This window comes from Salvelinus fontinalis, chromosome 25, assembly GCF_029448725.1.
Source record: "Salvelinus fontinalis isolate EN_2023a chromosome 25, ASM2944872v1, whole genome shotgun sequence".
In the NCBI taxonomy this organism is placed as follows: Eukaryota; Metazoa; Chordata; class Actinopteri; order Salmoniformes; family Salmonidae; genus Salvelinus; species Salvelinus fontinalis.
Window position 1 is genome coordinate 28,319,767 of NC_074689.1, and position 144,179 is coordinate 28,463,945.

General features: G+C 43.5%; 1 protein-coding gene across 1 annotated transcript; it reads left to right on the top strand.

Annotated features, from left to right (window-relative positions):
- Positions 1 to 29,151: 29,151 nt before the first annotated feature.
- LOC129823068 (activin receptor type-2B-like) lies at positions 29,152 to 117,981 on the top strand. The gene is made up of 11 exons (XM_055881785.1): positions 29,152 to 29,626; positions 95,069 to 95,276; positions 97,357 to 97,463; positions 98,504 to 98,652; positions 99,815 to 99,961; positions 100,048 to 100,191; positions 106,186 to 106,334; positions 107,505 to 107,619; positions 109,413 to 109,551; positions 109,761 to 109,891; positions 110,051 to 117,981. The coding sequence occupies exons 1-11, from the start codon at positions 29,575 to 29,577 to the stop codon at positions 110,243 to 110,245; spliced, it is 1,536 nt and encodes a 511-aa protein (XP_055737760.1). The 5' UTR covers positions 29,152 to 29,574; the 3' UTR covers positions 110,246 to 117,981.
- Positions 117,982 to 144,179: the final 26,198 nt, after the last annotated feature.

Consider the following 144,179-nt stretch of genomic DNA (forward strand, 5'->3'; position numbering starts at 1 on the left):
GGAAGACTAGAAAACTAAACTTGGGACCAGGAGAAACAGGAAACACGCTGGTAAGACCTGACAAAACAAACTGGCAACAGACTAACAGAAAACACAGATATAAATACACAGGGGATAATGGGGAAGAATAGGACACACCTTGTGGGGGGTGGAGACAAGCATAAGACATGTGAAACAGATCAGGGTTTGACACAGGATCATTATAAGATGACTGATTATAAGACATAAGGAGGCGATACATGCTCATGACAAGTCAATGCGTTACAACTGCATCACAATGCATTATACCTGAAGGCTTGAAGTAATAACCAAGTTACCCAAGTAATTTCCCCATACTAAGTCACACGGCAGTCTTTAATGGCTAAATCATGTAGCCTCCTCTAACAGTGCACACGGCAACGGCCAGGCGTAAGCAGCATTAGCAGTTAATTAGAACATTAATGAAGGGAAGCTCATCAACACCTCTCCACCCATATCAATATGGGATTCATTGCCTGAACTTTCCTGGTCCTGACACATTGGGTTCTGCTGCTGTCTACCATGACAGCAGGTTACATCCCTGTAGCCTGGGGGCTTTCAGAAGTGTGTGTGCTGGAGGGGGTAGTGTGTGTGTGTGTGTGTGTGTGTGTGTGTGTGTGTGTGTGTGTGTGTGTGTGTGTGTGTGTGTGTGTGTGTGTGTGTGTGTGTGTGTGTGTGTGTGTGTGTGTGTGTGTGTGTGTGTGTGTGTGTGTGTGTGTGTGTGTGTGTGTGTGTACGTGTGGAGTGTGCGATGTTAATAGAAATACCTTAGATATATACAGTATAAAATGTGTACCACCTCCAGTACTACCCTTCACTCCTACATTCCTACCCACCACCCTACGGAAATTAGTCTCCTTGATGACTGGTGTCACATACAGTAAGTCATGAATGGTGACTCTGTACTCATGTACCTTGTGTTGTTCCTCGTTGACATTGTCAAAGGAGCAATGTTGAAGGGTTAACATAGGAGGGATGATGGTGTGTCTGTCTCTGTTCTGATGGGGTTGGTGATGGTGTTACCTAGGAGGTGAACTGTTGTTTAGAAAAGACAATTTCTCCCAGCTAACAGTCTCGCTCCTTCCAGGTAAGATGTCATGGAGGACACACAGACGATTAGTGCAATGATGACTGCTGTGAGGGTTGCTGGAGATCCCTCACTCTCTCTCGTTCTCTCTCTCTTTCTCCCTCGCAGCCTCCAAATGGATGATGTATGGGCAGTGGTCTCGGCTGATTCCCACCTTCTGCTGAGGAGAGATGGATTTGGACAGCCTGGTGTGCGGGAGCCAGATGTGTGTGTGTGGTGTGTGTATGTGTGGGATGTGTGTGTTTGTGTTTACCACAGAGACGCTATGTATCTCAGTCCTTCTCCGCTGTGGAAAACATGCAGACTGTGGTATGGAGATACAGACACAGTAGATGCTCTCCATTGCTGGGCTCCCCGGCCATTCTTGTTCTCTGCCATTCATCCATCCACATTGAAAGAAACATCTCTTAGTTCTCTTCTATGTCTTCATACATGTAGCTAAACATGCCTAAAAACAGCTAACACTGTAGAACTAAACAACAATATCCTGCATCACTGACCAGAATATCACAGTTTTATCTCAATTCAAAGACTCAATCATGGACAGTTGTGGCTTCTTTGTGCGATGTATTGTTGTCTCTACCTTCTTGACCTTTGTGTTGTTGACTGTGCCCAATAATGTTTGTACCATGTTTTGTGCTGCTACCATGTTGTGTTGCTACCATGTTGTTGTCATGTTGTGTTGCTACCATGCTCTGTTGTCATGTGTTGCTGCCTTGCTATGTTGTTGTCTTAGGTCTCTCTTTATGTAGTGTTGTGCTGTCTCTCTTGTTGTGATGTGTGTTTTGTTCAAATTTATATTGTATTTTTATTTACATTTTTTAGTCCTAGGCCCCTGTCCCTGCAGGAGGCCTTTGCCTTTTTGTAGGCCGTCATTGTAAATAAGAATTTGTTCTTTACTGACTTGCCTAGTTAAATAAAGGTTAAATAAATATTAATAAATCACTATACTCTGATTCTGTGATCTGTTTTTTTCTGTCAACCATGTCCTTGGCTGATACTGTCTCCAAAGGAGAAAGAGGAGCATACTGCATCTCCGGTGAATGTCAAACCACAGAAGTAATTGCATTTATCATAGCAACGGATCATTGATTGGCAACCTTTTTTCCTTTTGTTCTCCTTAGCAGATGAATGTGGAGGGCAGGTTGCATAGGAGGCCTTTAGTAAACTATCCTTCTCATTCATGCTGACAAAGGAAACGTCAACTCCGGCGAGGGAAGGGATGGATATTTATTGACAAGCTGAAGAAGAATACTGAGAAAAACAACTGGGTTTTCTTTCTACTGCAGCCATGGCAGATCTGTCTGGTGGTCACAAACATCACCTCAAAGAATATTACTGTCTCAATCTAAAATATATACGGATGACGTCTAAGCTATACAAGAGAATATCTTCTCTATTTCACTTTATTCATTAAGTGTTTCCCTTTTTTCCCTTTTTTTTAATTCTCTAACACCATGGAATAAATATCAAGTTTGTATATAATGGAGTGTTATTCAGTGTTTTGTTGCAACTGCAGAAATATGGAGCAACTAAAACTGAAACAAAGTAAGAAATCTATCATTTTCAAAGACTCTCTTGACACAGCTCGAGTTACAGTATAAGTTACAAGTTATAACCTGCTTCACTATTTATTTGTTTTTGTAACAGAAACTGCAACATATCGCATAAATATAATAAAACAACATACATCAATATAATAAAACAACATATCACATAAATATAATAAAACAACATAACACATAAATATAATGCAACAACATATCACATAAATATAATAAAACGACATATCACATAAATATAATAAAACAACATATCACATAAATATAATAAAACAATGTTCAACCGTCACAACAGGAGTAAAATACCAGTTGAAGTTAATTTCCTGAGAATCAAGGCATCAATGTATTTGTCCAATATGTCATTAGCAATTGTTTGGTGACACAAAAATATCTTCCCACCAGCCCTGGGCTCAAAAAGTATTTGTTTTCTTTCAACTACTTTCACCCAACGATACCTAATCCTTTGGTGTTTGGGCTGTGCTTCATTGAGCATTCTCCATGCATTCTCATACCAAGTGGCCAGTCAAGACTGTCTGATTGCTCACATTCAATACGCCATGCCTTTCAGTATGTTGTGTCACTTAGCAGCTTGATGGTTTCCCCATTGCCACACTACCAAGGCAGGCAGGATGGACGGACTAAACAGGGGTACCTTGGCTGTCCGATGGGGATATCAGCAGAGTCATAGGACTTCATGTTACACAATACATTTATGTTTTGTTCGATAAAGTTCATATTTATATCCAAAAATCTCCGTTTACATTGGCGCGTTATGGTCAGTAATGTTGTGCCTCGAAAACATCCGGCGAATTTTCAGAGAGCCACATCAATTTACAGAAATACTCATCATAAACTTTGATAAAGATACAACTGTTATGCACAGAATTAAAGATATACTTCTCCTTAATGCAACCGCTGTGTCAGATTTCAAAAGAACTTTACGGAAAAAGCACAATAATCTGACTACGGCGCTCAGACACAAAAATAAGCCATACAGGTACCCGCCATGTTATGGAGTCAACAGAAGTCAGAAATAGCATTATAAATATTCACTTACATTTGATCATCTTCATCAGAATGCACTCCCAGGAAAACCCAGTTCCACAATAAATGTTTGTTTTGTTCGATAAAGTCCATCATTTATGTCCAAATACCTCCTTTTTGTTAGCGCGTTCAGTTCACAATGCAAACTCACGAGGCGCAGGCAAGTCCAGACGAAAGTTCAGACGAAAAGTCCAAAAAGCTATATAACAGTTCGTAGAAACATGTCAAACGATGTATAGAATCAATCTTTAGGATGATTTTAACATAAATCTTCAATAATGTTTCAACTGGAGAATTACTTTGACTTTATAAATGAAATGAAACGCAGGTTGCTCTCACAGCCATGCGCGTGACCAGCTCATAGCATTCTGCCAGACACCTGGTTGAAACAGCTCTCATTCTAAAGACTGGTTCTAAAGGTTCTAAAGACTGTTGACATCTAGTGGAAGCCTTATGAAGTGCAATATGACCCCATAGACACTGTATATTAGAAAGGCAATGAGTTGAAAAACTACAAACCTCAGATTTCCCACTTCCTGGTTGGATTTTTCTCAGGTTTTTACCTGCCATATGAGTTCTGTTATACTCACAGACATAATTCAAACAGTTTTAGAAACTTCAGAGTGTTTTCTATCCAGATCCACTAATAATATGCATATATTAGCTTCTGGGCCTGAGTAGCAGGAAGTTTACTCTGAGCATGCTTTTCATCCAAACGTGAAAATGCTGCCCCCTATCCCAAACTGGTTTTAAGCAACATGCTTAACGGATGTGTTATTCATATCAATCACTGACTACCACACACAAGCTTGTATGTACATACACTCAGATGTGCATACTGTGCATTCGGAAAGTATTCAGACCTTAGTTTTTCCCCTCATCAATCTACACACCCCATAATGACAAAGCAAAAAGAGGTTTTTAGATTTTTTTGCAAATGTATAAGTATTCAGAACCTTTACTTTTTTGAAGCACCTTTGGCAGCGATTACAGCCTCAAGTCTGTATTTGGGGAGTTCCTCCCATTATTCTCTGCAGATCTTCTCAAGTTCTATCAGGTTGGATGGGGAGCGTTGCTGCACAGCTAATTCAAATCAAATCAAATCTTATTGGTCACATACACATGTTTAGCAGATGTTATTGCGGGTGTAGCAAAATTCTTGAGTTTCTAGCTAGTAATATCTAAGTAATATCTAACAATTTCACAACCATACACACAATACACATACATTGAAAGTAAAGGAATGGAATTAAGAAAATGTAAATATTCGGATGAGCAACATCGGAGCAGCATAGACTAAAATACAGTAGATTAGAATAGAATACCAGTTGAAGATTTTATCTCTTTTTTTGTAGGTATTTTCTTAAAATTTGGATAAAGGTTTGTAAGTAAGCATTTCACTGTTGTATTCAGCGCCTGTAACAAATAACATTTGATTTGATTTGAATACAGTATAGAAGTATGAGATGAGTAGTGCAAAATATGTAAACATTATTAAAGTGATTAGTATTCCAATTATTAAAGTGGCCAGTGATTTCAAGTCTATGTATATAGGGCAGCTGATGGCTGTTCAACAGTCTGGTGGCCTTGAGATAGAAGCTGTTTTTCAGTCTCTCTGTCCCATCTTTGATGCACCAGTACCGACCTTGCCTTCTGGACAATAACGGGGTGAACAGGCAGTGGCTCGGGTGGTTGTTGTCCTTGATGATTTTTTTGGCATTCCTGTGACATGGTTGCTGTAGATGTCCTGGAGGGCAGGTAGTTTGCCCTTGGTGATGCATTGGCCAGACCGCACCACCCTCTGGAGAGCCCTGTGGTTGCGGGCGGTGCAGTTGCTTTACCAAGCGGTGATACAGCCTGACAGAATGCTCTCAATTGTGAATCGGTAAAGGTTTGTGAGGGTTTTGGGTGACAAGCCAAATTTCTTCAGCCTCCTCAGGTTGAAGAGGTACTGTTGCACCTTCTTCACTACACTGTCTGTGTGGGTGGACCATTTCAGTTTGCCAGTGATGTTTGCGCCAAGGAACTTAAAACTTTCCACCTTCTCCACTGCTGTCCCATCGATGTGGATAGGTGGGTGCTCCCTCTGCTCTTTCCTGAAGTCCACGATCAGCTCCTTAGTTTTGATGACGTTGTGTGAGAGGTTATTTTCTTGGCACCACACTCCCATGTCCCTCACCTCCTTCCTGTAGGCTGTCTCGTCATTGTTGGTAATCAGGCCTACTTCTGTTGTGTCGTCTGCAAACTTGATGATTGAGTCGGAGGCGTGCGTGGCCACATAGTTATGGGTGAACAGGGAGTACAGGGAGTACAGGGTGGGGCTGAGCATGCACCCTTGTGGGGCCCCTGTGTTGAGCATCAGCGAAGGGGTGTTGTTTCCTACCTTCACCACCTGGGGTGAAGGTAGGAATGTTTTACAGCGAAAACAAAATGTATCGCTATATTAGCGTAGCTACAATAGACAGAAATAATTGGGCGCCCACGGCCAATTCACATGCACGACAGATATATGAAATAACATCATAAAATGGGTCTTACTTTTGCTGATCTTTCATCAGAATGTTGAAGAAGGTGTCCTCTGTCCAGATGAGTCGTTGTTTCGATTCAGAATGGCAAATTTCCCTCTTCAATTAGCATTGGCACTAGCCGAGTGGCATAAATTTCTCCAACGTAAACACAGTCAGAGGACGGAACACGGCAAAACTCCCGAATAAAGTTTCAATAATTTGATTAAACTATATTGAAAAAACATACATTACGATGATATGGTCACATGTATCAAAAAAAATTAGAGCCGGAGATGTTAGCCGTTCGTTACCAAGGCAAAACAGAAGTCAATCCCACTTCCTTCAGAGTACCAGAAGTGGACGGTCACGTCAAAGAAATAGGTTTTTTTCCACCACAGAACAAGATGAGCACAAAAATTTCTTCTCTGACATCCTCTTTACACCAATAGGAAGGCGTATAGAGTGTCAGCAGACTCCTAAGTGTCAAGACCATGTATAGGCATCAAGTTGAAAAGAGCATCGATTTCTGACATTTCACTTCCTGGTCAGGAAAAGTGCTGCAGAAGGACTTCTGTTTCACTCAGAGAAATAATTCCAACTCCTTTAGAAACTAGAAAGTGTTTTCTATCCAAAAAGAATAATAATATTCATATTGTACGAGCAAGATTTGAGTAGGAGGCCGTTTGAAATGGGCACGATTTCACTGGCTACTCAACACTTTGCCTTGCAGCCATAAGAAGTTTTAACCTCCTGCCAAATGTATGACCATATTCAGTGGTGGAAAAAGTCCCCATTTGTCATACTTGAGTAAAAGCAAAGATACCTTAATAGAAGTGACTCAAGTAAAAGTGAAAGTCACCCAGTAAAATTCTACTTGAGTAAAAGTGTGAAAGTATTTGGTTTTAAATAAGCTTCAGTAACAAAAGTAAATGTAATTGCTAAAATATAATTAAGTATCAAAAGTTAAAATAAAAGTATAAATCATACCACATTCCTTATATTAAACAAACCAGACGGCACCAGTATCTTGTTTATTTTTTATTTACGGTTGGCCAGGGGGACTCTCCAACACTCACACTGTTTAGAGAGTTCTCCAGGTCAGAGGCAGGGGATGACCAGGGATGTTCTCTTGATAAGTGTGTGAATTAGACCATTTTCCTGTCCTGCTAAGCATTCAAAATCTAACGTGCACTTTTGGGTGTCAGGGAAAACGTATGGTGTAAAAAGTACATTATTTGCTTTAGCAATGTAGTGAAGTAATAGTTTAAATATAAATAGTAAAGTACAGATACCCCAAAAAACTATTTAAGTAGTACTTTAAAGTGTTTTTACTTACTGTAGGTACTTTACACCACTGAACATATTAGAGACACATTTCCCTCAGATTACACAGAACCACAAAAAATTCGAAAACAAATCCAATTTTGATGAACTCCCATATCTATTGGGTGAAATACCACAGTGTGTCATCACAGCAGCAAGATTTGTGACCTGCTGCCACAAGAAAAGGACAACCAGTGAAGAACAAACACCATTGTAAATACAACTCATATTTATGTTTATTTTGTTTTACTTTTGTACTTTAACTATTTGCACATTGTTACAACACTGTACATAACCATAATATGACATTATAAATAAATAATAATAATAATGCAAAAATAGTGACACGAGAGGAATAAAGAATGGAGCTATATACAGGAAGTACCAGATCACTGTCCACGGGTACAGTATATACAGGAAGTACCAGATCACTGTCCACGGGTACAGTATATACAGGAAGTACCAGATTACTGTCCACAGGTACAGTATATACAGGAAGTACCAGATCACTGTCCACGGGTACAGTATATACAGGAAGTACCAGATCACTGTCCACGGGTACAGTATATACAGGAAGTACCAGTACCAGATCACTGTCCAGGGGTACAATATATACAGGAAGTACCAGATCACTGTCCACGGGTACAGTATATACAGGAAGTACCATATCACTGTCCACGGGTACAGTATATACAGGAAGTACCAGATCACTGTCCACGGGTACAGTATATACAGGAAGTACCAGATCACTGTCCACGGGTACAGTATATACAGGAAGTACCAGATCACTGTCCACGGGTACAGTTTATACAGGAAGTACCAGATCACTGTCCACGGGTACAGTATATACAGGAAGTACCAGTACCAGATCACTGTCCAGGGGTACAATATAAACAGGAATTACCAGTACCAGATCACTGTCCAGGGGTACAGTATATACAGGAAGTACCAGATCACTGTCTACGGGTACAGTATATACAGGAAGTACCAGATCACTGTCCACCGGTACAGTATATACAGGAAGTACCAGTACCAGATCACTGTCCAGGGGTACGGTATATACAGGAAGTACCAGATCACTGTCCACGGGTACAGTATATACAGGAAGTACCAGTACCAGATCACTGTCCAGGGGTACGGTATATACAGGAAGTACCAGTACCAGATCACTGTCCAGGGGTACGGTATATACAGGAAGTACCAGATCACTGTCCAGGGGTACAGTATATACAGGAAGTACCAGTACCAGATCACTGTCCAGGGGTACAGTATATATAGGGAGTACCAGTACCAGATCACTGTGGATTGGTACGAGTGTATTTGAGGTAGATATGTACATAAAGGCAGGGTAAAGTGACTAGGCATCAGAATAGATAATATTAAGGTATTTGAGGTAGATATGTACATAAAGGCAGGGTAAAGTGACTAGGCATCAGAATAGATAATATGAAGGTATTTGAAGTAGATATGTACATAAAGGCAGGGTAAAGTGACTAGGCATCAGGATAGATAATAATAAGGTATTTGAGGTAGATATGTACATAAAGGCAGGGTAAAGTGACTAGGCATCAGAATAGATAATAATAAGGTATTTGAGGTAGATGGTTATGGTGATTCTCTGATCCACCTCTACACAGACGACACCATTCTGTATACATCTGGCCCTTCTTTGGACACTGTGTTAACTAACCTCCAGACGAGCTTCAATGCCATTCCACTCTCCTTCCGTTGCCTCCAACTGCTATTAAATGGAAGTAAAACTAAATGCATGCTCTTCAACCGATCTCTGCCTGCACCTGCCCGCCCGTCCAGCATCACTACTCTGGACGGCTCTGACTTAGAATACGTGGACAACTACAAATACCTAGGTGTCTGGTTAGACTGTAAACTCTCCTTCCAGACTCACATTAAGCATCTCCAATCCAAAATTAAATCTAGAATTGGCTTCCTATTCCGCAAAGCAACAAAGCATACTCATGCTGCCAAACATACCCTCGTAAAACTGACCATCCTACTGATCCTTGACTTCGGCGATGTGATTTACAAAATAGCCTCCAACACTCTACTCAGCAAATTGGATGTAGTCTATCACAGTGCCATCCGTTTTGTCACCAAAGCCCCATATACTACCCACCACTGCGACCTGTATGCTCTCATTGGCTAGCCCTCGCTTCACATCGCTTCCAGTCGCCAAACCCTCCAGGTCATCTATAAGTCTTTGCTTATCTCCACCGCCTTATCTCAGCTCACTGGTCCACCCACAGCACGCGCTCCAGCAGGTATATTTCACTGGTCATCCCCAACGGCAACTCCTGCTTTGGCCGCCTTTCCTTCCAGTTCTCTGCTGCCAATGCCTGGAACGAATTGCAAAAATCACTGAAGCTGGACTCTTATATCTTCTTCACTAACTTTAAGCATCAGCTGTCAGAGCAGCTTACCGATCAATGCTTCTGTACACAGCCAATCTGTAAATAGCACACCCAACTACCTCATCCCCATATTGTTATTTCTTTTTTTGCTCTTTTGCACCCCAGTATCTCTACTTGCACGTTCATCTCCTGCACTATCTATCACTCCAGTGTTTAATTGCTCAATTGTAATTATTTCGCAACTACGGCCTATTTACGGCCTTACCTCCCTAATCATACTACATTTGCACATGCTGTATATAGATTTTTCTATTGTGTTATTGACAATATCCCATGTGTAACTCTGTGTTGTTTGTGTCGCACTGCTTTGCTTTATCTTGGCCAGGTCACAGTTGTAAATGAGAACTTGTTCTCAACTGGCCTACCTGGTTAAATAAAGGTGAAATTAAAAAATGTACTAAATAAAATAAAGGGTAAAGTGACTAGATATAAGGATAGATAATAGTAATAGGAAGAATAGAAAACAGAGTAGTAGCAGCATATGATGAGTGTGAAAGTGTGTGTGTATGTGTGTGATTGTGTTTTCGGTATGCGTGTGTGTGTGTGTGTTATGTGGTTGTGTGCGTGTGTATGTGGTGTATGTGAATGTGTGTGGGTTTTGTGTGAGAGCGTCGGTGTAGCGCGTGAGTGAATGTGTATAAAGTTTGTATACAGTATATAGTTTTGTGAGTGTGCATAGAGTTAGTGCAGATAGTCTGGGTAACCATTAATTAACTATTTAGCAAACTAATGGCTTGAGGGTAGAAGCTTCCTCGGAGCCTGTTGGTCCGAGAGCCGATGCTCCGTTTCCCAGACGGTAGCAGAGTGAACAGTCTATGGCTTGGGTGGCTGGAGTCTTTGGCAATTTTGTGGCCGAGGGTGGTGCATTTGAAATACAAAGCAGTGATGCAGCCAGTCAAGATGCTCTCGATGGTGCAGATGTTGAACATTTTGAGGATCCTAGGGCCCATGCCAAATAATTTCAGCCTCCTGTGTGTGTGTGTGTGTGTGTGTGTGTGTGTGTGTGTGTGTGTGTGTGTGTGTGTGTGTGTGTGTGTGTGTGTGTGTGTGTGTGTGTGTGTGTGTGTGTGTGTGTGTGTGTGTGTGTGTGTGTGTGTGGTCCGGGCCAAGTGGACTGGTAATAGGAAATTAAATGTCAAAGAAACAATGATAATATTGGATTTTCATCCTTTTTTCTGCCTCATTAGAGAGAGAAGGGCCGTTGGAGCGGCTTGACTTCACTCAAACGTTAGCCGTCTCTATTGTTAGCCCTGCTCGTTTTCCGATGGTCAATGGTGGAATGGTGACATTTTGGAGCCGCCTCGTTTAAGCTGGTCCCCTTGTTAATAAGTCAAATCAAGGTCGGATTTTAACACACATTCAATGTGTTAGCGAGATGTTCATCGTTCTGATCACATAATTACAGTAGAACATTATGTTGTATTTCTTAAGGTTCTGATCCTGATAGGCCTGCAGTGCAGTCTAAGGTGTGATCTAGACCAGAGTCCACAATTATAATTCTTCATGTATGCTGTTCTTTCTGGTTTTGCTATGTTCTGTCCTGCATTTGCCAGTTTTGTGGATTTTTTCCCCTCCCAGCTATTTTGACTCTTGACTCCATGCTGGCATGCCTACCTCTCCCATCGCCTCGGCAACAGTATTTCAACATCTACCTCTGCCCGGGCACAACACACTGCTGGGTCTCTCTCTCTCTTTCTCTTTCTCTTTCTCTCTCTCTCTCTCTCTCTCTCTCTCTCTCTCTCTCTCTCTCTCTCTCTCTCTCTCTCTCTCTCTCTCTCTCTCTCTCTCTCTCTCTCTCTCTCTCTCTCTCTCTCTCTCTCTCTCTCTGTCTCTGTCTCTGTCTCTGTCTCTGTCTCTGTCTCTGTCTCTCTCTCTCTCTCTCTCTCTCTCTCTCTCTCTCTCTCTCTCTCTCTCTCTCTCTCTCTCTCTCTCTGTCTCTCTCTCTCTCTGTCTCTCTCTCTGTCTCTCTCTCATTTCTGCCCCTCACTCTCTTTTCCTCCCTCTCCTTTGTCAGTGGTGTGGATTTTACCTCAGATGATCTTACCTACACCCTCAAAAACAAAGAAACTAAAATAATGTCTTTCACACAGGAGACCACTGGTCATTCAAATACAGTTATCAATTACTTTATCATACTCTATATTGCAGTTACTAATCCATGGATGTTTTAAGTCAAATTACACTAATATTACTGTAAGAGGTTTTAAATACTATGTCCCGATTGCCATTGGATATTGATGGGGGCTTGATCAAATCTCTTCTGACTCCTCATAATAATGGATCTCTTAGACCAACCTGAAAACGCTTCGCAAATGGCCGATGTTATGTCAAATTTGATATACTACAGTATTTCTGCTAAACGGGCTCAGAGTGAAACAAACTGTCAGTTTCTTCCCCTATATTTTTGTTTGAAATGTCTCCCTATCAAATAATTAAAGTTTAATTAGGTTTTTTTATCATTTTTTTGTTATCTTCCCCCTGATTTACGAGACTCTAAAGGTTAATAAACTCAAATTAAACCAGATAGAAATCTGTTCTGGATGCTAAATAAAACAACCCAGGCTTTTCTAGAACAATGGCTTCCACAATACCTGTTCCTGCTGCAGGAGTGAGGCTTCTTGTAGGAGATATGTATCTAGTGAGTTAGTGAGGCTGTATCTCCATCAAAGCGAATGCATTGTTTGTGTGTATATGTTTACTGGAATAGAGGCATGATGATGGAGGCACACAAACATGCAGTGCTGGAGGAACCCTCTGCCTCTACTTGGGAGCTAATTTGCTGACACAGGGTTGACAGATCGACCCGGGGCATACACACTAATGCAAGTGCGCATGCATACACAAACCCACACAAACACATGCACAAGCACACATGCACACACGCATGCATGCACGCTTATACACACTCTCGTGCACAAACACACACACCCCCCAGTTAGCACATTTGGTTCATTGGAAGTTGGTGTAATGTACGTTTTTGGTTTCCCTTTGGTTCTGGGAACGAAGCCAAAAGTTTGCTGACAGTTTTTTTTTGTAAGTTCTGAGAATGGAAGTGAAAGTGTCGGCCTGTTCTGGGAACGTGCATTTTTAGGTTGCAGGGAGGTACTGACAATGTTTTACAATGGTTCCCTGAAAGTTTTCCTTCAAAGTTTTATTCATGTTCTCCCAAATGATTGGTTATTTGAAGGTAATTAAAGTTCTGAGAACATGGTTTAATAACACTTTCAATAAGACTGCTAGTTTAGGTTAACTGTTTTGAACTCCAGGCACAAATAGGACACATGGAAATTAATTTGCTTAGGCATTAATCATGCAAACACATTTTAAATTTTTTATGGGCACGTCATTAGTGAGATTCAAACCTACGCTCTTCTGTTCTCAATCCACTACACCACCAATTAGCGGGCACGGCCAACACACATGAACACAGTTAACAAGATAGAGCATAGAGACAGCGGTCTAATACACTGCATCTCAGTGCTAGACGCGTCACTACCAACTCTGGTTTGATTCCAGGCTGTATCACAACTGGCTGTGATTGGGAGTCCCATAGGGTGGTGCACAGTTGGCCCTGTTTTGTCCGGGTTTGGCTGGAGTAGACTGTCATTGTAAATAAGAATTTGTTCTTAACTGACATACCTAGTACATCATGTGATTTTAACCAATTATGAGTAGGTACTGCCTACTAATTGGTTTATGATGTCATTGGCAACGATTTGTAAGGACAGACACATGGAGATGAGAAGCAAGTACAGGGAGTGAACATTTAATTAATAAACAGACATGAAACAAGACAAGACAGTGTCTGGACATGAAAAACATAACGACATTAATTTTGACACGGGGATAAAACAGAGGAACAGACAGATATAGGGAAGGCAATCAAAATGTGAAGGAGTGCAGGTAAGTCCAATGAAGCGCTGATGCGCATAACGAAGGTGACAGGTGTGCGTAATGATGGGCGGTGCCCTCGAGCGCCAGGGAGGGGGAGCGGGAGCAGGCGTGACACAATTATCTTCTGCCATCTTTTTTTCTACACATAGAAACGCACCCTTTTCACATATGTTAATGTTGGGGTGGTGTTGGCCTGGAGATGATGAACATGAAGTTGACATTTTGGGGAATTTTCATTTAACGTTCTCTGAACTATTTGATAGCATTCCCAATGTCAAACCGGTTGGGAAACGTTCCTAGAACATAACCAAAATTGAAATGAAATTTAGTCATGTTTGAATTTTAAGGAAACATTCTGTTAAAGTAATGACATACCAAGAAAATAGCTGCATGTCCAGGTAATGAAAGGATTGTTTACTGGCTATATAGGCAATTTATTGCATTATTTTGTTTCCATCAGGTTTAATTTTGCTACATAAAAAGTATGCTCACCTGAGTCATAGAACCTACAAGATCTTTAGTTCAAAAGTTAAAACATGTTACTGAGAGAACATTTGTGTGACTGGTAAACAATTGAAAGGTCGAACATTTCTGCATTATTTCCACAAAGAGCTTCACACAATGGCCCCCATATAACCTTTGTTTGCCGTAACCTGTTCTGTCTTTTCTAAAGAGGCTAGGATATTTAATCTCCATAGGAAGGCCATCCCTGAACTGCGTATAGATATTGCTCCTCCGTGCTCTGGCTGTTCTTTGTTTCTCTCACCTGAGCAGCTTTGCAGATTTTAAAGTAGCCACATGTGGTGTTCCCTTCCTCCCTCCTTCTCCTCTCTCTCTCTCTCTTTCTCTTGCTCTCTCGCTCTCTGTCCTTTGCTTGCTCTTGGTCTCTCAATCTCCTTCTCTCTCTCTCTTCTTCTCTCTCCCTCTTGGTCTCTTTTTCTTGCCCATTCGCTCTCTCTCCCTCTCTCTCTGTTCCCTCTTTATCTTTCTCTCTCTCGCTCTCCCCATACACATACGATACACTGAAAATGCATTGTCACTATCGACCGTTCCGGTCCGCTGAAATCGCTCTCCTCAACTGATAACAGGATGAATCAGATGACAATAACATTAACAAGCTTATCATTTAGGAAGAAGGCCAGAAAGTGGGACAAAATATCAAACACCAGCTACGGTATATGCATTTGAGTCTTTGGTGTGAGGAGGGGGCCATAACATATTTCCTCCAGGACTAAGTCGCACATCCATTTGGTGAAGCACTAATACTTATATGTGTGTAATATCTGTTAATTCCATTTTATGACACTGTCTGCGACATTCTGAAATGCCAGAGCAGCAGTTAGCACTTCATTAAACCCTCGCCTCACCTTAGCCTACCTCTGACATACAAGGTGTTCCGAATCATGAACATAGACTACTAACAGGCTGCTGATTGATGCCTGTTGGCTAGCACCTATTACTGTCATTAAGATAGGGAAAGATAACATGTATGTATCCATAAAGCAAATTTGGTTGTAAACTGGTTGAAGTCAGAAAAAAAGGGCTTTAACCAGGTAATGAAAGATATCTGGAAAAGATATCACAAAAGACATCACGTAACATCAGAAAATGAGTAACTATAGGCTATGTGCTTATCACATCTTCGTCACATCTTCGTCCTACACCAAAAGTGTGCGATCTCTGCAACGTTCAAACCCTCTCTCTCTCTCTCTCTCTCTCTCTCTCTCTCTCTCTCTCTCTCTCTCTCTCTCTCTCTCTCTCTCTCTCTCTCTCTCTCTCTCTCTCTCTCTCTCTCTCTCTTCTCTCTCTCTCTCTCTCTCTCTCTCTCTCTCTCTCTCTCTCTCTCTCTCTCTCTCTCTCTCTCTCTCTCAATTCAATTCAATTCAATTCAAGGGGCTTTATTGGCATGGGAAACATGTGTTAACATTGCCAAAGCAAATGAGGTAGACAATAAACAAAAGTGAAACAAACAAAACGAATTAACAGTAAACATTACACATACAGAAGTTTCAAAACAATAAAGACATTACGAGTGTCATATTAAATATATACAGTGTTGTAACAATGTACAAATGTTTAAAGCACACAAGTTAAAATAAGTAAGCATAGATATGAGTTGTATTTACAATGGTGTTTGTTTTTCACTGGTTGCCCTTTTCTTGTGGCAACAGGTCACAAATCTTGCTGCTGTGATGGCACACTGTGGAATTTCACCCAGTAGATATGGGAGTTTATCAAAATTGGATTTGTTTTCGAATTCTTTGTGGATCTGTGTGATCTGAGGGAAATATGTGTCTCTAATATGGTCATACATTGGGCAGGAGGTTAGGAAGTGCAGCTCGGTTTCCACCTCATTTTGTGGGCAGTGTGCACATAGCCTGTCTTCTCTTGAGAGCCATGTCTGCCTACGGCGGCCTTTCTCAATAGCAAGGCTATGCTCACTGAGTCTGTACATAGTCAAAGCTTTCCTTAAGTTTGGGTCAGTCACAGTGGTCAGGTATTCTGCCACTGTGTACTCTCTGTTTAGGGCCAAATAGCATTCTAGTTTGCTCTGTTTTTTTGTTAATTCTTTCCAACGTGTCAAGTAATTCTCTTTTTGTTTTCTCATGATTTGGTTGGGTCTAATTGTGTTGTTGTCCTGGGGCTTTGTGGGGTGTGTTTGTGTTTGTGAACAGAGCCCTAGGACCAGTTTGCTTAGGGGACTCTTCTCCAGGTTCATCTCTCTGTAGGTGATGGCTTTGTTATGGAAGGTTTGGGAATCGCTTCCTTTTAGGTGGTTGTAGAATTTAACGGCTCTTTTCTGGATTTTGATAATTAGTGGGTATCGGCCTAATTCTGCTCTGCATGCATTATTTGGTGTTCTGCGTTGTACACGGAGGATATTTTTGCAGAATTCTGCATGCAGAGTCTCGATTTGGTGTTTGCCCCATTTTGTGAAATCTTGGTTGGTGAGCGGACCCCAGACCTCACAACCATAAAGGGCAATGGGCTCTATGACTGATTCAAGTATTTTTAGCCAGATCCTAATTGGTATGTTGAAATTTATGTTCCTTTTGATGGCATAGAATGCCCTTCTTGCCTTGTCTCTCAGATCGTTCACAGCTTTGTGGAAGTTACCTGTGGTGCTGATGTTTAGGCCGAGGTATGTATAGTTTTTTGTGTGCTCTAGGGCAACGGTGTCTAGATGGAATTTGTGGTCCTGGCGACTGGACCTTTTTTGGAACACCATTATTTTGGTCTTACTGAGATTTACTGTCAGGGCCCAGGTCTGACAGAATCTGTGCAGAAGATCTAGGTGCTGCTGTAGTCCCTCCTTGGTTGGTGACAGAAGTACCAGATCATCAGCAAACAGTAGACATTTGACTTCGGATTCTAGTAGGGTGAGACCGGGTGCTGCAGACTGTTCTAGTGGACGCGCCAATTCGTTGATATATATGTTGAAGAGGGTGGGGCTTAAGCTGCATCCCTGTCTCACCCCACGACCCTGTGTGAAGAAATGTGTGTGTTTTTTGCCAATTTTAACCCCACACTTGTTGTTTGTGTACATGGATTTTATAATGTCGTATGTTTTACCCCCAACACCACCTTCCATCAATTTGTATAGCAGACCCTCATGCCAAATTGAGTCGAAGGCTTTTTTGAAATCAACAAAGCATGAGAAGACTTTGCCTTTGTTTTGGTTTGTTTGGTTGTCAATTAGGGTGTGTAGGGTGAATACATGGTCTGTTGTACGGTAATTTGGTAAAAATCCAATTTGACATTTGCTCAGTACATTGTGTTCATTGAGGAAATGTACGAGTCTGCTGTTAATGATAATGCAGAGTATTTTACCAAGGTTACTGTTGACGCATATTCCACGGTAGTTATTGGGGTCAAATTTGTCTCCACTTTTGTGGATTGGGGTGATCAGTCCTTGGTTCCAAATATTGGGGAAGATGCCAGAGCTAAGGACGATGTTAAAGAGTTTTAGTATAGCCAATTGGAATTTGTTGTCTGTATATTTGATCATTTCATTAAGGATACCATCAACACCACAGGCCTTTTTGGGTTGGAGGGTTTTATTTTGTCCTGTAACTCATTCAAGGTAATTGGAGAATCCAGTGGGTTCTGGTAGTTTTTAGTAGTTGATTCTAGTATTTGTATTTGATCATGTATATGTTTTTGCTCTTTATTCTTTGTTATAGAGCCAAAAAGATTGGAGAAGTGGTTTACCCATACATCTCCATTTTGGATAGATAATTCTTTGTGTTGTTGTTTGTTTAGTGTTTTCCAATTTTCCCAGAATTGGTTAGAGTCTATGGATTCTTCAATTACATTGAGCTGATTTCTGACATGCTGTTCCTTCTTTTTCCGTAGTGTATTTCTGTATTGTTTTAGTGATTCACCATAGTGAAGGCGTAGACTCAGGTTTTCCGGGTCTCTCTCTCTCTCTCTGTCCCATGGTTAATGGGGTGTTATACACCAAGCACTGATGATAATTTATTAAACCCCGGAGTAACCGTTTTACTGTTTGCAGTCGGGTTCTATAAATTGGTAAACTGTTGATAATCTCGTGGTGGAGACAGCAGGGGACTGGGAGCATCAGGTTTGGCTATTAGAGGCAATGGCTGGGGCACTGCCTGTGGGCCCCAGAGGATGTGACGGGGAGAGGAGCGTGTGGGGTTATAAATCAGTCGCGGCGCTGCCTGCTCAGACTGGTGATCTGCTCTGCAGGAAGGAAGAGAGGAAAAGGCCGTAGTCACCCTCCCCTCCCTGCCCTCTCCACTCCTCCTCTGGGCCCATCCAAGCCCATTATGCAGATGGTGACCTGGAAGACCGTCACCTCGGCCAGGGAGTGTCAAGCAGGGAGGGCTGAGCGGGTAGTGGAAATTCTGGGCAAGACACACATACACACACACAGTGGAGGAATTCTGCCATTTGTAATAGTGGCCACAGGGCAGCATTTTGTCTTTTTCATGAGGAAGATGACCCCGCAGTGCCTTTCACTCTCAATTGCTTGGCTCCTCAGCCAGAAAAAAATGGGTTTACGTTTTCAAGCCCCAGTACCACAACTCTCTGTCAGCTGTCATTACCCATATTATGTCTGTTCTGGGCTTTACATGATCAATTGTCAAATATGGAAATCGTTTTAAACACCCCCCAAAAAATGTTATACTGATGACTTACGACAATCCTCTGAGGTATCAACAACTTCGTTTTTTTTGTTTGAATGATCATAATTTAATCCACAATCTCACGATGAGATTTAAAAACATTTACAAACAAAATGATGTGAGCAGAATTGTGCGTTCACATGAGACCAACATTCATATGGTTATTGCAGACAGGATACTTACATTTCTAGATTTATTGCATGTAATTGCTATTCTATCTTCATCTCCATTCCTGCTTGGAAATAGTGAAAGAAATCATATGTTGAAATTCATGACCTTTATTTCGAGGGGAATTTACATAAAATCAGGTGTAGCCCAGTGGATCGTATCAGACCAAGAATCCATTTAATTAGGATTCATATGGAATTACGCATTTTAAATGAACCAAAATGTATCCATACAGTGCATTCGGAAAGTATTCAGACCCCTTCACTTTTTCCACATTTTCTTACGTTACAGCCTTGTTCTAAAATTGATTCAATAAATAACAATTCCTCATCAATCTACACACAATACCACATCAGGACAAAGTGAAAACAGGTCTTTAGACATTTTTGCAAATGTATTAAAAATAAGAAGACAGAAATACCTTATTTACATAAATATTCAATACTCAGGTGCATCCTCTTTCCATTGGTCATCCTTGAAGGGTTTTTACAAATTGATTGGAATCCACTTGTGGTAAATTCAATTGATTGGAAATGATTTGGAAAGGCACACACCTGTCTATATAACGTCCCACAGTTGACAGTGAATGTCAGAGCAAAAACCAAGCCACGAGGTCAAAAGAATTGTCTGTAGAACTCAGAGACAGGATTGTGTCAAGAAACAGATCTGGGGAAGGGTACCAAAACATTTCTGAAGCATTGAAGGTACCCAAGAACACCGTGGCCTCCATCCTTCTTAAATGGAAGAAGTTTGGAACCACCAAGTCTCTTCCAAGAGCTGGCCGCCCGGCCAAACTGAGCAATCAGGGGAGAAGGGCCTTGGTCAGGGAGGTGACCAAGAACCCAATGGTCACACTGACAGAGCTCCAGTGTTCCTTTGTGGAGATGGTAGAACCTTCCAGGACAACCATCTCTGCAGCACTCCACCAATCAGGCCTTTATGGTAAAAAATCTAATTAAATCAAATTTTATTTGTCACATGCCCCGAATACAACCTTACAATGAAATGCTAATTTACAAGCCCATAAACAACAATGCAATTCAAGAAAAAGAGTATTTACTAAATAAACAAAAGTAAAAAAAAAAAAATATCAATAAAAAAGTAACACAATAAATAACAATAACGAGGCTATATACAGGGGGTACCGGTACCGAGTCAGTGTGCGGGGTTACAGGTTAGTCGAGGTAATTTGTAAAGTGTCTATGCATAGATAATAAACAGGGATTAGCAGCAGTGTAAAAACTAGGGGGAGGGGTGAATTTAAATAGTCCGGGTGGCCATTTGATTAGTTGTTCAGCAGTCTTATGGCTTGGGGATAGAAGCTGTCAAGGAGCATTTTGGTCCTAGACTTGGTGCTCCGGTACAGCTTGCGGTGCAGTAGCAGAGATAACAGTCTATGACTGTAGTCTTTGACAATTTTTTGGGCCTTACTCTGACACCGCCTGGTATATAGGTCCTGGATGGCAGGAAGCTTGGCCCCAGTGACGTACTTCGCCGTACGTACTACCCTCTGTAGCGCCTTATTGTCAGATGCCGAGTAGTTACCATATCAGGTGGTTCTCAATGCTCTCGATGGTCAGGATGCTCTCGATGGTGCAGCTGTAGAACTTTTTGAGGATCTGGGGACCCATGCCAAATCTTTTCAGTCTCCTGAGGGGGAAAAGGTTTTGTCGTGCCCTCTTCATGACTGTCTTGGTGTGTTTGGACCATGATAGTTTTTTGGTGATGTGGACACCAAGGAACTTGAAACTCTCGACCCGCTCCACTTCAGTCTCAACGATGTTAATGGGGGCCTGTTCGGCACTCCGTTTCCTATAGTCCACGATCAGCTCCTTTGTCTTGCTCACATTGAGAGAGAGGTTGTTGTCCTGGCACCACACTGTCAGGTCTCTGACCTCCTCCCTATAGACTGTCTTATCTTTGTCAGTGATCAGGCCTACCACTATTGTCTCGTCAACAAAATAATCATGGTGTTGGAGTCGTGCTTGGCTACGCAGTCGTGGGTGAACAGGGAGTACAGGAGGGGACTAAGCACGCACACCTGAGGGGCCCCAGTGTTTTTGCTTGTAAGCAGGATTCAGGAGGATAGAATGATGATCAGATCTGCCAAATGGAGGGTGAGGGAGAGCTTTGTATGTGTCTTTGTGTGTGGAGTAAAAGTCGTCTAGAGTTTTTTTCCTCTGGTGAGACATGCTAGTAGAAATTAGGTAAAATAGATTTGTTTTCCTGCGTCAAAGTCCCCGGCATTAGGAGCGCCGCTTCTGGATAAGTATTTTCTTGTTTGCTTATGGCCTTATACAGCTGGTTGAGTGCGGTCTTAGCGCCAGCAACGGTTTGCGGTGGTAAATAGATGGTTACGAATAATATAGATGAGAACTCTCTTGGTAGATAGTGTGGGCTACAGCTTATTATGAGGTATTTAACCTCAGGCGAACAATACCTCGAGACTTTTTTTTTGACAAATAGACACACACCCCTGCCCCTCGTCTTACCAGACGTAGCTGCTCTGTCCTGCCTAACCACGGAGAAGCCAGACAGTTATATATTATCCGTGTCGTCGTTCAGCCAAGTCTTGGTAAAACATAAGATATTATAGTTTTTAATGTACCAATTGTAGGATAGTCTTACTTGTTTGTTTTCCAATGATTGAACATTGGCCAATGATACAGAGGGTAATGGTGGTTTACAAACTCAATGGCAAATTCTTACAAGGCACCCCGCCCCCTGCCCCCTTTTTCTCCATCTTTTCTTCACGCGGATGATGGGGATTTGGCCCTTGTCTCAACAAAGCAGTATATCCATCGCGTCGGACTCATTAAAGAAAAAAATCTTTGTCCAGTTTGAGATGAGTAATCGCTGTTCTGATGTCCAGATGCTCTTTTTGGTCATAAGAGACAGTAGCAGCAACATTATGGACAAAATGTGTTACAAACAATGAGAAAAAACGATCAAAATAGCACAGTTGGTGAGGAGCCCGTAAAACGGCAGCCATCCCATCCGGTGCCATTATCGAGTGACCAGACGGAAGACACTCCTCAGTAAAAGGCACATGACAGCCGGCTTGGAGTTTGCCTAAAGGCACATCAATTACTCTCAGACCATGAGAAACAAGATTCTCTGGTCTGAGGAAACCAAGATTGAACTGTTTGGTCTGAATGCCAAGTGTCACATCTGAAGGAAACCTGGCACCATCCTTATGGTGAAGCATGCTTGCGGCATGGTGGCCATGCTGTGGGGATGCTTTTCAGCGGCAGGGACTGGGAGACTAGTCAGGGTCTAGGAAAAGATGAACAGAGCAAAGCACAGAGAGATCCTTGATAAAAACCTGCTCCAGAGGGCTCAGGATCTCAGACTGGGGTGACAATGGGACAATGACCCTAAGCACTCAGCCAAGACAACGCTGGGGTGGCTTCGGGACAAGACTCTGAATGTCCTTGAGTGGCCCTGCCAGAGCCTGGACTTGAACTCGATTGAACATCTCTGGAGAGACCGAAAAATAGCTGTGAAGTGATGCTCCCCCTCCAACCTGACAGAGCTTGAGAGGATCTGCACAGAAGAATGGGAGAAACTCCCCAAATACAGCGTCACACCCAAGAAGACTAAGAGGTTGTAATCACTGCCAAAGGTGCTTCAAAAAAGTACTGAGTAAAAGGTATGAATACTTGTGTGTAGATTGATGAGGACAATTTAAAAAAAATATATTTTAAAATAAGGCTGTGACATAACAAAATGTGGGAAAAGTGAAGGGTCTGAAAACTTTCCGAATGGACTGTTTCACTATGGCAGAATGGAATTAATTGGACCATCTTTTTATCTGTGCATCTTGACTAATTAGACAATTTTGCTAGGTTGTCTTCAGGTTACCTCAGCTAAACTACAAGCACCTCCAACCCAGACCTACTAAACTAAAGCCTTCTCATTAATCAAAAACATGATACTCTGGGAAACATTTTCGTGGTGCAAAGGAGCAGAGATTTGTGCAAAACCCACTGTAAACTTCATTATAATCCGTCAGTGGTGCAATTTATAACACTTATTTCTTCTAACGCTTTCCAACAATTTATAAACACTAACAATTTATAACACTTTGTAACAATTTATAAACACTGTAACAATTTATAACACTGTAACAATTTATAACACTGTAACAATTTATAACACTTTGTAACAATTTATAACACAGTGTAACAATTGATAAAACTAACAATTTACAACACTTTCTATAACCATTTATAACACTGTAAAAATTTATAACACTTTGTAACAATGTATAACACAGTGTAACAATTGATACAACTTTGCCAGAAAAGAATGAAGTGTACAGTGTTTATTTCTCACAGATCTGGGCTCGTTTGCATCACAAAAATAGTAATAAAATAATATTATGTCCCAAATAAAATACTAATATGAGTAGAGTGAGTACATAACTTCACAGTTCGCTCACAGATTTGCAGAAGAAAATGTATTTGTCTCAGGTTTAAGACATTAAGTAGCTGAATAGGTTTCGCCTCCACTGGATTGCTCGTGATCAGTTTAATGTTTGCCAGAGATATTGTTTTGCTGGAAAACGATTTCCACCACTCCATCAAATATTGACACAGTTCCAGCTCTGTGAGTTATACGAGATGCTTCCTTGAAGCATACAGTAGCAATCACTACAAAACGTAGACGACAGATTTCCCTCTGCTTAGATCTTATCAAATGCTAGATTTGTACAGCAACGTATCATATATTTTATGTGGGTAAAGCGTACTTACAGATCTGTGGCCCGAGAGTGGTATGTTCTATATGATGATCACCTCTCATTATGAAACATAATGGGGCGCATTAATCATTGATGGACATTAGGAACACATTGTGATCTTATGTAGAGGACTTACATTATGTTCTTTACCTATGACCAGAGGCACATGAGGCTCTGCTGATGACGGGGCACTGATGCAAGGCTGCCGTGTGATGCTCCCTGGCCTTGCATTAAATCCTCCAGCCTCACAGAGAAATAGTGCTGGTGCCTACCTGCACCAGCGGAGGCTGTTGAGGGGACGACGGCTCATAATAATGTCCGGAATGAAGTGAATAGAATAGCATCAAACACATGGAAACCATGGAAACCATGTGTTTGATGTATTTAATACCATTCCACTAATTCCACTCCAGCCATTACCATGAGCCTGTCCTTCCCAATTAAGGTACTACCAACTTCCTGTGACCTGCACATACTTTTTCTATCAATACATTAACTGAATGTGCAGTAGAGTGTGTGTGTGTGTGTGTGTGTGTGTGTGTGTGTGTGTGTGTGTGTGTGTGTGTGTGTGTGTGTGTGTGTGTGTGTGTGTGTGTGTGTGTGTGTGTGTGTGTGTGTGTGTGTGTGTGTGTGTGTGTGTGTGTGTGTGTGTGTGTGTGTGTGTGTGATACAAGCAACACCAAGAGAAAACAAACAATATGTTGTCAGAGAGATTCACATCACTTCTATCATATTGTCTCTCCTTCAACAGTCTCTCCTTCAACAGAACACTATCACACACCACATGCTGTTCAAAGAGCACTGCCGGGTTGGCCACTCATAAGTATATTCGTTTCCACGTCGGAAAACTAGCCTTCTGCTAATCTAATGGCTAACTGCCATAGGACCGAGTTTGGAAACCCTGCCATAGACGAGGAGCCCACTGTCACCATAAACCTGCCATACTCCCAACTGATAAGCATTGTATTAGTAGTGAAGTATGAAAACCGTCCCTAAACGGAACAGGCCTACAATCCAACCTTCATGTTGATTAGTGTGTGCTTTAAGTTGCATCTGATGTATCTGATGTATGTCCGTTTGTTATTCAGCTTCACTTGTTGTCCATCATCATCGCCTGCAATACAGCAAACCTCGGTAATTACACCACAGTTGTAGTGGATTATTATGGGTTGTCTGAGGGAGGTCATTAGGGCTGCGTGTTGACTAATGATAGTTTTGCACCGTTTAGTATTTTTCTAAAAGCTACAGAGCTTTTTGAAACTGAGCTGTCGTGCACCATGCCATTTGATTAAGTGAGATGAATGTTTCATATAAACATGACAGAATAAACTGAGTCTGTTTAACCACAAAGGATGTGTTGGCAGGTTCAACAAATGGTGCCGCAACGATCAACCACTGTCTTAAGGAAATGTTAAGGAATCGTAACCTTTCCTCCTGTTCCCATGGCAACCATTAAGGGTGGAGAGATATCATATATGAACAACATGAGGGAGCATTTTACACATTACTGCCTGTCAATAATATACCTCTCCCAACTGACATCACCCTTGCAATTTCCACTGTTTTGATCTCACATAAACTCACTCTTGACACCAAACGTCTTTTGATTCAAGAATGTCTGAGGCTTAAAGTTTTGCTTTGAGTCCCTCTTTCATGATCTGTCTCTTTGCAGGATATGTGTGTGATTCTGTAGAGCAGGACAGAGCTGAAGAAAAAAGAGAAGACACAAAAAGAACACATTAGTGGTGTCAGATCATATTTTGAGACATCACTGACAACTTTCTATTTAACCTGGAAAGTCTGGTTAGGAACACATTTTTTTTTTTTTACAATGACAGCCTACCGGGGAACAGTGCCCCTTGTTCAGGGGCAGAATGACAGATTTTTACCGTGTCAGCTCAGGGATTCGATCCAGCAACCTTTCAGTTACTGGCCCAATACTCTAACCACTAGGCTACCTGCCAGCCTGGTAGGAGGTTATGATTATAGGCGGCTATGATGCTTAGAATTGATGTTTTTCACACAGAATACTTTAGTTTACGCATGTGCATCCTTTTGCACGATATCTCTAACACTATGTACACTCATTCACTACAAGTGTTACCTGAGACATGCACACTGAGCTGAGGGACAATCCACCAAACTCTCTCTCTCTCTCTCTCTCTCTCTTTTTAATCATTACAATTCTTTCCACTTGGCCAACATTCCAGTAACTTACTAACTAACACAAATACTTCAGTCTCAAACTAAAACAATGAGACTGGATGAGAATTTACTATTTTAGAGGCTAAAACCTGTCAGCTGCTATATTTTCAAAGCTCATTATAGAATACACCTAATGTTAAAATTATCCACATGTTACTACCTTGCTATATGCAGACAGTTAATCTGGCTAACTCATTCAAGCAGTGATCACTTTTTTACAGCTAAGCCGTAGCGCATGGTATCCAGACTTACAATGTGCTACAGGCTTGAGCTCCAGACAAGAGGAGATATTTCATTGTTAGGTTTCAATGTTCTCCAAATCTTCAGCTCCTGGCAAGATGAGGATCTGGATCAATATTTTCACTTTTCACACACACCCAGAGAGAGAGAGAGAGAATAACAACCAAGAACAAAGGGGAGAGAAAGAGAGAGAGAGTATGTGTGGGAGCGAGAGATGCGCCATGAAATGAATAACTGTCACATACTTCGTTGGGTGCGGTTAGCTTCGCTTGAATGATTACGATGATGATCTAATGACAGTACACAGCTTTTCATATTCTTCATTTGGCTGAGTGCTCCTTGGCAGACCTACTCAACAGATTTGTGGATGAGGCACAGAAATACTCATCTCTTCCTTCTCCGGCTAAGAGAAGGTGTGTGTGTGTGTGTGTGTGTGTGTGTGTGTGTGTGTGTGTGTGTGTGTGTGTGTGTGTGTGTGTGTGTGTGTGTGTGTGTGTGTGTGTGTGTGTGTGTGTGTGTGTGTGTGTGTGAGAGCGAGTTGGAGGCCGGCTGCTATCTACTACTGTAATATTTCTCCTGTCACTATGAGAAATATCTAGCCAGTGGGTAAAAAACTTCAGAAGAAGAGGTTACATATTGCATTCCTCAAAAGCTACGTTTTGGAACCATCCCTTTGTGTTGTTACAAATATGTTTCTGTAGTAGTAGTAGATGTTCATAACATTTCATTACATAACTTCACTAAAATATCATGTCTCACTCAATGTGACAAGGCTTCTTGGCCTACAAATTCTGCGTAGTTCTGGAAAGCTGTTCTGGACCAATTCATAATGAACGCCAATTATCTTTGTACGATGTCCATTGTGTACACTGTGTAAAAACAATGACGTGTTTCCAAGTTACGACATATAACCCTTTGCCAGATTTTGATACATCTGAACTATTTTCTTACAACTACAGACACATATAGAGATACACTATATATACAGCAGTATGTGGACACCCCTTCAAATTAGTGGATTCGGCTATTTCAGCCACACCGGTTGCTGACAGGTGTATAAAATCAAACACACAGCCATGCAATCTCCATAGACAAACATCGGCAGTAAAATTTCCCGTACTGAAGAGCTCAGTGACTTTCAACGTGGCACCGTCATAGGATGCAACCTTTCCAAAATTTCTGCCCTGCTAGAGCACCGGTCAATTGTAAGTGCTGTTATTGTGAAGTGGAAACATCTAGGAGCAACAACGGCTCAGCCGCGAATTGGTAGGCCAAACAAACTCACAGAATGGGCCCGCCGAGTGCTGAAGTGCGTAGCGTGTAAATATCGTCTGTCCTCGGTTGCAACACTCGCTACAGAGTTCCAAACGGCCTCTGGAAGCAAAGTCAGTACAAAAGCTGTTCATTGGGAGCTTCATGAAATGGGTTTCCATGGCTGAGCAGCCACACACAAGCCTAAGATCACCATGCGCAATGCCAAGCGTTGGCTGGAGTGGTGTAAAGCTGGCCGCCATTGGACTCTGGAGCAGTGGAAACGAGTTCTCTGGAGTGATGAATCATGCTTCACCATCTGGCAGTCCGACAGAAGAATTTGGGTTTGGCTGATGCCATGAGAACGCTACCTGCCACAATGCATAGTGCCAACTGTAAAGTTTGGTGGAGGAGGTATAAAGGTCTGGGGCTGTTTTTCATGGTTCGGGCTAGGCCCCTTAGTTCCAGTGAAGGGAAATCTTAACGCTAGAGCATACAATGACATTCTAGAGAATTCTGTGCTTCCAACTTTGAGGCAACCGTTTGGGGAAGGGCCTTTCCTGTTTCAGCATGACAAAGCAAGGTCCATACAGAAATGGCTAGTTGAGATCGGTGTGGAAGAACTTGACTGGCCTGCACAGAGCCCTGGCCTCAACCCCATCGAACACCTTTGGGATGAATTGGAACGTAGACTGCGAACCAGGCCTAATCGCCCAACATCAGTGCCCGACCTCACTAGTGCTCTTGTGGCTGAATGGAAGCAAGTCCCCGCAGCAATGTTCCAACATCTAGTGGAAAGCCTTCCCAGAAGAGTGGAGGCTGTTATAGCAGCAGAGGGGGGACCAACTCCATATTAATGCCTATGACTTTGGAATGAGATGTTTGACGAGCAGGCGTTCACATATGTTTGGTCATATAATGTATGTATGGCTCTATATAAGGGTATTTGGCTTTATATATGGCTCTGATCACATACAATATGTCATTGTAATATGCTGTTAGAACTGCAATAACCAATTAAACTTGCTACTTATAGCAGGTATTCATAAAGATTAATTATACGTGGTTAGGCTTATAAGTACCTAGTTCAGAGACGTACATAGCATAGGCTATATTAATAATCTGCCATTGGTCATTTCACCATTTTTCATATGGTTTAATTGATTTGATCTCCAGGATGCCTAAGATAAATAAACATATTGTAATGAAAGCATACTTACCTTTATAAAAAGCAGAACTTAGTGTGCAGCATTTTCCAAAAATCAAACCAGGTTTTCTTTCCAACCACTTTTGTTAAGCCAAAAAGAGGTTGCTGTTTAGATGTAGGCATCAGCAATTCCCTCCACATATGATATTTTTTGGCCTGTTGACCTTTATTATCAACGTCTAGTAGTCTCTGATTTAATTCCCTCTATGTCCTACTACCCGCCTAGCATTTTGCTCCAGGATTGCTGCACTGCACTCCACCCCATGCCTCTTTGATTGCATTCCTGTATTTTATTTAAACATCCGGGTTTTCCCACTGACTGCGCTTACTCCCCTCTCAGAAGCCATCTTGGACGCAGTTCAGTTTCTTGCATGTGAATGTCGGACCCTGTCCTCAGCGACTCACGACAACAGAGTAGAAACGGTTAACGCGCACCGCGGAGCGAGAAATGTGTTTATTTTAATCATCGAGTTTATTTTACCTTGTCGATTTTACATCCTGGAATCGACCGATCCTTTCCCGATGGATTTGTTTATATGTAAAACTTACTTCTAGCCCGTGCAATTTTGTTGCATTGGGGGACTGTACACACAAAAGCAACGCGAACTCTTGGTGCTGTGGACATCGAAGGCCTTGGGTCATTTGGCTCGTTGTGTTATGCCGATCATCTTTTTAAATGTTCGCAAAGGAAAAGAGGTTCAAAAGGAGAACATCTGGTGTGTTTCTTTTTAATTAAAGGAATATGTTTGCTTCCTGGCTGACTTTTGCACTTCTTCTGGGAACTTTTTGTGCAGGTAAGCACCCTATTATGTCATATCGCTTATTGAGGTTAGCGAATTGTCAATCAGTTATAGACTGTATCCAGTCATTTCAAATTGTAAGAGAATCTAATAATGTAGAGACAAGCCAGGGATAACATGCTGTAGGTAGTCGCTTGGCTATTGATATTGCCTTAAATATAAATGATAGTTATCTTATTATATTTTTATCAAATGGCATTGAAATAGCTAATGCAGTAATTCAATAGTTGACATCTTGTTTATGTTATTTTAATAAGTGACGATGCGAGAGGTTATTTTGGCTTCTCGATGCAGTGATTCATTGTCTATAAAGATCAATAAGTAGATCGCAACCACATATAATTTCCGAATTATTTCGATTATTTTGTCATATCTATTGTCAAGGCTCAGTGATGAAAATAGATGTATCGTTTTTATTCGACTATATCTTTTATTTACGTCTGGCAGCTCGTATTTGGCAGAAATATGAAATAAGTCATGTGGCCTCATAATGTTTCAAAGATCATTTTAAATATAGAAGTGTGGTACTCTATTGGAAAATACAGAAATATGCAAGAGATCCACAAGCTGATTTGAAGTGTTTTGCACGATTATAAGACACATTTATCCGTGTAGTTTGTCCTGTGTAGACAACCGTTTTTTTAAGCAGGAGTGAAGATTTCTCTCGCCATTGAAGCGCATGACAGGGAGGTGTTGATACTGGAATGAATGATACTTATTTCAGATCACAACAAGTAGTAGAATTCCACACGTATTTCACAGAGCCCAATATCACGTAGCCTAATAGTTTTTCTTGTAACAACAAATAATGTACGCTTTGGCTTTGGGGTTTTCCAAATAGGTTTTTAATAAGTATTCTACTCTGGATTTCCACGCGAAATGGAATGAATTAAATGCATTATGTGATTGTTCTGTTGTGTAGTTTCCTTTTCTAAAATGGCTCTTGTGTCTATTTTTGTTTTTGTTGAAATAAAATGATTTATGTCACATATCTGAAAAATGTATCAAGTTAATGAATCACTTTTGTGTATGATTACCATTCATTCCAAAGCACAGACACAAATTATGCTTGTTGTCAAACACTATCCTAATGTCCTGATATTTTGGTAATTGGTTACAAAGTGGCAATTCTGGATACTTAGCCAATACAGTGTTGCCTGGCTCCCCATACTACTTGCTCCGGCCAAATGCTACACCACGCCCAGGGACATTTGTTTCTTCTCCGCAATGAAGTATAAAGTACAATAACAAATGTAGCCAACGACAGAGCAGCGGAATATTCTAGTGTGAGTTGTCAGGCTAAATGCAGGTTCAATGCATTCTACAGTGACTTGGTTAGCCTACATAAAAGTTCACAGGGCCGTAGAGCCAGGCAGATTACCAGGACGCGTGCTCCGAACATGCTCTGACCAGCTGGCAAGTGTCTTCACTGACATTTTCAAGCTCTCCCAGTCTGTAATACCTACATTTCAAGCAGACCACCATAGTTCCTGTGCCCAAGAACACCGAGGTAACCTGTCTAAATGACTATCGCCCCGTAACACTCACATCTGTAGCCATGAAATGCTTCGAAAGGCTGGTCTTGGCTCACATCAACACCATAGACACCCAGGACTCACTCCAATTCGTAAGCCGCTCAACAGATCCACAGATGATGACAATCTCTATTGCACTCCACACTGTCCTCTCCCACCTGGACAAGAGGAACACCTACGTGAGAATGCTGTTCATTGACTACAGCTCAGCGTTCAACACCATAGTACCCTCCAAGATCATAAACTCAGGACCCTGGGACTGAACACCTCCATCTGCAACTAGATCCTGGACTTCCTGACGGGCCTCCCCAGGTGGTGAGGGTAGGCAACAACACATCCGCCACACTGACCCTTAACACAGGTGCCCCTCAGGGGTGTGTGCTTAGTCCTCTCTAACACCAATATTACGTTTGCGGACAACATGAGTGGTTGGCCTGATCACCATGACGACAGGGAGACCGCCTATAGGGATGAGGTCAGAGACCTGGCAGTGTGGTGTCAGGGAAAACAACCTCTCCCTCAACGTCAGCAAGACAAAGGAGCTGATCTAGGACTACAGGAAACGGAGGGCCAAGGACGCCCCCATTCACATCAACAGGGCCTTTAGTAGAGCGGATTGAGAGCTTTATGTTCACATCACTAAGGATCTAACATGGTCCAATCACACCAGCACAATCGTGAAACGGGCACCACAACGCCTCTTCCACCACAGGAGGCTGAAAGAGGTTAGTGCGTACGGCCAGAACATCACTGGGGCTGAGCTACCGATGCACTAAGTCTGGAACCAACAGGACCCTGAACAGTTACTACCCCCAAGCCTGCTAAACAGAACATCACTGGGGCTGAGCTACCGATGCACTAAGTCTGGAACCAACAGGACCCTGAACAGTTACTACCCCCAAGCCTGCTAAACAGAACATCACTGGGGCTGAGCTACCGATGCACTAAGTCTGGAACCAACAGGACCCTGAACAGTTACTACCCCCAAGCCTGCTAAATAGTTAACCAAATAGCTACCTGGGCTAACTATTTGCATGTAACCTTTTTTTTGACTCCTCACACGCTGCAGCTACTGTTTATCTATCCTGTTGCCCAGTCACTTTATCCCTACCTATATGTACATATCTACCTCAATACAAGAAACGTAGTCCTTTCAACCATCCAAGTCCTAAAGATCACTAGGGATATGATAGGTCAATGGCAATACTCTTGGTTTCTTGTAAGCAACAGAAAGATACGTTCTCAATACACAACCAAAACATTTGGGCTACTATTGAACATCACATGTGTTGTCCCTTTTCTGAGCAAGTCCGTGGGAAGAGACAAGTCATTGTAATGAAACATGCCAAATCATCGCTGCCACTCAGATCATTAGCAGCCAGAATAGTGAAATGGTTTTGCAATGCAGTAAGAGGGGTCTCGTAAAACGTTCTGTTTTGGCTGCTGGATGCGTTGTGTAATGGCCTCACTGATTCCGTGGCTCCCTGGATAGCAGTAGAGGTAGTAAATATGCAGCTTCGCTGTGCTCTGCTCTTTTCAGCTGATCATCCACTCTGTTGAGACAAAGGAAGCCGGATCCCTGCCCGTGCTCTCTCCATCTCTCCCTCTACCTCTCTCACCTCCTTTACCTCTCTCTCCTCCTCTCTGTCTTTCCCTCTACTTCTCTCTTTCTCGCTCTCTCTCTCCTCTACCTCTCCCGTCTCTACCTCTCCCGCTCTCTCCCTCTTCTACCCCTCCCGTCTCTACCTCTCCCGCTCTCTACCTCCTCTACCTCTTTCTTTCTCTTTCTCTCTACCTCTCTTTCTCTCTCTCTACTAGCAGGAGATGCTGACCTGAGTCATAGCATCTCTCTCCTCACTCACTCCTGTCGATTCATTGGCTTTTGCTGAGTGGAGGAGAGACTGCGATTGTCCCGTAACGTCTATGACAGCACGGCGTCAGCCGAGGCAAGGGCTGCATGTCCCGGTGTCGATTGACCTTGCCCACCGACGTGTGTGTGTGTGTGTGTATATGTATATATATATATATGTATGTATGTGTGTGTGTGTGCGCATGTACTGTGTGAGAGCAGGACATGGGGTTTGGAATGCTTTTAGTGCTTTCTCATCGTAACATCACTGAATCAGTAACAATGTGGTGTGCTGTGCTGTGCTGGATTTTCAAAGGTTTGGCCACATGGTGTAGTGGGGGAGGGTTGCTCCTCTGGGTTATAATGGCCACTGCTTTACCCTCTCTTCTCTACCTGAGACACACAACATCTAGCCAATTTCTGCATATTGTCCTGAGATTTGCAGTTAAATGCATTTATCATTTTCATATGGATACATTTTCTAGGCATTGACAGAGAATTAGGGAGGGGGAGTGTAAGAGGGGGACAAACACTGTGGGGGATGGGTAGCCTCTAGCAGGCGTAGACTTTTAAAGTGACAGGGTCTATTTTCCCCCCCTGCCAAGAAACAAAGATGTTGAGCTGTAGGAGATTCATGGCATAGTTGTTTGGGAGAGAATCGGTCAATTTCTTTTCCAACAAGGATGAATGTGTGAGCCCACAGAAAAGGATGTGTTTTGTTTTGAGCTTTCATGAATCAATTTTTCTCATAAAGATGGCAGGCATCTTGTAGTTTTTGCGTCACCCCCCCCCCCCCCACCCCCCCACCTCATAACTTGTTGTAGAAAGCAATTGGCACTTTAACATGAGAGACGGGCTGGAATTCTGCCCTGAAAATCCTAACCACTGCTTGACTCCATGCTGTTCATTCATCAACACTTGTATTAGTTATCATGTTTTCTCAGTCATTTCCTAGAATGGAACAAAAACGAGCAGAAATTAATCTCATTGCATAGAAATCTGGCCCCCGCAGCAAAATCATTCTCAATGCTTGTTGTGAAAGCAAATCTCACATAGAAAAAGCAGTGATTGTTCAATAGCAAGTACAAATATTGTAAAGAAATAGGCTGTGACCATGATCAAATTAATATTCAGCTTCAGTTGAATGTGACAATGTGGCGAACTGAAGCAACGCAAAGGTAGAACTTTCTTCACCTCTGTGCAAAAGTCTTGTTTTTGAGAGTGGGGTTCAGAATCGGACACATTTACAGCAGCCAGGTTAGAGTGAGGGAAGAAGGAAGCAGCGAGTTTGGTTGGAGCAGCGAGGGAGATCAGCGCTGGCTGTGGAATTTCCTCGTTGTCCGCCTCACGCTGTGAGAGGCTTAGCACGCTCCTTCATAACATGTTGCGCAAACACGGGAAGAAATGTATGCAATGCACCACTTGCATGCCTTATGTGATTGGCTTCGGTCCCTGAAAGTGAAGAAACGTTGCCTCCATTAATCTGTCGGTTTACAATGGCTTCTTTCCTAATTTAACTGCAGATCTCCAAAACCCACAGAAAGAATGAGGGGCTAATTTGAAAAGCGCAGATCAAAAATCTGGTTACAACATGGATGTCCTTGGGGCTCCCTTCTCCCAGTGTATGGGGAAACATGAGCCATCCATGTTTGACTCTACTGCTGCGGCTTGGCACAAATCGCGACTCATGGCAGGTTTGAACCCAACCAAAATGTATTCAATGGAGCACAGCGGCCCAGTGAGCGATTACATTTTCTCGCCCACAGCAAAGACGCTGTGCGAAAGGAAATGGAACATGATTGCATTGACTGTGTATTGACAGAGCGGCTGAATTGATGATTGTGTAGGGGTAAATGTATGATATGCTGGCTATTTGAAAAAACACTGATTTACTCTTGATAGCCTAATGCAAGTACAGTTAGTCACTACAGGCTTATTTTGCTGTATTTGCCTTATGTTTCAGCTATTTGCTAAGCTGAAGCATTAATGGAATCTCTCCTAACAGCTATTAATATAGCTTGTTACAGGAGACAGAACATCATAAGCCAGAGCACATTGCAGTTGTCATCTTTAGTGCACTGGCTGGTTCTAAGTTAAACCTTATCCTAATGCTCCTATGTCTTCATCCTTGCCATTCCTGGTGGGGCAATGTTGACTCCTTTAGTTTACTGCCAGGATGAGGCCTCATGCATAGTTGTTTGCCTGCTGAAAACGGCCATTAACTGTGCTCATGCTTGGTGCTTGGGGATGGGCAACTCTTAAGCCTATACGCCTATAGAGATGGTTGAGATTAGTTTACTTTTAAGAGAGGGGCACTTCATTTGCACGGTTTATCACCGTCCTTGTGAACTTTTTTCCTCTGCATGGGCCTGGGAAACATGCTGAGTGCTGACAAACAGGCATTGCTTGCCAAACCTTGGATAATGTCTCAGGTTAGTTATATCTTGTCCCCAATTCTATTATTTCTGAAGTGCGAGTGCAGTGTTTGAAGTGGGAAGGCTTGTGAGCGTCCCAGCTCGGTTGTGTGCTGCTGAGAAGCCACAGTGTTCTGGCCCCAGCGTTTGTTTACCTATGCCGATAACACGTATCTGGGCAAAGCCGCATGGGTGGAATGCGGTATATAAACAATGATATTTGGCAAGGCCTTATCTTGCCGTGGGCCGTGTCGTACATCATACGCAGCACTCAAAGTCCTCCTGAACATGCAGTGGGATGGGATTAGCCAAGCGTTTGCTGTTCGATAATACGTGCCACGTTTCATAGCATGATAATGTATTACCGATGTTTACTGTTTAGCACAAAATGCAGAGATCAAGCTTTTAGAGTCAATTTCATATCCCGCTTGGGAAATGGATAGACAGCATCCAACAATCTAGATTCTACCCATATTCACTTTCATGTTTTTTCTCTTCAGACAACAAATGAGATTCCAATCTGGCTCTTTTATCTCTGTTGCCTAACTGCAGATTTATATGGTACCCAAATTCTTATAAAATGATGGGATATTCTTGAGCATTAGGGGCCACGGCAGAAGCCTCTAGTTAATGAAATATTGTAAGAACTGATGCTGTGTTCTTTGCCTTGGACCTGTTCTGTAGCAGGAGGGCCGTGCCGTGCTCTGTCCTTATAGAAAGTTGCCAGAACATTCTCTTCTCTACATTTGAGTTGATCACCAATACCAGACCGATACCATGACGTCAACCCTTTAGCCCCAGCCGCTAGACACTTTGATCTACAGGAATCAAATGGGTCTAAGCAATACGGTGGAAACTCAACCTGACCTGCAAGATAGATAGGGTAACTCACTCCACCCAGAGCCACGGGAAATGTCTAGAGGATTTGGCTATCAATCAATCAAATGTATTTATAAAGCCCTTCTTACATCAGCCAATGTCACAAAGTGTTGTACAGAAACCCAGCCTAAAATCCCAAACACCAAGCACTGCAGATGTAGAAGCACGGTGGCCAGGAAAAACTCCCTAGAAAGGCAGGAACCTAGAAAGTAACCTAGAGAGGAACCAGGCTCTGAGGTGTGGCCAGTCCTCTTCTGGCTGTGCCGGGTGGAGATTATAACAGAACATGGCCAAAATGTTCATAGATGACCAGCAGGGTCAAATAATAATAATCACAGTGGTTGTAGAGGGTGCAACAGGTCAGCACCTCAGGAGTAAATTGGCTTTTCATACCCGATCGTTCAGAGTATCTCTACCACTCCTGCTGTCTCTAGAGAGTTGAAAACAGCAGGTCTGGGACAGGTAGCACGTCCGGTGAACAGGTCAGGCTTCCATAGCCGCATGGCAGAACAGTTGAAACTGGAGCAGCAGCACAACCAGGTGGACTGGGGACAGCAAGGAGTTATCAGGCCAGGTAGTCCTGGGGTTTGGTTTTGGCTAGGGTTGGTTTTGCATTGGGGCATAATTTATCTTTCCCTCTGTCCTCTGATTTTCTGCTCCACTCATTCTCCCCATTTCAGAGAGAAGTGGTTGCAACAACTTTAACTCACTGTGAGTGCTAGGGGGGATGGGGGTGGCTGCTGGTTTTGGAGCTCCTTTCACTGTGGGATTGATGGCCCTCATGCTCCTATGTCTGAAAGAAGCCTCCTCTTCCCCCAGAGGACCTGCGGGGTGGCTCCCCCCTCCTAGGTCTCTCCTCTCTAGAGGCCATTTGTCTGAGAATCTGGGTCCCCTTTCTGGTGGGGTAGACCCAGCCCCTATCTAGGGCCCCCCATCTGCTTTTGTGTCCCACGCACTGACCCACCCCTCCTGTGCTGAGATGTCAGGCAGGCTGCTGCTGGCCTGTTTGTGGAGCCTGTGGGCCCCATGCTGGGGGTGGGACTGGGAGAGGAGGCAGGGGGGATGGGGCATGGTGGTCAGTCACCCATTCCCCTTTTGAGTTTAGTAGGATATTGACACCACCTCTCTCAGGACAGGGGGGTGAGAACAAAGATTCCCATTTTACGTCTGGGTTGTACTCTGGAGGATGCGGATGTGTGAAGGACTGTTCTGCGATGTGTGGATTAGGGATGTTAACTTTAACCGCGTGAATATTTAAACAATAGGGCCAAGAAAGGTGGGTTATTTAGGACAAACAGTCTGGGTTGGCTAAGAATCAAAGGATTGTTGACATGTAAACTATTTTTCCTCTCCAAATGTTTATTGAAAGCATCAATTCATTTGCACAATGATCAGTTGTCTAGCGAAGCTCACTCACCACAGATTTCTCTCTCTCCATACCAGCTCAAAAATGTCTACGTACTAACTCAACATTTCCAGGTAGTTGAATATGCATATAGGATATGTTTCTTCATTTGTAGTATTTTGTGCCGATTTCCATCTATCCATGTTGCAGAGAGTTCAGGCCAAAGAGTTGAATCTTGGTTTCATCAGACCAGAGAATCTTGTTTCTCATAGTCTGAGAGTCCTTTAGGTGTCTTTTGACAAACTCCAAGCAGGCTGTCATGTGCCTTTTACTGAGGAGTGTCTTCTGTCTTGCCGCTCTACCATAAAGGCCTGATTGGTGGAGTGCTGCAGAGATGGTTGTCCTTCTGGAAGGTTCTCCCATCTCCACATAGGAACTCTGGAGCTCTATCAGTGACCATCGGCAACATACTCTGACTGAAGCCCATGTTCCATTTGTCCTGGATGCGGCCTACATTTTTCAACTTCCCAAGCAGTTTGGCCGTCGTTAGGCTAGTTCACACCAAATCAAAGTTTTGGTATAAAAAAAAAAGCTGCCCATCGTCTAGATGGGGCCAACCTTTTCCATTCAATTGGGCTTCCGAGTGGCGCAACGGTCTAAAGCACTGCTAGTGGCGTCACTACAGACCCTGGTTCGATTTCAGGCTGTATCACAATCAGCTGGGATTGGGAGTCCCATAGGGCGGCTCACAATTGGCCCAGCATCGTCCAGGTTAGTGTTTGGCCGGGGTAGGCCATCATTGTAAATATCAATTTGTTCTTAATTGACTTGCCTAGTTAAATAAAGTCCTGTGTGGCTCAATTGGTGGAGTGTAGCACTTGCAACCCCAGGGTTGTGGGTTCGATTCCCACTGGGGACCAGTAAGAACAAGTATGAAAATGTATGCACTCACTACTGCTCTGGATAAGAGCGTCTGCTTACTGACTAAAATGTAAATGTATGCCGGCTTGCATATTTGGCTAATACATAGGTTACTCTAAACCAGATTGCATGGAATATGAGCACAATGTAACTTTTGGACCGCTTCTGAAAACATGTAACACACTTTATGGGGTGAACTATCCCCTTTAGCTATCTGGATCTAGATGCAGTGGTGTTTTCTCTGAGATGGATGGGTCAGGTCCTCTCCCCCTTCTTCCTCATCCCCTCACACCCCATGCCTGTGCTGTGTGTAGACTGTGGCGCAAACTCTCTATTCTCTCTCCCTTCTTCCTCATCCCCTCACACCCCATGCCTGTGCTGTGTGTAGACTGCGGAGCAAACTCTCTATTCTCTCCTGCTCTCCCTCCCTTGCTTGAGCTTCTTGTTGTTTTGATGGAGATGACGGCGGCAGCTGCTCGTCTGGTTTCTTCCTCATCCGCCGTCTCCAGATGGAGGCGTACACTGGTTCACGTAGACTCCCAGGCTCCTCTGGTGACCCTCCCGTCTCGGGCCCAGCTGTCGCAGACCGTCAACACACGCTTACACTTACAGACTTCTGTTTGACCATTTCTCTGATGTCTTCGGCATCCTGTTCCAGCACGGCCTTCATCTGGCTGAGAGGGAGCAAAAGGTGAAAAAAAGGCAGATTTCAGACCTTGAAGCCATTTTTCTGTGCCTTTTTAAAAATGATTCCCTTTATGACGTTGCCTGTGACTCAGCTTCATCATACATTTGTATCATATTGTAAGCCAAGGCCACTGCCAAAACGTTGCTGGAATCCTTGGTTTTGTTCTGTTCTTGTTTAATTTAATGTTACCGTGACCGTCTAGAGAACATACATTCACTATTGATGGACAATGGAGATTTTGGAGGAGTGTGTGAGAGGGTCACATATTCCCCCAGTCCTGAGAGGGGTAGCAGGCCGAACCATAGACATGGTGATGGGCAAGATTCTCTCGAGTGGTTGGGGGAGGGAAGGGGGGGGGGGCAGCGACAGAGGGAGAGGGTCACAGGGGGCGCGTCTTTGTCATGGTAAACCCAGTGACTTGACCACCTGCTGTGAATAAGGCTCCAACAATGGCTGTCTACAGCTGCATGGGAAATGGACAGCCCCCAAGGATGTAGACTGACTCTGAAAACTTTATCACACCACTGGGGGAAGTGTAAATATTACAGGCTAATTTTCAGAATTGAGTAGTCTACATTTACAGAGCTAACATTTCCTCTGAGCTTAATTTGAGAAAATAGTGAGTGGAGGTCATGCTTCAGGCTGTGTGATTATTTTAAATGTAGGGTAGATTAACACAATCTGGCTAATACGGGGCTCAGCATGTTCATATTGGCTATTTGTTAGGGTTGCTTTCAGGTCCAGGAAACTTCCCCCACGGCCAAATCCTATGACAAAATATTTACACAACTCATACTTTTGCGTCAGTAAGGATTTGTCGCTTAACATTTCTGTCTGGCAGTTGTGAGATGCTTTGAAAGAGAACCTCGGGAGTTATGCCCATCTCTCCCTGGTGCTGCTGAGGCTCAGTTGGTGCTTTGTGGGTCCATTGTCTAGGGTCCTTTTGTACTGTCACTGAGGGCAAACACTGATTGATCGCCGCACATTAAGCAATAGGCTAATATTATGCTGTCCCTGTCAGATGGGCGGCAGTGTATTCCGAGCCACGCAGACTGATAAATGAGGCTGAAACATTTCAGAGTCCTGGAACAAAGTAAATCCTATCCTCATTTTGAAAACTGTGCAGTTGAGTTGCCTTGCGCTGTGCGGCCAGAGTTCTGTGTTACTGTATTCTGTTGCTTTTTGTTGTGGTTGGTGAACACAGGGTGTTTCCCCACCCACACTACACACACAATGCCAGCTGGATTCATTGATTCCGATGGTTTATAGTGTGACGGAGAGGGCCTTCAGAAGGTCAGACCTTTGTAAACGGACCTTGTAGACAATACTGAATGTGCTGTGCAGTACATTCAGGCCTATGCTATGCCACCTCTGCATAAGGTATGCGGTTCAGGCCTTGTCGTGACCTAGTTTTGGAGCCCCCCCCACTGAGATTCCAGCGTTCCAGTCGGAAGGTGCCCTCTGCAGACCCTGTTGGTTTGGGATGAGAATGAGAGAATCGTCTGGTCCAATGGCTGTAGCCTGTCTGTACCCAGTCTCCACTCAGAATCCCTCACACACTGCCTCGCTCCGTTGGCAGGCCTCCCATCCACTCCGTTTCCCTCTCTTTTATATATGTATTCCTGTGCTCCGGTTTTTAAAAATGTATTATTTTTGTTTTGGTCCGTGGTTATGCGGTCGAGTTGTGGTTGGTGTTTTTCCAGTGGCTATAAATAGCAGAGTATTTGAGTTAGTATCTGAATGAGTGGGAGCAGAGCAGCGCAGAAGAAAAAGCCCTTTTTGGCATCCAGCTGGCGGCCTGCCAAAACCTGGCCGAGTGTAGCGTGGCGGCGGAGCGTGCTTTTGGAGGTGGTGTAGTAAAAAGGAGTGAAGAGCTGTTTAAAAAAAAAATAATAATATATATATATATATATATATCTCTTCTCTCTCGTCTGGTGTGTTTTTCTTTTTCGAGAAATGAAGGCAGCGTTGTGAATGTGAAGAGGCACTGTCTTGTTTTTGTATTTTGCTTGCTGATTGATTATCGTTTGGGGTTTCTTCGAGTAGGCCGAGGTTATGCGAATTGAGTTAGGGCGGGCTTTAATGCTATGACAAAAGTCTTTGTTGCTTATAATTTGAAAGATACCAATGTTAACTCAACCTTCATCCAGAGGACATTTGACTAGTGCTATTAAGAATTTAATAAACAATATTGCTTCTCAATATGACAGAAAATAAATGCAATTTGTTCCGAATTAAAGACCATGTCTGTCTTATCAAAGATTGAATCACTTGACACTTTTGTCTAGGATATGAGGCATGGCTGTTCTTCTTAGATGAACCTTTGGACTGCATGTCATGTCCAGACAAAGCCATCAAACACATATGGTAGGTTTGCCAGATGTGTGTGTGTCTGAGACATATATGATCATTAACACTCTTGGTCATAATCTAACACAGATATGCAAAATGCCCAATGTGATCATATGGATTTGAAAATGAACTGCTCAATGAAACGTCATTATGGCCCAAACCTTATTATTGGCCTTGGTTTTTGAGACACACAACAGAGCACCTGTCTTACTGACGTAAGGAATGCCAGCTCAAAGCCTGTTTACTTGTGTGGATCTGGCAAAGGTGAATCTGACACTTTGATGGTCTGTGTATAGCGTAGTTTTGAATCATTTTTGTTGTTTTCATTTGTGGGAAACATGCATGCACCGGAGCAGCATCTCACCATTGTCACCACCGCTTATTCACCGTGTGAGAAAGATGACCTTGCCTCCCTCACCAGCTGTAGGCTTCCATTCAGGGGTGTAGTCAAGCCTCCATTCAGGGACATGGAGTGTTTTTTTTAAATGTAGGCCTGTCTCCATAGTGATTAGAGAGGCTTCTGTCTTAGAGGATATTGAAAAACAGAATAGGGCTTTTGTGAGTGGAGCTTAAACCAGCTATTTCATAAATGAACCACAATGTTGCTATTTCCCAATCCCACAATCTGATTGATTTCTCTTTTTCCCACACAACAACCCTTTTATTGCACCTATACAAAACATGCATAATATCTTTCTGAAAAATAGAATGTTAAAATAATGATATGGGTTGGTTGAACATGGGTGTCTGGAGCACATGCTAATGTTCAAAATAAATGTTGCAATGGATGAAGTTAACTGTCTTTCTGTTGCCAAACTTTGCATCTGCACTGTCCTTCAAGTAAATGTGTTTTTGTAAAATATTCAGTGGATATAGTTTGAAGGAGTCCTTGTGCATCGAGTTAACCTGTTTGGGCTGCAGGGGCAGTATTGAGTAGCCTGGATAAAAGGTGCCCATTTCAAACGGCCTCGTACTCAGTTCTTGCTCGTACAATATGCATATTATTATTACTATTGGATAGAAAACACTCTAGTTTCTAAAACCGTTTGAATTATATCTGTGAGTAAAACAGAACTCATTTTGCAGCAAACTTCCTGACAGGAAGTGGAAAATCTGAAATCGATGCTCTGTTCTAGGGCCTGCCTATTAAATGTGCTTGATATGTATTAGTATACATGCACTTCATACGCCTTCCACTAGATGTCAACAGGCAGTGAGAGAAGAAATGGAGTGTATAACATGATCTGAGGTCGAATAAAAGCTCTTGGCATGATGTGACACCAGTTTTCTGGAACGCGCGAGAAGGGACCTGGTATTGCCTTCTGAAATCTGTCGTTATAGACGACTAATATCTCCGGCTTTGATTTTATTTGATAAATGTGATAATATCATCGTAAAGTATGTTTTTTCAATATAGTTTTATTAGATTATTGAAATTTTTTCGGGACGTTAGGCGTGTTGCTTTGTCTGCGTTTGTTCATGAAGGAGAGCTTTGCGCCACTTTGCTAGCTTTCCATGCTAATTGACTGGAGAAGAGGACATTCTAAAACCAAACAACGATTGTTCCCGACAAAGGACCCCTTGTACAACATTCTGATGGAAGATCATCAAAAGTAGGACCCATTTTATGATGCTATTTCATATATCTGTCGTACATGTGTACTATTAGTTTGCGCCCAGATTTTGGGCACTCTCTCGCTATAACTAAGCTGGATGTCGTAATGAAGTTATTTTTAGAATTCTAACACGGCGATTGCATTAAGAACTAGTGTATCTATCATTTCCTATACAACATGTATTTTTAGTAACGTTTATGAATAGTTATTTGGTCAGAATAGTTGAGTGTCATAAAAATATCCGGACATTCTGGGAAAAAGATGCTACGTTAGCACAATGTATAACCACTGATTTCAGCTATAAATATGCACATTTTCGAACAAAACATAAGTGTATGTATAACCTGATGTTAAGGACTGTCATCTGATGAAGCTTATCAAGGTTAGTCAAAAATTATATATCTTTTGCTGGTTTGTTACGATCGCTAACTTTTGCTGCTGGTAAATGGCTTGTGTTTCTGGCTATTGTGGTAAGCCAATAGAATGCTATATTGTGTTTTCGCTGTAAAACACTTAAGAAATCGGAAATATTGGCTGGATTCACAAGATGCTTGTCTTTCATTTGCTGTACACCATGTATTTTTCCGAAATGTTTTATGAGTATTTAGGTATTTCACGTTGGTGTCTAATTACTCTGGCTGCTTCGGTGCTATTTGTGACGGTAGCTGCAATGTAAAACTGATTTATACCTCATATGCAAATTTTTCGAACAAAACATAGATTTATTGTATAACATGTAAAAAGACTGTCATCTGATGAAGTTGTTTCTTGGTTAGTTTGGTTGGTTCTTGGTTAGTTAGGTTGGCTTTGTGCATGCTACCTGTGCTGTGAAAATTGTCTGTCCTTTTTTGTATTTGGTGGTGAGCTAACATAAATATACGTGGTGTTTTCGCTGTAAAACATTTAAAAAATCGGACATGTTGGCTGGATTCACAAGATGTTTATCTTTCCTTTGCTGTATTGGACTTGTTAATGTGTGAAAGTTAAATATTTCAAAAAAATATATTTTGAATTTCGCGCCCTGCACTTGAAGTGGCTATTGTCATATTGTGCCCGGCTTCGGGCTGCAGCCAGAAGAAGTTAAAACTACTCCTACAACTTTGCAATCATTGGTTTTTGTTTGGCATACATTTTAAAGTGAACAATCTGAATATCAGCATCACTCTGTTACCGTGGAATTTCCCCGGTGTTATTTTGGTCACCTGCTTTCCCTGACTCGAATGGGTCCCAAAAAGCCCAGTGTCAGTATTCCAAAGTTCTATTTGTACACTGTCAGTATAAACCTGCACTCTCTAGGCACAGCAAACAAGCGGTTCAATAAGTCCTATGCCCATTTATTTTTCTTAGGCCTTTTTCCTTTCACTAGCCCTTGCTGACATCAATGTATAGAAACTGCTAGAAAGTAGTTTCTTGCTTATTCACTCTACACTATTTTTATGGAAAGGTTGCACTCTAGCCTTGACATTAATGTACAGAAAGCTGTTGACAGTTGCTGTGCCTACGTCATAGACTTGGCTTACTTCTAGCTTTTCATTTCTAATGACAAAATTCAAAAAGCACTCGCACACTTGAGCTATCTCTGTTGCCGGTGCATGGTATAAGTTGGATAAGATGAGAAAAATGAAGAAACCCACACACTGCTCTTGATAGTCACTGATCTTTAATAAGCTTTACGTATCGGCCTCACTGCCTTCGTCAGCTTTTGTGAGCTTTTAAAATGAGCTCCCTTATGTAGACATTTCTAATGACACAAAAGCCAACCTTCTGCGTCATTAACTCTTATATCTTGCATTATATGGAAACATTGACATACATTCTGTGTACAGTCTCGTATTCTACAGAAGGTGCTTCGGCCAGAACGTTGCTGTTCTTCCATGTTCTGGAACTTCATCTTGTGTTGTTTTCTTTACCTTACTTTTGTAACTTGACAGGAGTGTCAAAAGATTCTGGAACATAATAAATGCTGGTCAGTTGAATTAACTAGTTAGCCCCGCAGCATCTGGTAACTTGCTCAAGAGGCTAGTCTTACTTCTCAGTAGCTTTTTTGAAATCTTGGATAGATGTCAGTTTCTTGTTACATCTCTCCAGGTTGTGGTCTTTAATACCATTTAGATATTCTTTGTAAAACTGTCACCACATCTGCTATGTTTGGTTTGGATGAGCTTGTTAGGTCCACTCAGGCGCTTGTAAAAACTGACGTCAACACCTAGATAGAGAAGTCTGTAATTTCTTTGGATATTGAATCAGTTGAAAGATTTTAAATGAATAGTGTGTACAGTTTTCTAGATCACTGTTGGTGAATGACCTGTTGTACAGGTATTTTACAAGTGCTACTACTCTACTTCTTGTTAAGTACCCCCAGCTTCCCCAAGCTTTAGAGTCAAAACAAGTGTTTATTCATTCAATATTATTGACCTGTGAAACCAGCGTATTAAGCTTTTTAGTGATAGAAATTGATCTTTCCTGGCAGTGACCTCAAATCCTTTTATAGTAACTCTGCATTTACAGTGTGCATGTTACTTCAAACACTTGCAGCAAGGACACATTCTGCAGCTCATCCCTTTTTGCTCAAGTCAAGCCGGACTTGCCTTTTGGACTTAGCAGTTTTCATGGAGAGGCACATACTTGAATGAAATGCTTTCTCGTTTTTTTGTGCTGTGTCTTTTTGAAGACCTAAAACTCTCCCTTCCTTGCTTCTGAGAACCAGTCCATTTGGATTATTTGTTTTGGTGCAGGAGAGCTCCATGGCTGTGATGGCGACGTATTGGTAGTCATCCACAATGACTGACCTGCCTAGCTTGACTATGCAATGAGTCTCACGTTGGCTCCTATCTGACAGGTAAACAGTTGAACACTTTAGCGTTGCTAAAATCAAATTAACCAAAGCATTGCTTCTTGGGCAAAATGGAATGACGCCATACTGATTTCAAAATAGTTGAATCCCTTCAAACTCTGGATCCTGAAGCCAATTCCACTGCATTTATTTTATTGTTGCCCCCTAATCAGGGACTGATTTTAGACCTGGGACACCAATTAGGTGTAATTTAATATTCAGGTAGAATAGAAAACCAGCAGGCTCTGGACCTCGTAGGGTCAGAGTTCAATACCCCTGGACTAGACTGTGTAATGTTTGTCTTTTGATGTCATACATGGCGTGATGCAATTTCCAACATTTGTTTTCTGTTCTTGCAATAGTTGCCTCAGGCAACTGTTTTATTAGCTAGGCACACAGATGTGCAGAAGTGAACACACGCTGGTGTGACTCAAGTGAATGTCCTTTGACCTCATCCAGTGGCCCAGTTTCCTCTGCAGGAAGCAACTGTCTCAGTGTGGGGCTCAAAGGAGGAAGTGTTCTCTGCTCAGGTAGCTGCATATGCCAATGACGAAGTTGGGTCTCGCCAGTAGCTCGGACAGGGCCAAGCAAGAGTCCCTGTGCCAGGAAGGTGTGTGTGTGTGTGTGGGAGGGAGGGTGTGTGTGGGAGGGAGGGTGTGTGTGGGAGGGAGGGTGTGTGTGGGAGGGAGGGTGTGTGTGGGAGGGAGGGTGTGTGTGGGAGGGAGGGTGTGTGTGGGAGGGAGGGTGTGTGTGGGAGGGAGGGTGTGTGTGTGTGGGAGGGAGGGTGTGTGTGTGTGGGAGGGTGTGTGTGGGAGGGTGTGTGTGGGAGGGAGGGTGTGTGTGGGAGGGTGTGTGTGGGTGGGAGGGTGTGTGTGTGTGGGAGGGAGGGTGTGTGTGTGTGGGAGGGAGGGTGTGTGTGTGTGGGAGGGAGTGTGTGGGAGGGAGGGTGTGTGTGGGAGGGAGGGTGTGTGTGGGAGGGAGGGTGTGTGTGGGAGGGAGGGTGTGTGTGGGAGGGAGGGTGTGTGTGGGAGGGAGGGAGGGAGTGTGTGTGTGTGGGAGGGAGGGAGTGTGTGTGTGTGGGAGGGAGGGTGTGTGTGTGTGTGTGGGAGGGAGGGAGGGTGTGTGTGTGTGTGTGGGAGGGAGGGAGGGAGTGTGTGTGTGTGTGTGTGTGTGGGAGGGAGTGTGTGTGTGTGGGAGGGAGGGAGTGTGTGTGTGTGGGAGGGAGGGAGGGTGTGTGTGTGGGAGGGAGGGTGTGTGTGTGTGGGAGGGAGAGTGTGGGTGTGGGGAGGGTGTGTTGGGGTGTGATAGGGTGGGTGGGAGGGTGTTGGGGTGTGTGTGGGGGGGGGGGTCTGCGTGTGTTAGGGAGTGCCAGGGCAGAGTTTATGGAGCTCTTTATTTACATGGCCGGAGAGGGGAGAGAGAGCCGAGGATCTCCCCTTCACGCCCTGCAGGACCCACTAACTGGAGCGGAAAGACCCGTCTTCTGCAAACCCACCTGGAGAAAAGACCTTATTTCAAATGGTGCCCTCCGCTTCTCCTCCTAGACCTAGAAAATATGACCCTGCGGCAATGCCAGATTACATGACCAAACTGATGGTGTTGTGCCTCCTACCCCCCGCAATACCATTGGGATGGAAATGTAGAATTTACAGGACTGATATAGGGCACGCTGTATGATTTTTGTGCTTTATATAAGAACAAACAATATGTGCTCACTATAAGAAATCACCATTTTGGACATATCTAGGCCAGCCTTAAATGGTGGGACGCAGACCTGTTAATGGTGGGACGCAGACCTGTTAATGGTGGGAAGCAGACCTGTTAATGGTGGGACGCAGACCTGTTAATGGTGGGAAGCAGACCTGTTAATGGTGGGTCGCAGACCTGTTAATGGTGGGACGCAGACCTGTTAATGGTGGGTCGCAGACCTGTTAATGGTGGGACGCAGACCTGTTAATGGTGGGACGCAGACCTGTTAATGGTGGGACGCAGACCTGTTAATGGTGGGACGCAGACCTGTTAATGGTGGGTCGCAGACCTGTTAATGGTGGGAAGCAGACCTGTTAATGGTGGGACGCAGACCTGTTAATGGTGGGACGCAGACCTGTTAATGGTGGGACGCAGACCTGTTAATGGTGGGACGCAGACCTGTTAATGGTGGGTCGCAGACCTGTTAATGGTGGGACGCAGACCTGTTAATGGTGGGTCGCAGACCTGTTAATGGTGGGACGCAGACCTGTTAATGGTGGGACGCAGACCTGTTAATGGTGGGACGCAGACCTGTTAATGGTGGGACGCAGACCTGTTAATGGTGGGTCGCAGACCTGTTAATGGTGGGAAGCAGACCTGTTAATGGTGGGTCGCAGACCTGTTAATGGTGGGACGCAGACCTGTTAATGGTGGGACGCAGACCTGTTAATGGTGGGACGCAGACCTGTTAATGGTGGGACGCAGACCTGTTAATGGTGGGACGCAGACCTGTTAATGGTGGGACGCAGACCTGTTAATGGTGGGTCGCAGACCTGTTAATGGTGGGACGCAGACCTGTTAATGGTGGGAAGCAGACCTGTTAATGGTGGGACGCAGACCTGTTAATGGTGGGTCGCAGACCTGTTAATGGTGGGAAGCAGACCTGTTAATGGTGGGTCGCAGACCTGTTAATGGTGGGACGCGACATGTCACAGCACATTTATAATTATTTCATCAATTACTGGAATAGATTTTGGCCAAGTGCAACTGCAATCTCTGTTCAGTGCGCTCTCTGCTTTGACAGCTGCGCGAGTGGGTGGAAGATGCCGTGTGCTTCAAGGTTTTCCAGATATTTTTTCGTCAGTTTTCCTGACGATAACTGCGCGACCCACACGCTGCAGTGCTGTTGTTGAGCTGTAGATGATGCGCTGTCAGCCACTGGCTTGCAATTCCCACTCGCCATCACTCACCCCTGTCATCGAATGTACTCAAGCTAGCCACAAGTTCTGACTGAGTTCAATTGTCATGAATCGCAAATACAGCGATGCGTTTCTCTCTCTTGGTTTAATACAAACTTTGTGTGTTCTCCTCGTTATTTCTCAATGTGTTTTGAGCAGGGAAGTGCTTAGTAATGAGTCTCTCAAAACGAACAAATGAAAACGACAGGTCCTGACCAAACATCCACAGCATGACGGTAAACCCAGGGAGTTCTTTCAGAACAGGGCAGAATGCTTCAGGAAACAGTGCTTTGACAGCGGAAAAGTAAGTCAGCTAGCAAGGCATTGTTGTCATTTTATAACAGGTGACGACAAGCAGAAATAAGGGAGTACCATCTCTCGTTGTAGTCGATGTGAGTTTCTCTTTCAAACAATCCCCTTGTACACAGCCAATAGCTAACTAGCTAACGTTAGCCAAGCAAGCTACTGATAGGGCAACCCTAGCAACGGTACAGATGAAGATGGAACAAAATAAACTGTTGCTGTTACAATACAAGCAATCATTTTTATTCTGGAGTACACTGATTGACGCAAGTTGCTTTTTGAGGCTGAGAAACTGACTGAGAGAGCAGTAGATGTTCTGATCCAGTTTGGCACCAGTCAGGGTTCTCTACTGACAAAAACTGAGCCCAGAATAGACCTGCTTGTTGAAAACGTCAAACAGTCACACACCTATCATTAGGACTGTGTGTGTGTGTGTGTGTGTGTGTGTGTGTGTGTGTGTGTGTGTTTGTTTTCTGGTCTACACCTGTGTGATGTGATCAATCAGTTTATTCCAGTTCAGAATAAAAACTATTTATTGTATTTTAACAGCAAAAGTTCCAAGCTAGACAGATATGTGAGTTTGTTTTTAATGGGGACAAATAAACATGAATAGGTATTTATATGGGTGTTCATTGTTATTTGTCTATGTTGCATTTGTTACTGGGTATAAGGGCAATGAAATGTACCACGCTTGGGTCCCAGGAAAAAACAGCATTTCTCATTTGGGTCCCAGGCTAAAAATGTGTAAGAACCCCTGGTCTAGGCTATGTCACATTGATTATATAAGGATATAGCACTGACTGCGGAGGTGATGGACCCGCTTCGCCAAGCTCTTTTACCTGTCAATATGTGACCTGCAGCCATTTCACAGTGTTGGTTTGCAGCGGTGGGCAGATCTCTCAGTAGGGGGCCCCCTCTCTTATGGCAGCCCGTTTCTCATCCTGAGCCACCTGGCGCCATTTTCCGGCTCTCCGTGGCAAGGAAAAGTAATCTGGTTCACGTTTTTGAATTCCGTATCCACAGAGAGTTGTGGCAGGAGCAGGCTATTTTAATGCTTAGATGGCCAGCTAGTGAGCCAGCTGAATTATTAGCATGTCTTGCATTGATGTTTTGGGGCTAAAACTCTCCGTGAACTCTGTACTCTACAGTTTTACCTCGGTAGTGACGTGACCTTTTGAGGTAATGGATGACTCTTGAACGTACGTTCTCTGGGTAGCTAACGTTGGGTAAGTCTAGTGTGCTGTACCTGCGCCAAAACTCCCGTATTTCTCTCTATAGTTTGACCTCAACCTTTTTAAATAGTGAACCAACATGTTTTCAGCACTTTTATTTCCATGACTGATCAAAACAACTTGTTTTTTTAATGGCTCTCTTGTCCTCTCTGCAGCAGACATACAGTGAGAAATATTTTTGGAACATCAAACGCAAAATTAAATCGTGATACATATAGGATCGTAATACATATCGTATCGGCACCTAAGTATCGTGATCGCATCGTGATAATACCGTATCGGGAGGCTCCTGGAAATTCCTAGCCAAATTGAGCTTGTCCAATAACAACAGATAGGCCTAATTTTATTTTTAAGTGTAGAAAAACATTTTGTAAGTTTGCCCTACTGAATGTCACCGATGTGTTTAAGCCTCAGGCAGGCAATCATTAAGGGTTGGGTATGGGCTTCCACTTATAGGGCCTACAAGTTTAGGCCAGGCTAACATTACATCGTGTACAGATTTCAGAAAAAGGCTGTGTATGTACAACAGGATAGAACATAAACAGAGCAGCAGCTTGTGTGTGTGTGTGTGTGTGTGTGTGTGTGTACAGTCAGTATAAATGTATGTGCATATTATGTGTGAGTGAACAGATGATGGAGGGAGTGTGTAGGGCTCTGAGAGTGTGCATAGAGACAGTGCAAAACTAAAAGGTCAGTAAAGATACCGCCTGCCGTGCAGGAGCACAGATGATAGTCTTTGGCTTGGGTGGTTGGAGTCTTCAACTATTTTCTGGGCCTTCCTTCCACACCGCCGGATAGAGATGTCATGGATGGCAGGTGGCTTGGCCCCAGTGATGTACTGGGCTGTCCGCAATACCCTCTGTAGCGCCATGCGATCGAGGGCGGTGTTATTGCCATAACAGGCAGTGATGCAGCCAGTCAAGATGCTCTCAATGGTACAGCTGTATAACCTTTTGAGGATTTGAGGGTCCATGCCAAACTTTTTCAACCTCCTGAGAGGGACGAGGCGCTGTCACACCTTCTTCACAACTGTGCACATGTGTTTAGACCATTTTAAGTGTTTTACATAAAATTAAAAAAGTGATTTGGGTACCGAGAATCTTGAAGCTCTCGACCTACTCCACTGCAGCTTGTCGATGTGAATGGTGACGTGCCCACCCACCCCCCCACCCACACAGTTTCTTGTAGTCCACGATCAGCTCCTTGGTCTTACTGACGTTGAGGGAGAGGTTGTTGCTTTGGCACCACACTGTCAGGTCACTGACCTCCTCCATGTAGGCTGACTCATCGTCGCCGGTGATCAGGCCTACCACCGTCGTGTCATCAGCAAACTTGGTGTTGGGGTCGTGTATGGACACCCAGTCGTGGGTGAACCGAGAGTACAGGAGGCGACTAAGCACACACCCCTGTGGGGGCCCCTGTGTTGAGGTGATGTTGCTCCACCACCTGGGGTTGACCCGTCAGGAAGTCCAGGATCCAGTTGCAGAGGGAGGTGTTCAGACCCAGTCCTAAGCTTAGTGATGCGCTTGGAGGGGACAATAGTGTTGAATGCTGTAGTCAATGAACGGCATTCTCACATAGGTATGTATTCCTCTTATCTAGGTGGGTAATGGCAGTGTGGAGAGCAATTGAGATTGCGTAATCTACGGATCTGTTGGGGCGGTATGCAAATTGGAGTGGGTCTAGGGTATCTGGGATGGTGGAGTTGATGTGAATCATAACTAGCCTTTCAAAGCACTTAATGTATACAGATGTGCTACCGGGCGGTAGTCACTGTGGCATGACGAGCATTTCGCTACATCCATAATAACATTGGATAAATATGTGTGTGTGACCAATAAGATTTGATTTGAAGCCTTGGAGTACTTGGGAACAGGAATGATAGTGGTCATCTTAACATGTGGACATTACAGACCGGAACAGGGAGAGGTTCAAAATGACCATGAATACGCGCCCTGGAATACCGTCGGACCACGCAGTCTTGTGGGTATCGACCTGATTTAAAGAGCTTTCTCACGTTGGCCTCGGAGAGCGAGATCACCCAATCCTCTGGGTTGGTGAGGGGAGGGTCTTGTATGGTTGCTTGTGGGTTCAATAGCAGTGGTCTATCTCCTCCAGTGGGTTGAATAACAGTGGGAAGAATAACAGTGGTCTATCTCTAGTGGGTTGAATAACAGTGGTCCATCTCCTCTAGTGGGTTGAATAACAGTGGTCTATCTCCTGTAGTGGGTTGAATAACAGTGGTCTATCTCCTGTAGTGGGTTGAATAACAGTGGTCTCTCTACTCCAATGGGTTGAATAACAGTGGTCTCTCTCCTCCAATGGGTTGAATAACAGTGGTCTATCTCCTGTAGTGGGTTGAATAACAGTGGTCTATCTCCTGTAGTGGGTTGAATAACAGTGGTCTATCTCCTGTAGTGGGTTGAATAACAGTGGTCTATCTCTAGTGGGTTGAATAACAGTGGTCTATCTCCTCTAGTGGGTTGAATAACAGTGGTATATCTCCTCTAGTGGGTTGAATAACAGTGGTCTATCTCTAGTGGGTTGAATAACAGTGGTCTATCTCCTCTAGTGGGTTGAATAACAGTGGGTTGAATAACAGTGGTCTATCTCCTCTAGTGGGTTGAATAACAGTGGGTTGAATAACATTGGTCTATCTCCTCTAGTGGGTTGAATAACAGTGGTCTATCTCCTCTAGTGGGTTGAATAACAGTGGTCTATCTCCTCTAGTGGGTTGAATAACAGTGGTCTATCTCCTCTAGTGGGTTGAATAACAGTGGTCTATCTCCTCTAGTGGGTTGAATAACAGTGGTCTCTCTCCTCTAGTGGGTTGAATAACAGTGGTCTCTCTCCTCTAGTGGGTTGAATAACAGTGGTCTATCTCCTCTAATGGGTTGAATAACAGTGGGTTGAATAACAGTGGTTGAATAACATTGGATTGAATAACAGTCGTCTATCTCCTCTAGTGGGTTGAATAACAGTGGGTTGAATAACAGTGCTATATCTCCTCTAGTGGGTTGAATAACAGTGGTCTATCTCCTCTAGTGGGTTGAATAACAGTGGTCTATCTCCTCTAGTGGGTTGAATAACAGTGGTCTATCTCCTCTAGTGGGTTGAATAACAGTGGTCTCTCTCCTCCAATGGGTTGAATAACAGTGGTCTCTCTCCTCCAATGGGTTGAATAACAGTGGTCTCTCTCCTCTAGTGGGTTGAATAACAGTGGTCTATCTCCTCTAGTGGGTTGAATAACAGTGGTATATCTCCTCTAGTGGGTTGAATAACAGTGGTCTATCTCTAGTGGGTTGAATAACAGTGGTCTATCTCCTCTAGTGGGTTGAATAACAGTGGGTTGAATAACATTGGTCTATCTCCTCTAGTGGGTTGAATAACAGTGGTCTATCTCCTCTAGTGGGTTGAATAACAGTGGTCTATCTCCTCTAGTGGGTTGAATAACAGTGGTCTATCTCCTCTAGTGGGTTGAATAACAGTGGTCTCTCTCCTCTAGTGGGTTGAATAACAGTGGTCTCTCTCCTCTAGTGGGTTGAATAACAGTGGTCTATCTCCTCTAATGGGTTGAATAACAGTGGGTTGAATAACAGTGGTTGAATAACATTGGATTGAATAACAGTCGTCTATCTCCTCCAGTGGGTTGAATAACCGTGGACTATCTCTAGTGGGTTGAATAACAGTGTTGGAATAACAGTGGTCTATCTCCTCTAGTGGGTTGAATAACAGTGGGTTGAATAACAGTGCTATATCTCCTCTAGTGGGTTGAATAACAGTGGTCTATCTCCTCTAGTGGGTTGAGTAACAGTGGTATATCTCCTCTAGTGGGTTGAGTAACAGTGGTATATCTCCTCTAGTGGGTTGAATAACAGTGGTCTATCTCCTCTAGTGGGTTGAGTAACAGTGGTATATCTCCTCTAGTGGGTTGAATAACAGTGGTCTATCTCCTCTAATGGGTTGAATAACAGTGGTCTCTCTCCTCCAATGGGTTGAATAACAGTGGTCTCTCTCCTCCAATGGGTTGAATAACAGTGGTCTCTCTCCTCCAATGGGTTGAATAACAGTGGTCTCTCTCCTCTAGTGGGTTGAATAACAGTGGTCTATCTCCTCTAATGGGTTGAATAACAGTGGGTTGAATAACAGTGGTTGAATAACATTGGATTGAATAACAGTCGTCTATCTCCTCCAGTGGGTTGAATAACCGTGGACTATCTCTAGTGGGTTGAATAACAGTGTTGGAATAACAGTGGTCTATCTCCTCTAGTGGGTTGAGTAACAGTGGTATATCTCCTCTAGTGGGTTGAATAACAGTGGTCTATCTCCTCTAGTGGGTTGAGTAACAGTGGTATATCTCCTCTAGTGGGTTGAATAACAGTGGTCTCTCTCCTCCAATGGGTTGAATAACAGTGGTCTCTCTACTCCAATGGGTTGAATAACAGTGGTCCATCTCCTCTAGTGGGTTGAGTAACAGTGGTATATCTCCTCTAGTGGGTTAAATAACAGTGGTCTATCTCCTCCAATGGGTTGAATAACAGTGGTCCATCTCCTCCAGTGGGTTGAATAACAGTGGACTATCTCTAGTTGGTTGAATAACAGTGGACTATCTCCTCCAGTGGGTTAAATAACTGTGGTCTATCTCCTGTAGTGGGTTGAATAACAGTGGGTTGAATAACAGTGGTCTATATCCTCTAGTGGGTTGAATAACAGTGGTCTATCTCCTCCAGTGGGTTGAATAACAGTGGGTTGAATAACAGTGGACTATCTCCTCTAGTGGGTTGAATAACATTGGTCTCTCCTCTAGTGGGTTGAATAACAGTGGTCTATCTCCTGTAGTGGGTTGAATAACAGTGGGTTGAATAACAGTGGTCTATCTCCTCTAGTGGGTTGAGTAACAGTGGTATATCTACTCTAGTGGGTTGAATAATAGTGGGTTGAATAACAGTGGGTTGAGTAACAGTGGTATATCTCCTCTAGTGGGTTGAATAATAGTGGGTTGAATAATAGTGGGTTGAATAATAGTGGGTTGAATAATAGTGGGTTGAATAATAGTGGGTTGAATAATAGTGGGTTGAATAACAGTGGGTTGAATAACAGTGGTCTATCTCCTCTAGTGGGTTGAATAACAGTGGGTTGAATAATAGTGGGTTGAATAATAGTGGGTTGAATAATAGTGGGTTGAATAACAGTTGGTTGAATAACAGTGGTATATCTCCTCCAGTGAGTTGAATAACAGTGGGTTGAATAACAGTGGTATATCTCCTCCAGTGGGTTGAATAACAGTGGGTTGAATAACAGTGGTCTCTCTCCTCTAGTGGGTTGAATAACAGTGGTCTCTCTCCTCTAGTGGGTTGAATAACAGTGGTCTATCTCCTCTAGTGGGTTGAATAACAGTGGTCTATCTCCTCTAGTGGGTTGAGTAACAGTGGTATATCTCCTCTAGTGGGTTGAAGAAGAACAGTGGTCTATCTCCTCTAGTGGGTTGAATAACAGTGGTCTATCTCCTCTAGTGGGTTGAATAACAGTGGTCTATCTCCTCTAGTGGGTTGAATAACAGTGGTCTATCTCCTCTAGTGGGTTGACTAACAGTGGTCTATCTCCTCTAGTGGGTTGAATAACAGTGGGTTGAATAACAGTTGTCTCTCTCCTCTAGTGGGTTGAATAACAGTGGTCTATCTCCTCTAGTGGGTTGAAGAACAGTGGGTTGAATAATAGTGGTCTATCTCCTGTAGTGGGTTGAATAACAGTGAGTTGAATAAGAGTGGGTTGAATAATAGTGGGTTGAATAATAGTGGGTTGAATAATAGTGGGTTGAATAACAGTGGGTTGAATAACAGTGGTATATCTCCTCCAGTGGGTTGAATAACAGTGGGTTGAATAACAGTGGTATATCTCCTCCAGTGGGTTGAATAACAGTGGGTTGAATAACAGTGCTACATCTCCTCTAGTGGGTTGAGTAACAGTGGTATATCTCCTCTAGTGGGTTGAATAATAGTGGGTTGAATAATAGTGGGTTGAATAATAGTGGGTTGAATAATAGTGGGTTGAATAACAGTGGGTTGAATAACAGTGGTATATCTCCTCCAGTGGGTTGAATAACAGTGCGATGAATAACAGTGGTATATCTCCTCCAGTGGGTTGAATAACAGTGGGTTGAATAACAGTGGTATATCTCCTCCAGTGAGTTGAATAACAGTGGGTTGAATAACAGTGGTATATCTCCTCCAGTGGGTTGAATAACAGTGGTCTATCTCCAGTGGGTTGAATAACAGTGGTCTATCTCCCCTCGTGGGTTGAATAACAGTGGTCTATCTCCTCCAGTGGTTTGAATAACAGTGGTTATCTCCAGTGGGTTGAATAACAGTGGTATATCTCCTCTATCGGGTTGAATAACAGTGGTTTGAATAACAGTGGTCTATCTCCTCCAGTGGGTTGAATAACAGTGGTCTATCCAGTGGGTTGAATAACAGTGGTCTATCTCCTCTAGTGGGTTGAATAACAGTGGTCTATCTCCTCCAGTGGGTTGAATAACAGTGGTCTATCTCCTCCAGTGGGTTGAATAACAGTGGTCTATCTCCAGTGGGTTGAATAACAGTGGTATATCTCCTCTAGTGGGTTGAATAACAGTGGTCTATCTCCTCCAGTGGGTTGAATAACAGTGGTCTATCTCCTCTAGTGGGTTGAATAACAGTGGGTTGAATAACAGTGGGTTGAATAACAGTGGCCTATCTCCCCTCGTGGGTTGAATAACAGTGGTATATCTCCTCCAGTGGGTTGAATAACAGTGGTATATCTCCTCTAGTGGGTTGAATAACAGTGGTCTATCTCCTCTAATGGGTTGAATAACAGTGGGTTGAATAACAGTGGGTTGAATAACAGTGGTTGAATAACATTGGATTGAATAACAGTCGTCTATCTCCTCAAGTGGGTTGAATAACAGTGGTCTATCTCCTCTAGTGGGTTGAGTAACAGTGGTATATCTCCTCTAGTGGGTTGAATAACAGTGGTCTCTCTCCTCTAGTGGGTTGAATAACAGTGGGTTGAATAACAGTGGGTTGAATAACAGTGGTTGAATAACATTGGATTGAATTACAGTCGTCTATCTCCTCAAGTGGGTTGAATAACAGTGGTCTATCTCCTCTAGTGGGTTGAGTAACAGTGGTATATCTCCTCTAGTGGGTTGAATAACAGTGGTCTCTCTCCTCTAGTGGGTTGAAGAACAGTGGGTTGAATAACATTGGTCTCTCTCCTCTAGTGGGTTGAATAACAGTGGTCTATCTCCTCTAGTGGGTTGAATAACAGTGGTCTATCTCCTCTAGTGGGTTGAATAACAGTGGTCTATCTCCTCTAGTGGGTTGAATAACAGTGGTCTATCTCCTCTAGTGGGTTGAATAACAGTGGTCTATCTCCTCTAGTGGGTTGAATAACAGTGGTCTCTCTCCTCTAGTGGGTTGAATAACAGTGGTCTCTCTCCTCTAGTGGGTTGAATAACAGTGGTCTATATCCTCGAGTGGGTTGAATAACAGTGGGTTGAATAACATTGGACTACTCTAGTGGGTTGAATAACAGTGGACTATCTCCTCCAGTGGTTTGAATAACAGTGGGTTGAATAACAGTGGACTATCTCTAGTGGGGTGAATAACAGTGGTCTATCTCCTCTAGTGGGTTGAATAACAGTGAGTTGAATAATAGTGGGTTGAATAATAGTGGGTTGAATAATAGTGGGTTGAATAATAGTGGGTTGAATAATAGTGGGTTGAATAACAGTGGGTTGAATAACAGTGGTATATCTCCTCCAGTGGGTTGAATAACAGTGGTCTATCTCCTCTAGTGGGTTGAATAACAGTGGTCTATCTCCTCTAGTGGGTTGAATAACAGTGGTCTATTTCCTCTCGTGGGTAGAGTAACAGTGGTCTATCTCCTCTAGTGTGTTGAATAACAGTGGTCTCTCTCCTCTAGTGGGTTGACTAACAGTGGTCCATCTCCTCTAGTGGGTTGAAGAACAGTGGGTTGAATAACAGTGGTCTCTCTCCTCTAGTGGGTTGAATAACAGTGGTCTATCTCCTCTAGTGGGTTGAAGAAGAACAGTGGGTTGAATAACAGTGGTCTATCTCCTCTAGTGGGTTGAGTAACAGTGGTCTATCTCCTCCAGTGGGTTGAATAACAGTGGTCTATCTCCTCCAGTGGGTTGAATGACAGTGGTATATCGCCTCTATCGGGTTGAATAACAGTGGGTTGAATAACAGTGGGTTGAATAACAGTGGTATATCTTCTCCAGTGGGTTGAATAACAGTGGTCTATCTCCTCCAGTGGGTTGAATAACAGTGGGTTGAATAACAGTGGTATATCTCCTCCAGTGGGTTGAATAACAGTGGGTTGAATAACAGTGGTATATCTCCTCCAGTGGGTTGAATAACAGTGGTATATCTCCTCTATCGGGTTGAATAACAGTGGGTTGAATAACAGTGGGTTGAATAACAGTTGTATATCTCCTCCAATGGTTTGAATAACAGTGGTCTATCTCCTCTAGTGGGTTGAATAACAGTTGTCTCTCTCCTCTAGTGGGTTGAATAACAGTGGTCTCTCTCCTCTAGTGGGTTGAATAACAGTGGTCTCTCTCCTCTAGTGGGTTGAATAACAGTGGTCTCTCTCCTCTAGTGGGTTGAATAACAGTGGTCTCTCTCCTCTAGTGGGTTGATTAACAGTGGTCTCTCTCCTCTAGTGGGTTGAATAACAGTGGTCTATCTCCTCTAGTGGGTTGAATAACAGTGGTCTATCTCCTCTAGTGGGTTGAATAACAGTGGTCTATCTCCTCTAGTGGGTTGAATAACAGTGGTCTATCTCCTCTAGTGGGTTGAATAACAGTGGTCTATCTCCTCTAGTGGGTTGAATAACAGTGGTCTATCTCCTCTAGTGGGTTGAATAACAGTGGTCTATCTCCTCTAGTGGGTTGAATAACAGTGGTCTATCTCCTCTAGTGGGTTGAATAACAGTGGTCTATCTCCTCTAGTGGGTTGAATAACAGTGGTCTATCTCCTCTAGTGGGTTGAATAACAGTGGTCTATCTCCTCTAGTGGGTTGAATAACAGTGGTCTATCTCCTCTAGTGGGTTGAATAACAGTGGTCTATCTCCTCTAGTGGGTTGAATAACAGTGGTCTATCTCCTCTAGTGGGTTGAATAACAGTGGTCTATCTCCTCTAGTGGGTTGAATAACAGTGGTCTATCTCCTCTAGTGGGTTGAATAACAGTGGTCTCTCTCCTCTAGTGGGTTGAATAACAGTGGTCTCTCTCCTCTAGTGGGTTGAATAACAGTGGTCTCTCTCCTCTAGTGGGTTGAATAACAGTGGTCTCTCTCCTCTAGTGGGTTGAATAACAGTGGTCTCTCTCCTCTAGTGGGTTGAATAACAGTGGTCTCTCTCCTCCAGTGGGTTGAATAACAGTGGTCTCTCTCCTCCAGTGGGTTGAATAACAGTGGGTTGAATAACATTGGACTATCTCTAGTGGGTTGAATAACAGTGGACTATCTCTAGTGGGTTGAGTAACAGTGGTATATCTCCTCTAGTGGGTTGAATAATAGTGGTCTATCTCCTCTAGTGGGTTGAATAACAGTGGTCTATCTCCTGTAGTGGGTTGAATAACAGTGGCCTCTCTCCTCTAGTGGGTTGAATAACAGTGGTCTCTCTCCTCTAGTGGGTTGAATAACAGTGGTCTATATCCTCTAGGGGGTTGAATAACAGTGGTCTATATCCTCTAGTGGGTTGAATAACAGTGGTATATATCCTCTAGTGGGTTGAGTAACAGTGGTATATCTCCTCTAGTGGGTTGAATAACAGTGGTCTCTCTCCTCTAGTGGGTTGAATAACAGTGGTCTCTCTCCTCTAGTGGGTTGACTAACAGTGGTCCATCTCCTCTAGTGGTTGAAGAACAGTGGGTTGAATAACAGTGGTCTCTCTCCTCTAGTGGGTTGAATAACAGTGGTCTCTCTCCTCTAGTGGGTTGACTAACAGTGGTCTATCTCCTCTAGTGGGTTGAATAACAGTGGGTTGAATAACAGTGGTCTCTCTCCTCTAGTGGGTTGAATAACAGTGGACTATCTCCTGTAGTGGGTTGAATAACAGTGGACTATCTCCTCTAGTGGGTTGAATAACAGTGGTCTATCTCCTCCAGTGGGTTGAATAACAGTGGTCTATCTCCTGTAGTGGGTTGAATAACAGTGGGTTGAATAACAGTGGTCTATCTCCTCTAGTGGGTTGAGTAACAGTGGTATATCTCCTCTAGTGGGTTGAATAATAGTGGGTTGAATAACAGTGGTATATCTCCTCCAGTGGGTTGAATAACAGTGGTATATCTCCTCCAGTGAGTTGAATAACAGTGGTTTGAATAACAGTGGTCTATCTCCTCCAATGGTTTGAATAACAGTGGTCTATCTCCTGTACTGGGTTGAATAACAGTGGTCTCTCTCCTCTAGTGGGTTGACTAACAGTGGTCCATCTCCTCTAGTGGGTTGAAGAACAGTGGGTTGAATAACAGTGGTCTCTCTCCTCTAGTGGGTTGAATAACAGTGGTCTATCTCCTCTAGTGGATTGAATAACAGTGGTCTATCTCCTCTAGTGGGTTGAATAACAGTGGTCTATCTCCTCTAGGGGGTTGAATAACAGTGGTCTATATCCTCTAGGGGGTTGAATAACAGTGGTATATCTCCTCTAGGGGGTTGAATAACAGTGGTATATCTCCTCTAGGGGGTTGAATAACAGTGGTATATCTCCTCTAGGGGGTTGAATAACAGTGGTATATCTCCTCTAGGGGGTTGAATAACAGTGGTATATCTCCTCTAGTGGGTTGAATAACAGTGGCCTCTCTCCTCTAGTGGGTTGAATAACAGTGGTCTCTCTCCTCTAGTGGGTTGAATAACAGTGGCCTCTCTCCTCTAGTGGGTTGAATAACAGTGGTCTATCTCCTCCAATGGTTTGAATAACAGTGGTCTATCTCTAGTGGGTTGAATAACAGTGGTATATCTCCTCTAGGGGGTTGAATAACAGTGGTATATCTCCTCTAGTGGGTTGAATAACAGTGGTCTATCTCCTCTCGTGGGTTGAATAACAGTGGTCTATCTCCTCTAGTGGGTTGAGTAACAGTGGTCTATCTCCTCTAGTGGGTTGAATAACAGTGGTCTCTCTCCTCTAGTGGGTTGACTAACAGTGGTCCATCTCCTCTAGTGGGTTGAAGAACAGTGGGTTGAATAACAGTGGTCTATCTTCTCCAGTGGGTTGAATAACAGTGGTCTATATCCTCTAGTGGGTTGAATAACAGTGGTCTATATCCTCTAGGGGGTTGAATAACAGTGGTCTATCTCCTCTAGTGGGTTGAATAACAGTGGTCTCTCTCCTCTAGTGGGTTGAATAACAGTGGTTTCTCTCCTCTAGTGGGTTGAATAACACTGGTCTCTCTCCTCTAGTGGGTTGAATAACAGTGGTCTCTGTCCTCTAGTGGGTTGAATAACAGTGGTCTCTCAACTCTAGTGGGTTGAATAACAGTGGACTATCTCCTCCAGTGGGTTGAATAACAGTGGTCTATCTCCTCTAGTGGGTTGAATAACAGTGGGTTGAATAACAGTGGGCTATCTCTAGTGGGTTGAGTAACAGTGGTATATCTCCTCTAGTGGGTTGAATAATAGTGGGTTGAATAACAGTGGTCTATCTCCTCTAGTGGGTTGAATAACAGTGGTCTATCTCCTCTAGTGGGTTGAATAACAGTGGTCTATCTCCTCTAGTGGGTTGAATAACAGTGGTCTATCTCCTCTAGTTGGTTGAATAATAGTGGTCTATCTCCTCTAGTGGGTTGAATAACAGTGGTCTATCTCCTCTAGTGGGTTGAATAACAGTGGTCTATCTCCTCTAGTGGGTTGAATAACTGTGGTCTATATCCTCTAGTTGGTTGAATAACAGTGGTCTATCTCCTCTAGTGGGTTGAATAACAGTGGTCTATCTCCTCTAGTGGGTTGAATAACAGTGAGTTGAATAACAGTGCTATATCTCCTCTCGTGGGTTGAATAATAGTGGGTTGAATAATAGTGGGTTGAATAATAGTGGGTTGAATAATAGTGGGTTGAGTAATAGTGGGTTGAGTAATAGTGGGTTGAGTAATAGTGGGTTGAGTAATAGTGGGTTGAGTAATAGTGGGTTGAATAATAGTGGGTTGAATAATAGTGGGTTGAATAATAGTGGGTTGAATAATAGTGGGTTGAATAATAGTGGGTTGAATAATAGTGGGTTGAATAATAGTGGGTTGAATAATAGTGGGTTGAATAATAGTGGGTTGAATAATAGTGGGTTGAATAATAGTGGGTTGAATAATAGTGGGTTGAATAATAGTGGGTTGAATAATAGTGGGTTGAAAAACAGTGGGTTGAATAACAGTGGTATATCTCCTCTAGTGGGTTGAAAAACAGTGGGTTGAATAACAGTGGTATATCTCCTCTAGTGGGTTGAATAATAGTGGGTTTTATAACAGTGGTATATCTCCTCCAGTGGGTTGAATAACAGTGGGTTGAATAACAGTGGTCTATCTCCTCTAGTGGGTTGAATAACAGTGGTCTATATCCTCTAGGGGGATGAATAACAGTGGTCTATATCCTCTAGGGGGTTGAATAACAGTGGCCTCTCTCCTCTAGTGGGTTGAATAACAGTGGCCTCTCTCCTCTAGTGGGTTGAATAACAGTGGCCTCTCTCCTCTAGTGGGTTGAATAACAGTGGTCTCTCTCCTCTAGTGGGTTGAATAACAGTGGTCTCTCTCCTCTAGTGGGTTGAATAACAGTGGGTTGAATAACAGTGGTATATCTCCTCTAGTGGGTTGAATAATAGTGGGGGAATAATAGTGGGTTGAATAATAGTGGGTTGAATAACAGTGGGTTGAATAACAGTGGTATATCTCCTCCAGTGGGTTGAATAACAGTGGGTTGAATAACAGTGGTATATCTCCTCCAGTGGGTTGAATAACAGTGGTATATCTCCTCCAGTGAGTTGAATAACTGTGGGTTGAATAACAGTGGTATATCTCCTCCAGTGGGTTGAATAACAGTGGGTTGAATAACAGTGGTATATCTCCTCCAGTGGGTTGAATAACAGTGGGTTGAATAACAGTGGTATATCTCCTCTATCGGGTTGAATAACAGTGGGTTGAATAACAGTGGGTTGAATAACAGTGGTATATCTCCTCCAATGGTTTGAATAATAGTGGTCTATCTCCTCCAATGGGTTGAATAACAGTGGTCTATCTCCTCTCGTGGGTTGAGTAACAGTGGTCTCTCTCCTCTCGTGGGTTGAATAACAGTGGTCTCTCTCCTCTAGTGGGTTGAATAACAGTGGTCTCTCTCCTCTAGTGGGTTGACTAACAGTGGTCCATCTCCTCTAGTGGGTTGAATAACAGTGGGTTGAATAACAGTGGTCTCTCTCCTCTAGTGGGTTGAATAACAGTGGTGTATCTCCTCTAGTGGGTTGAATAACAGTGGTCTATCTCCTCTAGTGGATTGAAGGAGAACAGTTGTCTATCTCCTCTAGTGGGTTGAAGAAGAACAGTGGTCTATCTTCTCTAGTGGGTTGAATAACAGTGGTCTATCTCCTCTAGTGGGTTGAATAACAGTGGGTTGAATAACAGTGGTCTCTCTCCTCTAGTGGGTTGAAGAACAGTGGGTTGAATAACAGTGGACTATCTCCTCTAGTGGGTTGAATAACAGTGGTATATCTCCTCCAGTGAGTTGAATAATAGTGGGTTGAATAATAGTGGGTTGAATAACATTGGGTTGAATAACAGTGGTATATCTCCTCCAGTGGGTTGAATAACAGTGGGTTGAGTAACAGTGGTATATCTCCTCCAGTGAGTTGAATAATAGTGGGTTGAATAATAGTGGGTTGAATAACAGTGGTATATCTCCTCCAGTGGGTTGAATAACAGTGGGTTGAGTAACAGTGGTATATCTCCTCCAGTGAGTTGAATAATAGTGGGTTGAATAATAGTGGGTTGAATAACATTGGGTTGAATAACAGTGGTAAATCTCCTCCAATGGGTTGAATAACAGTGGTCTATCTCCTCCAATGGGTTGAATAATAGTGGGTTGAATAACATTGGGTTGAATAACAGTGGTCTGAATAACAGTGGTATATCTCCTCCAGTGAGTTGAATAACAGTGGGTTGAATAACAGTGGTCTATCTCCTCCAGTGGGTTGAATAACAGTGGTCTATCTCCTCCAGTGGGTTGAGTAACATTGGTATATCTCCTCTAGTGGGTTGAATAATAGTGGGTTGAATAATAGTGGGTTGAATAACAGTGGTATATCTCCTCCAGTGGGTTGAATAACAGTGGTATATCTCCTCCAGTGAGTTGAATAACAGTGGTTTGAATAACAGTGGTCTATCTCCTCTCGTGGGTTGAATAACAGTGGTCTATCTCCTCCAATGGTTTGAATAACAGTGGTCTATCTCTAGTGGGTTGAATAACAGTGGTCTATCTCCTGTACTGGGTTGAATAACAGTGGTCTATCTCCTCTCATGGGTTGAATAACAGTGGTCTCTCTCCTCTAGTGGGTTGACTAACAGTGGTCCATCTCCTCTAGTGGGTTGAATAACAGTGGTCAATCTCCTCTAGTGGGTTGAATAACAGTGGTCTATATCCTCTAGGGGGTTGAATAACAGTGGCCTCTCTCCTCTAGTGGGTTGAATAACAGTGGTCTATCTCCTCCAATGGTTTGAATAACAGTGGTCTATCTCTAGTGGGTTGAATAACAGTGGTCTATCTACTGTAGTGGGTTGAATAACAGTGGTATATCTCCTCTAGGGGGTTGAATAACAGTGGTATATCTCCTCTAGTGGGTTGAATAACAGTGGTCTATCTCCTCCAATGGGTTGAATAATAGTGGGTTGAATAACATTGGGTTGAATAACAGTGGTCTGAATAACAGTGGTATATCTCCTCCAGTGAGTTGAATAACAGTGGGTTGAATAACAGTGGTCTATCTCCTCCAGTGGGTTGAATAACAGTGGTCTATCTCCTCCAGTGGGTTGAGTAACATTGGTATATCTCCTCTAGTGGGTTGAATAATAGTGGGTTGAATAATAGTGGGTTGAATAACAGTGGTATATCTCCTCCAGTGGGTTGAATAACAGTGGTATATCTCCTCCAGTGAGTTGAATAACAGTGGTTTGAATAACAGTGGTCTATCTCCTCTCGTGGGTTGAATAACAGTGGTCTATCTCCTCCAATGGTTTGAATAACAGTGGTCTATCTCTAGTGGGTTGAATAACAGTGGTCTATCTCCTGTACTGGGTTGAATAACAGTGGTCTATCTACTGTAGTGGGTTGAATAACAGTGGTATATCTCCTCTAGGGGGTTGAATAACAGTGGTATATCTCCTCTAGTGGGTTGAATAACAGTGGTCTATCTCCTCTAGTGGGTTGAATAACAGTGGTCTATCTCCTCTCGTGGGTTGAATAACAGTGGTCTATCTCCTCTAGTGGGTTGAGTAACAGTGGTATATCTCCTCTAGGGGGTTGAATAACAGTGGTCTATCTCCTCTAGTGGGTTGAATAACAGTGGTCTATCTCCTCTCGTGGGTTGAATAACAGTGGTCTATCTCCTCTAGTGGGTTGAGTAACAGTGGTCTATCTCCTCTAGTGGGTTGAATAACAGTGGTCTCTCTCCTCTAGTGGGTTGACTAACAGTGGTCCATCTCCTCTAGTGGGTTGAAGAACAGTGGGTTGAATAACAGTGGTCTATCTTCTCCAGTGGGTTGAATAACAGTGGTCTATATCCTCTAGTGGGTTGAATAACAGTGGTCTATATCCTCTAGGGGGTTGAATAACAGTGGTCTATCTCCTCTAGTGGGTTGAATAACAGTGGCCTCTCTCCTCTAGTGGGTTGAATAACAGTGGTCTCTCTCCTCTAGTGGGTTGAATAACAGTGGTCTCTCTCCTCTAGTGGGTTGAATAACAGTGGTCTCTCTCCTCTAGTGGGTTGAATAACAGTGGTCTCTCTCCTCTAGTGGGTTGAAAAACAGTGGACTATCTCCTCCAGTGGGTTGAATAACAGTGGGTTGAATAACAGTGGGCTATCTCCTCTAGTGGGTTGAGTAACAGTGGTATATCTCCTCTAGTGGGTTGAATAATAGTGGGTTGAATAATAGTGGGTTGAATAACAGTGGTCTATCTCCTCTAGTGGGTTGAATAACAGTGGTCTATCTCCTCTAGTGGGTTGAATAACAGTGGTCTATCTCCTCTAGTGGGTTGAATAACAGTGGTCTATCTCCTCTAGTGGGTTGAATAACAGTGGTCTATCTCCTCTAGTGGGTTGAATAACAGTGGTCTATCTCCTCTAGTGGGTTGAATAACAGTGGTCTATCTCCTCTAGTGGGTTGAATAACAGTGGTCTATCTCCTCTAGTGGGTTGAATAACAGTGGTATATCTCCTCTAGTGGGTTGAATAACAGTGGTCTATATCCTCTAGTGGGTTGAATAACAGTGGTCTATATCCTCTAGTGGGTTGAATAACAGTGGGAATCTCCTCTAGTGGGTTGAATAACAGTTAGTTGAATAACAGTGCTATATCTCCTCTAGTGGGTTGAATAATAGTGGGTTGAATAATAGTGGGTTGAATAATAGTGGGTTGAATAATAGTGGGTTGAGTAATAGTGGGTTGAATAATAGTGGGTTGAATAATAGTGGGTTGAATAATAGTGGGTTGAATAATAGTGGGTTGAATAATAGTGGGTTGAATAATAGTGGGTTGAATAATAGTGGGTTGAATAATAGTGGGTTGAATAATAGTGGGTTGAATAATAGTGGGTTGAATAATAGTGGGTTGAATAATAGTGGGTTGAAAAACAGTGGGTTGAATAACAGTGGTATATCTCCTCTAGTGGGTTGAATAACAGTGGGTTGAATAACAGTGGTATATCTCCTCTAGTGGGTTGAATAACAGTGGGTTGAATAACAGTGGTATATCTCCTCCAGTGGGTTGAATAACATTGTGTTGAATAACAGTGGTCTATATCCTCTAGGGGGATGAATAACAGTGGTCTATATCCTCTAGGGGGTTGAAAAACAGTGGTCTATCTCCTCTAGTGGGTTGAATAACAGTGGCCTCTCTCCTCTAGTGGGTTGAATAACAGTGGCCTCTCTCCTAGTGGGTTGAATAACAGTGGCCTCTCTCCTCTAGTGGGTTGAATAACAGTGGTCTCTCTCCTCTAGTGGGTTGAATAACAGTGGTCTCTCTCCTCTAGTGGGTTGAATAACAGTGGTCTCTCTCCTCTAGTGGGTTGAATAACAGTGGTCTCTCTCCTCTAGTGGGTTGAATAACAGTGGTCTCTCTCCTCTAGTGGGTTGAATAACAGTGGTCTATCTCCTCCAGTGGGTTGAATAACAGTGGGTTGAATAACATTGGACTATCTCTAGTGGGTTGAATAACAGTGGACTATCTCCTCCAGTGGGTTGAATAACAGTGGGTTGAATAACAGTGGACTATCTCCTGTAGTGGGTTGAATAACAGTGGTCTATCTCCTGTAGTGGGTTGAATAACAGTGGTCTATCTCCTCCAATGGTTTGAATAACGGTGGTCTATCTCTAGTGAGTTGAATAACAGTGGTCTATCTCCTGTAGTGGGTTGAGTAACAGTGGTCTATCTCCTCCAATGGTTTGAATAACAGTGGTCTATCTCTAGTGGGTTGAATAACAGTGGTCTATCTCCTCCAATGGTTTGAATAACAGTGGTCTATCTCTAGTGGGTTGAATAACAGTGGTCTATCTCCTCTAGTGGGTTGAATAACAGTGGTCTATCTCCTCCAATGGTTTGAATAACAGTGGTCTATCTCTAGTGGGTTGAATAACAGTGGTCTATCTCCTCTAGTGGGTTGAATAACAGTGGTCTATCTCCTCCAATGGTTTGAATAAGTGGTCTATCTCTAGTGGGTTGAATAACAGTGGTCTATCTCTAGTGGGTTGAATAACATTGGACTATCTCTAGTGGGTTGAATAACAGTGGACTATCTCCTCCAGTGGGTTGAATAACAGTGGGTTGAATAACAGTGGACTATCTCCTGTAGTGGGTTGAATAACAGTGGTCTATCTCCTGTAGTGAGTTGAATAACAGTGGTCTATCTCCTCCAATGGTTTGAATAACGGTGGTCTATCTCTAGTGAGTTGAATAACAGTGGTCTATCTCCTGTAGTGGGTTGAGTAACAGTGGTCTATCTCCTCCAATGGTTTGAATAACAGTGGTCTATCTCTAGTGGGTTGAATAACAGTGGTCTATCTCCTCCAATGGTTTGAATAACAGTGGTCTATCTCTAGTGGGTTGAATAACAGTGGTCTATCTCCTCTAGTGGGTTGAATAACAGTGGTCTATCTCCTCCAATGGTTTGAATAACAGTGGTCTATCTCTAGTGGGTTGAATAACAGTGGTCTATCTCCTCTAGTGGGTTGAATAACAGTGGTCTATCTCCTCCAATGGTTTGAATAAGTGGTCTATCTCTAGTGGGTTGAATAACAGTGGTCTATCTCTAGTGGGTTGAATAACAGTGGTCTATCTCCTGTAGTGGGTTGAGTAACAGTGGTCTATCTCCTCTAGTGGGTTGAATAACAGTGGTCTATCTCCTCTCGTGGGTTGAATAACAGTGGTCTATCTCCTCTCGTGGGTTGAGTAACAGTGGGTTGAATAACATTGGACTATCTCTAGTGGGTTGAGTAACAGTGGTATGTCTCCTCTAGTGGGTTGAATAACAGTGGTCTATCTCCTGTAGTGGGTTGAATAACAGTGGTCTATCTCCTCCAATGGTTTGAATAACAGTGGTCTATCTCTAGTGGGTTGAATAACAGTGGTCTATCTCCTGTAGTGGGTTGAGTAACAGTGGTCTATCTCCTCCAATGGTTTGAATAACAGTGGTCTATCTCTAGTGGGTTGAATAACATTGGTCTATCTCTAGTGGGTTGAATAACAGTGGTCTATCTCCTGTAGTGGGTTGAGTAACAGTGGTCTATCTCCTCTAGTGGGTTGAATAACAGTGGTCTATCTCCTGTAGTGGGTTGAGTAACAGTGGTATATCTCCTCTCGTGGGTTGAGTAACAGTGGTATATCTCCTCTCGTGGGTTGAATAACAGTGGTATATCTCCTCTCGTGGGTTGAATAACAGTGGTCTATCTCCTCTCGTGGGTTGAATAACAGTGGTCTATCTCCTCTCGTGGGTTGAGTAACAGTAGTATATCTCCTCTAGTGGGTTGAATAACAGTGGTCTCTCTCCTCTAGTGGGTTGACTAACAGTGGTCCATCTCCTCTAGTGGTTGAAGAACAGTGGTTTGAATAACAGTGGTCTCTCTCCTCTAGTGGGTTGAATAACAGTGGTCTCTCTCCTCTAGTGGGTTGACTAACAGTGGTCCATCTCCTCTAGTGGGTTGAATAACAGTGGTCTATCTCCTCTAGTGGGTTGAATAACAGTGGGTTGAATAACAGTGGTCTCTCTCCTCTAGTGGTTGAAGAACAGTGGGTTGAATAACAGTGGTCTCTCTCCTCTAGTGGGTTGAATAACAGTGGTCCATCTCCTCTAGTGGGTTGAATAACAGTGGTCTCTCTCCTCTAGTGGGTTGACTAACAGTGGTCCATCTCCTCTAGTGGGTTGAATAACAGTGGTCTATCTCCTCTAGTGGGTTGAATAACAGTGGGTTGAATAACAGTGGTCCATCTCCTCTAGTGGTTGAAGAACAGTGGGTTGAATAACAGTGGTCTCTCTCCTCTAGTGGGTTGACTAACAGTGGTCCATCTCCTCTAGTGGGTTGAATAACAGTGGTCTATCTCCTCTAGTGGGTTGAATAACAGTGGGTTGAATAACAGTGGTCTCTCTCCTCTAGTGGGTTGAAGAACAGTGGGTTGAATAATAGTGGTCTATCTTCTCTAGTGGGTTGAATAACAGTGGACTATCTCCTCTAGTGGGTTGAATAACAGTGGTCTATCTCCTCCAGTGGGTTGAATAACAGTGGTCTATCTCCTGTAGTGGGTTGAATAACAGTGGGTTGAATAACAGTGGTCTATCTCCTCTAGTGGGTTGAGTAACAGTGGTATATCTCCTCTAGTGGGTTGAATAATAGTGGGTTGAATAATAGTGGGTTGAATAATAGTGGGTTGAATAATAGTGGGTTGAATAACAGTGGGTTGAATAACAGTGGTATATCTCCTCCAGTGGGTTGAATAACAGTGGTATATCTCCTCCAGTGAGTTGAATAACAGTGGGTTGAATAACAGTGGTCTATCTCCTCCAATGGTTTGAATAACAGTGGTCCATCTCCTCTAGTGGGTTGAAGAACAGTGGGTTGAATAACAGTGGTCTCTCTCCTCTAGTGGGTTGAAGAAGAACAGTGGTCTATCTCCTCTAGTGGGTTGAAGAAGAACAGTGGTCTATCTCCTCTAGTGGGTTGAATAACAGTGGTCTATCTCCTCTAGTGGGTTGAATAACAGTGGTCTCTCTCCTCTAGTGGGTTGAATAACAGTGGCCTCTCTCCTCTAGTGGGTTGAATAACAGTGGTTTCTCTCCTCTAGTGGGTTGAATAACAGTGGTCTCTCTCCTCTAGTGGGTTGAATAACAGTGGTCTCTCTCCTCTAGTGGGTTGAATAACAGTGGTCTCTCTCCTCTAGTGGGTTGAATAACAGTGGTCTCTCTCCTCTAGTGGGTTGAATAACAGTGGTCTATCTCCTCCAATGGGTTGAATAACAGTGGTCTATCTCCTCCAATGGGTTGAATAACAGTGGTCTATCTACTCTAGTGGGTTGAATAACAGTGGTCTATCTACTGTAGTGGGTTGAATAACAGTGGTCTATCTCCTCTAGTGGGTTGAATAACAGTGGTCTATCTCCTGTAGTGGGTTGAATAACAGTGGTCTATCTCCTCTAGTGGGTTGAATAACAGTGGTCTATCTCCTCTAGTGGGTTGAATAAGTGGTCTATCTCCTCTAGTGGGTTGAGTAACAGTGGTCTCTCTCCTCTAGTGGGTTGACTAACAGTGGTCCATCTCCTCTAGTGGGTTGAAGAACAGTGGGTTGAATAACAGTGGTCTCTCTCCTCTAGTGGGTTGAAGAAGAACAGTGGTCTATCTCCTCTGGTGGGTTGAAGAATAACAGTGGGTTGAATAACAGTGGTCTATCTTCTCCAGTGGGTTGAATAACAGTGGTCTATCTCCTCTAGTGGGTTGAATAACAGTGGTATATCTCCTCTAGTGGGTTGAATAACAGTGGTCTATCTCCTCTAGTGGGTTGAGTAACAGTGGTCTATCTCCTCTAGTGGGTTGAGTAACAGTGGTCTATCTCCTCTAGTGGGTTGAATAACAGTGGTCTATATCCTCTAGGGGGTTGAATAACAGTGGTCTATCTCCTCTAGTGGGTTGATTAACAGTGGCCTCTCTCCTCTAGTGGGTTGAATAACAGTGGTCTCTCTCCTCTAGTGGGTTGAATAACAGTGGTCTCTCTCCTCTAGTGGGTTGAATAACAGTGGGTTGAATAACAGTGGGTTGAATAACAGTGGGCTATCTCTAGTGGGTTGAGTAACAGTGGTATATCTCCTCTAGTGGGTTGAATAATAGTGGGTTGAATAACAGTGGGTTGAATAACAGTGGTCTATCTCCTCTAGTGGGTTGAATAACAGTGGTCTATCTCCTCTAGTGGGTTGAATAACAGTGGTCTATCTCCTGTAGTGGGTTGAATAACAGTGAGTTGAATAACAGTGCTATATCTCCTCTAGTGGGTTGAATAATAGTGGGTTGAATAATAGTGGGTTGAATAATAGTGGGTTGAATAATAGTGGGTTGAATAATAGTGGGTTGAATAATAGTGGGTTGAATAATAGTGGGTTGAATAATAGTGGGTTGAATAATAGTGGGTTGAATAATAGTGGGTTGAATAATAGTGGGTTGAAAAATAGTGGGTTGAATAACAGTGGTATATCTCCTCTAGTGGGTTGAATAACAGTGGGTTGAATAACAGTGGTATATCTCCTCTAGTGGGTTGAATAACAGTGGGTTGAATAACAGTGGTATATCTCCTCCAGTGGGTTGAATAACAGTGGGTTGAATAACAGTGGTATATCTCCTCCAGTGGGTTGAATAACAGTGGGTTGAATAACAGTGGTATATCTCCTCTAGTGGGTTGAATAACAGTGGGTTGAATAACAGTGGTATATCTCCTCTAGTGGGTTGAATAACAGTGGGTTGAATAACAGTGGTATATCTCCTCCAGTGGGTTGAATAACATTGTGTTGAATAACAGTGGTATATCTCCTCCAGTGGGTTGAATAACAGTGGGTTGAATAACAGTGGTATATCTCCTCCAGTGGGTTGAATAACAGTGGTCCATCTCCTCTAGTGGGTTGAATAACAGTGGTCCATCTCCTCTAGTGGGTTGAATAACAGTGGTCCATCTCCTCTAGTGGGTTGAATAACAGTGGTCCATCTCCTCTAGTGGGTTGAATAACAGTGGTCCATCTCCTCTAGTGGGTTGAATAACAGTGGTCCATCTCCTCTAGTGGGTTGAATAACAGTGGTCCATCTCCTCTAGTGGGTTGAATAACAGTGGTCCATCTCCTCTAGTGGGTTGAATAACAGTGGTCCATCTCCTCTAGTGGGTTGAATAACAGTGGTCCATCTCCTCTAGTGGGTTGAATAACAGTGGTCCATCTCCTCTAGTGGGTTGAATAACAGTGGTCCATCTCCTCTAGTGGGTTGAATAACAGTGGTCCATCTCCTCTAGTGGGTTGAATAACAGTGGTCCATCTCCTCTAGTGGGTTGAATAACAGTGGTCCATCTCCTCCAATGGGTTGAATAACAGTGGTCTCTCTCCTCCAATGGGTTGAATAACAGTGGTCTATCTCCTGTAGTGGGTTGAATAACAGTGGTCTATATCCTCTAGTGGGTTAAATAACAGTGGTCTATCTCCTCCAGTGGGTTGAATAACAGTGGGTTGAATAACAGTGCTATATCTCCTCTAGTGGGTTGAATAACAGTGAGTTGAATAACAGTGCTATATCTCCTCTAGTGGGTTGAATAATAGTGGGTTGAATAATAGTGGGTTGAATAATAGTGGGTTGAATAATAGTGGGTTGAATAATAGTGGGTTGAATAATAGTGGGTTGAATAATAGTGGGTTGAATAATAGTGGGTTGAATAATAGTGGGTTGAATAATAGTGGGTTGAATAATAGTGGGTTGAATAATAGTGGGTTGAATAATAGTGGGTTGAATAATAGTGGGTTGAATAATAGTGGGTTGAATAATAGTGGGTTGAATAATAGTGGGTTGAATAATAGTGGGTTGAATAATAGTGGGTTGAATAATAGTGGGTTGAATAATAGTGGGTTGAATAATAGTGGGTTGAATAATAGTGGGTTGAAAAACAGTGGGTTGAATAACAGTGGTATATCTCCTCTAGTGGGTTGAATAAAAGTGGTATATCTCCTCCAGTGGGTTGAATAACATTGTGTTGAATAACAGTGGTATATCTCCTCCAGTGGGTTGAATAACATTGTGTTGAATAACAGTGGTATATCTCCTCTAGTGGTTTGAATAACAGTGGTCTATCTCCTTTACTGGGTTGAATAACAGTGGTCTCTCTCCTCCAATGGGTTGAATAACAGTGGTCTATATCCTCTAGTGGGTTGAATAACAGTGGTCCATCTCCTCTAGTGGGTTGAAGAACAGTGGGTTGAATAACAGTGGTCTATCTCCTCTAGTGGGTTGAAGAAGAACAGTGGTCTATCTCCTCTAGTGGGTTGAAGAAGAACAGTGGTCTATCTCCTCTAGTGGGTTGAATAACAGTCGTCTATCTCCTCTAGTGGGTTGAATAACAGTGGTCTCTCTCCTCTAGTGGGTTGAATAACAGTGGCCTCTCTCCTCTAGTGGGTTGAATAACAGTGGTTTCTCTCCTCTAGTGGGTTGAATAACAGTGGTCTCTCTCCTCTAGTGAGTTGAATAACAGTGGTCTCTCTCCTCTAGTGGGTTGAATAACAGTGGTCTCTCTCCTCTAGTGGGTTGAATAACAGTGGTCTCTCTCCTCTAGTGGGTTGAATAACAGTGGTCTCTCTCCTCTAGTGGGTTGAATAACAGTGGTCTCTCTCCTCTAGTGGGTTGAATAACAGTGGTCTATCTCCTCCAGTGGGTTGAATAACAGTGGTCTATCTCCTCCAATGGTTTGAATAACAGTGGTCTATCTCCTCCAATGGTTTGAATAACAGTGGTCTATCTACTCTAGTGGGTTGAATAACAGTGGTTTATCTCCTCTAGTGGGTTGAATAACAGTGGTCTATCTCCTCTAGTGGGTTGAATAACAGTGGTCTATCTCCTCTCGTGGGTTGAATAACAGTGGTCTATCTCCTCTAGTGGGTTGAATAACAGTGGTCTATCTACTGTAGTGGGTTGAATAACAGTGGTCTATCTCCTCTAGTGGGTTGAATAACAGTGGTCTATCTCCTCTAGTGGGTTGAATAACAGTGGTCTATCTCCTCTCGTGGGTTGAATAACAGTGGTCTATCTCCTCTAGTGGGTTGAGTAACAGTGGTCTCTCTCCTCTAGTGGGTTGACTAACAGTGGTCCATCTCCTCTAGTGGGTTGAAGAACAGTGGGTTGAATAACAGTGGTCTCTCTCCTCTAGTGGGTTGAAGAAGAACAGTGGTCTATCTCCTCTGGTGGGTTGAAGAATAACAGTGGGTTGAATAACAGTGGTCTATCTTCTCCAGTGGGTTGAATAACAGTGGTCTATCTCCTCTAGTGGGTTGAGTAACAGTGGTATATCTCCTCTAGTGGGTTGAATAACAGTGGTATATCTCCTCTAGTGGGTTGAATAACAGTGGTCTATCTCCTCTAGTGGGTTGAGTAACAGTGGTCTATCTCCTCTAGTGGGTTGAGTAACAGTGGTCTATCTCCTCTAGTGGGTTGAATAACAGTGGTCTATATCCTCTAGGGGGTTGAATAACAGTGGCCTCTCTCCTCTAGTGGGTTGAATAACAGTGGCCTCTCTCCTCTAGTGGGTTGAATAACAGTGGTCTCTCTCCTCTAGTGGGTTGAATAACAGTGGTCTCTCTCCTCTAGTGGGTTGAATAACAGTGGGTTGAATAACAGTGGGTTGAATAACAGTGGGCTATCTCTAGTGGGTTGAGTAACAGTGGTATATCTCCTCTAGTGGGTTGAATAATAGTGGGTTGAATAACAGTGGGTTGAATAACAGTGGTCTATCTCCTCTAGTGGGTTGAATAACAGTGGTCTATCTCCTCTAGTGGGTTGAATAACAGTGGTCTATCTCCTGTAGTGGGTTGAATAACAGTGAGTTGAATAACAGTGCTATATCTCCTCTAGTGGGTTGAATAATAGTGGGTTGAATAATAGTGGGTTGAATAATAGTGGGTTGAATAATAGTGGGTTGAATAATAGTGGGTTGAATAATAGTGGGTTGAATAATAGTGGGTTGAATAATAGTGGGTTGAATAATAGTGGGTTGAATAATAGTGGGTTGAAAAATAGTGGGTTGAAAAATAGTGGGTTGAATAACAGTGGTATATCTCCTCTAGTGGGTTGAATAACAGTGGGTTGAATAACAGTGGTATATCTCCTCTAGTGGGTTGAATAACAGTGGGTTGAATAACAGTGGTATATCTCCTCCAGTGGGTTGAATAACAGTGGGTTGAATAACAGTGGTATATCTCCTCTAGTGGGTTGAATAACATTGTGTTGAATAACAGTGGTATATCTCCTCCAGTGGGTTGAATAACAGTGGGTTGAATAACAGTGGTATATCTCCTCCAGTGGGTTGAATAACAGTGGGTTGAATAACAGTGGTATATCTCCTCTAGTGGGTTGAATAACAGTGGGTTGAATAACAGTGGTATATCTCCTCTAGTGGGTTGAATAACAGTGGGTTGAATAACAGTGGTATATCTCCTCCAGTGGGTTGAATAACATTGTGTTGAATAACAGTGGTATATCTCCTCCAGTGGGTTGAATAACAGTGGGTTGAATAACAGTGGTATATCTCCTCCAGTGGGTTGAATAACAGTGGGTTGAATAACAGTGGTATATCTCCTCTAGTGGGTTGAATAACAGTGGGTTGAATAACAGTGGTATATCTCCTCTAGTGGGTTGAATAACAGTGGGTTGAATAACAGTGGTATATCTCCTCTAGTGGGTTGAATAACAGTGGGTTGAATAACAGTGGTATATCTCCTCCAGTGGGTTGAATAACAGTGGTCCATCTCCTCTAGTGGGTTGAATAACAGTGGTCCATCTCCTCTAGTGGGTTGAATAACAGTGGTCCATCTCCTCTAGTGGGTTGAATAACAGTGGTCCATCTCCTCTAGTGGGTTGAATAACAGTGGTCCATCTCCTCTAGTGGGTTGAATAACAGTGGTCCATCTCCTCTAGTGGGTTGAATAACAGTGGTCCATCTCCTCTAGTGGGTTGAATAACAGTGGTCCATCTCCTCTAGTGGGTTGAATAACAGTGGTCCATCTCCTCCAATGGGTTGAATAACAGTGGTCTCTCTCCTCCAATGGGTTGAATAACAGTGGTCTATCTCCTGTAGTGGGTTGAATAACAGTGGTCTATCTCCTGTAGTGGGTTGAATAACAGTGGTCTATATCCTCTAGTGGGTTGAATAACAGTGGTCTATCTCCTCCAGTGGGTTGAATAACAGTGGGTTGAATAACAGTGCTATATCTCCTCTAGTGGGTTGAATAACAGTGAGTTGAATAACAGTGCTATATCTCCTCTAGTGGGTTGAATAATAGTGGGTTGAATAATAGTGGGTTGAATAATAGTGGGTTGAATAATAGTGGGTTGAATAATAGTGGGTTGAATAATAGTGGGTTGAATAATAGTGGGTTGAATAATAGTGGGTTGAATAATAGTGGGTTGAATAATAGTGGGTTGAATAATAGTGGGTTGAATAATAGTGGGTTGAAAAACAGTGGGTTGAATAACAGTGGTATATCTCCTCTAGTGGGTTGAATAAAAGTGGTATATCTCCTCCAGTGGGTTGAATAACATTGTGTTGAATAACAGTGGTATATCTCCTCTAGTGGTTTGAATAACAGTGGTCTATCTCCTTTACTGGGTTGAATAACAGTGGGTTGAATAACAGTGGTCTCTCTCCTCTAGTGGGTTGAGTAACAGTGGTCTCTCTCCTCCAATGGTTTGAATAACAGTGGTCTATCTCCTTTACTGGGTTGAATAACAGTGGTCTCTCTCCTCCAATGGGTTGAATAACAGTGGTCTATATCCTCTAGTGGGTTGAATAACAGTGGTCTATATCCTCTAGTGGGTTGAATAACAGTGGTCTATATCCTCTAGTGGGTTGAATAACAGTGGTCTATATCCTCTAGTGGGTTGAATAACAGTGGTCCATCTCCTTTACTGGGTTGAATAACAGTGGTCTCTCTCCTCCAATGGGTTGAATAACAGTGGTCTATCTCCTCCAGTGGGTTGAATAACAGTGGTCTATCTTCTCCAGTGGGTTGAATAACAGTGGTCTATCTCCTCCAGTGGGTTGAATAACAGTGGTCTATCTTCTCCAGTGGGTTGAATAACATTGGACTACCTCCTCCAGTGGGTTGAATAACAGTGGTCCATCTCCTCTAGTGGGTTGAATAACAGTGGTCTATCTCCTGTAGTGGGTTGAATAACAGTGGTCTATCTCCTGTAGTGGGTTGAATAATAGTGGGTTGAATAATAGTGGGTTGAATAATAGTGGGTTGAATAATAGTGGGTTGAATAATAGTGGGTTGAATAATAGTGGGTTGAAGTGGGTTGAATAATAGTGGGTTGAAGTGGGTTGAATAATAGTGGGTTGAAAAACAGTGGGTTGAATAACAGTGGTATATCTCCTCCAGTGGGTTGAATAACAGTGGGTTGAATAACAGTGGGTTGAATAACAGTGGTATATCTCCTCCAGTGGGTTGAATAACAGTGGGTTCAATAACAGTGGTATATCTCCTCCAGTGGGTTGAATAACAGTGGGTTGAATAACAGTGGTATATCTCCTCCAGTGGGTTGAATAACAGTGGGTTGAGTAACAGTGGTATATCTCCTCTAGTGAGTTGAATAACAGTGCTACATCTCCTCTCGTGGTTTTAATAACAGTGGTCTCTCTCCTCTAGTGGGTTGAAGGAGAATGGTGGTCTATCTCCTCTAGTGGGTTGAATAACAGTGAATTGAATAACAGTGGTCTCTCTCCTCTAGTGGGTTGAATAACAGTGGTCCATCTCCTCTAGTGGGTTGAATAACAGTGGTCCATCTCCTCTAGTGGGTTGAATAACAGTGGTCCATCTCCTCTAGTGGGTTGAATAACAGTGGTCTATCTCCTCTAGTGGGTTGAATAACAGTGGTCTATCTCCTCTAGTGGGTTGAATAACAGTGGTCTATCTCCTCTAGTGGGTTGAATAACAGTGGTCTATCTCCTCTAGTGGGTTGAACAACAGTGGTCTATCTCCTCTAGTGGGTTGAGTAACCGTGGTCTATCTCCTCTAGTGGGTTGAACAACAGTGGTCTATCTCCTCTAGTGAGTTGAACAACAATGGTCTATCTCCTCTAGTGGGTTGAATAACAGTGGTCTATCTCCTCGAGTGGGTTGAATAACAGTGGTCTATCTCCTCGAGTGGGTTGAATAACAGTGGTCTATCTCCTCTAGTGGGTTGAATAACAGTGGTCTATCTCCTCTAGTGGTTGAATAACAGTGGGTTGAATAACAGTGGTCTATCTCCTCTAGTGGGTTGAATAACAGTGGGTTGAATAACAGTGGTCTATCTTCTCCAGTGGGTTGAATAACAGTGGTCTATCTCTAGTGGGTTGAATAACAGTGGTCTCTCTCCTCTAGTGGGTTGAATAACAGTGGTCTATCTCTAGTGGGTTGAATAACAGTGGTCTATCTCCTCTAGTGGGTTGAATAACAGTGGTCTATCTCCTCTAGTGGGTTGAATAACAGTGGTCTCTCTCCTCTAGTGGGTTGAATAAGTGGTCTATCTCCTCTAGTGGGTTGAATAACAGTGGGTTGAATAACAGTGGTCTATCTCCTCTAGTGGTTGAATAACAGTGGGTTGAATAACAGTGGTCTCTCTCCTCTAGTGGGTTGAATAACAGTGGTCTATCTCCTCCAGTGGGTTGAATAACAGTGGTCTATCTCCTCTAGTGGGTTGAATAACAGTGGGTTGAATAACAGTGGGTTGAATAACAGTGGTCTATCTTCTCTAGTGGTTGAATAACAGTGGGTTGAATAACAGTTGGTTGAATAACAGTGGTCTATCTCCTCTAGTGGGTTGAATAACAGTGGTCTATCTCCTCTAGTGGGTTGAATAACAGTGGTCTATCTCCTCTAGTGGGTTGAATAACATTGGACTATCTCTAGTGGGTTGAATAACAGTGGACTATCTCCTCCAGTTGGTTGAATAACAGTGGGTTGAATAACAGTGGACTATCTCCTGTAGTGGGTTGAATAACAGTGGTCTATCTCCTGTAGTGGGTTGAATAACAGGGGTCTATCTCCTCCAATGGTTTGAATAACGGTGGTCTATCTCTAGTGAGTTGAATAACAGTGGTCTATCTCCTGTAGTGGGTTGAGTAACAGTGGTCTATCTCCTCTCGTGGGTTGAGTAACAGTGGTCTATCTCTAGTGGGTTGAATAACAGTGGTCTATCTCCTCTAGTGGGTTGAATAACAGTGGTCTATCTCCTCCAATGGTTTGAATAAGTGGTCTATCTCTAGTGGGTTGAATAACAGTGGTCTATCTCTAGTGGGTTGAATAACAGTGGTCTATCTCCTGTAGTGGGTTGAGTAACAGTGGTCTATCTCCTCTAGTGGGTTGAATAACAGTGGTCAATCTCCTCTCGTGGGTTGAATAACAGTGGTCTATCTCCTCTCGTGGGTTGAGTAACAGTGGGTTGAATAACATTGGACTATCTCTAGTGGGTTGAATAACAGTGGACTATCTCCTCTAGTGGGTTGAATAACAGTGGTCTATCTCCTCTCGTGGGTTGAGTAACAGTGGGTTGAATAACATTGGACTATCTCTAGTGGGTTGAGTAACAGTGGTATGTCTCCTCTAGTGGGTTGAATAACAGTGGTCTATCTCCTGTAGTGGGTTGAATAACAGTGGTCTATCTCCTCCAATGGTTTGAATAACAGTGGTCTATCTCCTGTAGTGGGTTGAATAACATTGGTCTATCTCTAGTGGGTTGAATAACAGTGGTCTATCTCCTGTAGTGGGTTGAGTAACAGTGGTCTATCTCCTCTAGTGGGTTGAATAACAGTGGTCTATCTCCTGTAGTGGGTTGAATAACAGTGGTCTATCTCCTGTAGTAAGTTGAGTAACAGTGGTCTATCTCCTCTAGTGGGTTGAATAACAGTGGTCTATCTCCTGTAGTGGGTTGAGTAACAGTGGTATATCTCCTCTCGTGGGTTGAGTAACAGTGGTATATCTCCTCTCGTGGGTTGAATAACAGTGGTATATCTCCTCTCGTGGGTTGAATAACAGTGGTCTATCTCCTCTCGTGGGTTGAATAACAGTGGTCTATCTCCTCTCGTGGGTTGAGTAACAGTGGTATATCTCCTCTAGTGGGTTGAATAACAGTGGTCTCTCTCCTCTAGTGGGTTGACTAACAGTGGTCCATCTCCTCTAGTGGTTGAAGAACAGTGGGTTGAATAACAGTGGTCTCTCTCCTCTAGTGGGTTGAATAACAGTGGTCTCTCTCCTCTAGTGGGTTGACTAACAGTGGTCCATCTCCTCTAGTGGGTTGAATAACAGTGGTCTATCTCCTCTAGTGGGTTGAATAACAGTGGGTTGAATAACAGTGGTCTCTCTCCTCTAGTGGTTGAAGAACAGTGGGTTGAATAACAGTGGTCTCTCTCCTCTAGTGGGTTGAATAACAGTGGTCCATCTCCTCTAGTGGGTTGAATAACAGTGGTCTCTCTCCTCTAGTGGGTTGACTAACAGTGGTCCATCTCCTCTAGTGGGTTGAATAACAGTGGTCTATCTCCTCTAGTGGGTTGAATAACAGTGGGTTGAATAACAGTGGTCCATCTCCTCTAGTGGTTGAAGAACAGTGGGTTGAATAACAGTGGTCTCTCTCCTCTAGTGGGTTGACTAACAGTGGTCCATCTCCACTAGTGGGTTGAATAACAGTGGTCTATCTCCTCTAGTGGGTTGAATAACAGTGGGTTGAATAACAGTGGTCTCTCTCCTCTAGTGGGTTGAATAACAGTGGTCTATCTCCTCTAGTGGGTTGAATAACAGTGGTCTATCTCTAGTGGGTTGAATAACAGTGGTCTATCTCCTCTAGTGGGTTGAATAACAGTGGTCTCTCTCCTCTAGTGGGTTGAATAACAGTGGTCTCTCTCCTCTAGTGGGTTGAATAACAGTGGTCTATCTCCTCTAGTGGGTTGAATAACAGTGGGTTGAATAACAGTGGGTTGAATAACAGTGGTCTATCTCCTCTAGTGGGTTGAATAACAGTGGTCTATCTCCTCTAGTGGGTTGAATAACAGTGGGTTGAATAACAGTGGTCTATCTCCTCTAGTGGTTGAATAACAGTGGGTTGAATAACAGTGGTCTCTCTCCTCTAGTGGGTTGAATAACAGTGGTCTATCTCCTCCAGTGGGTTGAATAACAGTGGTCTATCTCCTCTAGTGGGTTGAATAACAGTGGGTTGAATAACAGTGGGTTGAATAACAGTGGTCTATCTCCTCTAGTGGGTTGAATAACAGTGGTCTATCTTCTCTAGTGGTTGAATAACAGTGGGTTGAATAACAGTGGGTTGAATAACAGTGGTCTATCTCCTCTAGTGGGTTGAATAACAGTGGTCTATCTCCTCTAGTGGGTTGAATAACAGTGGGTTGAATAACAGTGGTCCATCTCCTCTAGTGGTTGAAGAACAGTGGGTTGAATAACAGTGGTCTCTCTCCTCTAGTGGGTTGACTAACAGTGGTCCATCTCCTCTAGTGGGTTGAATAACAGTGGTCTATCTCCTCTAGTGGGTTGAATAACAGTGGGTTGAATAACAGTGGTCTCTCTCCTCTAGTGGGTTGAATAACAGTGGTCTATCTCCTCTAGTGGGTTGAATAACAGTGGTCTATCTCCTCTAGTGGGTTGAATAACAGTGGTCTCTCTCCTCTAGTGGGTTGAATAACAGTGGTCTATCTCCTCTAGTGGGTTGAATAACAGTGGGTTGAATAACAGTGGGTTGAATAACAGTGGTCTATCTCCTCTAGTGGGTTGAATAACAGTGGTCTATCTCCTCTAGTGGGTTGAATAACAGTGGGTTGAATAACAGTGGTCTATCTCCTCTAGTGGTTGAATAACAGTGGGTTGAATAACAGTGGTCTCTCTCCTCTAGTGGGTTGAATAACAGTGGTCTATCTCCTCCAGTGGGTTGAATAACAGTGGTCTATCTCCTCTAGTGGGTTGAATAACAGTGGGTTGAATAACAGTGGGTTGAATAACAGTGGTCTATCTCCTCTAGTGGGTTGAATAACAGTGGTCTATCTTCTCTAGTGGTTGAATAACAGTGGGTTGAATAACAGTGGGTTGAATAACAGTGGTCTATCTCCTCTAGTGGGTTGAATAACAGTGGTCTATCTCCTCTAGTGGGTTGGAGACGTGTTGATGGAAGGGGGCATCACGTGTCTTAGTGACGCAGAATTAAATTCGCCGGCAACCAGAAAACCTACATCCAGAGGCTGTTTTTCTGGATTGTTTATAGACTTGTACAGTTGGTTAAGTGCCAGCTTGTTATTTTTCTTGTCCTGAGGTGGAATGTACACAACAGTTATGATAGTTGATGTAGAGACAGGTAATGGCATCATCTTTACAGGATTTTATGGGCTTGATAAAAGTTGCCTTTTCCCCTGTGTTTTGTCTGTCACACATTTGCTTGATGAATGAGATGACATTTGAAGTAAGAATGAAGTTGGAAGCCTACTACTACCGACTTCAACTAATGATATGTGTTCTGATTGTTTTGATAGAACTGTTGAGACATTTCACTCGAAGCATGATTCAGTGTCGTCTTTCTATTGCCTATGTTGTAAGAATGTTTCTCATACAATGTGATGTTTTCTTTTAGGTAGGCCTATTATCAAAATGAACCGTTTAGTTCAGAAATGTCTAAGATCCGTCTCATATAGTTTTGTGATCCTCATGTCTCCTATCCTGTTAGTGCGAAAGCTTTGAGTACCCAGCCACAGAACGAAATTCAAGTCAAAGCTCATTCTGGGGTTGCAGATGTCCCAACAAAATAAACATGCAACATAATATAATTCCTTTGTTGTTTATACAGCAAACCAGCCTCGGAGGCAAGTGGAGAAGACCTCAATTTGTTTTGTGTGATAAAGCCGCTGTGTTGTTGCGGTAGGCCAAGTTCTGCTTCTAATTACAGACCAGGGTCCTTGGAACATGCGGGAGTGCCGCTCGCAGTTGTGCCTCGGTCTGTTCCTGTGGCCCCGTGTGTGTGCACAGTAGTGCAGACAGATGCCGTTTATGGGCCATATGAAATTACTTCCAGACGTTCTTTTTTCTCTCCGTCTTTATGAAAGAGTCTGCTTCGGAGACCCACTGCTTTTTTCCCCCATTTGAATTGCTGCAATGGTGCAGGGTTCCTGGGAATAGGCCTATAGCTGAAAACCATCTTAGTTGGAGCTCAGTTTTTGGGACTGCCTTTTGGTTGCGTTAAACACGCTTGGTTCATTTCACTCGGCGATATCTAGGTTGATCTGCTCTTCTCGCGCTTTAACTATTATTTGGAAGGTGTTGTGCCTGAGTCATCTTAGTGTAATGTTCAGTGAATTTAAGCTGATGAAACGATTGTTTGTTGTCAGACATCTACCCATAATGAATCAAGCAAAAGGGTTTGACACAATCTAATTAAATCACAATCACTTGAAGAAACTTTCAAATGTTTTGATATTTTCTGCATTGACTGACCATCTCTTAAACCTCTCTAGGGTACGTGGGAAGGTAGCGTTCCACCTGACCAACATCCAGTGAAATTGCAGACTGCGAAATTCAAAAATACTCAATTAAAATATTTAACATTCTTGAAAATATATGTGTTATACATCAAAATAAAGCGTAACTTCATGTTAATTCAGCCGCGGTGTTAGATTTCAAAAATACTTTGCGGCGGAAGCAAACCATGTGATTATCTGAGGACAGCGCCCCGCATACAAAAACATGAAAAGCATATTTCAACCAGGCAGGTGCGACAAGTCAGAAATAGCCATATAAAAAATGCCTTGCCTTTAATGATCATCTTCTGTTGGCACTCCAAAAAGTCCCAATTACATCACAAATGGTCCTTTTGTTCGATAATGTCCTTCTTTATATCCATAACTCAGTTTAGCTGGCGGGCTTCAGTCAATAATCCACTCCATCAGAATGCATGCAAAATGAATCTCAAATGTAACTAATAAACGTTTCCAAACAAGTCAAACAACGTTTATAATCCAACCTTAGGTATCCTAATACGCAAATAAACGATCAAATTTAAGACTGAGAATAGTATTTTCATTACCGGAGATGAATAAGAAAGAACACCCTTTCCTCCACTGGCTTGGAAACACTACAGCCAAAATGGGAGCCACCAAGAAAAACTACAACTTCTTGGTCATTTTCCAAAAACCAGCCTGAAACTCTTTCTAAAGACTGTTGACATCTAGTTGAAGCCATAGGAACTGCAATCTGGGAGGACTTGGCCTTATTATTAAAATAGTACCCATTGAAAATAGTGGTAAGAGGAATTTTTTTGGGGGGGGGTTGTCCTCAGGGTTTTGCCTGCCATATCAGTTCCGTTATACTCACAGACATTATTTTAACAGTTTTAGAAACCTTAGTGTTTTCTATCCAAATCTACCAATTATATGCATATCCTAGCTTCTGGGCCTGAGTAACAGGCAGTTTACTTTGGGTGCGCTTTTCATCCGGATGTCAACATACTGCCCTCTACCCCAGAGAGGTTAAAGTAATGATGGACTGTAATTTATTTTTGATTATTTGAGCTGTTCTTTCCATAATTTGGACTTGGTCTTTTACCAAATCAGACTATCTTTTGTAAACCACCCCTACCTTGTCACAACACAACTGATTTGGCTCAAACGCATTAAGAAGGAAAGAAATTCCACAAATGAACTTTTAACAAGGCACACCTGATAATTGAAATTAATTCCAGGTGACTACCTCATGAGGCTGGTTGAGAGAATGCCAAGAGTGTAAAAAGCTGTCATTAAAGATAGGGTGGCAACTTTGAAGAATCTCAAATATAAAATATACTTTTAACACTTTTTTTAACACTTTTTTTAACTACATGATTCCATATGTGTTATTTAATCATTTTGATGTCTTCACTATTATTCTACAATGTAGAAAATAGTAAATATAAAGAAAAACCCTGGAATGAGTACAGTCGTGGCCAAAAGTTTTGAGAACGACAACTATTAATTTTCACAAAGTTTGCTGCTTCAGTGTTTTTAGCTATTTTGTCAGATGTTACTATGGAATACTGAAGAATAATTACAAGCATTTCAGAAATGTCAAAAGCTTTTGTTGACAATTACATGAAGTTGATGCAAAGAGTCAATATTTGCAGTGTTGACCCTTCTTTTTCAAGACCTCTGCAATCCGCCCTGACATGCTGTCAATTAACTTCTGGGCCACATTCTGACTGATGGCAGCCCATTCTTGCATAATCAATGCTTGGAGTTTGTCATAATTTGTGGGTTTTTGTTTGTCCACCCGCCTCTTGTGGATTGACCACAAGTTCTCAATGGGATTAAGGTCTGGGGAGTTTCCTGGCCATGGACCCAAAATATCGATGTTTTGTTCCCCGAGCCACTTAGTTATCACTTTTGCCTTATGGCAAGGTGCTCCATCATGCTGGAAAAGGCATTGTTCGTCACCAAACTGTTCCTGGATGGTTGGGAGAAGTTGCTCTCGGAGGATGTGTTGGTACCATTCTTTATTCATGGCTGTGTTCTTAGGCAAAATAGTGAATGACTCCACTCCCTTGGCTGAGAAGCAACCCCACACATGAATGGTCTCAGGATGCTTTACTGTTGGCATGACACAGGACTGATGGTAGCGCTCACCTTGTCTTCTCCGGACAAGCTTTTTTTCCGGATGTCCCAAACAATCGGAAATGTGATTCATCAGATAAAATTACTGTACCCCAGTCTTCAGCAGTCCAATCCCTGTACCTTTTGCAGAATATCAGTCTGTCCCTAATGTTTTTCCAGGCCATCCTCCAAAAGTCTTCGCCTCACTGTGCGTGCAGATGCACTCACACCTGCCTGCTGGCATTCCGAGGCAGGCTCTGTACTGGTGGTGCCCCGATCCCGCAGCTGAATCAACTTTAGGAGACGGTCCTGGCGCTTGCTGGACTTTCTTGGGCGCCCTGAAGCCTTCTTCACAACAATTGAACCGCTCTCCTTGAAGTTCTTGACGATCCGATAAATGGTGGATTTAGGTGCAATCTTACTGGCAGCAATATCCTTGCCTGTGAAGCCCTTTTTGTGCAAAGCAATGATGACGGCACGTGTTTCCTTGCAGGTAACCATGATTGACAGAGGAAGAACAATGATTCCAAGCACCACCCTCCCTTTGAAGCTTCCAGTCTATTATTTGAACTCAATCAGCATGACAGAGTGATCTCCAGCCTTGTCTTCGTCAACACTCACACCTGTGTTAACCTCTCTAGGGTATGTGGGTCGGTAGCGTCTCACCTCGTCAACAGCCAGGGAAACTGCAGGGCGCCAAATTCAAAACAGAAATCCCATAATTAAAATTCCTCAAACATATACATATACTTTACACTGTTTTAAAGATACACTTGTTGTAAATCCAGCCACAGTGTCCGATTTCAAAAAGGCTTTACGACGAAAGCAAACCAAACGATTGTTAGGTCAGAGCCAAGTCACAGAAAAACACAGCCATTTTTTCAGCCAAATTAGAGGAGTCACAAAAAGCAGAAATATTGATAATCAAAGGTTAGTGATTAATTTTATCTTCATCAGATGACACTCATAGGACTTCATGTTACACAATACATGTATGCTTTGTTCAGTAAAGTTCATATTTATATCCAAAAATCTGAGTTTACATTGGCGCGTTATGTTCAGTAGTTCCAAAACATCCGGTGATTTTGCAGAGCCACATCAATTTACAGAAATAGTCATCGTAAATGTTGATGAAAATACAAGTGTTATACATGGAATTATAGATCCTCTTCTCCTTAATGCAACCGCTGTGTCAGATTTCAAAAAAAAAAAAAAAAAAAAGCAAACCATGCAATAATCTGAGTACGGCGCTCAGATGACAAATCAACCGAATGAGATATCTGCCATGTTGGAGTCAACAGAAGTCAGAAATAGCATTATAAATATTCACTTACCTTTGATGACCTTCATCAGAATGCACTTCCAGGAATCCCAGTTCCACAATAAATGTTTCTTTTGTTTGATAATGTCCATCATTTATGTCCAAATTCCTCCTTGTTCGCACGTTCAGTACACAATCTAAACTCACGACGCGCGGGCAGGTCCAGGCAAAAGTTCAGACGAAAAGTCATATTACAATCCGTAGAAACATGTCAAACGAAGTATAGAATCATTCTTTAGGATGTTTTTAACATAAATCTTCAATAATCTTCCAACCGGAGAATTCCTTTGTCTTCAGAAATACAATGGAACTCAAGCTAACTCTCACATGACCGCGCATGGTCAGCGCATGGCCAGCTCATGGCAGACCTTACTCAATCCCCTCATTCGCCCCCACTTCACAGTAGAAGCATCAAACATGGTTCTAAAGACTGTTGACATCTAGTGGAAGCCTTAGGAAGTGCAACATGACCCCATTTCCACTATCTTGGATAAGCAAAGAGTTGAACAATTACAAACTTCAGATATCCCACTTCCTGGTTGGATTTTTTTCTCAGGTTTTTACCTGCCATATGAGTTCTGTTATACTCACAGACATCATTCAAACAGTTTCAGAAACTTCAGAGTGTTTTCTATCCAAATCTACTAATACATATGCATATCCTAGCATCTGGGCCTGAGTAACAGGCAGTTTACTCTGGGCACGCTTTTCATCCGGATGTGAAAATACTGCCCCCTACCCCAAAGAAGTTAGAGAGAATCACTGACATGATGTCAGCTGGTCCTTTTGTAGCAGGGCTGAAATGCAGCGGAAATGTTTTTTTGGGGTTCATTTGCATGGCAAAGTGGGACTTTGCATTTAATTGCAATTCATCTGATCGCTCTTCATAAAATTCTGGAGTATATGCAAATTGCCATCATACAAACTGAGGCAGCAGACTTTGTGAAAATTAATATTTGTGCCATTCTCAACTTTTGGCCACGACTGTAGGTGTGTCCAAACTTATGAATGGTACTGTATATACATCTTTTATATATTATATATATATATTTTTTTTTTTTCTTCTTTTTATTACATACAGGTGTCCTAACATTCAAAATGAAGGATCCATGCTATGACCATCTTAAAACGTTTCCATATGTAAGCTTAGGATAAACGACAAAGTCTTAGAGTTTTAGAGGTTGATTTATCAAGTCTTGATGATTCATAGTTTGTAGTTCATAGTCATTGTTATGTGGAAAACAAGAGGGAAATACGTCCTTGTAACTGAGAGAGGACTGTGGTGTTGCCTAGTGTGCTTTTGGATAACTGGAGTTGGACTTTCTCCTTTAGCTTGATGATGAAGTGGAATGTGAAGGGAATTTGCCCCAGTTGAATGTGAATTGGTTTGCTGATTGAGTATTTGCTCTGTAACCACTATTTAGCACCAGAGCTCACCAACTGCTGTGGGTAAAAAGCAGTGTTTGGTTTGGCCAGTACAGATTGAAATGTCGCTGTACAGCTAAGATTGAACATTGTACTGACATTTCCTCTTCCTGGGAAAGTGTTTTTTGTTGGGCCAAGTCATTCCACACTCTTGAGGCAGTCAGTACTGAACAAGATGTGCTGTATGAAGTGTCGAAGATCTGCTTGCTCCTGTCTGCTAGAAACAGATGGTTTCTCTTTTTCCCTCTTGTGCCTGAAGTAGGATAAAGCTGTTTGAATGGCTATGATGATCCACAGCCTTTTTCTATCAACTAGGAAGCGGCTTGCCTCTCTGACATCTCTAGTTAGGCCTGGGATTGGTTTACCTGACGTTTATGGCATCTGAATTTAAGTGTCTTTTTTAAGACCACCAATGATTATAAGCACCATTTTTGTTTTTGTTTTTTCGTAAAGGGGTTGGTTATGTCGTGAATTAGCCCGTTCAAATCATTTTCGCCAGCCATACTGTACGTGGGCCAGTAAAACTCTGGTAACAGACAAATTATATTGTCCAATGTGGTTGTAACGTGCACCTGAAACAATGGCTTTTTGAGCACACATTTCCTTTTGGTTGCTCCTGACATCCGCTATCGCCATTAGCTTTAAAATTCCCATGGAACCCTGCAAATTCAGCTCCTGAATGTTGAGAAGTGTCCATTGCTGAGGCAGCGGGGGTTTTAGTATTCAAGCCGTCGTCCAGCAACACGAGCAGGACATAGGCATCAATCTCCCTGTTTCCAGTCTCACACTGCTGCTGGAGTGTGTGTGTTTCTGCTGTGAGTGTTTATGTACACCAGGTGTGTGTGTGGAAGTGTTTAACTATACTTGTGGGGACCAAAATCCCCACAAGAGTAGTAAACATACAAAACCATTTACCAACTTTCAAATGCTATTTCTAGGGAGTTTAGGGTTACAATTAGGTTTAGGGTTAGGAGCTTGGGTTAGGTTTTGGGGTTTGGGTCAGGTTGTTAGGTTAAGGAAAAGCGGATTTTGAATGGGACTGAATTCCTCCCCCACAAGGTTAGTTATACAAGGCTTTGTGTGGGAGAGCGGGTTGAAGCCGTATACTCCCACATGACGGTTAATGCACAGCCTGGCCGTGGTCGGCACTGTCAAATTTGTGTTTACCCTCACTCTCTCTCCCTCACTCACCTTGTCACACCTTTTCTCACTCCCTCGCTCACCTTCTCTCTCACTCACATTTTCCTCAGTCACTCAGCATCTCACACCCTCGCGCAACCGCTCGCTCACCCTCATTCTCTCTCTCTCATGCTCTTTCTCACTTCCTCGCTCACTCTCTCTCTCTCTCTCTCTCTCTCTCTCACCTATATTATTCTCTCAATCAGGTTCTCTCTCTTACTCCCTTGCTCACCCCCTCTGTCTCACTCACTCAGCCTCTCACTCACCCTAATTCTCTCTCGTGCTCTTTCACTCTTACTTCCTCCCTCGCCCTCTTGCTCGCCCTCGCCCTCTTGCTCGCCCTCGCCCTCTTGCTCGCCCTCGCCCTCTTGCTCGCCCTCGCCCTCTTGCTCGCCCTCTGTCTCTGTGTCGCTCGCCCTCTGTGTCGCTCGTCCTCTGTGTCGCTCGCCCTCTGTGTCGCTCGTCCTCTGTGTCGCTCGCCCTCTGTGTCGCTCGCCCTCTGTGTCGCTCGCCCTCTGTGTCGCTCGCCCTCTGTGTCGCTCGCCCTCTGTGTCGCTCGCCCTCTGTGTCGCTCGCCCTCTGTGTCGCTCGCCCTCTGTGTCGCTCGCCCTCTGTGTCGCTCGCCCTCTGTGTCGCTCGCCCTAATTCTCTCTCGCGCTCTTTCACTCTCACCTCCTCCCTCGCCCTCTTGCTCGCTCTCTGTCTCTGTGTCGCTCGCCCTCTCTCTCACACTCTGTTCCGCTCGCCCTCTCTCTGTGTCGCTCGCCCTCTCTCTCTCACACTCTGTGCCGCTCGCCCTCTCTCTGTGTCGCTCGCCCTCTCTCACACACTGTGCCGCTCGCCCTCTGTGTCGTCGCCCTCTCTCTCTCTCACACACTGTGCCGCTCGCCCTCTCTCTGTGTCGCTTGCCCTCTCTCTCTCTCACACACTGTGCCGCTCGCCCTCTCTCTGTGTCGCTCGCCCTCTCTCTCTCTCTCTCTCTCTCTCTCTCTCTCTCTCTCTCTCTCTCTCTCTCTCTCTCTCTCTCTCTCTCTCTCTCTCTCTCTCTCTCTCTCTCTCTCTCTCTCTCCTCTCTCTCTCTCTCTCTCTCTCTCTCTCTCTCTCTCTCTCTCTCTCTCTCTCTCTCTCTCTCTCTCTCTCTCTCTCTCACTGTGCCGCTCGCCCTCTCTCTGTGTCGCTCGCCTTCTCTTTCCATTGCTCGAGCAGGGAGGGGAAGAGGAGCTCTTCAGGCTGTTATTTTGGGCTGGTTTCTTTTGGAAAAAGCAGTGTTTTTCTCTCTCTCTCTTCACACACACCACCGAGGTTATCTCCCTGGTGACCTTTCCCTCCTCTGCCACGGCAAGGATATGCTGCCCTTGTCAAGCGGCCATTGTAATATTCCAGGAAATGCAGAGATAGCCTAAGGCCTGTATGGCTCTGGGGATTGTTGCTATGGACTCCCACTAGCTATTAAACCTTTGAGCTGAAAAGGTTGGTCAAATGGCTTTTGGGTGCTGAAAAGGTAGCTTTTTCCCCTCAAGCTCATTTGGTTTGCCACAGGTTTTTAATGTGTTCTTCCTCCAGCATGTCTTTCTTCTTTCATGGAAAACTGTTCAGTGCTGACGCTTCTTTGTGAGCTGGCAAACGCTGCAGTCGACATGCCTTCAGTCTGTAGCAGCCTACTGTGTACAATCCTTCCTTACCATAAACATCCTCTCTCCCCCTTCCCCACCATTTCTTTCACTCCCGCTCTCTCTCTCTCTCCTCTTGCTCTTGCTCTCACTCTCGCTCTCTCCTCTAAACTACTCTACTTCTCCTCTTGCTCTCGCTCTCTCCTCTAAACTACTCTACTTCTCGCTCTCCTCAACTCCCTACTTCTCTCTCTCTCTCTCCTCTAAACTATCCTCTCTCTCTCTCCTCCTGCTCTCTAAATGATATATACTTCTCTCTCTCTCCTCAACTCTCTCTACTCTCTCGCTCTCTCTCTCCTCAACTCTCTCTACTCTCTTTTCTCAACTCTCTACTTCTCTCTCTCTCTCCTCAACTCTCTACTTCTCTCTCGCTCTCTCTCTCCTCAACTCTCTACTTCTCTCTCGCTCTCTCCTCAACTCTCTACTTCTCTCTCGCTCTCTCTCTCCTCAACTCTCTCTACTCTCTTTTCTCAACTCTCTACTTCTCTCTCTCTCTCCTCAACTCTCTACTTCTCTCTCTCTCTCCTCAACTCTCTACTTCTCTCTCTCTCCTCAACTCTCTTCTTCTCTCTCGCTCTCTCTCTCCTCAACTCTCTACTTCTCTCTCGCTCTCTCTCTCCTCAACTCTCTACTTCTCTCTCGCTCTCTCTCTCCTCAACTCTCTACTTCTCTCTCGCTCTCTCTCTCCTCAACTCCCTACTTCTCTCTCGCTCTCTCTCTCCTCAACTCTCTACTTCTCTCTCGCTCTCTCTCTCCTCAACTCTCTACTCTCTCTCCTCAACTCTCTACTTCTCTCTCCTCAACTCTCTCTCTCCTCAACTCTCTACTTCTCTCTCGCTCTCTCTCTCCTCAACTCTCTACTTCTCTCTCGCTCTCTCTCTCCTCAACTCTCTACTTCTCTCTCGCTCTCTCTCTCCTCAACTCTCTACTTCTCTCTCGCTCTCTCTCTCCTCAACTCTCCTCAACTCTCTACTTCTCTCTCTCTCTCAACTCTCTACTTCTCTCTCGCTCTCTCTCTCTCCTCAACTCTTTACTTCTCTCTCGCTCTCTCTCTCCTCAACTCTCTACTCTCTCTCTCCTCAACTCTCTACTTCTCTCTCGGTCTCTCCTCAACTCTCTACTTCTCTCTCGGTCTCTCCTCAACTCTCTACTTCTCTCTCGGTCTCTCCTCAACTCTCTACTTCTCTCTCGCTCTCTCTCTCTCCTCAACTCTCTCTACTCGCTCTCTCTCTCCTCAACTCTCTCTCCTCAACTCTCTACTTCTCTCTCGCTCTCTCTCTCTCCTCAACTCTCTACTTCTCTCTCGCTCTCTCTCTCCTCAACTCCCTACTTCTCTCTCGCTCTCCTCAACTCTCTACTTCTCTCTCGCTCTTTCTCTCCTCAACTCTCTCTACTCTCTCTCTCTACTCTCTCTCTCCTCAACTCTCTCTCCTCAACTCTCTCTCCTCAACTCTCTCTCCTCAACTCTCTCTCCTCAACTCTCTCTCCTCAACTCTCGCTCTCTCTACTTCTCTCTCGCTCTCTCTACTTCTCTCTCTCTACTTCTCTCTCGCTCTCTCTACTTCTCTCTCTCTACTTCTCTCTCGCTCTCTCTACTTCTCTCTCGCTCTCTCTCTCCTCAACTCTCTACTTCTCTCTCTCTCGCTCTCTCTCTCCTCAACTCTCTACTTCTCTCTCGCTCTCTCTCTCCTCAACTCTCTACTTCTCTCTCGCTCTCTCTCCTCAACTCTCTACTTCTCTCTCGCTCTCTCTCTCCTCAACTCTCTCTACCCTCTCTCTCCTCAACTCTTTACTTCTCTCTCGCTCTACTTCTCTCCTCAACTCTTTACTTCTCTCTCGCTCTACTTCTCTCCTCAACTCTCTACTTCTCTCTCGCTCTACTTCTCTCCTCAACTCTCTACTTCTCTCTCGCTCTCTCTCTCCTCAACTCTCTACTTCTCTCTCGCTCTCTCTCTCCTCAACTCTCTACTTCTCTCTCGCTCTCTCTCTCCTCAACTCTCTACTTCTCTCTCGCTCTCTCTCTCCTCAACTCTCTACTTCTCTCTCGCTCTCTCTCTCCTCAACTCTCTACTTCTCTCTCGCTCTCTCTCTCCTCAACTCTCTGCTCTCTCTCTCCTCAACTCTCTACTTCTCTCTCGGTCTCTCCTCAACTCTCTACTTCTCTCTCGCTCTCTCTCTCCTCAACTCTCTACTTCTCTCTCGCTCTCTCTCTCCTCAACTCTCTCTCTCCTCTAAACTATCTCTACTTCTCTCGCTCTCTCTTTCGGCACGTACTCTGGTTTCATCGTCAAAAAATGTTACCTCCCTGTCCCCTGTTATCAAAATAAGGCATGAGTAAAGTCTTGAGTGCTGTTTTGACAAGAGTAAAGCAAGCCGAGTTTCTGTGCGCTGCAGGGAGGCGTCTATGTGCTTCTATTTGCAGTGCCATGTCCTCAACAAACACGCCGCTACTCAACACACCAATCACCGCTCTTTACCACACTACGCGATACAGGAGAATCCCCTCCTTTCGGTTGTGCTTCAGTATCAAACTTATTTTCCAAACTCCTTGACACGCAGGGGTTGAGGGGTTTGATACGTCATCTGTGAGTCTTGATTGGTCCTGATCTTTTAGTTCATTTCTCAATCCTGACTTGCATATTTGGTTGTATTTAAAGGGAGAGCATCTTTTTTGATCGTTTACGTCTAGATGTGGAACTTCTGAGGCAACAATTGTACCAAACACAGCCCTGGGTTTTGAGTGCGTAAATGATAGGTTATAGTGTGTATTTAATCTGGGATAATTGTATTCTTCTAATGCTTGACTAAACTAGTGCATCCTAATCTGTCTCTCTGTGACAGGACCAAGCCATGGCGAGGTGGACACACGGGAGTGCTTGTTCTATAACGTGAACTATGAGATCGAGAAGACCAACCAGAGCGGGGTAGAGCGCTGCGAGGGTGAGAAGGACAAGAGGTTGCACTGCTACGCCTCATGGCGCAACAACTCTGGTACCATCGAGCTGGTGAAGAAGGGCTGCTGGCTGGACGACTTCAACTGCTATGACAGGTCAAATCTCCTACCGTTGTGCCCTTGAGCAAGGCCCTATATAATACTGTTGAGTTGTAGATTAGAGGAGCTGCCTTCCTCTGCCTTAAAGACTGGAGTCCTGGGATGTATTCACAAAGAGTGAGAGTAGGAGTGCTGTGCTGGCATCCAGGGTCTAAAGGCACAACCTGATCCTATACCAGCACTCCTACTCTTCCGCTCTTTATGAATAGGGGTCCTGGTGTGGCGAAGAGGTGGAATCCGTGTGTTCCCTATGGTTGTATACGTGGGTTTCTGCTCAATGTTTTCATTTCCCGAGTGGGATCAATGCCTCAAGTGTTTAGAATGAAGCACATTGGGGTCCCCATACGTCACTGATCGATAATGACTAGGTTAGATTAACAATCAAATATGACCATATATACAACTTCAACAATCACAGTTGGATTTGTCACTCAAGCATTACTGCCTATTGACTTCACGGCTGGTATGTGTGTGTGTGCAACCTCACATGAGCTTGTCTTCGACGTTTCACTTTTGTTATCGAACATTTTAGTTTCTATTTCATCTATCGGAAGTGTTACTCATCAAATGTTTTTCTAAGGCCCTTTTTACATCAGCAGATGACACAAAGCGGAAAGCCAGCCTCAAATCCCAGACAGTAAGCAATGCAGACGTAGAAGCATGGACTCCATATGAAATGTCTCTGTCAAACTGGAATATACAGCTGCCCTGCGCCCGGCGGGCCCCGTAGGTGCTCCATAACCAAGGCTTCGCCGTCGCCGGAAAAGTCAGGCAGAGTGGTGCGGTAGATTTTTCAACCGATTGCCGTTGCGATCTATTTCCGGCCTCTCTCCCAAGATCCATAAATCGTTGAATAGATGGATCCGGATGGGAAGCTTGAATACAGTCGCTTCTCCCCGCATACACGTTAGAGAGGAGAAAAAAGGTTTTGGCTAAAACCAATCCACTGCATTGTTGTTTACAGAGTGAGACACGTGTACATGGGGTTTAAATGATCAACTTGAAAAGAATGAACATTATTGTGTTTTATAGTGTTGAATGAGAAGAGCCAAGGTAACAATGCATAAAGGCTTTTGTTTTGGGGTATTTAACCAGAGGTTTTCTACAAGCTCAACTCTAAAGCTGCATTAGCTTCTCACCATGAAAAGTCTATGTATGAAACGATTCCCCGATCCCTCATTGAGACTGCCAGTGCGAAAGTGGGCCAGCAACAATGACTGATCTTGAAACGCAACGCCAGCAATCCCAGGTTGCTTAAACTAGAGGTCGCCACTTCTTAAAATAGCAGACGAGCAGATCCTCTGGTGCATGTTGGAAATACCAAACATCGAAGTGCGTTGAGTGACTGGCTTAAGTCGAAAAAGCTTTTTTGAGACGCTCGAGACTGTTGTAGACACTCGAGACTGTTGTAGACACTCGAGACTGTTGTAGACACTCGAGACTGTTGTAGATTAGACTTGGGTAAAGATATGTTATCTTGCCGCCACCGGTGAGGTCCGTCCTGTTCTGAATGAACTGTGCAACATATTACTCTGCGGGAATGAAGAGGTTCCTTGAATGCATTGTTGTAAATGCTTTTATATGGTGTGTAAGTTGATCCTGGAAGCCACAGTTGTCAGTGTGAACCCTCTAGTCTAGTCTAGACATACAGTGGATGTCTTTAAAATCTCAATCTTCAAATTTGCGTCATGATCACAACCATCCTACTGTTGTGAGTTGGTGTTCATATCGGGACAGCTTGAGGAGACTCCTTCGCTCCACCCCTCCCCACAAGGCCAAGCAGCCCTTAATCCGGGCCCCCTTCCGGTGTTGTCAGGGTCGACTGGCTGGCCTCGCCATTGGCTCTGGCTCTTTGAGGGGAGAGGACACTGCCCAATGACCCGCCAGGCTGCCACATCGCTGACACGGGCTGATGTGCCTGGCGCCCCATCAGCAGAATCAGCACGACCCGGCATAGGGTATAACCACAGGCCCGCTCAAGCACTGAAGTCAGCAGAAAGCTGAGGCGCTCCGTTCTCTACTCCAGACTAAAGCGTTTCCCTTTGACGGTCGCTAAAATGTTGTCTTTTTTTCTCAGACAAGAGTGTGTGGCAACAGAGGAGAATCCTCAGGTCTTCTTCTGTTGCTGCGAGGGGAACTTCTGCAACGAGAGGTTCACCCACCTGCCCGATGTCAATGGACCAAGTAAGTAGACCTGTAGGATGCCGTCTCTTTCATCTGTGTTACATCCATAGAAAATAGATCTGGCCGCCGGTCCACCCAACACAGAACACAGAGTTGAGTAGTAACGTCTCTTCTAATTATTATATTTCTATGGCTAGGCTACACCTCAATTGCAGCGTTCACTCCCATACTCAGATTTCAAGGGCTAGTCAGATGTACAGTTTATATTGACCTTTATCTGAATAGGCTTTTGTCATCATTTTGGAGTATTTGATTTTCCCAATCACTGCTCGCTCCATTTGTTTCAGAGCAAATATCATATGCTTTGCTATAGGATCATACTATTATGATATCTTGGTATGTTATCTTTGTATTCCAACCCCTGGCTGGTGTGACGTGAATCTCAGTAGGTTGATATTATATTTGACATGGGTGTAAAACCTATACCAGCTGGAAGATGGTATATGTTGAGTTGGAAGCTCTGCGGGCCTCACCCAGGGTTAACTATTGACTTTGTTCCCAAACGGTCTTCACAGAGGGGAATTGTAGGGTCTTAAACATGACGGACTGAAATGTGCAAGAGGCCACACGGGTATTGAATTACAACCCTTGTTTGCAGACTGCAAGTCTTGAAAAGGTAGGGGCAATTCTGCCCAGGATAATAGCACACAGACATCCAGGCAGCAAACCTTTTTGTGCGTTGAAGTCAAAGCAAGGCTTAAAGGAGAAAACAATACTGTGTCTCTACCTATTCATGTACCTAGCTATTCATGTACCTAGCTATTCATGTACCTAGCTATTCATGTACCTAGCTATTCATGTACCTAGCTATTCATGTACCTAGCTATTCATGTACCTAGCTATTCATGTACCTAGCTATTCATGTACCTAGCTATTCATGTACCTAGCTATTCATGTACCTAGCTAGTACTGTACCTAGCTAGTACTGTAGCTAGCTAGTACTGTAGCTAGCTAGTACTGTAGCTACCTAGTATTGTAGCTACCCATTACTATTCTCTCTCGCTCCTCTCGGTAACACTGTGTTCTCTCTGTCCCTCCAGTGATCAAGCCGCCTCCCCCCACACCCACCCTACTCAATGTGCTGGTCTACTCACTGCTGCCTATCACCATGCTCTCCATGGCTCTGCTGCTGGCCTTCTGGATGTACCGCCACCACAAGCCGCCCTATGGCCACGTGGACATCAACGAGGTCGGCCAGTTTCCCCCTCCCATCTCCCTCCCATCTCCTTAGCTCGGTCTCATTCAGTTTTGCTTCCCGTCACTCTTCTGTACTCATCTATGAATTAATGAATTTATTGGAAACATTTAAAATGCGTGCCGACTTGCCTCAGCCAAGTACAACAATACTACACACAAAGAAAGTCATTGAGGGTTAAAAACACAGTAATGTCAACACTTATGTCCATTGTGGTCCTCCTGTCTGTCAGTGGTATTGGCTCTCTCTGTCTGTAGAGATAATGTAGCTGTTGAATTATCTTATGTGGTGCTACCTCTTTCCTGTTTGTGGTTTCTCACTCCTATTCTTTCACTTCCTTGCTCTTTTATCCCTTCTTCGGAGGCCATCTTGTTAGCAGCCCCTAAGCTGCCGTGCAAAGCCTCTATTAATGACCACCGCCATCTAGAGGTAGTCGGCTGCCACTGCACTGTGATATAGGTCCCTCCTATAGGACCGCTGCCCTGTGATATAGGTCCCTCCTATAGGACCGCTGCCCTGTGATATAGGTCCCTCCTATAGGACCGCTGCCCTGTGATATAGGTCCCTCCTATAGGAGCGCTGCCCTGTGATATAGGTCCCTCCTATAGGACCGCTGCCCTGTGATATAGGTCCCTCCTATAGGACTGCTGCCCTGTGATATAGGTCCCTCCTATAGGACCGCTGCCCTGTGATATAGGTCCCTCCTATAGGACCGCTGCCCTGTGATATAGGTCCCTCCTATAGGACCGCTGCCCTGTGATATAGGTCCCTCCTATAGGACCGCTGCCCTGTGATATAGGTCCCTCCTATAGCACCGCTGCCCTGTGATATAGGTCCCTCCTATAGGAACACTGTCATATATGTGCCTCCTATAGGACCACTGTGATATAGGTCCCCCCTGTAGGATTGTTGTTAGTATATTACTGGTAGTATATTAGTGTTAGTCTTTAGCATGTGTAGAATCTTGTGCTTATTTCTTTTTGTTAAAGTTAAACTGTTTTGCAACAGAGTTTTAGAGGTTTTTCATTTGATATGAAAGCTCCAGTTATTATAGAAGTTGTAAGTATGTTGTGCGCCGCACTCGGTCCTCATAGGCTTGTTGAATGTAATGTCCCAGTGTTTACCTGTACTGACCTCTGACCTATTTATCTACCAGGATCCTGGCCTAGTTCCCCCTCCTTCCCCCCTTGTGGGGCTTAAACCCCTGCAGTTGCTGGAGATCAAGGCAAGGGGGCGCTTCGGCTGTGTGTGGAAGGCCCAAATGATGAATGAATACGTGGCTGTCAAGGTCTTCCCCATTCAGGTAAGTGGCTGAAGCGTTGATGTAACTTACCCTCCATTTGTGTACCCTCTGAAGCGTTGATGTAACGTTTGTGTGTCCTCCCACAGGATAAGCAGTCGTGGATGAATGAGCGGGACGTGTTCCTCACGCCGGGGATGAAGCACGAGAACCTGCTGCGCTACATTGCGGCCGAGAAGCGCGGGACCAACCTGGAGATGGAGCTGTGGCTCATCTCTGAGTTCCACCAGAGGGTGAGAAGGAGGAGTAGGGAAACGGGGGTGGAGGGAGAGGTGTTAAGGTGAGGGGTGGTTAGGGTGGGAGGGGTTTAGGTTAGGGGGAGGGGTGTTAAAGTGATGACATTATTACATCCAGTTTGGGATATCTCAGCAAAGACGTGTATAACTAGCTGTTTCAAGTCTGGGTCATTCGTTTACATCAATTAGCCCCCACAAGGTCCCACCACTGAGCTTTAGCGATGTTCTCTAGCCTTCTATATCAAGCTTGCTACAGAGACCCACTATTTACTTATTGACACTTAGAAGGCTTTGGTTTGTTTCTCCGAGAGTAGGGATGGGAGTTTGAAATGATTTCACTATTAAAATGTTTTTTTCTTTTTTTGTGTACAGAATCAGCATAGTTAAAATAAATGTTTAAAAGATGTATATATTTTTTTTAATGGGAACTTGTCGGTGCACTCTTGACTGCATCAAATTGATATAAAGAAGCTATCTAGCTACACTAGTCAGCTAAGCTGGCCAGCTAGCTAGCTAACAAGGCTAATTGTGGCTATTTTGCTGCGCTCCCTGTCCTTGTGAACTCCATTCATATTAAACAACAGCCTACTCCTTCTCATTTAGCCAACTTAATTCTGCGATTGAAATTTTGCGTTGATTAGAAATCTCCCACTTCACTTTCTACACATGTAGCCTCTGACTGTAGCGCCGCTGTCATTGACCGACAATAACAACAAGCTATGAAACGTGTGCAGGTTACCGGGCACTACTTTTTTTGGGGCGCACTCAGAAAAACAAAAAAAAAACTGTTTTATAAAAATGTTGAATGTCATGGTGTACTATGTAACAATGTCACATTTTAGACAAAGCCTTGCCATTTTAAAATAGGTGTGTGTGTGTGTGTGTGTGTGTGTGTGTGTGTGTGTGTGTGTGTGTGTGTGTGTGTGTGTGTGTGTGTGTGTGTGTGTGTGTGTGTTATGTGTATATATATATATATATATATCAGCAAAAAAAGAAACGTCCTCTCACTGTCAATAAACTGCATTTATTTTCAGCAAACTTAACATATGCAAATATTTGTATGAACATAACAAGATTCAACAACTGAGACATGAACTGAACAAGTTCCAAAGACATGTGACTAATAGAAATGGAATAATGTGTCCATGAACAAAGGGGCGGTCAAAATCAAAAGTAACAGTCAGTATCTGGTGTGGCCACCAGCTGCATTAAGTACTGCAGTGCATCTCCTCCTCATGGACTGCACCAGATTTGCCAGTACTTGCTGTGAGATGTTACACCACTCTTCCACCAAGGCACCTGCAAGTTCCCAGACATTTCTGGGGGGAATGGCCCTAGCCCTCACCCTCCGCTCCAACAGGTCCCAGACGTGCTCAATGGGATTGAGATCCGGGCTCTTTGCTGGCCACGGCAGAACACTGACATTCCTGTCTTGCAGGAAATCATGCACAGAACGAGCAGTATGGCTGGTGGCATTGTCATGCTGGAGGGCCATGTCAAGATGAGCCTGCAGGAAGGGTACCACGTGAGGGAGGAGGATGTCTTCCCTGTAATGCACATCGTTGAGATTGCCTGCAATGACAACAAGCTCAGTCCGATGATGCTGTGACACACCACCCCAGACCATGACGGAACCTCCACCTCCAAATCGATCCCGCAACAGAGTACAGGCCTCGATGTAACGCTCATTCCTTTGACGATAAATGCAAATCCGACCGCCACCCCTGGTGAGACAAAACTGCGACTTGTCAGTGAAGAGCACTTTTTGCCAGTCCTGTCTGGTCCAGCGACGGTGGGTTTGTCCCCATAGGCGATGTTGTTGCCGGTGATGTCTGGTGAGGACCTGCCTTTATAACAGGGCTACAAGCCCTCAGTCTAGCCTCTCTCCACCTATTGCGGACAGTCTGAGCACTGATGGAGGGATTGTGCATTGCTGGTGTAACTCGGGGAGTTGTTATTGCTATCCTGTACCTGTCCCGCAGGTGTGCCGATCCTGTGCAGGTGTTACATGTGGTCTGCCACTGCGAGAACAATCAGCTGTCCATCCTGTCTCCCTGTAGCGCTGTCTTAGGCGTCTCACAGTACGGACATTGCAATGTATTGCCCTGGCCACATCTGCAGTCCTCATGCCTCCTTGCAGCATGCCTAAGGCACGTTCACGCAGATGAGCAGGGACCCTGGACATCTTTCTTTTGGTGTTTTTCAGAGTCAGTAGAAAGGCCTCTAGTGTCCTAAGTTTTCATAACTGTGACCTTAATAGCCTACCGTCTGTAAGATGTTAGTGTCTTAACGACCGTTCCACAGGTGCATGTTCATTAATTGTTCATTAAAAGCATGGGAAACAGTGTTTAACCTGTCTAGGATATGCGCTCTGCTAGGGGAATCCCTCGACAACATTCCGCTGAAAAGGCAGCGCGGGAAATTCAAATATTTTTTTGAACTATGTAACTTTCACACATTAACAAGTGAAAGATAAACATCTTGTTAATCTACCCATCGTGTCCGATGTCAAAAATGATTTACAGCGAAAGCACAACATATGATTATGTTAGATCACCACCAAGTAAAAAAAAACACAGCCATTTTCCCAGCCAAAGATAGGAGTCACAAAAAGCAGAAATAGAGATAAATTAATCACTAACCTCGGATCTTCATCAGATGACACTCGTAGGACATCATGTTACACAATACATGTATGTTTTGTTCGATAATGTGCATATTTATATCCAAAAATCTCAGTTTACATTGGCGCCATGTTCAGAAATGCCTCCAAAATATCCGGAGAAATTGCAGAGCCACCTCAAATAACAGAAATACTCATCATAAACTTTGATGAAAGATACTTGTTTTACATAGAATTAAAGATACACTTGTTCTTAATGCAACCGCTGTGTCAGATTTCAAGAAAACTTTACGGAAAAAGCAAACCATGCAATCTGAGACTGTGCTCAGAAAAATAAAAATAAATCTCTGCCTTGTTGGAGTCAACAGAAATCAGAAATTACACTATAAATATTCCCTTACCTTTGATGCTCTTCATCAGAATGCACTCCCAGGAATCCTAGTTCCACAATAAATTGTTGATTTGTTCGATAATGTCCATTATTTATGTCCATGTAGCTACTTTTGTTAGCACGTTTAGTACACATATCCAAACGCTCGTGCAGGTAGGTCCAGGTGAACGTCGGACAAAAACTTAAAGTTATATTACAGGTCGAAGAAACTTGTCAAACTAAGTATAGAATCAATCTTTAGGATGTTATCATAAATATTCAATAACGTTCCAACCGGAGAATTCCTTTCTGTGTAGAGAAGCAATGGAACACATCCTAAGGAAATGGCTCTCTGCAAGAAAACTGACTCATTCCACTCTTATTCAGCCCAACAGCACAGTAGAAGCCTCATTCAAGTTTCTAAAGATGGTTGACATCTAGTGGAAGCCGTTGGAAGTGCAAACAGATCCATATCCTACTGTGCATTCAATAGGGACTGATTTGAAAATCAACCAACCTCAGATATCCCACTTCCGGGTTGGAATTTTCTCAGGATTTCACCTGCCATATGAGTTCTGTTAGACTCACAGACATCATTCAAACCGTTTTAGAAACGTCAGTGTTTTCAATCCAATAGTAATAATAATATGCATATATTAGCATCTGGGACAGAGTAGGAGGCAGTTCACTCTGGGCACGCTATTCATCCAAAAGTGAAAATGCTGCCCCCATCCCAAAAAAGTTAAACCCTTTACAATGAAGATCTGTGAAGTTATTTGGATTTCTACGAATGTCTTTGAAAGACAGGTTCCTGAAAAAGGGATGTTTATTTTTTTGCTGACTTTATATAAACCACACTCACTCTACTGGTCAAAAGTTTTAGAGCACCTACTTGTTCAAGGGTTTTTCTTTATTTGTTACTTTTTTCTACGTTGTAGAATAATAGTGAAGACATCAAAATTATGAAATAACACATATTGAATCATGTAGTAACTGAACAAGTGTAAAACAAATCAAAATATATTTTTGAGATTCTTCAAAGTAGCCACTCTTTGCTTTGACAGATTTGTACACTTTTGGCATTCTCTCAACCAGCTTCACCTAGAATGCTTTTTCAACAGTCTTGAAGGAGTTCCCACATGCTGAGCACTTGTTGGCTGCTTTTCCTTCACTCTGTGGTCCAACTCATCCAAAACCATCTCAATTGGGTTGAGGTCGGGTGATTGTGGAGGCCAGGTTTTCTGAAGCAGCACTCCATCATTCTCCTTCTTGGTCAATTAGCCCTTACACAGCCTGGAGGTGTGTTTTGGGTCATTGTCCTGTTGAAAAACAAATAATAGTCCCACGAAGCGCAAACCAGATGGGATGGCGTATCGCTGCAGAATTCTGTAGTAGCCATGCTGGTTAAGTGTTCCTCGAATTCTAAATAAATCACAGACAGTGTCACCAGCCAAGCCTCCATCACACCACCTCCTCCATGCTTCACGATGGGAATCACACGTGCAGAGATCATCTGTTCACCTATTCTGCGTCCCACGAAGACGGGGCGGTCGGAACCAAAAATCTCAAATGTGGACTCATCAGACCAAAGGACAGGTTCCCACTGGTCTAATGTCCATTGCTCGTGTTTCTTGGCCCAAGCAAGTCTCTACTTCTTAACGGTGTTTTAGTAGTGTTTTTTTTTGTTGCAGCAATTCGACCATGAAGGCCTGATTCATGCAGTCTCCGCTGAACAGTTGATGTTGAGATGTTTCTGTTACTTTAACTCTGAAGCATTTATTTGGGCTTCCATTTCTGAGTCTGTTACCTCAAATGAACTTATCCTACATTTACATTTACATTTAAGTCATTTAGCAGACGCTCTTATCCAGAGCCACTTACAAGTACTTACATTCATACTTTTTTTTTTTTGTACTGGCCCCCCGTGGGAATCGAACCCACAAACCTGGCGTTGCAATCGCCATGCTCTACCAACTGAGCCACACGGGTCCCCAGCAGAGGTAACTCTGGGTTTTCATTCCTGTGGCGGTCCTCATGAGAGACAGTTTTATCATAGCGCTTGATGGGTTTTTGCTACTGCACTTGAAGAAACGTTCTAAGTCCTTGAAATGTTCCGCATTGACTGACCTTCATGTCTTAAAGTAATGATGGCCTGTCATTTCTCTTTGCTTAGTTGAGCTGTTCTTGACATAATTTGGACTTGGTCTTTTACCAAATAGGGTTATCTTCTGTATACCACAACTGATTGGCTCAAACGCATTAAGAAGGAAAGAAAATGTACTTTTAACAAGGCACACCTGTTAATTTAAATGCATTCCAGGTGACAACCTCATGAAGCTGGTTGAGAGAATCTCGAGTGTGCAATGCTGTTATCAAGGCAACGGGTGGCTACTTTGAAGAATCTCAAATATATAAAATATTTTTAGATTTTTTTTTAACACCTTTTTTGGTTACTTCATGATTTCATATGTGTTCACCTCTATTCTACTATGTTGAGAATAGTCAAAATTAACCTGGAATGAGTAGTGGCGTCCAAGCTTTTCACTGGTACTGTATATACACACAATGCCTTCGGAAAGTGTTTAGACCCCTTGGCATTTTTTGTTTGGCTATTCAAATAAATCTGCCCATCCCTATACTAGAGGTATTGCCTTTTTACTTTCCTCGCTGTTGAATTTTCAATTCCGCGAAAGTTGTTTTGCTACAGTTTAATAGCACTCGATTTGACAGACCTCAGTGGCTGGCCTTCATTGATCTCGTACAATAAACTATGTATGAATGATAGCAACCCTGTCTCTGCGGTCAAATACACTTATATTTTCCCCAGTTCAATCATTGAAAAGTTATTTAGTGTGCTCTCGGGATGTCTTACTTTATCTTGTTAACTGCTCCACTTCTCACTTTCTCTTTTTCTCTCTCTCGCGCTTCCTTTCTCTATCGCTCTCTCTCGCTCTCCTCTCTCTTGTTCTGTGTATGTCTGCCTGTGTGTATACTCCAGGGCTCCCTGACAGACTATCTGAAGGGGAACGCGATCAGCTGGACTGAGCTGTGTCACATCTCTGAGACCATGGCCTGCGGGCTGGCCTACCTGCACGAGGACGTTCCTCGCTACAAAGGAGAGGGACCCAAACCGGCCATCGCTCACAGGTAAGAGCACACGAGGTCAGCACTGGTTTGTGTGAGAGAGAATGCGAGACATTAGACGTGGGGTCTGGTTCGAGCAGCGTTTCTGTTTTCTCAGTGACCTATCTGGTAAGTTAACGTAATCCTATACCGTAGCAATGATTATGCAACATTTTTGTTCACTCTGCGGGCCCCGGTGTCGTCATTCTACAATCCGGAGGGATCTATCCTTGACGGTATCTGTTCTTTTAACAGCACTCAAACCTCTTGACTGCAATTTTATGTGACCGCAGGAAATCAAAATTGTTTACACTTTATGCCATTGGGAATACACTTCAATTCAGTTCTGATTAAACTGTGCCATAAGTCTAGACAGGACCGTTCCCTGTTGTAGCGAGTCTCTCAGTTCTGATTTAAACTGTGCCATAAGTCTAGACAGGACCGTTCCCTGTTTGTAGCGAGTCTCTCAGTTCTGATTTAAACTGTGCCATAAGTCTAGACAGGACCGTGCCATAAGTCTAGACAGGACCGTTCCCTGTTTGTAGCGAGTCTCTCAGTTCTGATTAAACTGTGCCATAAGTCTAGACAGGACCGTTCCCTGTGGGCAGTGGGTCTTCTTTATTTGTGTGTAGTTCATGATCAGATCTGATCATGACAAAGGGCCAACTGATCCCAAACCAGTTTTTTGGGCCAATCCGATCTCTCTAAGCCAGGGTTATTCAATGAAATACTATATGGTCCTTTTCAGACCTTGGACACCAGGGAAGGAAACTCTCAGACCAATCACTGATGTTAATTGAACTGGTAGAAAAGAAAAGCAGGGTCTGGTTCAGTAGGCAGGCAACGTTTTGAAATTACCTGAACTTGTCCGATAAGAAAAACGTTTTTCTGTTTTATGCCGCAACAGTTTTTGCTACGTTGTGCCCTACTAAACATGACCCAGTTTTGCCCTCGAGCCATATAGTTCAATAGCCCTGCTGCCGTGTCGTTCAATAGCCCTGCTGCCGTGTCGTTCAATAGCCCTGCTGCCGTGTCGTTCAATAGCCTTGCTGCCGTGTCGTTCAATAGCCCTGCTGCCGTGTTGTTCAATAGCCCTGCTGCCGTGTCGTTCAATAGCCCTGCTGCCGTGTCGTTCAATAGCCCTACTCTACAACATCACTGAACCCCCCGTCCTCTTTTCCTTCTCCTCTCCAGGGACTTTAAGAGTAAGAACGTGATGCTGCGGACGGACCTGACGGCCATCATCGGAGACTTTGGGCTGGCGGTGCGGTTCGAGCCGGGCAAGCCTCCAGGGGACACTCATGGCCAGGTGAGTGGGTCACCATCAGTCTGTCCCAAATGGCGCCCCGTTCCCGATTTTAGTTAACTACTTTTCATCCGTAAACAGGAATCAGGGAGCTATTTCTGACAAGTAAATCGATCGTACTATCTATGAACAAAGACCAACATGGAGACACTGCTTTAAAGATCATACTAACTATGAACAAACACCAACATGGAGACACTGCTTTAAAGGTCGTACTAACTAAACTCAGGAAAAAAGGAACGTCCTTTCAGCAAACTTAACAAATGTAAATATTTCTATGAACATAACAAGATTCAACAACTGAGATGTAAACTGAACAAGTTCCACAGACATGTGACAGTAATGGAATAATGTGTCCCTGAACAAAGGGGGGTTCAAAATCAAAAGTAACAGTCAGTATTTGGTGTGGCCACCAGCTGCTTTAAGTACTGCAGTGCATCTCCTCCTCATGGACTGTACCAGATTTGCCAGTACTTGCTGTGAGATGTTACACCACTCTTCCACCAAGGCACCTGCAAGTTCCCAGACATTTCTGGGGGGAATGGCCCTCACCCTCCGCTCCAACAGGTTCCAGACGTGCTCAATGGGATTGAGATCCGGGCTCTTTGCTGGCCACAGCAGAACACTGACATTCCTGTCTTGCAGGAAATCACGCACAGAACGAGCAGTATGGTTGGTGGCATTGTCATGCTGGAGGGTCATGTCAGGATGAGCCTGGAGGAAGGGTACCACATGAGGGAGGAGGATGTCTTCCCTGTTACGCACAGCGTTGAGATTGTCTGCAATGACAACAAGCTCAGTCCGATGATGCTGTGACACACCACCCCAGACCATGACGGAACCTTCACCTCCAAATCGATCCCGCAACAGAGTACAGGCCTCGGTGTAACGCTCATTCCTTTGACGATAAATGCAAATCCGACCATCACCCCTGGTGAGACAAAACTGCGACTTGTCAGTGAAGAGCACTTTTTGCCAGTCCTGTCTGGTCCAGCGACGCTGGGTTTGTGCCCATAGGCGACGTTGTTGCCTGGTGAGGACCTGCCTTACAACAGGCCTACAAGCCCTCAGTCCAGCCTCTCTCAGCCTATTGCGGACAGTCTGAGCACTGATGGAGGGATTGTGCGTTCCTGGTGTATCTCGGGCAGTTGTTGTTGCCATCCTGTACCTGTCCCGCAGGTGTGGTGTACGAATGTACCGATCCTCTGCAGGTGTTGTTACACGTGGTCTGACACTGCGAGAACAATCAGCTGTCCATCCTGTCTCCCTGTAGTGCTATCTTAGACGTCTCACAGTTAGGACATTGCAATTAATTACCCTGGCCACATCTGCAGTCCTCATGCCTCCTTGCAGCATACCTAAGGCACGTTCACACAGATGAGCAGGGACCCTGGGCATCTTTCTTTTGGTGTTTTTCAGAGTCAGTAGAAAGACCTCTTTAGTATCCTAAGTTTTCATAACTGTGACCTTAATTGCCTACCGTCTGTAAGCTGTTAGTGTCTTAACGACCGTTCCACAGGTGCATGTTCATTAATTGTTTATGGTTCATTGAACAAGAATGGGAAACAGTGTTTAAACCCTTTACAATGAAGATCTGTGAAGTTCTTTGGATTTTTACGAATTTGTCTTTGAAAGACAGGGTCCTGAAGACGTTTATTTTTTTGTTGAGTTTATGAACAAAAAACATCATAGAGACACTGTTTTAAAGCTAGCTCATGTAGTCACGCAATATGGAAAAGGAAGTGCATGAGAGTGTGTAGGGGACCTAGTCTGACAGTGTCTTGTCCTACGTGCAGGTGGGTACCAGGCGCTACATGGCGCCGGAGGTCCTGGAAGGGGCCATTAACTTTCAGCGGGATGCCTTCCTCAGGATAGACATGTACTCCATGGGCCTGGTGCTGTGGGAGCTGGTGTCGCGCTGCAAGGCGGCCGACGGTGAGTCACACACTAACCACCAAACGCACACACAGGATCATACTCGCTGATTTATCGTCAATCATACCACATTGGAATCAGGCTGAAAACTTTTAATGCAGTGTAATTGAAAAATGAGTACACATAAATGTTGCTAGCTTGTGGGTAACGACGTAGCATAGCCTGTTGGGGTTCCAGGCTAAGATATTGCTGTTGTGTTGTATGGTCAGACCCAGTGGATGAGTACATGCTGCCGTTTGAGGAGGAGATTGGCCAGCACCCGTCCCTGGAGGACTTACAGGATGTGGTGGTCCACAAAAAGATGAGACCGGTCTTCAAGGACTGCTGGCTCAAACACGCTGTGAGTATTCTCGCTTTGTCTCCAACGCAGAGAGCAGTGGGTCAATACTGGGATGTCCTTACAGCAGTACAGTTTTGATTCACATATCCCACAATATGTCACCCAGGCATGCAACATGATGTTAAGTGCTGAGCTGTTCCTGTCCTCTGTGTCTCGCAGGGCCTAGAGTCGATGTGTGAGACAATAGAGGAGTGCTGGGACCATGACGCCGAGGCGCGGCTTTCGGCCGGCTGCGTGGAGGAGCGCATCTCACAGATCCGCCGGCTGACCAGCCCCCCTACCTCAGACTGCTTGGTCTCCATGGTGACCTCTGTCACCAACGTGGACTTGCCACCCAAAGAGTCCAGTATCTGAGCCCAAACCCCTGTCCCTACCAACACCCACCCACCCAACGCAGAGCGACAACATGCAAGCAAACAAAACAGCCTTGTCTTGTTCTTCTTCAGCTTCAGCCGATCTCAGAACAAAACAGCCTTGTCTTGTTCTTCTTCAGCTTCAGCCGATCTGAGAAGAAAAAAAAACATGAATGCAGCTGCTGTTTTATCCTGACATCTTTTTTTTTTAATTGATTTTTATTGTTATTTTCTTTCCAATCGGATCAATATTACCAGCACACTTCTTCTCTACTGTGTTTTTATCAAGAGAGGACAAGAAAAAAATAATTACAAAAAAAAAACGAAATTGACATCTCAGTAGTGCATTCAGGTGCCGACTTATGAATGCTGACAAGGTGCAGGTACCTCAACCGTTTTCAGCTCTCAGCCGTTTATTTGGGTTTAGTTTATTCCTCTCTGTCTTCTGGACAGGATTGCCTGTGACAAAACCAACCAACTAAGCAACCATCTACCATGTTGGACAATACATCAATGCTGCAAAAACCTTATGAACTTTAAGACTTACACACAACTAACCTTCCTCAAGGGATTTTAGTTTTCAGAAAACTTTTCCTTTTCCGACAGCGTGCTATACAAACCTTCGGAACTAACGGGTGTCTCTAGAACACAGGGAAAAGTGGAAGGCAACTGGACTCGTTTCATTTAGGATTTTGCTATATTCTTACCGGTGACTCTGACTGGGGTTGACTATAGCATATTAATCAGTGGATGTTGAAAAGTTCAAAAGAAAATGGCTTGCTTCCCACAGCATCTGGATAATGCATTTTGTTTGGTACGGAGCTACTACTCAGGTAACCAGTCTCAAGGGGGCAGGAGATGATGATTTAAGGTGATATCGCAACGCGTCCCGTAAAGTAGAGCGAGAGCCACATCCGCTGCCTTTGATGGGTAGGGTGGGGGCAGACTTTGATGAGAGGGGCTTTTCTGACATGGTTCAAACCTTTTTAGCTGAGATCAAAATGGTCTAAACATTGAAGGTGCCCAAACAAACTACAAAAACAATAGGTGCAAGACTATGGTATAAATTTGTAAAACCACAATAGGTGCATGACCATGGTGAAGATTGGTATGCATTTTGGGTGTGAGAATGAATGCGTGTGTGTTTGCTTGTGACTATTTGTGCAGTGAGAGTGACTGAATGTGTAGCGGAGAGGGATGGAAGTTAAGACCATGAAAAGAAAGTTTCAGCCGTAAACAGCTGAAGATGAGTTAAATGTTTCCCTTTTTTTCTGTTATTTCTTATTTTGTTTCAGTGAGTGTATTGGACATTGGGAGCTAAGGACCTAGACTCTATCCACAGAAGGCCCATCTTAGGCCTCAGTAAAAGCCTATATCCTTCACTAGTGTCGAGAGGGAGGGCGGAGTACAGTTGAAGCGTCACTGCCTGGTACCTTCGTTATTTACCTCTTTCTCACAGGGACCAAACTTAGAGTTTTGACCGGGTAGGTCCTGCATTGTAGAAAGGTTTTCGACAGGGCACCAAGCGTAACAACCAATTTTAAACTTCACTTCATTCAGATTGGTTACACGTTCTCGTTCATTAGAAGAGAAAAGTTACACGCAACATTTCCGTATGCCATAATGTAACAGTGAATGTCTACAATGCTGCTGTTTCAGCTCAAAGATGAATATATTTCTGTGTTCCAGTTTTTTTCCCCCCTGTGCATTACACATACAAATCTCAGTAGATTTAACTAAACGTGCATACAAGAGCAGAAGTACGTTGGTAGGGATGACAAGGCTTCCGATGTGAAAGAGAACAACACAAACAATAAAATCTATTAAAAATAGATCAGAAAACTAAAACACAAAAAAATATATATATTGTTCATGAACCACAGACCACCTCAAACCAGAAATACCTCAGATTTTTCAATGTATATGAGTTCTGTTATATATTTTGTTAGTTGTGTTGACTTGTAGTAAGTATGTTTTAATGTGATTTTTTTTTGGGGGGGGGGGGCTTTTGTGATTAAGGAATTTTGGAAGATAAAATGTCCAAAATCATTTAAAGAAGTGGTACCATGTTATGTTGTATAAATGAAAGAAAATCTTGTAAATAGCTGTATACAGTTGTAGAATTCTACCTATATACAGTATGACACCTGAGCATTATTCATCATTTCTGCTGACTTTTCCCAACGTGTCTTTTCCTCTCCATTACCTAAAGGAACATTGAACCTGTATTTGGTTTTTCCTCACAAAAAACGAATATCTACCCACCACCATCATCGTGTCTGACCTGTAATATTTTTGCATACCCCATACCCCTATATGCTTCATGGCCAAAAGTATGTGGACACCTGCTCGTCAAACATCTCATTCCAAAATCATGGGCATTAATATGAAGTTGGTCCCCACCTTGCTGCTATAACAGCCTACACTCTTCTGGGAAGGCTTTCAACTAGATTTTGGAACATCGATGCTTCCATTTAGCCACAAGAGCATTGGTGAGGTCGGTTTTTCAATTCATACCAGAGGTGTTCAACGGAGTTGAGGTCAGGGCTCTGTGCAGGCTAGTCAAGTTCTTCCACACCTATCTCAACAAACCATTTCTGTATAGACCTCGCTTTGTGCATGCGGGCATTGCCATGCTGAAACAGGAAAGGGCCTTCCCCAAAATGTTGCCACAAAGTTGGAAGCACAGAATCGTCTAGAATGTCATTGTTTGCTGTAGCGTTAAGATCTCCCTTCACTGGAACTAAAGGGCTTAGCCCGAACCATGAAAAACAGCCCCAGACCATTATTCCTCCTCCAAACTTTACAGTTGGTACTATGCATTCGGGCAGGAAGAGTTCTCCTGGCATCCGCCAAACCCAGATTCGTCCGTCGGACTGCCAGATGGTGAAGCGTGATTTATCACCCCAAAAATGTGTTTCCACAGCTCCAGAGTCCAATTACGTTGAGCTTTACACCACTCTAGCCGACACTCCACCACATTTTGCATGGTGATCTTAGGCTTGTGTGCGGCTGCTCGGCCTTGGAAACTCATTTCATGAAGCTCCTGACGAATAGTTATTGTGCTGACGTTGCTTCCGGAGGTAGTTTGGAGCTTGGTAGTGAGTGTTGCAACCAAGGACAGACGATTTTTACGCACTTCCGCACTCAGCGGTCCCATTCTGTGAACTTGTGTGGCTTACCACTTCGCGGTTGAGCCATTGTTGCTCCTAGACGTTTCGACTTCACATTAGCAGGGCAGAAATTTGATGAGCTCTTCAGTAAGGCCATTCTACTGCCAATGTTTGTTTATGGAGATTGCATGGCTGAGTGCTCAATTTTCTACACGTGTCAGCAATGGGTTTTGAAGGGGTGTCCACATACTTCTGCCTATATAGTGTACCTTGGGTTTGTCATTGCTTTTAAAATGTATTTAATGACTTATCCCATTCCGTGATGAAAAAAGAAAGCATTTTTACGGAAAAGACTAAATGAATACCAAGAGATATCATTGAATTTCCTTATACAAAGCAATGTGTCTCCAAATTAGTTTCTCTCGATTTATAGCATTCTAACTTTTTAAAGCGTAAAGTAATATTTTCTTGGTTGATGTTTGATTTGGTAGCACCTTGGGGAGTGTGGGGGTTATTGTCCCTGGATTCTCGTCCCCATCTCATCACACATTGACTGACAAGAGGCACCGCAGTGGCCTCAGCTCCTTAACCCTACACCTTACAGAAGAAAGCTATTGTTATACGTTATTGTTCACTGTGCCATACGTTTTAAGGTTTGACATCTCTCAGCAGCGTTCCACCTGTGTGTAAAGCAGAGTGTTTCAGTGTGTTTTAGTTGCACTCATGGACAGACTCATGACTTCAACTTCTTGTCACCATGAACCCCAGTGTTTGACGTGGGCCTGCAGATTTCTGCCATCCATGTTGCTTTGAATAAGTGAAACCATAGCTAGCGTCATTTTAAGTTTTTGTGGTTAGAGAACTTGAACAAGGATTTGGGTCTGTAAAGAGACTACTTTTCAAGGAGCCCCTCTTTCCCTGTGTTAGAGAGCAAGAAAACAATAATAAGGAAGCACACTCGTATGGCACTTTTTATTTTCTCTGGATTAACTTCACACCATTTTATCATTAACCAGGACGGAGCTATTATTGGTTTGATTTGCCTTGTTAGCAAATCAAGGTTATGTCTGTGTCAAATGATCAGGTTAGTGTTTTATGTCGAATCTTATTGTAAAACAGTTTTTAACTGTATTAATGCTATAAGTGTAACGGGATCAAGAAATTGCCAGTTTGGATATAAAATGTAGCAAGCAATATCTACAGCAATAGTTCTACATATTCTTTCTGACCTCATAGGTACTGTAATAGGCCCTTGAGCTAGTGACCAACCAAAACGTCTGGTTGAAAAATGCGCTTTGTTGTCAAGAGGAAGCTTGGTTTGTCGATCCCCAGACATTGTCTTGGTCATAGTGTTCGTTGAGTTTTGATAGGCCTTCACCTTTTTTTCAGTCAGACTTTTAACCATGAGAAACGTGTAGCCAAATCCCTTGCACCTAAGTCTGCAAGAGGTGGAACCAAATTCTTTGTTTGAATATGTTTTGGGGGGGTTGTAATGTGTCCCAATTCTCTCTCAGCCTGGTCTCATTAACTAGTTTTAACATAGTAAATGTAAATATGGACACTCAAATTAGTATATGTTACGTTTGGTATGGTTACATAGGACAATGAAAGTAGGATGGGTGGGCGTGTAATATGAATGCCTAGCAACCCAAAGGTTGCGAGTTTTAATCTCACATTATCAGCTCTCCCTTCCCCTAAACCTTTAACCTAACTCCTAAACTTAACCCTAACCACAAAACTAGCTAACATTAGCCATCAAGCTAGAGTTCGTAACATATCATACGTTTTGCAAATTCGTTACATATAAAACTAATTGTAATTCGTAACGGATCATATGAAGTGGATAATGGACATCCACAAATTTACCATGCGAAATGTAACATATACTAAATGTTTGTCTTGGGTTTACATACAGAATGATACGAAATGCACTGAGACCAGGTTGTCTCACTTTGCTGTTAACATTTGTAACAGTAGAGACAAAATCTTTATCTGCCCATTTGACCTTTTGATTTTGATTTGAGAAGCTAGAGAAAGTCATCTGACATTGTTGGCCTTGATTTGACTTGCTAGGACCTTTTTTTCAAGAGTTAAGTGGATGCATTTGATGAGGAGGGAGAGCAAGGTATGCAAAGTGAGCTATTAGAATTCAAATTGTAAATCTGTTTCTTTCCAAATAGTGGTCTTGATGTACTCTGAGCATCACATATGCTGTGCAGTGTTAACTTAAGGGTTTAATTCTTTCTATTTTGTTGGTCAGTGTTATGATGAGTTATACAATACCAATCGGCGGTTTTAAAGTTTTAGCCACGATGGGAAAGGCAAGTATTAGTCTGTTTTTTTCATCATTGTCTGTTTTTTTTACTCTGGTGCCATTTTAAGGATTCTACCATCTCTAGTTGAGTCTTAAATCTGAGAGCTTAGGGCCAATATGAGATGGAATGGGAGCTGGACTTAACACAGGTCTTTCCAAATGAATATTTTAGCTTTAGTGCATTGGATCAGAGGAGGCTGGTGGGAGGAGTTATAGGAGGATTGGCTCATTGGAATTTAATAAATTGAACGGAGTCTCAAATGTGGTGTTTCCATGTGTTTGGTTCCATTCCAGTCATTACAATGAGCGTGTCCTCCTATATCTACTCCCACCAGCCTGCTCTGCATTGCATATCGGGTCAAATCTATTCTTACCAATACTCACATTGTGGTTCATGATGACAAGGGTGAAGTTTTGGAATATAAACAGCATGTGATATCAGCAACATTGCTATCTGGGAGCGTCGGACGGAAAACCTGAGGTGTTCTGATGTTGTTGTGCCTTTATTTTCCTCATTGTCATTGCTGAAGCAACCACTGTGGTGCCCCTCTTTGTTTATTTGTTATTAGTACCTGACAAAAGAAATCTCATATATAATCTAATGTAAAAACTCTTAAGTGACCAGCTGTAATTCTGGATGCAGTCTTAGATCCAGGTTGTTCAGGAACCAATTACCTCAGACCTCACGTGAAACAGTGTTGCTAGCTGGATAGTCGTCGATACTACAGAATAATGGTGTACACTTTCGTCATGCCAACAGGTTACCTCGTTTGTACTGGTGTAACATGTATCATGCACCCCTTGACAATGTGAAAACCCTCTTAGTTTCTGAGCATCTCACCTCTTTTTTTCCTTCTTTTTTTTCCTTTTTTTTTTTCAACAGCAAAGAAATGGTATTGTATGGAAAAGCGTTTAAGTGCTTTGTCTGCTACTTTCCCCAACTGAAATTGTTAGTGTATAGAGGTTTGACAGCTCACTTTGTCATCAGGCAGAACTGAAACAAAATGGTTCTGGTGATTGTTACTGACTGAGGATTTTTTTCAGACTGTTAAAAGATTCAGTTGGCTGAGATTTCATTCTAGCCCTGTCTTTCTCTCTCTCTCTCAAAAAAAAAACATAACACTAATTACCATTGTACCCTAAGATTGGTTATCAATACCACTTTGATTCTTCTTATTTTTACTTTACCCAACTCTCTGAACATCTTTAAGTGTTATTACGTTGCTTATTTACTGTGCATGGACAGTGGCTCAAGCTATCTGAACATTACCTCATGTTTTCCCAGAGATCAGTTGGTTCAAGTCTTGCGTCAATCAGCAGCAGCGAGCTGTGAGCCCTGGCAATCGACTTATCCTCTTTAAAATATTAAGACCTTCCCCAGCTGGAGAGAACTATTGACTTTGCCAATTGCTATAAACTTCCACAACTTCTTTTTAGCCTCTGGATGAGAATAGCTTGCTACTCTACGCTTTAAAAAGCCATTATTCCATAAAGTGACAGTTTATTTCGCTCCTTTAAAAAGAGGTGGGATTTGCTGTTGGTAGACATTGTCAATGGTGAATGTTTGTTTTTTCCTCCTACGAGCTCGCCAGTGGCTCCTTGCATTGATTGGAATTGTTCAACCAAACAAAACCGAAAAACCTTTCCACTGCAAGGACTGATTCACAATGTCTTTCTTCCAAGACCCACCAAAACAAGGGTGAGGGGGGGGGGGGTTCTTGTTTTGTCAAGGGGTCTTATTTAAAAGTGTTGTTTCTATACCAGGATTCGTGAAATGTAAATGTTGTAGGTTATATTTCACTATTGTAGCTAAATTGTAGAACAGAGATGGCTTGTACTACTGATTTTAACATAAATATCCTCAAATAATCTGTATAAGACTAAATGTATACAGAGAGTGGAGCTTGTTGCTGTAACCCCTCTTTTGGATTGAAGAACATGTTTAAAAGTTTCATATATATGAAAATCCCAGAAAAAATCCAACATCCATTGTATTGCTGTAATGATGAGGAGTTGTTTTGAACGATCATTGTAACATAGTTCTTTCATTTGCAGTGGATCCTTGTTCCTTTTTTACTGTGGTAATTTTAGATCTCAGTATTCAGAGTTTGAAATAGATTTGCCTAGTTGTTGAGGTGTGGCTGTTTCGACTCTGCACTTGGTGCCAGAATAAACCAGTATGAATGTAGTATTTGCCCAGTGTAAAACAACTACACCCAGACTGTTAGAGAAAAAAATACTAGAAAGGATTATTTCAATTTTATCTTTTTGTATATGAAAGTAAACAATAAAAAAAAATGTTAAAAACCATTTGATTGCTGCATCATGCGTCTACTTTCTTGCGTCTACTTTCTTGCGTCTACATTGTCCATGACGACAGTTGTTACATTACTTCTCATTTAAGACACGCTCATCCAGAGCAACTTACTGTAGTTTTAGTGTATACATTTTCATACTTTTTTTTGTACTGGTCCCCCGTGGGAATCGAACCCTTAACCCTGGTGTTGCAAGTTTCATGCTCTACCAACGAAGCTACAACAACCTTTTTAATTAGAATTATAGACAAGTGTATTTACAGTATGTGTGTTCATGTGTTTTTATAGTGTGCTAGGATGTTGATCACTGCAGCATAATAAAAAATCTAACGTTTTTATGTGATAATGTTGTGTATTCTGTGTTCTGACTGTTGCTTCAACCGTGAAATGCTCCACCTACAGTGAACAACCAGCGGGCTAAGTGCCTCTACTACTGATACTTACACAAGATTACTGCACATGTGAACTCACCAAAGCTTCTCATTCCCAAAGAAACATACAGCAGAAATTGAGTGACTCATTTGTGATTATTTTCATTTTTGTTCATGCTTGAGGTGTAGCGTAACAAAATACTGAACAAAAACAATTTAAGATTTTACTGAGTTAAATTTCATATAAGGAAATCAGTCAATTGAAATAAATAAATTAAGCCCTAGTCAAAGGATGTCACATGACTGGGGAACAGTTAATCATCTGTTAGTCACAGATACCTTCGTTAGGGGCGTGGATCAGAAAATCACCATCTGGTGTGACCTCCATTTGCCTCATGCAACACGACACATCTCCTTCGCATAGAGTTGATCAGGCTGTTGATTGTGACCTGTGGAATGTTGTCCCACTCCTTTTCAAAGGCTGTGTGAAGTTGCTGGATATTGTCAGGAACTGGAACACGCTGTCGTTCACGTCGATCCAGAGCATACAAAACATGCTCAGTGGGTGACATGTCTGGTGAGTATGCAGGCCGTGGAAGAACTGGGACATTTTCAGCTTCAGGAATTGTGTACAGATCCTTGCGACATCGGGTCGTGCATTATCATGCTGAAACATGAGGTGATGGTGGTGGATGAATGGCACGACAATGGGCCTCAGGATCTCGTCATGATATCTCTGTGCAGTCAAATTGCCATGGATAAAATGCAATTGTGTATTTTTTCCCGTAGTTTATCCCTGCCCATACCATAACCCCACCGTCACCATGGGGCACTCTCTTCACAACGTTATCAGCTAACCGCTCCTCCACACGACGCCATACACATGGCCTGCGGTTGTGAGGCTGGTTGGATGTGCTGACAAATTCTCTAAAATGACGTTGGAGGCGGCTTATGGTAGAGAGATGAACATTAAATTATCTGGGAACAGCTCTGGTGGACATTCCTGCAGTCAGCAAGCCAATTGCATGCTCCTTCAAAAGTTGAGACAACTGTAGGATTGTTGTTACTAGCTACCCAAATACACAATGAATTATATGAAAAAGTAGCCACAAATACAGCCACTAGGTAAATTAAGTTAAAGCGAGATTCTAGATGTGCCTCTTCTTTTTGCTGTCGCAGGGAAAGCCGACAGGAAGCACTAAGTTCAAGCCAGACCACAGTATCCCAGAACCCTTCACTGCACACAATGCAGACTACCTGGGCAATGTCTGGTCCAGGGGCCATATGGCCCCCGCAGGAGACAAGTCTTCAGAGGTACCCTACCCCAGGTGTTCCCTAACTTTTTCACTCGGAGCCCCCCTTCCAGCATTGGGGAACATTGCGCACATGCCACGTCAATATCTATGGGCACAAGCACTGTTCATGACGCTAACTGTTCACACACTTCTTGTCGGTGAAGGGAATTTGGCAGGTTTAAAGCTTACTTCCTGAAATTCTTCACATTTTGTCATGGGTTGCATAGAAAATGTTGCAGTTTAAAGCAAATTTTCTTGCAATTCTATACATTGTGCCATGTCTAATGTGTATTCATGTTTTTTATTTTTTATTTCACCTTTATTTAACCAGGTAGGCTAGTTGAGAACAAGTTCTCATTTGCAACTGCGACCTGGCCAAGATAAAGCAAAGCAGTTCTACACATACAACAGCACAGAGTTACACATGGAATAAACAAACATACAATCAATAATACAGTAGAAAAATATATATACAGCATGTGCAAATGAGGTAGGATAAGAGAGGTAAGGCAATAAATTGGCCATGGTGGCGAAGTAATTACAATATAGCAATTAAACACTGGAATGGTAGAATGTGCAGAAGATGAATGTGCAAGTAGAGATACTGGCGTGCAAAGGAGCAAGATAAATAAATAAATACAGTATTGGGATGAGGTAGATTGGATGGGCTATTTACAGATGAGCTATGTACAGGTGCAGTGATCTGTGAGCTGCTCTGACAGCTGGTGCTTAAAGCTAGTGAGGGCGGTAAGAGTCTCTAGCTTCAGAGATTTTTGCAGTTCGTTCCAGTCATTGGCAGCAGAGAACTGGAAGGAGAGGATATTTGAGTGATGAAAAAAAACTGCTATCTATGAGCTTTAAAAAAAACTAAAGCTGACTAGTTGATCTGGACATTTCTGACAAGTTATAAATAGCTCTCTAAGGTATGTAATGACTGACATGACAAGAGGAACTGATGATGCACTACCCAATTTAGAAATTGCGCCTTGTGCATTCTACTATCACAACTTTCTAGAGTCAGTTTAAAGCCGGACTGAGTTACTTTCTCGTGCCCCACATTTTAGGAGCCACTGCCCTACCCTGCCAACACACATGTCCAAAACGGTGGTGTCATTCCAGGTCATCGTTACAGTTGACATGAATTCTGTTTACAGTTTCACGAGTCCTCTTTTCGTTTAGAATGGTAAGCTGATCTTGTTGTATTCTCTCATCCTCAGTTGATGGTGTTTACACCAGTGACTTTACTCATTTTGTTTTAAAGTTATGTAATATGAATCACTCTCACAGAAAAGACTCTGTCCCTATCAACAGCTGTCAATAGCCGAGACCTTATAGATGTCCAACATTGTGCCCCACAACTATGAAAACAACACCGGTTACTGGAACAGGTAGATGGGAACCCTTTTTAAACATTCAGTTATATTTATTGCATTTATTCCATAAGGTGAGTGATACTACTTGGTCCTAATGCTGTATATAAATGGAATGACCTATGCTGAAATTAAACTCTGTCAATCTAATCTACCTGAAAGCTTACTTTACTTTTAAGTCTTTCGAACGTGTGTGGCCCCAGTATAATAGAGACTGTTTTGTATTCCAGACTGGAGATGTACTGCAGGGACCTGACCAAGTGCTTTGACAACGTGTGGGTCGTATCAGGACCTCGGGTTCTTCCTGAAGAGTGGGCTGATGGGAAAATGACAGTGTCCTACCAGGTAACTCAAGCTGTTAGGCGGACTACCCTGTACGGTCCAGGGTGAAGTTTCCCCTAGGTACAGATCTAGGATCAGCCTCCTCTCCCCGTTAATCATTTGTAGGGGACTCAAGTGACTCAAGATCGGTGTCAAGGGGCAACTTCTCCCTACATGGCACGGTACAGTGTCCATATAATGTCACTGGTCCTAGTTTGTCTGAGAACTCCAGAAATAATTGTACTGGTATATATATAATTGGAATAATCTGGAAGAGGCAGTATAATGGTTATTTTCTGGAAATGTCAGTGCAGCTTCATGGCCACTAGATGGCACTGTTGAACAAATAATTCCCTCATGTGGATGTTGCCCATCTTATTTATATTTTATTTTAATTCAGATTTTTCAGGGGGTGCTGCAGCACCCTCAGCGACCCTATGCTTCCAAACCTCAGAAAACACAAGTACTAAGTTGTTGTTTTTTCAAGGACAATCTTAACCACCGCCCCTATTGTCTCATAAAATAGGCTTGCTCATTCGTAATATTACACTTGCTAGATTCTGCCAGTGGTTGTTCAGTAGCTTGAACGTCTGGAAGAAAAACAAAATACAGACTATCAGGATGCTGTGTCAACCTGCCATCAGGTTACAGTGTGTTTTCCTGTGCGTTGGATTGGCATCCTAGCTTTGCCCCCTTGTGGCTGGCCTATCATAGGTGGAGTGCTATGAGTGTTTTTGCGTCCTCCAGTGAGGCCCAGAGTGGAAACAGACAGACGGCTGCCCTTGGGGCTGTTACCTCGACACACAGATCAGCCACGACATGGGCCGTGTTCCACCCATTGAAACCCCCAACCCACCTGGGGCCTGAGCTACAGCAGTGCTCACACACACACACACACACACACACACACACACACACACACACACACACACACACACACACACACACACACACACACACACACACACACACACATTATATGATTTCCTTTTGCTACCTCTCAAGTTGCCATGGCAATGCCCTCTGGGTAGTGCCAGGCGGTCCTTGTTTCCTGTGAGGGATTGGGATGTTTAGAGGGGTCTCTCGGGGATGCCCGCCTTAGGTTGGCACTGCAAGCCTCTAACAGCCGCAGGCGAGCAGGACAGAGGCCTGGAGTGCATTCTCTTCATCCCAGATTATAACCTCTGGAGTGGGGTCTCCCTGTTGTTTATTAGGGGCCAACACACTGTCCCCCCATCAACAGGAATAGGACTCCCACCTAGAGAGGAAGAACAGAGAAAAAGAGGGAGAGAGAGTGGGGAAGAGAAAGAAACAAGACAGGAAGAAATGGAGCGGAGAGAGACCAAAGAGTGCCTATCTTGTGTCCTAATGGGGAATTACAGAGTTAGTGGAAGACAGTATTGTTTTAACCAGATTTATATTTCTTCCACCTGGTTTGTCACTGGTTGACAGTAAGAAATCTCCAACATTGCTCATCCCTGTCCAGTTCAGGCAGCCCCCCCGCACCTCTCTGATTCAGAGGGGTTGGGTAAAATGCAGAGACACATTTCAGTTGAAGGCATTCAGTTGTACAACTGATTAGGTATCCCCGTTTCCCTTTCACTATGTTGCTGACATGTCTTACAAACGATACTGTCTAAGCCTATAGATGTTTTATTTTGGGTACTTTCCTTCACAACCCCAGTTTCCTTGTATTGAACCTTTATCTAACAAGGCAAGTCAGTTAAGAACAAATTCTTACTTACAATGATGGCCTACTGGGAAACTGCTTTGTTCAGGGGCAGAATGACAGATTTTTACCTTGTCAGCACGGGGATTCGATCCAGCAGCCTTTCGGTTACTGGCCCAATACTCTAACCACTAGGCTACCTGCCGCCCCGTATGACCTTAGGAAGGGAAATGTAATCTTAGTGTACAGTCTGTACTCCCCTTATTTAGAGTAATCTAAACCAGTGAGAGGTCCTTGTCGTTATCAAGTCCTCAGTCGGTGCCCCGGGCACTGGGCAGTTGTGGTGACTGAATGGTTATTGCCCCTCTAACAAAGCTCTGTGTTGTTATTGCCCTGTAGGTGATGTCCATCTTCAAAGGAAGGAATCCACACACACCTGCCACTGTCAGAGTGACTGTCCGTGGCATCAAGACTGTTGTATACCATCTCACAACAAGTTGTTCAATGTGTACATTACTGTGTTTCCTCAGTACCAGCCTGTTTTATGGTCTAGGCTCTATGGTCTCGACATTTTTTTGTATTATTTTGCATGTAAAATCAGAGAAAAAAAAAGACAAACATGAGCAGTGAAGTGGAGCACTTCATAAGGACTTATGATAGTGTCCTAACCCAAACGATCATATAAAGAATGACTGAAAATATAATAAATGAAAACAGACCTAATACTGTAATTCTACGATATTTTCAGAAATAATTGTACTTCACTGAACGATAACTGCATGGCTCCTGGTCTTTGGTTTTGGATTTTTTGCTGTGGCGATTAGAGGCTACTTTAATCTAGAGAAAACAACTTTGACCATACAGTACCCGTCATTTAAGGGTTTTTCTTAATTTTGATTATTTTCTACGTTGTTGAATAATAGCAAAGACATAAAAACTATGAAATAACACATTTGGAATCATGTAGTAACCAAAAAAAGTGTTTTATATTTGAGATTCTTCAAAGTAGCCACCCTTTGTCTTGATGACAGCTTTGCAAATTCTTGACATTCTCTCAACCAGCTTCCAGGTAGTCACCTGGAATGCATTTCAATTAACAGCTGTGCTTTGTTTAAAGTCAATTTGTCTAATTTATTTCCTTCTTAATGTGTTTGAGCCAATCAGTTGTGTTGTGACACGGTAGGAGTGGTATACAGAAGATATTTGGTAAAATACCAAGTCCATATTATGGCAAGAAAAGCTCAAATAAGCAAAGAGAAACGACAGTCCATCATTACTTTAAGACATGAAGGTCAGTCAATGTGAAAAAGTTCAAGAACTTTGAACGTTTCTTCAAGTGCAGTCGCAAAAAATCATCAAGCTCTATGATGAAACTGGCTCTCATGAGGACTGCCACAGGAAAGGAAGACCCAGAGTTACCTCTGCTGCAGAGGATAAATTCATTAGAGAGTTAACAGCCTCAGAAAATGACGTTGTCTGGTTTCCTTCCACTCTGGTCTGGTCTGATAAGAGGATCATTTACTAGTCAACAAAATCAAAGCATCTTGTGATTTATCATAATGGAGAACCAGTTCCTACTACAGCTGGGTCATATTCATTAGACATGAAATGGAACAAAACAAACTGAAACAGGGATGCACAACTTGTGCTTGTCCAATAAGAAACACATTTCTGTCTTCCGTTGCAAAATATTTCCTCTGCATTCCATAATGAATACGACCCTGATGTTGACGGATCAGAGAGATGAGGTTTTAGCCCCAGATAGATGACATCCGAACCGGGGGGTCTTGTTATGTCCTACGAGGGGCCCCTCCCTCTAATTCAATCAGTTTATCAGGCTTTTACGGGTAAGTACGATAATCGCAAATAGGGACCCAGACAGAATAATGCGTTTCCTGATAGTTGTCATTACTAATTGCATTGAGTTTCAATTGGACCACAGGAAAAGCAAAGCACATGTATCGCTAGTGTAATGGCTCATTGGGTTACAGAGAAGCACTATGGGTCGCTTTACTGTTTGTGTTATTATTATTATTATTATCTCTTAGCCGACTTCAGGACACTACCACTCATCCACTGCCGCTCGCCCGCCAAATGGACCAGGCGTATATCAAATACACAGTAGTACCACACCGCTAATGACCAGCCTAGACCCCATCACTCGCTCATCATTATCCAGTTTACCACACACACACTGTATGTCTGGCAGACAAACTGCTTCTCAACAATATAATGCAGTGTCCTCTCCTCGTGTTCTCTCCTTCATCTGCATTGATTTTGGGAACTTGCTTGAACCTATCCAGCCTTTTCATCAGGGGATGGATACAGGGGATAGGTAGCCATTTAAACCAGGTTTTCCTGAACCTGGTCCTGGGGGCCACCCTGGGTGTACGTTTTGGTTTGTTCCGCAGCAATACACAGCTGATTCAGATAATCAGAGGTTTATGACGAGTTGGTTATTTGAATCAGCTGTGTAGAGCTAGGTGGGGGGGTGCACTCGGGGGGGTCCCAGGACCAAGTTTGGGAAACCCTGAGATGCTGGAAATGATAGATTTGTCATAGGTCGTCTAGCTGTAATGATAATGCCATCATTATGTAATGGGTGACAGTAATCCAGTCTGAGCTCAGCTGGCACTGCTTTACTGGGTAGCGTGCCATTATGCCAACCTGTTTGTCAGGGATCACCAGCCACAGAAGGACAGGGGCTGGGGCCGACGTGATGATTTGTTGAAATACGTTGTTACCTTTCCAATGTATGATTTTATTAATAATAAACTGTCACATGATTGTTCATTAGAATCAACTTCTCCCAACAGCTCATAAATATGGGGAGCAGAGAAGTTCTCATTTGGAAGATGGGACCTTGTGTGCCCGCTTTACAAAGACCAACCCATTTGCGTGGGAAATCTATATGGAGAGAGACGGATCTAGGATGTACAGTACAGACTGGGATAATCCTTTTATCACCTAAATACTCTTAACTCTATTAAGGCCAACACCATAAAGGAAATTGAATACAGCTGGATCAAATGTAATCACATTTTTTGTATAATCCAGCTCATTACGTTGTAAAGTACACTGAATAAAAATATGACCACAACATGTAAAGCTGATGAAACTGGGTTTGCACAACCAAAGAATTTATGCAGCAACTGTCTGCAGTTGTCCTCAACGGGCTCGTCGTCCTCACCAGGGTCTTGACCTGACTGCAGTTCGGCGTCGTAACCGACTTCAGTGGGCAAATGCTCACCTTCGATGGCCACTGGCACGCTGGAGAAGTGTGCTCTTCACAGATTAATCCTGGATAAAAACTGTACAGGGCAGATGGCAGACAGTGTATATGGCGTTGTGTGGGTAAGCAGTTTGCTGATGTCAACGTTGTGAACAGAGTGCCCCATGGTGGCGGTGGGGTTATGGTATGGGCAGGTATAAGCTACGGGAAAAAATACACAATTGCATTTTATTGATTGCATTTTGAATGCGCAGAGATACCATGACGAGATCCTGAGGCCCATTGTCGTGCCATTCATCCACCACCATCACCTCATGTTTCAGCATGATAATGCACAGCCCCATGTTGCAAGGTTCTGTACACAATTCCTGGAAGCTGAAAATGTCCCAGTTCTTCCATGGCCTGCATACACACCAAACATGTCAACAATTGAGCATGTTTGGGATGCTCTGGATTGACGTGTATGACAGAGTGTTCCGGTTCCCGCCAGTATCTAGCAAACTTGGACAACATTCCACAGGCCAAAATCAACGGCCTGATCAACTCTATTCGAAAAGATGTGTCGTGTCGCGCTGCATGAGGCAAATGGTGGTCACACCAGAAACGGACTATTTTTCAGATCCACACACCTACCTTTTTTTTTAAAGGTATCTGTGACCAACAGATGCATATCTGTATTCCCAATAATGTGAAATCCATAGATTAGGACCTAATGAATGTATTTAAATGTAATTTTTTTTTTTTATGAACTGTAAATCAGTCTTTTAAATTGTTGCATGTTGCGTTTATATTTTTGTTCAGTTACATGAGAAACTTCATACCCTCACGTGCCCTTTTGGGAGAATGCCAGAATATTCAAAGGTATTGCTACAGCTGTTTAGAATTTGAATGGAATGATTTATCATAATAAATAGGCTATTGAGAGTAATAGTTGATTCACACTATAGGGCAGATCCAAAACGTACTGTGCTGGCTCGGTTGTTTCCATTTCACATTGTCCGTTCCAGCATGGTGCCAATAACTATGGTATGAAAAAGGGTTTATTCAATTTGTGTCGACATACCTTACAATTGGAGGCAGTGCAAATAGTATCTTACTGCCCTGTTTGGAGGCATTGTTATTCATATTAGACCAGATTTTGTAGCTCACAGCCCACTGGGCAAAAACTGGTTGAATCAATGTTGTTTCCACATCATTTCAACCCCAAAAATCTATGCGATGATGTTAAATCAACGTGGAAAACTGATTTGGATTTGCAAAACCATATCACTGTTTAACCTATATCCAATTACATGGTGACATTGTTGTTGATTTCACGTTGAATTCACAATTAGTTGACAACTCAACCAAAACTAGATATTGAACTAATAATGTCTATACCCAGTGGGAGTGCTCTATCAAGCAACTTTGGGACATGTGCATTAAACATAAAATGAACTCTCTACTTTTCACAGTGCAGCGAGTCACCTGAAACTCAGCAAAAGGCGCTAACTGTGGGTCTTGAGTGCTACTGACGCAGGAACACTTTATCTGGTGGCTTTCCATGCTGAGAGCAATCAGAAAATTGATGCAGAAACCACTAGTTGCTGCCCACGACCTCCACAGGATTTCCAATCTCCGAGAGCAGGAAGTGGTGGGAGCGAGTGGCGGGCGTGGGCGGTTTTGACACAGTGTGACTGAGTGGCGTTTATTTCAATCGAGATGTGCTAGTCTTGGCTGTGAGTGTGTGTGTCTGGCAAAACCTGAAATTGAATGTATGCGTGCATGTGAAAGTGTGTGTCCTTGTGCTCCTTTTATGCTGTGTGTGTGTGTGTGTGTGTGTGTGTGTGTGTGTGTGTGTGTGTGTGTGTGTGTGTGTGTGTGTGTGTGTGTGTGTGTGTGTGTGTGTGTGTGTGTGTGTGTGTGTGTGTGTGTGTGTGTTACGGAGCATTGTTTCTCCTGCCCATGCAAACCTGTGCTGATGCTGTGTAGAGCAGGTGCGTTGGCTAACCCTAGGCTGTAATTAGCAGGCTCAGTCTGCCACGGTGTCGGAGTGAATTCCCCCTCAAAACAACATGCCATGTTAGCAATTAGCCTATCTATGCTCTGCTATAGTGAGGCCTCGCAAGGAATGAACTGTCCTCTAGTTTACAGCACAGTAGGAGTTCCGTTCCGGCTTGGACAATGTATGTAGACGTACACACTTCTAGGTGAGAAAAAAAACTTCTCTCTCACTTCCTCTGTGCCCCTTCATAGACCAAGCAACAAACAAAATGCTGTAAAATGATTTAACCATTGTCTTTAATCCAGGATTTTCCAAGCTTGGCAACCCTATAGGTAACACCATTTGGGGCTCTCAATATAACTTCCTCATCTCAGTCCTTTCCATAGTCTGCTCAGATACGGAGCACTAACTCTCGGTCAAAACAGATATGAGGGAAACTGTTGGCGTTTCCTTCGATGGCATGTCTCCTTCAGCAGAGAGCAGGTACATTAAGCTGTGTTCAGGACACTCTTGGTTCCTAACCGTAGAAACCAGCAGGTGGGGATGTTAGACCATGACAGTATCAGTGGTATACTATTAGTGAGCTGATTACCCCACGTCTTTAGAGCTGATGGTAATGACAGTGCAGTTTATTACCAGCAGGTTTAGGATCTCGCTCTGGAGCACAGAAGTCAGGCTTGAATTGTGTGCGTGTGTGTGTGCGTGTGTGTGTGTGTGTGTGTGCGTGTGTGTGTGTGTGTGTGTGTGTGTGTGTGTGTGTGTGTGTGTGTGTGTGTGTGTGTGTGTGTGTGTGTGTGGACACAGACTGCAGGAGCGGCAAATGCGGGATGGAGGGAGATGAAGAGAAGGAAAGCGAGGGGGTAACGAGCCAGACTCCTGAGGGGATTGAGGTCAAAGGATCTGTGATTAAGACTAGCCTTTTCTCACGATCCTGTAAATTACACTGGCCTTGCTCTGGTCCAAACATGATCTCTTTATATCATCCTCCTAAAGGTACTTAAAGCACCACACGGGAAGAAGAACTGGTTCCTAGTTTACTAATGCCTGAGTCGTATTCATTAGGGCACACCGTAGAAAAACATTTTGTAACGGAAAACAAAAATGAGTGTTTCTTATTGGGCAAAGTCACGTACAGTAGTCCCTCCCTGTTTCAGTCTGTGGCCTAATGAATATGACCTAGGTGTGTCTGTCCACACAGACTAAAGGTGCAATATGTAACTTTTTTGGCGACCTGACCAAATTCACATAGAATTGTGAGTTATAAATCTGTCATTCTCTTGAAAGCAAGTCTAAGAAGTGGTAGATCTGTTCTATGTGCGCTATTTCTATGCTTCCCGTTCTTAAGTTTTGTTTTTGCTTCTTTTAATTTCAGTTTTGTACACCAGCTTCAAACAGCTAAAAGTACAATATTTTTGGTTATGAAAAATATATTTCACAGCGGTTTAGATGGTATAGTGGTTCACTACACTATACTTGCTTGTTTAGTCACATAAACTGAAATTAGGCTAACTATTAAAATTTTAGCAACCAGGAAATGGCAGATATATTTTTGCATAGTGCATCTTTAAACAGTGGTGAAATGAGTTCATGAATATTTATAGCCTAGCCCTACAACTGACTTGTTCTGCTTACTGGAATACTTTTTTTAGGCCACTTTTACCTCCTTTGTCTTATTCTTAAAACTAGACCTGTCAAAAATAGAAACAATTAACTTTTTAAGTGCTCTCTCTCTCTCTCTCTCTCTCTCTCTCTCTCTCTCTCTCTCTCTCTCTCTCTCTCTCTCTCTCTCTCTCTCTCTCTCTCTCGCTCTCTCTCGCTCTCTCTTTTTACCCTGACCCTGGCGAGCTGTCTTGTTGAATTAGCAAGACAACGCCACCCTTAAAGACGCAGCAAAACACAGAGACGTTCTGAGGTCAGGCATCCTAGAGGACAACAGGATCGGCTCTGAGGACCACTCGCATTAAGTCTGAGTGAGGAGGGCTGGGGCTGACATGCTCCAAACGGCATCCGGTTTGGAGCGAGCGGTCGCATTTGCATTCGCTCTGCAGGTAGTATAACTTTTCATTTCATTTTCATTACATTTCATTACATTTCATTATAGTACAACGGTTTAATTTGTCTAACCTTAGCAATTTCTTCTTAGCTAGCTACTTAGCCGTCTGTGTATAAAAGATAATTGCGTAATTATCGTATTCCGTCGTCTATCGTAGTCCACACTTATCTGCCCAGCAGCTAGCAAACGCCCACCGAATAGTAGTATAAACTTTTCATTACATTTCATTATAGTACAACGGTCTGATTTTCATTTTCACTACAGTACAACGGTTTGATTTGTTTGATCTTAGCTAGCTACATAGCCGTCTTTGCATCAAACATAATTGTGTAGTTATTGAGGTTCGCCAGCCAGCTATTTTCGCCCTAACGTAACGCAACGTAGCAAACACTGCTAGCTAGCCAGCTTGCCACCGAATAGCAGCATTGTAGAAACGAGTGCATTACAACGGAACGACTTGATCAGTGTAGTGTTGGCTGACTACACAGTTGTCTTTGCTATCTTTGATTTGTATTTGTTCGATCTTAGCTAGCTACTTAGCTGGCTCCATAGCCGTCTTTGTATCGGTGATACTTGTGTAGTTATCAAGGTTCGCTGAGGTTCGCTAGCCAGGTATTCTCGCCCTAACGTAACGTAACGTAGTCAACCCTGCTAACTAGCCAGCTAGCCACCGATTAGCAGCACGGTAGAAACGATTACATTACAACGGAACGACTTGACTTGTGTAGTGTTAGCTAGCTACATAGTTTTCTTTGCTATCTTTTTATCTAAGATAATTGTGTAGCTTTGAGTAATTATCGGTTAGCTAGCCAGCTATTTTTCGCCTGCCGCGCTGCCGTCCTCCTACCTAGCCAACACTGCTAGCTAGCCAACTTCTACCGAATAGCAGCACTGTAGAAACTTACACTACAACGGGACGACTTGATTAGCGTAGTGTTAGCTAGTTGTCTTTGCTGTCCTTGTATCCATGATAATTGTGTAGTTTAGAGAAATTTAGTGAAATTGTCGAGGTTACCTAGCCAGCTTCACTTTCAACAACGTAGCCACTGCTAGCCAGGCTACTTCACCAGCCAGCAGTACTATATCATTTTAGTCAATAAGATCTTGTATTTTATTTTTATCTTTTTGCAACGTAAGCTTAACTTTCTGAACATTCGAGACGTGTAGCCCACTTGTCATTCTAATCTCCATTGCATTAGCGTAGCCTCTTCTGTAGCCTGTCAACCATGTGTCTGTCTATCCCTGTTCTCTCCTCTCTGCACAGACCATACAAACGCTTCACACCGCGTGGCCGCGCCCACCCTAACCTGGTGGTCCCAGCCCGCACGACCCACGTGGAGTTCCAGGTCTCCGGTGGCCTCTGGAACTGCCGATCTGCGGATAACAAGGCAGAGCTCATCTCAGCCTATGCGTCCCTCCAGTCCCTCGACTTCCTGGCACTGACGGAAACATGGCTCACCACAGATAACACTGCTACTCCTACTGCTCTCTCTTCGTCTGCCCATGTGTTCTCGCACACCCCGAGACCTTCTGGTCAGCGGGGTGGTGGCACCGGGATCCTCATCTCTCCCAAGTGGTCATTCTCTCTTTCTCCCCTTACCCATCTGTCTATCGCCTCCTTTGAATTCCATGCTGTCACAGTTACCAGCCCTTTCAAGCTTAACATCCTTATCATTTATCGCCCTCCAGGTTCCCTTGGAGAGTTCATCAATGAGCTTGATGCCTTGATAAGCTCCTTTCCTGAGGACGGCTCACCTCTCACAGTTCTGGGTGACTTTAACCTCCCCATGTCTACCTTTGACTCATTCCTCTCTGCCTCCTTCTTCCCACTCCTCTCCTCTTTTGACCTCACCCTCTCACCTTCCCCCCCTACTCACAAGGCTGGCAATACGCTTGACCTCATCTTTACTAGATGCTGTTCTTCCACTAACCTCATTGCAACTCCCCTCCAAGTCTCCGACCACTACCTTGTATCCTTTTCCCTCTCGCTCTCATCCAACACTTCCCACACTGCCCCTACTCGGATGGTATCGCGCCGTCCCAACCTCCGCTCTCTCTCCCCCGCTACTCTCTCCTCTTCCATCCTATCATCTCTTCCCTCTGCCCAAACCTTCTCCAACCTATCTCCTGATTCTGCCTCCTCAACCCTCCTCTCCTCCCTTTCTGCATCCTTTGACTCTCTATGTCCCCTATCCTCCAGGCCGGCTCGGTCCTCCCCTCCCGCTCCGTGGCTCGACGACTCATTGCGAGCTCACAGAACAGGGCTCCGGGCAGCCGAGCGGAAATGGAGGAAAACTCGCCTCCCTGCGGACCTGGCATCCTTTCACTCCCTCCTCTCTACATTTTCCTCTTCTGTCTCTGCTGCTAAAGCCACTTTCTACCACTCTAAATTCCAAGCATCTGCCTCTAACCCTAGGAAGCTCTTTGCCACCTTCTCCTCCCTCCTGAATCCTCCTCCCCCTCCCCCCCCCTCCTCCCTCTCTGCAGACGACTTCGTCAACCATTTTGAAAAGAAGGTCGACGACATCCGATCCTCGTTTGCTAAGTCAAACGACACCGCTGGTTCTGCTCACACTGCCCAACCCTGTGCTTTGACCTCTTTCTCCCCTCTCTCTCCAGATGAAATCTCGCGTCTTGTGACGGCCGGCCGCCCAACAACCTGCCCACTTGACCCTATCCCCTCCTCTCTCCTCCAGACCATTTCCGGAGACCTTCTACCTTACCTCACCTCGCTCATCAACTCATCCTTGACCGCTGGCTACGTCCCTTCCGTCTTCAAGAGAGCGAGAGTTGCACCCCTTCTGAAAAAACCTACACTCGATCCCTCCGATGTCAACAACTACAGACCAGTATCCCTTCTTTCTTTTCTCTCCAAAACTCTTGAACGTGCCGTCCTTGGCCAGCTCTCCTGCTATCTCTCTCAGAATGACCTTCTTGATCCAAATCAGTCAGGTTTCAAGACTAGTCACTCAACTGAGACTGCTCTTCTCTGTATCACGGAGGCGCTCCGCACTGCTAAAGCTAACTCTCTCTCCTCTGCTCTCATCCTTCTAGACCTATCGGCTGCCTTCGATACTGTGAACCATCAGATCCTCCTCTCCACCCTCTCCGAGTTGGGCATCTCCGGCGCGGCCCACGCTTGGATTGCGTCCTACCTGACAGGTCGCTCCTACCAGGTGGCGTGGCGAGAATCTGTCTCCTCACCACGCGCTCTCACCACTGGTGTCCCCCAGGGCTCTGTTCTAGGCCCTCTCCTATTCTCGCTATACACCAAGTCACTTGGCTCTGTCATAACCTCACATGGTCTCTCCTATCATTGCTATGCAGACGACACACAATTAATCTTCTCCTTTCCCCCTTCTGATGACCAGGTGGCGAATCGCATCTCTGCATGTCTGGCAGACATATCAGTGTGGATGACGGATCACCACCTCAAGCTGAACCTCGGCAAGACGGAGCTGCTCTTCCTCCCGGGGAAGGACTGTCCGTTCCATGATCTCGCCATCACGGTTGACAACTCCATTGTGTCCTCCTCCCAGAGCGCTAAGAACCTTGGCGTGATCCTGGACAACACCCTGTCGTTCTCCACCAACATCAAGGCGGTGGCCCGTTCCTGTAGGTTCATGCTCTACAACATCCGCAGAGTACGACCCTGCCTCACACAGGAAGCGGCGCAGGTCCTAATCCAGGCACTTGTCATCTCCCGTCTGGATTACTGCAACTCGCTGTTGGCTGGGCTCCCTGCCTGTGCCATTAAACCCCTACAACTCATCCAGAACGCCGCAGCCCGGCTGGTGTTCAACCTTCCCAAGTTCTCTCACGTCACCCCGCTCCTCCGCTCTCTCCACTGGCTTCCAGTTGAAGCTCGCATCCGCTACAAGACCATGGTGCTTGCCTACGGAGCTGTGAGGGGAACGGCACCTCAGTACCTTCAGGCTCTGATCAGGCCCTACACCCAAACAAGGGCACTGCGTTCATCCACCTCTGGCCTGCTCGCCTCCCTACCACTGAGGAAGTACAGTTCCCGCTCAGCCCAGTCAAAACTGTTCGCTGCTCTGGCACCCCAATGGTGGAACAAACTCCCTCACGACGCCAGGACAGCGGAGTCAATCACCACCTTCCGGAGACACCTGAAACCCCACCTCTTCAAGGAATACCTAGGATAAAGCAATCCTTCTGCCCCCCCCCCCCCCCCCCCCCCCCCTTAAAAGATCTAGATGCACTATTGTAAAGTGGCTGTTCCACTGGATGTCATAAGGTGAATGCACCAATTTGTAAGTCGCTCTGGATAAGAGCGTCTGCTAAATGACTTAAATGTTAAAATGTTAAATGCTGTCGGAGGGGGTTCCGGTATTATTGTTTTTGTGGCTTGAGCCTCCCAGAGCACACTCACTGCTGGCTTGACTTTCCTGGAAGCTCGTCAAGGAGAGGCACTTGCCACACAATTCGGCAGTGGCTTGAATTGTTTACTCTAGATCTTCTTAAACTCCAGGGAGTATGTGGGGTGGTCTTTGAGAAAGGTGATTATTCAGCACTTGAACAATTTTTTGACGCTTGAACACTATCCAACACCGAGAAGAGTGTATGATCATTCAAAACCCTTCAAAATGTCCCTTGTTTATGCATCTTTAGGGGGTCCTTGAGAAACAATCACCCAGGGTCCCATTTTGACAATCGAAGTAAGTAGTGTTAGCATCAATATAAATACAGTGCCATGATAAGCAGTGGTAGCATCTAAATAAGCAGTGGTAGCATCTAAATAAGCAGTGGTAGCATCTCAGTAAGAAGCGGTAGCATCTAAATAAGAAGCAGTAGCATCTAAATAAGAAGTGGTAACATCTCAATAAGAAGTGGTAACATCTGAATAAGAAATGGTAGCATCTCAATAAGCAGTGGTAGGATCTAAATAAGAAGCAGTAGAATCTCAATATGCAGTGGTAGGATCTCAATAAGCAGTGGTAGGATCTAAATAAGAAGTGGTAGAATCTCAATATGCAGTGGTAGGATCTCAATAAGCAGTGGTAGGATCTAAATAAGAAGTGGTAGCGTCTAAATAAGCAGTGGTAGGATCTAAATAAGACGTGTTAACATCGAAATAAGCAATGGTAGCTTCTCAATGTGGTAGCATCTGAATAAGAAGTGGTAGCATCTAAATAAGAAGTGGTAACATCTCAATAAAAAGTGGTAACATCTAAATAAGAAGTGGTAAAATCTCAATAAGAAGTGGTAGCATCTCAATAAGAAGTGGTAGCATCTAAATAAAAAGTGATAGCATCTCAATAAGAAGTGGTAACATCTCAATAAGAAGTGGTAGCATCTAAATAAGAAGTGGTAGCATCTAAATAAGAAGTGGTAACATCTAAATAAGAAGTGGTAACATCTAAATAAGAAGTGGTAGCATCTAAATAAGAAGTGGTAACATCTAAATAAGAAGTGGTAACATCTAAATAAGAAGTGGTAACATCTAAATAAGAAGTGGTCACATCTAAATAAGAAGTGGTAGCATCTCAATAAGAAGCGGTAGCATCTAAATAAAAAGTGATAGCATCTAAATAAGAAGCGGTAGCATCTAAATAAGAAGTGATAGCATCTAAATAAGAAGTTCTAGTATCTAAATAAGAAGTGGTAACATCTGAATAAGAAGTGATAGCATCTAAATAAGAAGTGGTAGCATCTAAATAAGAAGTGGTAACATCTAAATAAGAAGTGGTAGCATCTAAATAAGAAGTGGTAGCATCTCAATAAGAAGTGGTAACATCTAAATAAAAAGTGATAGCATCTCAATAAGAAGTGGTAACATCTAAATAAGAAGTTCTAGTATCTAAATAAGAAGTGGTAACATCTGAATAAGAAGTGGTAGCATCTAAATAAAAAGTGATAGCATCTAAATAAGAAGCGGTAGCATCTAAATAAGAAGTGGTAGCATCTAAATAAGAAGCGGTAACATCTAAATAAGAAGTGGTAACATCTAAATAAGAAGTGGTAGCATCTAAATAAAAAGTGATAGCATCTAAATAAGAAGCGGTAGCATCTAAATAAGAAGTGGTAGCATCTAAATAAAAAGTGGTAGCATCTAAATAAAAAGTGGTAGCATCTAAATAAGAAGTGGTAGCATCTAAATAAGAAGCGGTAACATCTAAATAAGAAGTGGTAACATCTCAATAATAAGTGGTAACATCTAAATAAAAAGTGATAGCATCTAAATAAGAAGTTCTAGTATCTAAATAAGAAGTGGTAGCATCTAAATAAAAAGTGGTAGCATCGAAATAATACGTTGTAGCATCTAAATAAGCAGTGGTAGCATCCTAAATAAATGGTGGTAGCATCGGAATAAGAAGTTCTAGCATCTAAATAAGAAGTGGTAGCATCCTAACTAAGAAGTGGTAGTATCTAAATAAGAAGTGGTAGCATCCTAACTAAGAAGTGGTATCATCCTAAATAAGAAGTGGTAGCATCCCCAAAAGAAATGGTAGCATCCTAACTAAGAAGTTCTAGCATCTAAATAAAAAGTTGTAGCATCTAAATAAGAAGTGGTAACATCTAAATAGAATGTACCAGGTTCGTTCCACCAATTCGGTGCCTTCTGGGATGTGTAACTTGGTGAAAAAAACGTTTGATTTCACCAAATTTTTACATTCTGTCATAAAGAGCTCATGTTCAATTTCATAAAAAACATGCTTACTATCTGAAGAGGTTCATTTAAACATTACTATAGTAAGTGCCTATTATGTGCTAAATAAAATGACAGTGTTGACCGTAACAGGCTTGACAATTTTGTCTTAAATCCTTAAATAGTCTATTTATGGCTGATTTAAGTAACATAATAAAAAAATCCCCATAAAAATCTGTCAGTTTAAGCTAGAGATGGCTGTTTTTGCATGGGCTGCGTCTCAATCCATCACATGTGTCGGCAATCCGCATCTGCAGGGGAAAGTGGCAGAGCTACTTTGTCAGACCAGGAGACTATGGAAAGATGAGACTCTCATGAACACGATGGTGTTCTCCGTTTGGCTCTAGGATCCCCACAACTGTCACGGGACTGATCTGAAGGTAACCCATACAAATGAACGGAAGCACAGTATGGAGGTAGTTTTGGGCCAAAAAAAAGAGGAATTAGACATGTCCAAAAAAACTAAAATATTTCCAAAACTTTCTTATATCTCATAGATATAGGACAGACACTTTGAAATTTCTTAAGATTTAATTTTTTTACTGTCTTTTTTGGGGGCATTTATGAACATGTTATTCAATGTGTTTTTACGGGTTATAATAGTAAAGGCCAAATTCAATATTTTCTCAAATCAATTTTTTATATATATATTTTTATACATAAAGGGGTCCTAAAACTCTAAATCAAATATTTAAAAGATCCAAGATCCAATAGCTAAATTGACCAATGAGTCAATTTGCAGAAGTTTGAAATGCAACTTTTCCTAACCTTGATTCAACAGGGCCTTACTGTAAGTGAGGGATGCTCTTCTCTGTTACTATAGAGTACCTCTCTGTATGGCTGTGGGTGTGTGTTGGCATGGTGTGTGTGTGTGTGTGTGTGTGTGTGTGTGTGTGTGTGTGTGTGTGTGTGTGTGTGTGTGTGTGTGTGTGTGTGTGCGTGCGTGCGTGCGTGCGTGCGTGCGCGCGCGCGTGCGTGCGCGCGCGCACACATGCATGTATGTGAGTGGTGCAGTTGGTAGTCATCTCCGTGTGAGACGGGAGACAAACAGGAGGATTAACCCCGGGAGAGTGAGGTCAGATCCTCCCACCGGGACATTCTCATCTTCCCGGGCCATCCTGAGTCCTCATCAGGACCAGGGCTTCCATGGCAACGCCATACAACAACACACCGCTCCCCCGGGACCCACCGTAGACACAAGCTTATCTCTGAACACATAGAGTCAGGGGAGAGGAGAGGAAGAGAGAAGGAGAAATAAATTAAATTACAGAGAAGAATAGAGAGAGAGACCCCAGTGCTGTCTGACTACTGCTCTGTTCTGCCTCATCACAGAAGGGACCTGTGGTGGGTGGCAGTGCTAGTCAGCTTTTTTCAGTTGACAAAGGGTTTTCCATTGACACAGACTGTTTTAGTTCAAGTTAATGGTCATGTGTATGTTGTAGTTACTTTTTAATCCACAATGCCTTTTGTTGACTTGATATTTTATGTGTTGATATGTTGATATAATAATGGATTTAAACCCTCAACTTAAAAACAGTGCTTTTCAATAGGAGTAAATATTATTCAAACCTAATCACTGCGGGAGCAAAACAGTCTGAAATAGAATATAATACAATTGAATAAAATAGAATATCATAGAATGATAATCACTTTATGTACAGTAAGTTCTGTAAACTTGTGGCCAGCTGTTGTCGTCTGAGCATCCCATGCGGTGTTCTTTCTCAAACCTCCCCTCTTAACCAACTCTAACCTCCCCTCTTAACCAACTCTAACCTCCCCTCCTAACCAACTCTAACCTCCCCTCCTAACCAACTCTAACCTCCCCTCTCAACCAACTCTAACCTCCCCTCTCAACCAACACTAACCTCCCCTCCTAACCAACTCTAACCTCCCCTCCTAACCAACTCTAACCTCCCCTCTCAACCAACTCTAACCTCCCCTCTTAACCAACACTAACCTCCCCTCTTAACCAACTCTAACCTCCCCTCTTAACCAACTCTAACCTCCCCTCTTAACCAACTCTAACCTCCCCTCCTAACCAACTCTAACCTCCCCTCCTAACCAACTCTAACCTCCCCTCCTAACCAACTCTAACCTCCCCTCCTAACCAACACTAACCTCCCCTCTTAACCAACTCTAACCTCCCCTCTCAACCAACTCTAACCTCCCCTCTTAACCAACTCTAACCTCCCCTCTTAACCAACTCTAACCTCCCCTCTTAACCAACACTAACCTCCCCTCTTAACCAACACTAACCTCCCCTCTTAACCAACTCTAACCTCCCCTGTTAACCAACACTAACCTCCCCTCTTAACCAACTCTAACCTCCCCTGTTAACCAACTCTAACCTCCCCTGTTAACCAACACTAACCTCCCCTCTTAACCAACACTAACCTCCCCTGTTAACCAACACTAACCTCCCCTCTTAAACAACACTAACCTCCCCTCTTAACCAACTCTAACCTCCCCTGTTAACCAACACTAACCTCCCCTCTTAACCAACTCTAACCTCCCCTGTTAACCAACACTAACCTCCCCTCTTAAACAACACTAACCTCCCTTCTTAAACAACACTAACCTCCCCTCTTAAACAACACTAACCTCCCCTATTAACCAACACTAACCTCCCCTCTTAACCAACACTAACCTCCCCTCTTAAACAACACTAACCTCCCCTCTTAACCAACACTAACCTCCCCTGTTAACCAACTCTAACCTCCCCTGTTAACCAACACTAACCTCCCCTCTTAACCAACACTAACCTCCCCTGTTAACCAACACTAACCTCCCCTCTTAAACAACACTAACCTCCCCTCTTAACCAACTCTAACCTCCCCTGTTAACCAACACTAACCTCCCCTCTTAACCAACTCTAACCTCCCCTGTTAACCAACACTAACCTCCCCTCTTAAACAACACTAACCTCCCTTCTTAAACAACACTAACCTCCCCTCTTAAACAACACTAACCTCCCCTCTTAACCAACACTAACCTCCCCTCTTAACCAACACTAACCTCCCCTCTTAAACAACAGTAACCTCCCCTCTTAACCAACACTAACCTCACCTCTTAAACAACACTAACCTCCCCTCCTAACCAACACTAACCTCCCCTGTTAACCAACACTAACCTCCCCTCTTAAACAACACTAACCTCCCCTCTTAACCAACAGTAACCTCCCCTCTTAAACAACACTAACCTCCCCTCTTAAACAACAGTAACCTCCCCTCTTAACCAACACTAACCTCCCCTCTTAAACAACACTAACCTCCCCTCTTAAACAACACTAACCTCCCCTCTTAACCAACACTAACCTCCCCTCTTAACCAACACTAACCTCCCCTCTTAAACAACAGTAACCTCCCCTCTTAACCAACACTAACCTCCCCTCTTAAACAACACTAACCTCCCCTCCTAACCAACACTAACCTCCCCTCTTAACCAACACTAACCTCCCCTCTTAAACAACACTAACCTCCCCTCTTAACCAACAGTAACCTCCCCTTTTAACCAACACTAACCTCCCCTCTTAACCAACACTAACCTCCCCTGTTAACCAACTCTAACCTCCCCTCTTAAACAACACTAACCTCCCCTCTTAACCAACTCTAACCTCCCCTCTTAACCAACACTAACCTCCACTCTTAAACAACACTAACCTCCCCTCCTAACCAACACTAACCTCCCCTGTTAACCAACACTAACCTCCCCTCTTAAACAACACTAACCTCCCCTCTTAAACAACAGTAACCTCCCCTCTTAACCAACTCTAACCTCCCTTCTTAACCAACACTAACCTCCCCTCTTAACAAACTCTAACCTCCCCTCTTAACCAATTCTAACCTCCCCTCTTAACCAACACTAACCTCCCCTCTTAACCAACTCTAACCTCCCCTGTTAACCAACACTAACCTCCCCTCTTAACCAACTCTAACCTCCCCTGTTAACCAACACTAACCTCCCCTCTTAAACAACACTAACCTCCCCTCTTAAACAACACTAACCTCCCCTCTTAACCAACAGTAACCTCCCCTCTTAAACAACACTAACCTCCCCTCTTAAACAACAGTAACCTCCCCTCTTAACCAACACTAACCTCCCCTCTTAAACAACACTAACCTCCCCTCTTAAACAACAGTAACCTCCCCTCTTAACCAACACTAACCTCCCCTCTTAACCAACACTAACCTCCCCTCTTAAACAACAGTAACCTCCCCTCTTAACCAACACTAACCTCCCCTCTTAAACAACACTAACCTCCCCTCCTAACCAACACTAACCTCCCCTCTTAACCAACACTAACCTCCCCTCTTAAACAACACTAACCTCCCCTCTTAACCAACAGTAACCTCCCCTTTTAACCAACACTAACCTCCCCTCTTAACCAACACTAACCTCCCCTGTTAACCAACTCTAACCTCCCCTCTTAAACAACACTAACCTCCCCTCTTAACCAACTCTAACCTCCCCTCTTAACCAACACTAACCTCCCCTCTTAAACAACACTAACCTCCCCTCCTAACCAACACTAACCTCCCCTGATAACCAACACTAACCTCCCCTCTTAAACAACAGTAACCTCCCCTCTTAACCAACACTAACCTCCCCTCTTAAACAACACTAACCTCCCCTCCTAACCAACACTAACCTCCCCTCTTAACCAACACTAACCTCCCCTCTTAAACAACACTAACCTCCCCTCTTAAACAACACTAACCTCCCCTCTTAAACAACACTAACCTCCCCTCTTAACCAACACTAACCTCCCCTCTTAACCAACACTAACCTCCCCTCTTAAACAACAGTAACCTCCCCTCTTAACCAACACTAACCTCCCCTCTTAAACAACACTAACCTCCCCTCCTAACCAACACTAACCTCCCCTGTTAACCAACACTAACCTCCCCTCTTAAACAACACTAACCTCCCCTCTTAACCAACAGTAAACTCCCCTCTTAACCAACACTAACCTCCCCTCTTAAACAACACTAACCTCCCCTCTTAAACAACAGTAACCTCCCCTCTTAACCAACACTAACCTCCCCTCTTAACCAACACTAACCTCCCCTCTTAAACAACACTAACCTCCCCTCTTAAACAACAGTAACCTCCCCTCTTAACCAACACTAACCACCCCTCTTAAACAACACTAACCTCCCCTCTTAAACAACACTAACCTCCCCTCCTAACCAACACTAACCTCCCCTGTTAACCAACACTAACCTCCCGTCTTAAACAACACTAACCTCCCCTCTTAAACAACAGTAACCTCCCCTCTTAACCAACTCTAACCTCCCCTCTTAACCAACACTAACCTCCCCTCTTAACAAACTCTAACCTCCCCTCTTAACCAATTCTAACCTCCCCTCTTAACCAACACTAACCTCCCCTCTTAACCAACTCTAACCTCCCCTGTTAACCAACACTAACCTCCCCTCTTAACCAACTCTAACCTCCCCTGTTAACCAACACTAACCTCCCCTCTTAAACAACACTAACCTCCCTTCTTAAACAACACTAACCTCCCCTCTTAAACAACACTAACCTCCCCTCTTAACCAACACTAACCTCCCCTCTTAACCAACACTAACCTCCCCTCTTAAACAACACTAACCTCCCCTCCTAACCAACACTAACCTCCCCTGTTAACCAACACTAACCTCCCCTCTTAAACAACACTAACCTCCCCTCTTAACCAACAGTAACCTCCCCTCTTAAACAACACTAACCTCCCCTCTTAAACAACAGTAACCTCCCCTCTTAACCAACACTAACCTCCCCTCTTAAACAACACTAACCTCCCCTCTTAAACAACAGTAACCTCCCCTCTTAACCAACACTAACCTCCCCTCTTAACCAACACTAACCTCCCCTCTTAAACAACACTAACCTCCCCTCCTAACCAACACTAACCTCCCCTCTTAAACAACACTAACCTCCCCTCCTAACCAACACTAACCTCCCCTCTTAACCAACACTAACCTCCCCTCTTAAACAACACTAACCTCCCCTCTTAACCAACAGTAACCTCCCCTTTTAACCAACACTAACCTCCACTCTTAACCAACACTAACCTCCCCTGTTAACCAACTCTAACCTCCCCTCTTAAACAACACTAACCTCCCCTCTTAACCAACTCTAACCTCCCCTCTTAACCAACACTAACCTCCCCTCTTAAACAACACTAACCTCCCCTCCTAACCAACACTAACCTCCCCTGTTAACCAACACTAACCTCCCCTCTTAAACAACAGTAACCTCCCCTCTTAACCAACACTAACCTCCCCTCTTAAACAACACTAACCTCCCCTCCTAACCAACACTAACCTCCCCTCTTAACCAACACTAACCTCCCCTCTTAAACAACACTAACCTCCCCTCTTAAACAACACTAACCTCCCCTCTTAACCAACACTAACCTCCCCTCTTAAACAACACTAACCTCCCCTCTTAACCAACAGTAACCTCCCCTCTTAACCAACACTAACCTCCCCTCTTAAACAACACTAACCTCCCCTCTTAAACAACAGTAACCTAACCTCTTAACCAACACTAACCTCCCCTCTTAAACAACACTAACCTCCCCTCTTAAACAACAGTAACCTCCCCTCTTAACCAACACTAACCTCCCCTCTTAAACAACACTAACCTCCCCTCTTAAACAACACTAACCTCCCCTCTTAAACAACACTAACCTCCCCTCTTAAACAACACTAACCTCCCCTGTTAACCAACACTAACCTCCCCTCTTAAACAACACTAACCTCCCCTCTTAACCAACAGTAACCTCCCCTCTTAACCAACACTAACCTCCCCTCTTAAACAACACTAACCTCCCCTCTTAAACAACAGTAACGTAACCTCTTAACCAACACTAACCTCCCCTCTTAAACAACACTAACCTCCCCTCTTAAACAACAGTAACCTCCCCTCTTAACCAACACTAACCTCCCCTCTTAAACAACACTAACCTCCCCTCTTAAACAACACTAACCTCCCCTCTTAAACAACACTAACATCCCCTCTTAACCAACACTAACCTCCCCTCTTAACCAAAACTAACCTCCACTCTTAAACAACAGTAACCTCCCCTCTTAACCAACACTAACCTCCCCTCTTAAACAACACTAACCTCCCCTCCTAACCAACACTAACCTCCCCTCTTAACCAACACTAACCTCCCCTCTTAAACAACACTAACCTCCCCTCCTAACCAACACTAACCTCC

Bases quoted from the DNA above. Each gene is read 5' to 3' on its own strand.
- LOC129823068 (XM_055881785.1), top strand. From the start codon at position 29,575: ATGTTTGCTTCCTGGCTGACTTTTGCACTTCTTCTGGGAACTTTTTGT. The intron at 98,653-99,814 runs GTCGGCCAGTTT...TTTATCTACCAG, and splicing joins GCCACGTGGACATCAACGAG to GATCCTGGCCTAGTTCCCCC. The intron at 99,962-100,047 runs GTAAGTGGCTGA...GTCCTCCCACAG, and splicing joins TCAAGGTCTTCCCCATTCAG to GATAAGCAGTCGTGGATGAA.